Here is a 144,179-nt window from a genome sequence, read left to right as displayed (position 1 = left end):
TATATATACAGCGTTCTAGAAATCACCCACCCTCCACAGTATATAAACAGAGTTCTAGAAATCACCCACCCTCCACACTATATATACAGAGTCCCAGAAATCACCCATCCTCCACAGTATATATACAGAATTCTAGAAATTCCCCACCCTCCACAGTATATATACAGAGTTCTAGAAATCACCCACCCTCCACAGTATATATACAGAGTTCTAGAAATCACCCACCCTCCACAGTATATATACAGAGTTCTAGAAATCACTCACCCTCCACAGTATATATACAAAGTTCTAGAAATCACCCATCCTCCACAGTATATATGCAGAGTTCTAGAAATCTCTCACCCTCCACAGTATATATACAGCGTTCTAGAAATCACCCACCCTCCACAGTTTGTATACAGAGTTCTAGAAATCACCCAACCTCCACAATATATATACAGAGTTCTAGAAATCAACCACCCTCCACAGTATATATACAGAGTTCTAGAAATCACTCACCTTTCACAGTATATATACAGAGTTCTAGAAATCACTCACCTTTCACAGTATATATACAGAGTTCAAGAAATCCCTCACCCTCCACAGTATATATACAAGTTCTAGAAATCACTCACCCTCCACAGTATATATACAGAGTTCTAGAAATCACCCACCCTCCACAGTATGTATACAGAGTTCTAGAAATCACTCGCCCTCCACAGTATATATACAGAGTTCAGAAATCACTCACCCTCCACAGTATGTATACAGAGTTCTAGAAATCACTCACCCTCCACAGTATGTATACAGAGTTCAGAAATCACCCTCCCTCCACAATATATAGAGTTCCAGAAGATTAAAAGTGGAAGATGGAATCAAAATTTTACGTGGGGCTCTATATTAAAAATCTTCTTTAAAATCCCAGCAGGGTCATGATATTAAAACGCACGTATTGTCAGGTATTGTAGATTCAAGTTTGTTCAAATCATGGCTGGGGTTGGTGTGTGTTAGGATGGGGTCACAATAGAGGAGCAAGGTTTTGCGCTCCGCTTCTCTACAAGTTACCCTTGGCTAGCGAAGATGGGGGAGGGGCACTTCAATTTCAGTTTATTTAAGTATTAAAAAATTATATAATTTGGAGCGCACAAGAAAATTCGCATTAAACAAAATCAGCATCTAGCCACAACTAAATATTCTCTACATAGATGCCTTACACCCCATATCCTTTCTTGCCATTTATCGCGGACCAGCTATGTACATGTACCATAATGCAAAAACATGCCTTGTGATATACATGTATATATATTCTTGTAATTTCGAGATAAATATCTTGCAATTACGAGTTCTTTTCTGGGAACGTAATTACGATATAGCAGAGTGAGAAATTACATGATGCCAATAGGCCTGTGTTGGTACTAGCGTCTGTACGACAGTGTACTGGTTGACAATATTTACAGTCCACGCTGTACGACAGTGTACTGGTTGACAATATTTACAGTCCGCGCTGTACGACAGTGTACTGGTTGACAATATTTACAGTCCGCGCAACATAATTAACGAATATATTGCTGATAATACTGATATTCCATTAAGCCCATACAACAACAAAATTCCACAAGGGATACTTTTATTCACAATAGTCATCAAAAGCAACATAAAAAATGACGGTAAAATTATCATTCAATAAATATGAAGACTCGCGCTGTTTAAAACAATTCTGAAGCTGTGCACAAATATCTTTTTTTTTTTTTTTACATCTACAACCTGGATATTTGGTGTGTCTGTGTGTGTATGCTTTGGTATTTAGTATATTCGTCCTTCAACACCTTTATGTTGCAAACATGTAACCCGCCTCTAACGTATTAACTCTTTAGCATTGCTATTAACAGAAAGCCGGAGCCTGATTCGCCTTTCCTCTAGGCCTGCTATTTAATTGGACACATAACCAATCCTTGTTTATCTTCTTCTGTTCTTCTTGTGAACGTTCTTACATCGAATCTCAAGGTTGTCTGAAATAGGATATATACGCAGAAATTAGATAGGTCAATTCCAAAGTTGACCATGCTCTTTTTCTTATCTCTTTGACAAAATACAATATAAAAGAAACCCAAGAAGTGTGTTTTTGTATGTTTCCGGAAAAATAAATGGAAAACTAATTATTTTCATGGCATTGAAAACTCAGCAATTTCTCTACTGTTTCTTGGCCTTCCACTGGAATAAATTGATAAAACATTGCCTTGGCATGAAGTCAAACAGGCCAAATTGGCCAAGTTCACCCCGTGAACACGTGTGAATTTAAAATGTTTACTCACTTATAATGCTACGGTAATCAGAATTAGTAGCTGAGAAAAGATGGTGTGAATTTACAATAATGAGAGTACTTTGTTTACTCACTTATAATGCTAATCAGAATTAGTAGCTGAGAAAAGATGGTGTGAATTTAAAATAATAAGAGTACTTTGTTTACTCACTTATAATGCCAAGCAGAATTAGTAGCTGAGAAAAGATGGTGTGAATTTAAAATAGGAGAGTATTTTGTTTACTCACTTGTAATGCTAAGCAGAATTAGTAAGTGAAAAAAGATGGTGTGAATTTAAAATAACGTGAGTATTTTGTTTACTCAATGCTAAGCAGAATTAGTAGCTGAGAAAAATACATAAAAAAAAATTAAAGGAAAAAGTCCAAAGTTGTCTTGAATTTTTATTCAAAGAGTGCTTAGATCTCTGCTACACAGCCTGCGGACGATCAGTCGCAGAAACATCGGTAAAACCAGCATTTAACTTCTCATACCTGACTTCAAACACCGCATAGAGGATGTTCAAAACGGCATACCATTGGATGTATGAAGATTACAAGACACCCCCCCCCCACCAAAAAAGACCCTGTGGTACATGTCTTATTCGCCGGTTAGCAATGGTAGGGATAGGTTCAGGGTTTTGCTTCAGTTCTTAGTGTATCTGCCAATTTGGAGTTTTTAGAATGATTTTGCATCAAACATTTAATACAACCCATTCATGTTTTTAAACTTTATATAAAATTACTATTTGCAATAAAAAAAAAAACCCAGGAAAACTGCACCTATAATGACATATTTATAGGGTTACCTTATGACCTTCTTTATATCGTTGGTTAGATAAGTCACATGTAGTAGGATTTTCAGATGAATGGTCCTTAGCACGCTATTTAGGATGTGAAGAGTTACGAGGCTATAAATAACAAGCGTGGTTTAATTCAGAACATTTTAAAATCAACTGGTCTTTACCTTGCTTCACCCCCAGGCAATTGCCCCATTCGTATAGACTGATTTTACGGTCTTTGTTGGCATCGCACAGGTCTAAGAATGGGGACAAACAGTGCTCCATTGGCTTTACAGTGGCAATGACAAAGAGCAGCTCACGGCGAGTTACAAATCTAAAAATTAAAAAAAAAATACAATTTTTTAATTAGTCTAGGTGAACATTGATTTTTTTCCCTCGAATAAAAACACTTCAAATCAAAATTAAATTCAATTTGGGGGGGGGGGGATTCTGTAAACACTGGGTTGTTTCGGACTTTCCTACCTGTCTTGTGGGTGAACGTCAAGGTCGCAGAATTTCCAAAGGATGGCGTCCACATGATTTTTGTCAGACTCGGCAGACTTAAGCATCTGTATATAATCCGCCTCCAGTTCATTTCTTCTGGCCTACAAATTTACTTAAGGAATGAAAATCTGTATTGAGTGGATAAAAATCAATGAAGGGCTTAGACAATGGATGATTAGCATAATGCATTGGTATGAAACCAAAGTAGCATGGGAAAATTAGCAAATCGCACGTGCCTCCAAGGTCATTGTTTTTAATCCCCTCATGATACAAAAATAGACATTCCCTATATATTTTATTATTTAACTTATTTCTCTAATAATTATATTTGCAAAGTTTAAAAGTCATTTGCTTGTCACATTGTGTAATTTAGCGAAGCTTTAATGCTGACGAAACACTGGTAAATATAATAAATGATTAAAGTACATGCATTTAATAATATTATTTGAAAAATCATTTTCCAGGAAAGTTCTCTTCTTCAGTGTACGATGAGTTTTTGCATTAAAAGAAGCAATTATTTACCAATTCCTCCATGACTTTAAAGAGCCAGTTGGACATGCGTGAAGGAAATTGTTCCATTTCGAAATCCTTGCATGACGTAAGCTCTGTAAAAGAAAGACGTGTGAAGTTGCTTGATAGTATGTTTTCACTTTGTTACAGTGCTTGTCTGTTTTCACTTTGTTACAGAACTCAATAGCCTATTTTCACTTTGTTACAGTGCTTGTCTGTTTTCACTTTGTTACAGAACTCAATAGCCTATTTTCACTTTGTTACAGAACTCAATAGCCTATTTTCACTTTGTTACAGAACTCAATAGCCTATTTTCACTTTGTTACAGTGCTTGTCTGTTTTCACTTTGTTACAGAACTCAATAGCCTATTTTCACTTTGTTACAGAACTCAATAGCCTATTTTCACTTTGTTACAGAACTCAATAGCCTATTTTCACTTTGTTACAGAACTCAATAGCCTATTTTCACTTTGTTACAGTGCTTGATTGCCGTTTGACATAAGCAGAACCTTAGATAGGAAGCCTATATGTGTTTCTGTAGGACTCGTTGAAATAACCTAGATATACCAAAATAACCGAACATACAGCTTACGTTTGCACTCGCCGTAGTAGTCCAGTCTCAGAGTCTTGAAGTTGGGGTTGCCACACAGCGGTTGTCGCCGGCGGCACAAGCACGCCTCCCTGTCCATGTGGCACTCGCTGTCAAACGTTAGGTTTTTGTTGCTGCATACCTGATCATTAGAATTTTTTTAAATGAAATAATACAAAAAATGTTTTATGGTTCATTGGATATGGATGTACCTTTCCAACAAAGTCGGACTTTAATTCACTGATTTGTTTTCTTTTTTAACTTCTAACACGTGTTCGTAACTTACCATATATCTGGGGTCAGTAACTTCTAACACGTCTTCGTAACTTACCATATATCTGGGGTCAGTAACTTCTAACACGTGTTCGTAACTTACCATATATCTGGGGTCAGTAACTTCTAACACGTCTTCGTAACTTACCATATATCTGGGGTCCGGTTCTGGGGTACAGTGCTGTACACAGCGACACCTGACTTTTTTGCCTTTGTCTACGTAACATTCCTCACCACGGCGACACGTCTTCTTGTTACATGGATCTGATACAGAGATTTAAAGCAGCACATTTCTTACACTGTATTATCATTAAGGAGCATTGTAAGCTTAGACTTTTATCAGAAACCTACGAAGGAACGTTTGGTTTTGGTAATGATCCGTAGAAAGCAATTTCAAAGTAGAAGAGCCACGAAAAGGGGCGTATATTTTGGACTTATTTTCTTTATGAAATTTGGCGAATTTTACGAGCCTGTTAAGCAAATTTTATGTCATAATTAATTAATTTATGTATATTTAAATGTCTTACGTTCTCTTGTGTTGGGGTCAAATTGAATATCGTCATCATCATCGCCTACGTCATCTTCCTCATCGGCTCCCTAAACATCGAATTAACATTAAATCTCACAACGGTGGATAGATCCCAACATATGACAACAAAGAAAGCAAACAATTAAAACAAGTTGTGGATAAATGAGAAATTTCTATTGTCAAAGGAATGAAAATGAGTGGACATACCTCCTCATCGACTTCTGGATAACTGTCGGTTTCTCTTCTGTCCCTGTGATCTGGTTTACCCTGTTAGAACACAGTGTTACTTAATATATATTTTTCTATTGATGTAATGTATACCAAGCATAATAGATGTCAAAAATAAATAATTACCGCTAATATTTTAAAAGTAACAGTGTAACGTATCATTTCCTAGAATACGTCGATCAACACGGTGTATCAGCCATATAATAGACACGAGTGCTTTCTTCAGTGTCTTTGGTTGAACCGACAGAGGCTCGGTTGTCAGATATTGAAATTTTGTATTATTTGTTCTTGAATAATAAATAAATAAAATCCACCACCAAAACCCGTTCTTTTCGTCGTTTTAAAAAAAGGTATATCATATGTACTTTTTTTTAATGTACATATGATATACCTTTTTTTAAAACGACGAAAAGAGCGGGTTTTGGTGGTGGATTAAATTTATATATTATTCAAGAACAAATAATACAAAATATCAATATCTGACAACCGAGCCCCTGTGGTTGAACCGACACCGTGATATCAAAATTATTGTTTAGTTTAACATCGTGTTGTCATTGTAATACCAACGGACTTGTTATTCTGTCACATCGTTTTTGTGATGTCGTGCTAATGCTGTTGTCCTACAATATACTCCATATTTCTAAACTTTTCAAAACAAACTATTGTTGGAGTGTAAATATAAGACGATGCATTGAAAGTCTTTGAGTCCGTATTGAGAAAATCCCTGATATACAAGATATTTTCATTCTCCAAGTGTAGACAAAACAAGACCAGAAACATTACCCCAAAAATTCAAAGAAAGTGCGCGGATAAATGCGGGATATTGCAGAAATTGAGGGAAGGAAGTGGTGGATAAATGCGGGATATTGCAGAAATCGAGGGAATTTTATGATTGTTTTACATCCCTTTGAGAATTTTCCACTTATCCCGAGACATACCAGGTGTTGGTGTAATACCACAAATTTTGACCTATGCATGGCGCTTACGACTGTAGCAATTAGGGTTCGTCTGCCGCGACAGGGAACCTCCGAAAGACCCACCACTGCCGAGCGTTTCGAGAAGGAGCAATCATTTCTTAGATTAGACGTGGCCATGGTATGATCGGGACCTTCCGATCACGAAGCGAACGCTCTGACCCCTGAGGTACCGTGACCGATACATGTTGTACAAGGAATTTCACAAATCATAGTGACATTTAATCACAACAAATAACTCACCTTTTTGAAAAACCTATCAAATCATTGGTTGAAAATCATAAAATATTTATCTTAAAATTTCAAGTGTGGTTTTTCTTCTTCAAAAATCTCTAAGACTTCAAATGAGAATGGAACCCACATTTTTATGTGTAACTATAATAATGTGTCCACAAGAGCTCTAACCGGTGTGACTATTCGGGACACGTGACAGATTGGTATTTCAAAATACCGACGACGAGCTTTGCATGGTATAGCACCAGAAGATGTTATTTCTTGAATAATTGCGGATTTCAAGGATTATGTGCCTTGTCCATATAGTTTGCTTCTTGCAGCAGTCGTCTTGTGTTTTTACCATATCTATATGAACATTTCAACTGTAGGAAGTTAAAAAAAAAAGATGATATTGTTTTCCTATCCAATAGCTCGAGTTTGCTTTCAGCACCCAGATTCTGAAAGGAATGCTATCTTATGAACCCACTTTCTTATTTGTAAAAACCAACATACATGTAATACTGTACAAGTATATTTGAATTATGTATTCCTTAATTTCTCCAGGGAAATCTTTTGGGAATAAAACATGGACAAGCTACTCCCCCCCCCCCCCCCCCCCCAAATTAATTTCATCTCAAGCAATATGAGATTCAATTGTAATTTACGTGAAGAAATACTTATGTAATACTTTTTAAAATATATTAATCATGCTTATAAAGGATGTTACACTTTTCCAGATTTCGTTTAACCACAGGGCGATGATGAGGTTAATGGTATATTTTTATAAGCGTAATTTTTCTTTATAAATTAGCCGAGAGGCATTTTATTTTGATCCCCCAAAAACATCTTCCTGAACCATGGAAACTCAGCAAACGATCATATTTTCTTTACTCTGCAAAACTGTTAATTAGCTATTTGATAAGCTTTTGATTTATATCAACCATAACTGCCCTCGTAAAGCAGCGAGGGTGCACTGTACTGCGGTACGTCGTGAGGGGAGCCAAACGACGAGGCTTTGATGAGGAATACGTGTGAGTGGCTCAGGGGGAGATTGAGTCCGACATTGACGGTTACTTACCGTGTTTCTGTCACTAACTTCTATCTATACATCATAAGTTTCTGTTATTCTGTTAACAACCTTCCCGTGTCTCGGTGATTTAGACTTTTAGGAACTGGTGTTTTATTTTGCATCGTTCTTGATGTTACACAGTTAATTAAAGAACGGCTATCCAACGCTTTTAAAAAATGGTAACATTTCCCAGGTTCTCCGTCGTTTTGGGTATTTTGCTCTCTTAATAAATATACCAATGAACAATGTAGCTGCATCCGTTATATAAACCATGGACCGCTTTTGTAGTGTGCTTTAGAATATCTATTTAAGAAATGAGGGAGATAAAGTGAACATTTCCGGTCTTACTCTGACTTCCGCTGCCTGGAAACAGACGACCAATGCCAAGAGAACTGATAACAACAGGACGAGCTTCATGGCTCTGAAACAAAAATAAAACATTGTTAGACTAAACTAGATAAATTACTTGTTTTGAAATTATATATCAAGTTCTCCAGTTTAGGAAAATTTTAATACATGTATCTACAACTAATTTATTCAGCACAAAAGGTCTATGCCAATATTATACATGTAATATAGATCGACACTAACTTCGCTGAATTGTCATTTAATATGCCTATTTGATCTAACTTAAGTTTGAGTTTTATTTATACAGTCTATAGTTAAAAAAGTAAAATCTCAGACTTAAGCCGAGATTTTCATTTTTATCTGAAGATTTATTTAGTAAAGATGTTTTTAAAAAAACCGCAGGTTTATAAAAATTAAAATGCAAACAGATGCTGAATTTTATTTATTTATTTTTTTATTTTTTATTTTTTTTATTTTTTTTTTTTTTAGATATTTATGAAAATTATTTGAAAAGTTAACTGGATTTGAAATTTAGACTTAATTCTATTCTCAGTGTATAGTCTTGAGGCCAGATCTGACTCTCAGTTGCGCGGAATTTCATGCATGCTGTATTTCTTCGTAATGTTAATGTTCGCTTAGGATGTCTAGAAAGTGGCGCAATGTTAAGAATATTGACGACACAGACTTCAAAGATGCACTCAGAATCAAACTACGATAGTGTACATTGTCAAGAAGTGATAGGAGGAAGGATTTCAGAATTATTCCTCAATGGAAATTCTCCTCTTTCTCTTTTCCAGATGTTTTAGATGTTTCCAAACGTGAAATTATGTTTATATCTTCGCCCACACAGCAGATTGAGCAATTACTGACAATAAGATGTTTAGAAAGGAATGTATTTAATTTTCTTTCTCTCCCTTTGACTTTTTGCACTTGACCTTATGCCAGCTTTAAGATATGTCAAACCACAAGGTTCTTATCCACCGGTGACCTCGATCTTGTCCTTGGTAAGCTAGTATGAGACTCTCCAGTACGAAAAGAAAAGATGACATTATCTTCAAATGTCTCTGGATTCACCTTTTAGTATAAGTTTCAATGCTGGCCCAGATGGGAAATTCATACTTCTCAAAGTGACCTTGATCGTGTCTACGTAACTTCAGGGTCGTAGTAGGCGATTTCCAATGCGGCAACGAAAAGTCTAAGAGATTGGATAAATTTTCATATTTTCCACGTGAAATTGAAAAAAAACACAACTCTAGGTCTGTGTCAAATAGGAAATTATAATGTAAAAAGCGCGGTAATATTTGACATTGACGCCATGCAGCGTTACCGCAATTTTTGTGTCCCACACACAGGCGAATTTACTAAGTATTCTATATCAATCAATCAATGCTTTATTCTCATAAATGTACAGTCGTACATTACAGAGAGGAGGTTGGAAAATACAGAATACTGCATATACAACATGTACAGGAATAAATATTTTTATATTACTATAGTAAATTCGAAACCAAGCGATATAATTGCCTGGTGTCACACATAAACCTGTGTTGTTTGTGCAAAAATATTTGGTCTGCAAAAGAAACTACGAACAAACGCATGGACAGATATATGCACACATTCTTAAAGTTTGATAATACCTCTCTCTCTCTCTCTCTCTCTCTCTCTCTCTCTCTCTCTCTCTCTCTCTCTATATATATACATATTGGCAACTTCTTTGATTCCGACTCGTTGAATTTCACAAATACTTTATACATTCTGGATATTATAGAATGTCGCACATGTAAGAAAAATTGAACCATCTGCTGGCAATTAAATGAACATTGCATTTGAATGATATTTGGATTAAATGTTTTGGATGGGTTGAATCTGCTTGAAAAATACTACCAGAAGTTGTTTTTACTCACCAGCTGTGCTTCAAGTTCAAGGACATTAGCACCCGGTCACGGAAGACTGCTTTGACTTATGCAAGTCGTGGGATTTGTTTTCCTTTGATTTACGTCGCTTCGAGAAGTTTTCGCTCATATTGAGACGTCACCTACTGCGAGTGGAGTATCACAAATTTAGAACTGTTCTTAGCGTTCAGAGGTCCGTTTCATAAAGAGGCACAAGTCTTGGACGTATCTTAGTCTGACTAACTAGGCCCTAAAGATGTGCCGGTTTATTTGCACACCCACCCCACCCACCCATCCAAAAAAAACGCGTCTAACTGTAGGCGTATGTCAGAGATGTAGGTCACATGTAGTCTCTTACATCATGGCAGACATCAAACACAGTGGGTTTGAGAAAACCGAATTGGTCCGTGGAAGAATTTTTACCCATTAAGTTTAACGCCTACCCAAGAGTAGGCGTAGATTTACAACCGTATCGTAGTCCATCGTATACTTTAAAAGCCTTTTTTCGTTTTCGGACTTGGTCAAAGAGTTGTGTCTAGTCGAATACTTCTGTATGAAACGGGGTTCCAGGGTCGTAGCAGTGAGGGTTCTTTAATCCTCAATCAAGAATCTTTCATCCCCAAACACATGCCGACGATTTTTCGTAAGACCCGTGTCTCTCACTACACATGTTTATGTCGTAGGCCGAAATAAAATATATGTATGTTTCAAAACTAAGATTTCAAATGTATAAAATGTTTTACCTACCTTACCTAATTTTTTTTTTTGGGGGGGGGAGTGAAATTGGAAACAAACATAATTATATTTTATTTTGGCTTTAGGTTTGACACGGCCATGGCAACGAGCGAGGCATGCACTCACGACCTCCCGCTTACGAGGTGAACACTCTAACCACTGAGTTAGCGTGACAGGTGGTCATGAGAAGAAATGTAATATATCAAACGTAAGGTTCGTAATAATTAATCAATCAATTTTCATATAGTTCACGTCTAAGAGCTGCAGCTAAACATCATATATAACACTAAATTACACGGTATTTTTTGTGTCTGTCAAAAATGCAATTTGTTCAGGCCACCATGTTTTTCAAGAGTAAGCATGTAACGACTCTAGAAATACTACTACAGTAGCTTCTATTACTACTTAAAAGTGACTTTCTTGGGTGTTTTGTACAAAGAGAATCCCGGATGTCATCAGGTTTTCCGATATTGAAATATACCGGGCGCGGTATTCTCTTTAGAGAAGTCGAGAGGCATAGCCTTCATGAAGAGAATACGGGCGCGGTAGCTCACTGGTAGTGGGAAAGCGTTCGCTTCGTAACCGGGAGCTCCTGCCATAGCCGCGTCAAACAAAGGTAGTGATTGCTCCTTCGGCATTTAGAGATCTTTAAAAACGGAAGTCCCGTGTCGCGGTAGACATTGGGACGTTAAAGAACCCTCACTGCTACGGCTATAGGTCTAAATTTGTGGTACTTCACATACAACTGGTGACGTATCTATAGGAGTGAAAAAGTCTCGAGGGAACTTAAAACAAACAACCAATCAACCACGCCCACCCCAAATTGAAATAACAATGAGCTGATGTGTAGGACATCTTTAGTATTTTTAACTACATAGTATTTGCATAACAAAATGGGATGAAAATTGGAAACTTTAGGCTACCATCTTTGATAGCCAAAGATTTCTGATAAGTACTCTAGTAACGAACCTTTGCCCAATATTTGCTTACATTTACACTGTACCAATGGTGTCCGGGGTTTATAAAGGGAGTTCTTAGGGTATCAGGAATATTTGAGGGTCTATATCTAATAAAATGGGTTTGACAGAAATCATATTGCCGAAATTTAACTATGAGGAAATTATGTAATCTGTTCTCTAAACCTTAACGTTACAAAATTGCGTAGGTTGAATAAAAACCGGGAAAACCACAAAGAATAGAGTAGCTTCTATTTAATGAAATAATAATTGAAAGGCGTGCGCGTGTGTGTATGTAAATCCAAACTGTAACGCAAAACTTTTTGTTGAAATTACCTTCAGTACTTATAGCTATTGTTTTATCTTATTTTAGATAGTTCACAAGACACAAATATTCATATATAATCTGCCTGACATGTTCAGTTCATCGACAGGTGAATCAAACTGAAAAAAGGATAAAAAGTTGTTTACAGAAGTCTTAAGTGCAAACAGATGTTTCTCTCTATCTCTCTCTCTCTCTCTGTGTGTGTGTGTGTGTGTCTCTCTCTCTCTCTCTCAGCTTTCCCGATGAAATGCAAAGTCGATGACAGTGATCTAGATTAAAGTTCTAAATGGAGGAGGAAGTGCTTTGACCAAACAGAAATAATGAGGAAACTGATACCGAGAGAATCCACCCCGGGTCTGGACGGTCACATGAGATGGAGACATGACACCCCGGGTCTGGGCGGTCACATGAGATGGAGACATGACACCCCGGGTCTGGGCGGTCACATGATATGGAGACATGACAGCGGTGAGAAGGGGCATGCATATGTCTTCATGTTCCCACAGTGTTAACGTCATCAGAATGAGTAAACTTTTTCTAGTGCGCAAATTTAAATACTTCGGATATATTTTCTTACTTAGCTAGCTTTATACAAATAATAATGATAAATAAATAAACCTTTAAATATGTTTTCTTATTTTAACAATTGTATAGAAACAGGTAGATATGAATGATATCAAAATATATTTGAAATTAAAAAGAAAGAAAAACAACAACCATGACTTACCTCAATGTGATGGAGGGAGTTTTGATGTCTCTCCAAAAGATGCTGGCATACAACTGAATGCATTTCGCTTGCGAGTATCATAGCCATGACGAATTCGCCGGTAATACCGTACTCGCTCCTATAAAGCAAAACAAAGGCTGTTGGAGGTATTTTTTTGCTTTTAAGTTAGGCTAAGCACATTTCCTATTAACATGTACGAAATGAAGATGCCAATATGATGACAAATCTTGTTGTTATGTAACAAATTACTTTTTATTAAAAAGGTACATTATACAAATGTTCGTCATTAAATTGGATTTTCCATTCTTAATTGTGTGTTGAAAACACTTTGGAGGATAACTAAGGTACTCTTGTGTTTTCAGTTTCTTCATCCGGAAGGCATCTCCTCATTGCTTTCTTTCGTGGCTGATTTGCGACGACGGCTAGTTAGTCACCGTCTGCAACTCATTGCAGTCATCGGCAGGAAGCAATTCATGAAATGAACAATTTCAATGCAGAAACCAGGGGTATGATTTATGTGCCCATGGTTCTCATCAGTGATTGTCAGGTGGCTTTGAAAGCGTTCACGGGATGGGTCAAACTGTTCTAGATAAATGCATATACAATTTGTAAATAATTATATTACCATTTCTTGTAATTTTAAAATGATAATTGAATTTTTCAGCGTTGTTAATACATGTACGTGTAAGTTTATTTCTTTGTTCTGCTCACACACACACACCCCCCCCAAACAAATGGAGGGATGTCGTTATAAATGTTTTAGTTTATAATCTTAATTGTTTTATATTTTCATTTCAACATTTTTGTAGATTTTAGATATATCCCTTTAACTGCTTGGAAATCGATTCCATATATAAACACTTTCTTGAAATATTTCGACTGTCCCTGTCTTCTTCTTCTCTCGTGTTTATTTATCATTGAGCTCTAGTACTCTTGCGTATGTAGTCTTAGGTTATGATGCTATATGATGAATAAACACAACTAAAGAAGACCGGTAACACGGTCAAAATAAGAAATTAAAGTTTATACGAAATTTTACTCCGATAAAAGAGGCATATAATTATATACATATACGAGTACCAGGCTTTCTAGCGGGCCTTTATTTTCCTTATTTTTTTTTGTCAGAGGGTCTTATTTTCCTTATTTAAGCTTCAAAATCCTTATAAAACCCCTATATTTTCATAAAAATTATAATTTTACATTAATTTTTTTTTTTTTTTTTTGCAATAAGCAAAACTAGTTGAAAAATAATCAAACCAAGCCTTAGTATACTTTCACTGAAATCTATCTGAATCAGATAGTGATTGTGTTGAATCAGAGTATTTCTATGAACACATTAAGTGGTTATCAGCATTATTCAGCTGGATTTGTGTACCATATGTAACAGACTCTTTCTGATGGTTACATTGAAATATTGAATACCCATGTTGATGACCACTACATGTAGTATGATCTATGGCGGTAATTCGCTTTTGTATGTAATGTATCTGCTGGTGAGTACAGACTATATATCTTTTTATGTATTGATTAGGAAGTTTTACCCCTTATTTTTGTCCGAAATATCCTAAAATCGCCCTTATTTATGAAAATAATTTGCCCTAATTTTTAACAAAAAGTCACTTGAAAGCCTGGAGTTCAGAACCATACCTCAACTTCTCAATAACAGTGAACCGGATCGGTAGGATTATTTGATTCACTGCTATATTTTCTCAAAATATGATTATTTGAACCAGTACAATGTATATCAAATATATATGTAAAAGGGTACCAACACAACATGTATGCAAGTCAGGTAAGATGTAAACAATCTGGAGGGTTTAGTGCTGATCGAGGTGCAGTATCTTGTCAATGACCAGTAAATCCCTACCAGTAGTTTGTAGTAATAAACCAATGCTTTGTCTGTTTGGTTTTTTTTTTAAATATCAAACAATCTCACCTGAGCGTGTTCCATAAACATGGTCTGAACACAGGGCTTCTTATCCATTTTGTTCTCTATCTATATATAAATATTTATATATAGATTGAAACAAATGGATAAGAAGCCCGAAATCAATTTAATATATCAAGGGATTCGCGCCATTACATCATCATTATGGAGAAATAACCTGATCCATAATCATATTAACTAATCTGTTTACACCCTTTTCCACATGCCATGCACACTATATAATATTATATATTATTATTACATGCTATGCAGCAGTGGCGGGTGGTAAAATTGCATGCTGTCCAATGAGGGGTGGAGGTTCGGCATCTTTTGATAGTTTAGGAATGGATACTGCACCCACAGGTGCTTGTGGACAGGACTTCCGGTTACCCCTTCTTTTATTTTAAAATGTTCAATTCCTTGGGTATTTCGGACGTATTTTTGATAAAATATGTAACTTCAGAGTTTATCTATTTCAATGGAATACACAAATCTCGCATAGAAACCGTTTTTAAAAATGTCATATCACCGATCATAATATATGAACAAGGTGTGCAACTCAGCCAGCGACATGTTGAAAAAATCTACACCTCGCTGAGAAATCCTATCGAAAGAACACCAATAATGCACATACCAACTGAAAAGAACGGTCATTCTAAATCTACTGATGATTCGTGGATTTAATGCATCGCTATTTGGTGCGCAATAATTACTTCACATCGCTCAATTTCATCGTTTTAACCTCGCTACTTCTCATTTCTGACTATAACGAACGGAAGTTGTGATGTTGGAATATTTCTGTCGCAGCCAACTATTTTTAGAACGAGAAAACCCGAGACGAGGTCTTCCGAATACCATTAGCTACACGAAAAGGGAAGAGAATACCGATCATAGTAATCAAGTCTAGCCAAAGAGGGTCATACATGTAATTTCAATTAACTGGCACTTGTGCATGCATCGCACACATATTTTGTGTATAGTTCACATCATGATAAAAAAAACTACCCGCTTCTACCCCTACCCCACTCCCAATATCATTTTAGATAATTATAATCAAACATCGATCTGTTCAGTATGACCTAATCACAGGGGTTCAGGCCCCCACCATTCTCCGAAGAACATACATGATTCGACTTTTTGGTTGAAACTCTCTACTGCTTATCAGCAATGTCTTGCAAACACGATAAAGACAACTCATGTAGGTTATGGGGGGGGGGGGGGGGCATTGTGTCAACACCATTATGATCCAAATCATATCGTTTAGGGTTAAGAGTTTACAATGATAGCATATTTGGATAGATCAAAAGTGGTATGGTTCCAATAATGTGTAAGTGTGCATGTCTTTAAAGTCTTTCCACAACCGATTTGAAATGTTTTGATCGGTATTCTCTTTCCTTTTCGTGTAGCTAATGGTATTCGGAAGACCTCGTCCCGGGTTTTCTCGTTCTAAAAATAGTTGGCTGCGACAGAAATATTCCAGCATTACAACTTCCGTTCGTTATAGTCAGAAATGAGAAGTGGCGAGGTTAAAACGATGAAATTGAGCGATGTGAAGTAGTTATTGCGCACCAAATAGCGATACATTTAATCCACGAATCATCAGTAGATTTAGAATGACCGTTCTTTTCAGTTGGTATATGCAGTATTGGTGTTTTTTCAATAGGATTTCTCAGCGAGGTGTAGATTTTTTCAACATGTCGCTGGCTGAGTTGCACACCTTGTTCATATATTATGATCGGTGATATGACATTTTTAAAAACGGTTTCTATGCGAGATTTGTGTATTCCATTGAAATAGATAAACTCTGAAGTTACATATTTTATCAAAAATACGTCCGAAATACCCAAGGAATTGAACATTTAAAAATTAAAGAAGGGGGGTACCGGAAGTCCTGTCCACAAGCACCTGTGCTTGTTCATATATTATGATCGGTGATATGACATTTTTAAAAACGGTTTCTATGCGAGATTTGTGTATTCCATTGAAATAGATAAACTCTGAAGTTACATATTTTATCAAAAATACGTCCGAAATACCCAAGGAATTGAACATTTAAAAATAAAAGAAGGGGGGTACCGGAAGTCCTGTCCACAAGCACCTGTGCTTGTTCATATATTATGATCGGTGATATGACATTTTTAAAAACGGTTTCTATGCGAAATTTGTGTATTCCATTGAAATAGATAAACTCTGAAGTTACATATTTTATCAAAAATACGTCCGAAATACCCAAGGAATTGAACATTTAAAAATAAAAGAAGGGGGGTACCGGAAGTCCTGTCCACAAGCACCTGTGCTTGTTCATATATTATGATCGGTGATATGACATTTTTAAAAACGGTTTCTATGCGAAATTTGTGTATTCCATTGAAATAGATAAACTCTGAAGTTACATATTTTATCAAAAATACGTCCGAAATACCCAAGGAATTGAACATTTAAAAATAAAAGAAGGGGGGTACCGGAAGTCCTGTCCACAAGCACCTGTGCTTGTTCATATATTATGATCGGTGATATGACATTTTTAAAAACGGTTTCTATGCGAAATTTGTGTATTCCATTGAAATAGATAAACTCTGAAGTTACATATTTTATCAAAAATACGTCCGAAATACCCAAGGAATTGAACATTTAAAAATAAAAGAAGGGGGGTACCGGAAGTCCTGTCCACAAGCACCTGTGCTTGTTCATATATTATGATCGGTGATATGACATTTTTAAAAACGGTTTCTATGCGAAATTTGTGTATTCCATTGAAATAGATAAACTCTGAAGTTACATATTTTATCAAAAATACGTCCGAAATACCCAAGGAATTGAACATTTAAAAATAAAAGAAGGGGGGTACCGGAAGTCCTGTCCACAAGCACCTGTGAATGCACCTACTTTGAAATTTGCTCCCCAGATGATAGAATGTTTAATTATGAATTTATATCATCTGCGTATGCGAGATTAGGGGTATAAACTTTTCGTGCCACGAGAATACTCTTTTGATCACAATGCTAACTTAGTAAACTTTGGTAAAGCTCCAGCTTACTGTGAAGCCTCTTGCTGATTGTCATCTACTTAAATGGGAGTTATCGTTCTTTGCAAACGGCATTTGGTGCTAGATGATCTACTTTAGTTGTATATCATGTTTATGAATGTGTCCTGTTGTGAGACGGTCTACTTTGGTTTTGTATTGAGTTTATGAATATGTCCAGTTGTGAGATGGCCTACTTTGGTTTTGTATTGAGTTTATGAATGTGTCCAGTTGTCAGATGGTCTACTTTGGTTCTATATTGAGTTTATGAATAGGTCCAGTTGCGAGGGGATGCTTCACTTTAGTGTGAGATGCCTTGTCACAATGGATAAAATATATAAGAGGAATGTTAAAATCATGTATTAAGACAACTCAAAACAACAGTGCGTACAATCTATCCTTCTGTGTTTAATAAAGAAGTAATAAAAGAATTAGATAGATTACATGAGGAATATGTTTTGGTTCCAGCTGATAAAGCTTGTAATAAGATTGTATTTGTTTGTAAGGCTCATTATTACAACTGTATTATAAACGAACTTAGCAATAATTTCACATTTGGTAATCCTAATTGTACAACAACTGTCCTTTCAAAAGACGAAATTCTTCAGTTTTGAACTATGAGTTACCGTACCTATACTGGATTCTTAAACTTCACAAAAACCCGTACAATCATAGATACATTTCTGGATTCCGTAAACGTTCTACCAAGCCCCTATCCTTGCTTCTAACTAAAATATTAACAGCTGTGAAGGTGAAACTTCAAACGTATTGTACCACAACATATGCCAGAAGTGGTGTAAATCAAATGTGGATTCTGAAATAAAATCAATTGAACTTTAAGTAAATTTTCGATGATTTTCGAAATGAATAGGCAAATATTGCTGATATTTATATTTTCATCCATGTTTTAAAAGGAAGTCAGCCATTATGACGATGTAGAGTAACTCCCCAAGACCCACAAGGAAACAATATATAAAATCAAAATGCAAGAGTCTTTATATGAAGTTTTGATTCAAATCTGCTTAGACCATGTTGTATACGTGGTAAGGGTGGGCTGTAATCAGATCTCAGTGTTTTACGCGGGAAAAATGTAGCTTCTTGTGAGCAATGTGGTCACCTCTTAGATTTTTGATTTTTCCATTTAAAATATCAAATTTATAAAACTCAATTTAATATTTGAACAAATATATTATTTAACAAGAGACCCACAGGCCTTATCGGTCAACTAGTGAAAAGTATCTCTATCTCCGAAGGGCTAAGAAATCTAGAAAAAAGAACCTGTTCCTGAATATCTAAGCTAAATTCTAATATTCATCAACAGTACTAGTATAAAGCAAGATATGTTCTTAAAACTTCACTGCCTTCAAAAGTGCATACACTGATGAAAGGCTTTTACATAATATGATATGTATAATATGACTAATTTGGACCATCATAGAGTCAAAACCCTGGGTTGTGAAATTCACCATTTTTTGTACACCCTTTTCTGCTATTCCTAAGTATGCATATAGATTCTATACAGTATCAGCAAACTTAAATAAATCTTTCAAATCGTTATCATAATTTTGACATCACCCTGAAACCAAACACGTACCTGTAAGATCATGCAATTTACAATCTTGGTAGAGGCCTTGCTGCTCTACATTAGTATACATTTAGTTTTTCTTACACATGTGCGGTTGTAGAGAAGGTTTTTGAAAATTGGTCAATTTTGGGTAGTTTTTGCCCCGCCCCAAATTAGCTAATATCTATAAATTGTCATGTTGTAAGAAATCAAAACATATTTATGATATATTGAACTATAACAATACTGAACCAATCTGTAAAACAAAATGGAACACTCTATTTGGACTTGAAGAAAGTGAATGGAGAACAATTTATAAGTTACCATTTAAGTTAACAAACAATTCTAAATTTCAATTGTTCCAATATAGACTTATTAATAGAATTTTGGCTACAAACACTTTCCTGCATAAAATTAAGAGGAAGGATACAAAAAGCTGTACATTTTGTAAATTGGAAGAAGAAACATTGGAACACCTCTTCTGGGAATGTTTAAATGATCAATCTTTTTTAGATACTTTGGAAACATACATGTATGTTGAAGAAAATACAAATCTACAGTTATCTATTACAAAAAGAAATTTTTTGCTGGGATTTCTTGATTCAAACAAATATATTCAAAACACACTTTTTCTGTGGTTAAAGTACTACATATATACCATGAGGTGTACAGAAAAGACATTAAGTATAGTAGTAGCGATATCTCATTTGAAAAAGAATTATGAGACCTTGAAATACACCTATAAAAATGGTGAAAAAACAAAATTTGACACAACCTGGAATGGATGGAACCTTTTATTCAATTGAAACAGCCATTTGATATATTTATTCTCTCTCTCTCTCTCTCTCTCTCATAAAACTTTTTTTCCCCTGTAAATTGAAAATTGATGCATATGCCACTTGTGTTGATATTACAGAATAGAAGAAAATAAAGAATTATAAAAAGGGGGTGCAGGAGTATTGAAATTTACAATTTTTGCCCCCCCCCTCCCTCTTGTCCCAAAGATGCTTCATACCAAATTTGAAAAGAATTGGAATAGTAGTTTTCAAGAAGTTAAAAATGTTCAATTGTTAACGGTCGACAACAAACGACAACCAATTGCAATAGGTCAAATGAGTTTACTCAGGTGACCAAAAAATCTAATTCTATGATATGCAAATACATGTATATATATTGATGCATATGCCACTTGTGTTGATATTACAGAATAGAAGAAAATAAAGAATTATAAAAATGGGGTGCAGGAGTATTGAAATTTACAATTTTTGCCCCCCCCCCCTCTTGTCCCAAAGATGCTTCATACCAAAGATGCTTCATATCAAATGCCACAAAGTGCTTCTTGGTGTGTGACATACAGTTTAATAGACATTAGAATGTGTGATTTGTCATTTTTGGAATTTTTCATTTCCGAAGAAAAGAAGAATATCCCCCCCCCCCCCCGCGCGCATTTCATTTCAGAAACTACCCCCTCTATTAGCCAGGTAACATTTGTTGCCCCTGCTCATCTTTCACTCCTTACTCACTCCCAGGCTATTGATGCTGCGCCACCAGCTTTGGCTATGAAATCGGTCCAGCATTCTATCTGAGTTTCAGAGAACATAACTTCACAGCATTATGCATGGCTATTTCGAAATCAATGTGAATGGTGCAGCTTGGTTTCAGTTCCAGTTCCCTCTGACAGCAAAATTCGTCAGGAGAAGAAGACCATGTCTTTCGATAACACTCCTCCATTTTGCTAGGTGAGAAAGTGAACACTAAAGGAACATAATTTCTATTTTGCATCCATGTATTGGGTAAAGATAATTTGTAAAGGTGCCATTTTCTGTCAATGCCAAGTGACATCTTGTTGGGTAACCTTATAGTTAAATTACCTTTTATGGGATGGGGTTCTTTTTCTTGGAAATAAAAAACGACATCAATTTCGGAATATTTGAAAATATTTTTTTTTTATTATCGAAAATGAAAATGGAGAGCTTTTTCAAATTTTTGGAAATGAAATGCGCTTGCAAGAGTTTCTAACTTATTTGACTTATTGCGATTAGTTTTTGTTCGTCGTGCGTTAACGTTTGAACATCGTACTTCTCAAATACTTGTACTTAATTGGCATGTAGCATTATCATTTGGACAGGGGACAAAAATGTGAATGCCATGACCCCTGGGAGCCAAGGGGCAGAAACAAAACTTTAAAAAAAAAATGTGATACAATATATTTTAATTCTTCTTTACCCCCAAACATACATAACCATGAGAAGCAACAATACCTCATCCAAAATTGTGAAATTCGTGGACCCGTTGTTAGGCCTGGTCCTTCTTTCGGACTATGATTCATACACTAATAGTGAAAATCCAATATTTCTTTAAAACTCTTTCTTGACTCCTGCTGTGGCGGCACCCTGCGTCACAGTACAGACACTGAGAATGTGTGTACTATAAAAGTACTGGGTCCGTCTAGCTTTAGCTTCCGGTACCTCCAGACCATATCACGATATAAAGATAGAGGCGAATATGATTTTTCAACAATTTATTAACATAAAACTAAACTAAATTGCATTAATCTTCCATAATATACACATTCTATGGCCGTTCTCTATAAAATGAATAGGGATGGATGTTTCGGAGGGAATCGGAGGATTTGATGGAACTTGGTGAATAAACAGTCCCCAAATCATGAATTACAAATTTCGCTATTTTGTTGCGAGTATCACCAGAAATCATAACTTGGTGGAATCTTAGTCTTAATCAATAAATATATGTAATACCATATGAGAACTTATAAAATCTTCTCATTAAATTTGTCTCAACAAATGTTCTTACATTTCTCCTATCCATCTTCTCTTAATAAATTTCTTCTCTTTAATTGTTTCTCTTGGTCTTCTCTCGATCTCGGGGATACAATCTCCGCCAAATGTTGCCTGATTTTATACTAACCGCGTCCTAAACTACCAGGAGGCGCTCGGTTATTTTTCAGCCAATCAGAACGCAGAATCGTATTCGTCGCGGTGCGGTCCATGCAGACGAATGGAGGAGTTTGTAAATGAAACTAAGTAAATGTCTGTAATTTCTAATTCAAACGACATGTAAAATTCAAGCGAGCTTTACAGTTAGCACAAATACATAACACAGAATGCATTCTTAACCGATTTCCTTGATGAAATGGCTTGTAGCAAAAGTAAAGTTGAAACATCCATCGGAGATCGAAAGTCGGCGAACGGCCAGTTACTTAAGTAAAGTTGTCAACAATATGTATAAGCTTACGAGGCATTGTGCACAGTTAGTAATTATAGATTACTTAAATAATATCAACAAGATATTAATTACCAATTGCATCATAAGATATCGTATTTGAGCGTTTACAATGAAAAATAAACACCATGAACACGCACAATCGAACTTCGTGTAAATGTTGAATACCTACTTCATTAGAAGAAATTAACTATTCAACTGATCACTAAATTAACTTATCATTTATATACAAATTATATCGACGAGAATTTGTAGAGGATATTCTTGATAGCCCAGGCACTACACTCCTAAACATTAAAATACTAAACTGAGTATAAAGTGACTATAAAAAGAGAGGTCTTTACCAAAGTAGTCTTGGCTTCTGGTTAAGGTGTGACCAGATGAGGATTTATGACTCGTATTGTGAAAATGTGTTATTCCTGGATATCAAACAACTATACATAATACGTGTCAGTAATGAGGAGAGAAGTCTCTATAGAAATGGTGAAAGTAATGTTTCCGTGGTCAATAAAGGTGGTAGGCCGATAAATTGCATTTTAGTATTCAAGTCTCAGAAAGCAGAAACTGTTCAGAACGACTTATGTTGGTGATCGGTGAGAAATCACATATCACGAAAGGGGATGCTTACTCCTCCTAGGTACCTGATCCCACCTCTGGTGTGTCCAAGGGTCCGTGTTTTTCCAACTGTCTATTTTGTATTGCTTATAGGGGTTATGAGATTGATCACTTTTCGTTATCTTCACCTTTCATTTAGGAGAAATGATCGCAACATCTAGACTATACTGTTCATCAAATCAAAATTATAACGCACAAAAACAAGCAAATTGTTTTAAAAATTTTTTTACTTAATTTTTATTATGCTTCAATGTGATAAGATTTGATTGTTTGTTTTACGCTCCTTCGTCACCATCTGTAGCATCATCGGATCTCGTCTTCTATTCATCACGTGATGAATAGAAGATGACATCAGCCGTGGGTATCCGACGATAGACTTGGACTAAGCTGTAACAGTAAGGATTCTTTATCGTGCCAACGCCTGTCGATTTTTAAGGCCTCTGACGAAGGACACGCGTCTCCCCGAGCATTTGAGCAGTCACCTCCTCCCTTATTTTTAACACCTTAGGTTTGTCGTGACCTCTGTACGAGCAAGATTCGAATCCATGAAGCGAACGTTCAAACCACTGAATCACCACGATCAATAATCGGGGGGACTTTTTACAATAACTTTTACAAATAATCTAATTGCTCTTTTTCAGTGGCGGTAGTAATGCTATTCAATGATATATTGTATTCAATTGTACCAATAATCACTTACGTTGAAAGAATTTCACAATTTGCCGTAATTTTAGTGATTAAGAACAGCATAATTATCACCGTGCTGAAATAAAAACAGATTTACACAATGTGTTCTACATTCTTAGTAATGAAAGTAACACGACCTGAAATCACTCATTTGAAAAGATCCGAAATTCATTAGTACACCAGATGCGATGAAAGAATTAGATTACACCAGGAGAAACTTCAGATGCACGGTGCCACAACATATGCGAGAAGTGGTGTAAATCAAATGTAGAATCTCATCTCAAATATTCCAAAGAACAATTGTGAATTTGAAATCACAAACGTTTTCCAATATCAACATTATCAAAACGTACAACTTCTCAACGCCATAGACAGAACAGGGAAGTATTCGTGTCTTGTGATTAGTCATACAAACAATACCTTGTTAAAAACCATTCAGACTCTACGCACAAGTACTCTGAAGTTGATATTAAACAGATGCCAGAGATCGATATTGACAATATCTATATGTACTTTTAATGACCAGGTCTTTCAACAGTCTGTTGGAATTGCCATGAACACCAATTTTGCTCCTTTATTAGTTGACCTGTTTTTAATTTTTATTAGATAGATTTCATATTCTAAAAAAAAACCCATTCTGCATAAGAAGACGAAATCTCTTGTGACTTTCAACTCGACAATTAAAAATTTCATTTTTCACATGTGTATTCCTTGTGACAAGGGCTTTCTTTTGGTTTCAATTTTGTTTTAGCCATGGCCTTGGAGTTTGACCTACTTTTGAAAATCTCTAACTTTGGCCTTAACTTAAAACGCTTTGTACTAGGGGTTTCTTATTTCACGTACATGTGTATTCCTTTGTGCAAGACTTTATGAGGATATTAACTGCAATGCTACACGCCGGCGTACTCTTCGTGAGAAATGTGCACGCGCTTCAGGGAAAGTATTCCGGCGTGAAGCGTTGTTACGGCACGTTTGGTCGCCCGGCGACCATTCATGCCCCACTTATCGTCGCCGGGCGACCGAACGTGCAGTGAGGGTGGACACGAATGGTCAGCCATAACTGAGCATGAATGGTCGCCAATCAAGCCCCCAGTCCCAAATCCCAACTTTGTTTTTCTCTTCCCTTTCCTCCTCCAGCACCTACTCCCCTTCCTTCTCTTTCTCCCTTCTAATCCTTCTCCTCTTCTTCCTTCTTTTTCTTAGAATTCTTCTTCAATTTCTTATTTTTCTCCTGGTTTGAGCAAACCGAACGAGTCTTTCGAATTGGCGAGTAATAGCTAAGGGATATGTGGTGCTTTCTGGTAGCCTTCTATGAGATGATGCTATTTGACGTCCCCTAAAAAATCACAGCACATTCTATTCCGATTCGAAACTGCTCTTCAAACCTTCGACGCGTTTGCAGAGAATAGGCCTAATCTTTCATTTCATAAAGATGGCGTAAAAGCATAGGTCTGGAGAGAGTGCACAGAACACAACATGGATATACATTTACCCATAAAACTGTAATATTCCTCTACAGACGCCTACTCTTCAACATGTCAGAGCTATCCCCGCACTGCCCTTCAATCACCGCCATGTAATCTCTCTCCCTCGCTCACGCCAAATTCAATAACAGAGAGAAAGAGAACGGTGTGCTAAATACTTTAAAAGATAATGGTTCCATTTTGAAAGAGCGAATTTCAGGTATGAAAAGTGGTTCAAACCTATGAAGTTGCTTTATTTGCATACTCCACCTGTTCAATTTGATGTGTACTTTTAAAAAAATTCATTTTGTAGGTTTTTATGCTAAATTGCTAATGTATTTACAGCTTAGGTCTAACTGATCTCGTATTGCTCTTGTGGACTTTTTTTTTTTAGTAACAACGATCATGTTTCAACCCGTGTCATTATCATTTGTTATACGTACAACTTGTGTCATTATCATTTATTATACGTACAACTTGTGTCATTATCATTTGACTAAACAGTATCCAGGGAACACAAATAACGCTTGAAACTCAAACTTTTTAAGACTGATTCTATGTAACTATCAAAATTCCGTGGCCACGGTATGTCACAGATTTTTATGAACTTTGTGTGTAACAATATTATGATAGATATAAAACAAAAAGGACATGCAAAGGTTTGACTTAGCAACGGTTGCCATGGAAACGGATCCTCTAACAACAGCTGGACAAGATATGCACATGTATGTTATATTTTGAATAATCAAAAATTAAACGCTATTGTTTATAAAAACAACAATTGTAAAAATTATTTTGAGCTAGGTTCTAGCTTTTAGAATTTTTTTTGTATTTATTTAATCCTTGGAAACAATAGAAATAATTATTTTTATGATGTATAAGGGTTTGATATATGTAATTTTTAGAGAGGGATAAAATATATTTGCCCAGTCATTTGGTGTAAACTCACATGCTAGTAAAATGTATTGAATCTTACTTTAAAAAAGTACAGAAACACATTTGTGGAGAAACCAAATGCTGTATGTATTTTCCAAATTATCTAAATTCATCAACGAAATCCAACAAAATATCCCGTTTTGGCAAAATGCCCAAATCTACAGTTTTCGTACTACAATAGATCTATTGCACTACGTTTCACCATTAATCTTTTTATATACATTAAGAGTCTTTGATATGGACATCCTTTGATGGCAGTTGATTATGCTGTATGTATTTTCCAAATTATCTAAATTCATCAATGAAATCCAACAAAAAATCACTCTTTGGCAAAGTGCCAAATTATAATACATTGGTACAGCGGTCAGTAACACACTCTTTACCATAGGTGGATATAGATATCATAAATAAGGAGGGAATTTTATGGGGAATCGAGATTTATGGAGAAAATTAGTTGTCTTTTTCAATTTTTTATATACCACAAGGACAAAACATGGGCAAAACGGGCTGAATTTTGCAGTTCAATTAGCCCTCATAGACTGCTGTCGGTTTCCATGGCAACGGATGGTAGAAATTCGGTGGTGGGGTTGAAATTATGTAAGATGGTGCAAGTAAAGTTAATACTGTGAAAATCAAAGAAATCTGTGACATTGAGTGGCCAGACCCTATCTGATTTCTTTGATTTTTACATAGAATTGATCTTAAAGCGTGAAATAAGCGAAAATAAAATTTGAAAATAGCTAGTTTTACTTTCATTTTCGATCATGCCTTCATCTAGAACATCAAAGTTTGCATGCCCTCCATCGATGTTTAGAGAAAAGATTTCAGGTACCGTATTATACGACAGGGCCACAATGAGGGTTATTACATTGGAATAAAAGACATTTTAGGAAAGTCTTTAAAGAGATTCGTACCTGAGATTTGGAGTGCATGTAATGTCAATATTTTGGGAAATTGTATTTTTGATTTCTACATCGAAGGGGAATTAGGAAAGTAAAAAGGAAAACTGGGGTCCCAATGCTTGTTATTAATTAAGCTGCAATGTTCTAAACATGACCTTTTTATGTTCCCCAAACAAAGTTTGGGAACATATTGTTTTTACTCTGTTTCTTCTTCTTATTATTATTATTATTATTCTTTTTCTCCGGTACTTTTTTGTCCGGTAGTGTTCTCAGAAACTACAAAAGGGATCGATATGAAACTTTCCAGGATGATAGTATAGCGTTTGTAGATGTGCATAGTGATAGTCATTTTGTTTGCACGTGCATGCACGCGCGCGCACGTGCATTGCAATTTTGGTACAAAAAATGGAAAATCAGAATATTGAAGGAAGCGATATAAAACCTAAATAGGATGATAGTATATCATTTGTACATATGAAAAATAATAGTTATTTTGCCAGCACGCGCACGCATGCGCATGCACGCGCATTACAAAATTTGTACGCTAACTTTGGAATCAGTCTAACTTTTTTGTTGTTCATTGAAATGGCTTGAAATTCATATCATAGGTAGATATTGAGACCCTTAACTGATTTACATGGTCAAAATTACCAATTTCCACGCGCATGCACGTGAGCTTCATTTTGATTGGATAATGCTAAAACGTTTGTAACTATCTTATTTATGAAGCGAATGAGATGATATTCACAGCATACGTAGACAATATGTGTATCTATATGTTGGTGTAACAAAAAATGCCAACGCACACGCGCATGCGCGTGCAACGTTTTTTAAATGTTCAATTTTTAAAGGACGATAACGTTTTTGTTTTTCATCAAATTCTATTCATATTAGGGGTTTAGATGTATCTTGGTACTCCTTACAAATTGCTGTGGTTAGAATTACTGCTCAGCACGTGCATGCACGTGTGCTGATTTCTGATTGGACGATTTTAAAATCGCTATAACTTCCTTATATTTGGTGGAAACGTTATGAAATTCATACTGTGGGTATATGATACAAATGCCTGTTGAACGACATCAACAAAAATTCGGAATCATACACGCGTGCGCGTGTATCCACGTGCAACGCTTTCTTTCATTTCTTGGTACTGGAATGACCATATTGAACGTACTACATGTAATTAAAGGCTAAAATAAAATGATTTTTTGCTATAGATTCACAAGGACATCATTTTTTAATTGGGGGAGGTTTGGGGAACATCTGTAACGGTCCCCGTTACAATTAGAACTAGTTGCACTTAAAATTGACTCAAGATTGATTCAAATAAGCTTGATTTGACTGTTGGTGTCAACACAACATAAGCAACACAAATCAATCATTACATAAAATAGATACATAATCATGTCTTTTAACAATACAAATAAAAAAAAGTTGGATACAAGTAATGGAAATATATAATGACCTTTTTGCACTTGATATGCGAAAAAAAATCATAACAAATTTAAGAGTTTAAAAGGACATATAAGGAGTAATGTCAATTTCTAAAATTTCACATAATTTTCAAGGTCTTGTCTTAAAATTTGATATGGAACTTAAAAAAAAGTTGGGGTTAGAGGTCAAATATCTAATTTATTGGCGAAAATACTGAAATTTTATACAAAATTTCCAGTAAATTAATTTAAACTTTTTAAAAAATCAATGTTCTATTTGAATAATATATCAACCAAATTTAATAAATTGCAACATTTTAACTAGTTCTGAGTCTCAACTAATTGTATCATGAATTATAAAACTGAAATATGTGCATTGGATTATAAAAGTAGAAGATGTATTGGACGAAACAGAAACTGTAATATCATACATATTTTGATCTTTTTGATTAATCAATCCTTCCGCCACAAAATATAGTCCTGCCAACAATGTGTAATAAATAGTGTAATAAAGTCGTAAGTTTTAGGGAAGAATAATATATCGTCAAGATGGCTGACTTCCTTTTGAGACTCGATTGATAATATAAACATCAGCAATAGATGTATATCTAATCGCTCAGTAGGTTTACGTGTCGACTACTGACCTTCAAATCTAGCAGGTATTTTTTTAAAATTCAGATTATTTCTACAAAAACTGCATTTTCAACTATACATGTATCATGTAAATTTGAAACTTTTCTCTAAATATTATTGTACTTTCCTTGCATATCAGATTTCTTGGGTGTTATTCATCCCTAATCCATGTGTTTGAGCAAGGTAAGTCATGTGAGCGTTTTATCCCATGGGCATCTTGTTTGTTTGTTCCCCCACGTCACATGATCAACTAAAGGGATGTAAATAACACGGATCTTGTTGATCCGCATTATTTTTATTTTTTTTATCTTCGTTAGAATAATCTAAACAGGGTCTGTAGGACATCTATCGTTTTGATGATTGGACATTCTATCTAATTTGATATAAGGAAATATATCCCCCAATATCAATAGAAATTAATTTTCTTCCAGGCCATGTGAAGTTTATTGACATGCTTTCCCCCTCGAGTAAAGTCAATGACCCTGTGTATGTACATGCAGTACAGTTGATTTTTCTCGCGTCACACTTTTCAAAATATTAAATTGGCATTGCTGTTAGGAACATCGATATTTCAGCGAAGACATGGGGCAAGATGAATCTGTTATTCCGTAATTATAATTCCCAGGGTGAGACAGACTTGTCCATGTCAGACGGAGGCAGTCACGATCTGCGATATTCCAGTACTAAGACGTCATGCATTTGCGATATCCCAGATTTCCTGCAAAGTTAATGGCATATGGTTGAGCAAAGTATTTGTAAAGTATTTCCTTCGATTTTATGCCATAGGATACCCAAGATTTTGGACGCATAAAATGAAATAAGAGTTTGCTGTGTTTAGGTGGGATTTTCTATTATTTGACCAAACAACAATGCAAATCAGTAATTGATACATGAAATGCGCCAATGAAACCAATAAAAAGACGTGTTTGAAGGGTTTTAATGTTTAGCTCACTTGAGGTGAAAACTCAAGTGAGCTTTTCTGATTACAAATTGTCCGGAGTCAGTCTGTTCGTCCATAAACTTTTAACACTTTCGACCTCTTCCCCAGAACCACATGGGTAATTTCAACCATACTTGCTACAAAGCATGCAGGGGTAAAGAAGATTCGAGTTTGTTCAAATGAAGTGACTCACCCTTTTTGAAATGAAGATAATTAAGAATTAGTGAAATTATTGTGGCATCGTTTGAAAATCTTCTCAAGAACCATTGGGCCAGTTTAAAATAAATTTTGTACAAATCACCTCTAAGTAAAGGAAATTCAAGTTTGTTTAAATGAAGGGCCTTGTTCCCTCCAAAGGGAAGGTGATTAAAATAGAGTGGGGTCATTTTAAAATCTTCCTGACGGAAAAAATCAAACAATCAATCAATCTAATTTGTTCAAAGCATACACCCCAGGGGTAGGATGGGACCACAGTAGGGGGGGGGTTTTCAAAGCTGTACATAGGGATATATATGAAAAATCTTCAGAAATATTGCAACAGGGTCATGAATATATGTTGCAATATTTCTAAAAATATGCAGCCATCCCCAGGTAGTGCAGATTGAAGTTTGTTCAAATCTTGATCCCTGAGGGTAGGATGGGACGACAATAGGGGATCAGTGTTTTACATGTGGATATATAGGATAAATCTTTAAAAATCTTATCAAGAACAACTGGACCATGCTTACTCGTATCAATATATAAGCATCCCGAGGTAGTGCAGATTCAATTTTTTTTAAATTGTGGTCCGTGGAGTAGGATGCGGCTACAGTAAGGGATCCAAGTTTTACATTGGAATATAAAGGAAAAATCTTCAAAAAGCTTCTTCTCAGTAACAGCAGGACCATGATTATTCAAATATGTAAGCATCCCCAGGTGGTGTAGATTGAAGGTTCATCAAATCATGCCTCCGGAGTAGGGTGGGGCAATAATAGGGAATGAAAGTTTAGCAGCTCAATGGTTAGTCATATTGATATGCAAGCAACTTCAGGTAGTGTAAATTGAAGTTTGTTCAATTCAGGTGCTCCAGAAATAGGGTGGGTCATAACCGGAGATGAAAGTCTGATATGGGAGTATACAGGAAATTAAAACAAATTCTTTTCAAGATTTTCAAGACCACACTAAATCATATATAAATTTTCTTAAGTTACAGTGTATGTTGATTCAACTTTTGTTATGTCCCCATGACTAAAGTTAAGGGGGGGCATATTATATGTTTCCTGTCTTTCTGAAACTTGCTCATAACTTTTGAATGGTGAGTGATAGGGCTCTCATATTTCCTATTTTTATTCCCTGTGACAAAAATATTCTTTTTTGGTATCAAAGTTTTTGACCTTGACCTTTGAGATTGACCTACTTTAAAGAAAAACCTAACTTAGGCAATATCTTGTGAACTATTTCAATTAGGGCTTTTATATCTAGTGTATAGATTCCTTATGGCAAGAAATTTGATTTGATGTCCTGGTGATTGACCATTGGACCTTGAAGTTTGACCCAAATTTTAAAATATAACCATGCTCATAACTTTCGAATGGTGAGTGAAACATCTTTCATATTTCATGCATGCATTCCTTGTCACAAGACCTTTCTTTTGACCTTGTAACATTGACTTTGGATTTTTACCTACTTTTAAGAAAAGTTAAGCTAGGCAATATCCTCTAAACTGTTTAAAATAGCGCTTACATATTTTGTAAAAAGATTCCTAATGGCAAGACCTTACATTTCATACCAGATTTTTTTCTCTTTTGGCATTGTATCATGGTTATATCGCGACCCTACGGGGCTAGGTTGGGGCCACAATATGGGGTCGAAATTTTTCTTGGGAATAGAGACTTCAAAAAATCTTTTTTGAAAATCGCAATAGTTGAACAACATCAGGTCCAAAGTGATTCATGTGAGCGATGTGGCCTATGAGCCTCTTGTTGGGTAAAGTTTTTCCACTGAATTGTCAAGTAATATTTGCGAATAATGCAAAAATAACGGTGGTTTCATAGGAAAATTTTATGATGAGCATGGGGGTTTAGCAATATTAAAACATTTACATATAGTTTTACAAAATTCTATAACAAACGTTTTTGGATATCCTGTGTCTTTAAATTCTTTTTTCTTAGGAACTATAAATCCTTTTTGGACGAATAATACATTTATGGCGAAAGCCGATATAATCTTTGATGATGACTTGGAGGCAGCATGTGGTATTTTTTCATGACCGGAAGAGCCATGATGTTTGATTGTTTCATGTCAGTACCTGAATCCATACATGGTTGTTGTATGTAACCTTTATTTTCTGAAGGAGGGACCAGGGCAAGGTTTTGTGGCAAACAAAGGGATCAATCCATTAACTCTGCAATTACAGTATTGCCGGTGTTGCCTTTATCGCCGATAATGGAACTCGCATTGCCAACTGGGAATTTGGGTAACGAAATAAGTGTTGTCGCCGAGGCAGGGTCAATGGAAAGATCCCAAGGAATAGAAACCATTTTACCAGAACCTAACATACCAGAGGAGGCATACTATCATGTCATACTGCTTGTGACATTAATTTGTTGCAAGTAATTAGATTTTAAAATAAAGTCAATACCCTCTTATACAGGAAAGAATTGGTGAACTCTTGAAGTATACATGTCGGGGTCTCTCGTCAGTGTTAAATGGTTCATCTTATGTCACAAAAGCTTATAAATCCCTTATGTCGACTCGGTATATTCTAGTGAACTCGAGATCAAAGACACCACAGAGTCTTCCATATCTGCTTCATATTTGAATATTTGATTGAACATATATGTTGACGGCAAATTAACAACTTAACTTTATGACAAACGGGATACCTCAACTTCTCATTTGTCAACTTCCCAGATTTATGTAGCAGTATTCCATTATCACCTGCATATGGTGTTTATGTCTCTCAACTGATTCGATACGCAAGAGCTTGTTCTGCGTATAATGTTTTTAATCGAGACAGACTACTGAAAAATAAGTTGATGGTACATGGGTTTCAACAGTCCAGTTTAACGTCAGCATTCACAATTGTTATCTAATTTCCAAATACAACCTGTCATTGGGTTGAAAGTTGTCGGACGTGTTCTTGCCTATTGTTAGGCTGTTCTTGTCACACTGATTGTAACTAAAGATTACTCCGTTTAGGTGATCAAGATAAAGGGCTCCCGGTGGATGTGAATTGACAACTGGGGATGCCTACTCCTCCAAGACATCCGATCCCACCTCTGGTGTGTTCAGTGGTCCGTGTTTGTCCCATACTTCATTTTGTATTCTTTATGAGATTGGTCACTGTTCATTGTCTTCTCCTGCCATTCAACTTCTTTATACGAAAACAACCTCTTAACTCTCACCCAAACTCCTAGAAACACCATCAATCTTGTTACAATAATGTATGACACTAACAGATTGTTAAGTCTAGTGGTTATGGGGACACGCGTTTCACATCCGGGAGTCCTCAGTTCGATTCTCGACCCCGACCTCGACGCCGTTTAAAACCTTAGACGTTTAACATAGGTAACAGGTAATGAATATTCCTTCGCCAAACGCTCGGTATTTTAAATAAAAGAAAGGAGCCTTTCGGATACGACCTTAAGGAGGTACTCTACATCGTCATAATGGCTGACTTTCTTTTAAAACATGTATAAAAATATAAATATTAGCAATATTTGTCTTCATTTCAAACATCATCGCCTTGCTGATTAGCTCAGTAGTTTAGCACGTCGACTGCTCAACTGTAGATCGCGGGTTCGAGTCCAGCAGGGATTTTAAATTTTGTTCAGATTGTTTTCTGCTAAAACTAATTTTTTTTACTAAATATAGTAAATTTGAAAGTTTTAAATTTCAAAATATTGTTGTACATATCCTCCACTTTTCATCCATGAAAGGTGAAGACAACTAACAGTGATACATCTCATAAATCCCATAAGCAATACAAAATAGATAGTTGGGCAAACACGGACCCTGCACACACCAGAGGTTGGATCAGGTGCCTAGGAGGAGTAAGCATCCCCTGTCGACCGGTCACACCCACCGTGAGTCCTATATCTTGATCAGATTTATTTTTATAAACTGAGTTATCCGTAGTCAAAATCAGTATGCCACAAATGGTCTAACAATCGGTATGAAACACGTCAGACAGCACTTGACCCAATGATATGTTGTATATTGGAAAACTAGATCGTTATAACGAGCATAGAATTTGCAAAATGTTGACTTCAAACGAGACTGTTGAAACTTCTGTACCATCAACTTGTTTGTCAGTAGCTTGCCTCGATTTAGAAACTGATCATACGCATAACAAGCTCTTGCGTATCGAATCAAACTCTGGTGTTGCATACCTCCTTAAAAACGGATGTTCCATGTCAAGGATGGTGCTTGTACGATAAAAAAAAATCATCACCGCTACAGCCGTAATCGCCATGCATATTCCGAAATTTTTGGCCCTTCATCGAAAGCTATAAAATAGATAAAAGAACTAAATAACAATGTAATACACATGCACGGCTTATAGCAGGGTTTAAGCATGTAGTATTGATAGAAAGAAACTATTGAGCATTTCAATCTCGTTGATGCTTGGAATGAAGGGCTTCTTGGAGTGTTGCTACGAGATTTCAGCATTTATTAATCATACTACTGACGTCATCGAATCCAATTATTTTAATGGAGCCCAAGATACCGCGAAAATACGTGCATGTCAACAGCAGATTCTGAGAAAGAAAATTTATTTCCATTTTCAGTAAAAGATGCGTAATACTAACTTGTAAAATTGATGATCACGAAAAGAAATGCTTTAATTGAATAAGTGGCCAGGTTGTTTGTTTTATGGGGATGTATAAACAATGAAAGTAGTCAATTTGTATAATAGTCGAAGCCTATCCTGTCTTAGACAGGGTATTGACTTATTGATTTAAAAGTAACACATTGAATTTCATTTCTTTCGTTATCAATTAAAATTCCAAGTTGGCAACGCGCGTTTCATCATCGGCAATAAAAACAATATAATGGAACGCGTCCCTTAGTTTGCCAAAAACCTTACTCTGGTCACTTCTTCAGAAAACAACGGTCATCATGGTTTCACGTACTGTACCGACTTAAAACAACAAAACAACGTGGTTCACCAGGTCCGGGAAAAACTCCACATGCAGCACGTAAAAACTCCACATGCAGCACGTAAAAACTCCACATGCAGCACGTTAGTAATTTATTACAGAAAATTTACATTTCCAAATGGTTGCCTTTGATATTTTTACAAATTGTAATCTTAAACTCACTGCAGTTGTAAATCATGTGTGTATGAATGTAGAGCTGGTTGGGAATTCCAACAGAAATGCAGTTCATGCCCTCATCTATTTCCAAAAATGAAACCCACTCTGGGTTATATAGAAATGCATATGATTACAATTTGTACAAATTTAAAAGACAAAAACATCGGAAATGTAAATATTTGAAATTGGATGTTTCAAAATCTGATATATTTTGTTAAAAAAAGATTAGATAATGAGACACCAACGATTCTTTACACATAATATTTACAGGGATTTTGGGAAAATTGCTACAATTGTTGTCATTGGGATAATCGAAATTTGAGTATTTACATTGAATTCAATTTCAATGAGTTTGATTTTTTCTGTTAGGATGTTGCAACTAATATGTTCAAATTCTTAACCCCGTGAGGATCCGGGTTAGAATATGTCCTCAGTACCCCACCCCCACCCCCGTGAGTATCCGGGTTAGAATAGGTCCTCAGTACCCCCTCCCCCCGTGGGGATCCGGGTTAGAATAGGTCCTCAGTATCACCCACCCCCGTGGAGATCCGGGGTTAGAATAGGTCCTCAGTACCCCTTGCTTGTCATAAGAGGCGACAAAATGGGGCGGTCCTTCGGATGAGACCACAAAAACCGAGGACCCGTGTCACAGCAGGTGTGGCATGATAAAGATCCCTCCCTTTTTCAATTTTCTATCGCATTGTTACCACAAGTCTCTAAACTTTATATAAGTATAATTAAAAACAGACTCCATGACCATAAACTGAGAATAGAACGTCAAACCTTCAAATCGATCTAATCCATGAGAAGTTCAAACCGTATGTATAATATGCACTTATACAATAAAATATGTTCAAATCGATCAAATCGTTAAAAGTTGATATTCATAAGTCGATGACATTGATGTTGAGAAAAGATTTGATTTGATTTAAAATGGAGCCTGTAATCAGTTTGATAGAAAATGAATCATGGGAAATCACGGAATTCCAAAGATATCAAAGAATGATTAAAATTCAGAGCTGGGCATGCCTATTTTTGCACTTATTATTTGGTATCCATATTAGCACCATTAATACCTGCTTATGATGAAACCTACCTTTTTTTTAACAAGAGGCCCGTGGACCTTAACGTACACCTTAGTATGCATATTTTTTACGCTTTAGAAATCATTGTGTTACCTGTGTGCTTTTTGTCCTTCGCCATTTTTATACTTATTAGATAAAATGTATTTGTATAACTATCACCTATTCAATATCTGATGAACTGACGTATCTACATGAGTGAAAAATTCTTGAATGGGACGTAAAACAATATTTGAATGTATGTGGAACGAGAAATTATGTTGATATCTAACAGAAATCTGTGTGATATGCACTGTTTAGTCATATAAAACTTAACAAATTATTTCTACAATGGGCAAAATAAAATTATAACTAAATTGTAAGCAATTTGTTTACGCTCTGTTTTCTTTAAAATACTAAAGTATAAATCAATGAAACGTTAGCGTAACGCACCGTAACGTGAACATTAATGTCATTTGATGAAGAATATCTGTATATAATCTACTTATTTCAAAATATGAAAATTTCAATTAATACTAGATGTTTAAACAATAGTGCATGCAATATGTATATATATATATATATATATATATATATATATATATATATATATATATATATATATATATATATATATATTCACTTCTATATAGATATATATATCAAAAGAGGGTGTTGCACCGAAGCGGGAATTTTCCCTAATCGGAGCTCTGTGCCAGCACTCGTGACGTAGAACTGACCTTCATTCATATTTATACTCATTGCGTATTTGCCATTTAAATACCTGAAAGATTCCCCAGTACTAGGGGCCATCCTAAAACATTTTATGTGTCAATACATTACACATGTAGTCTAAAGATAATTTTTGAAATCGTGAAAATTAAATTGTCTTTTTTTTTTTTTTGAGTATCAGATACAATGTATACGGTTACATGTTACGAGTGTATCAAATATTTAATATTCTACACTACTACAGTCCAGAAGCTCTTATACTCGTATGCATTATTTTCTACAGCCAACAATTGGCAACTGTACATGACTCTGACCACAAAACAAAATATGGGAATTTGATACGCATTAATAAAGTTCAACATTATTCGAAGTACATGCGCCTGTAAAATTGTTTCAATATAATAGCAATTTGCTACTGGAATACACATAAACTCAAACTGTTTAACGGTTATTTACCTTGTTTGGCCTTAAAGTTTTTCTTTCGAAGCTTTGCATAGTTCACAACGGGTTTTCGTACCTTCATTCAGAAAAACATACAAGTTCTCGTTAGCAACTATATATAAAAACTAGAAAAGTGTTTTGTGTTAGATGGAAAACGTAATATGAAAAAAATGTGTTCGTGAGGGAGTCGAACCCGGTCGTATTAAAAATAGAAAACATGTTTACCTGAAAGAGTTGACGACCTTACTCGCTGGACCACGCAGTAGATAAGCGACAGTTTTTTAGAGGAAAACTCGAAGAACATGTTCATGCTAAATTTATGCTAAATTTATTTTGTTTCACGGAGGCAGTTTTTCTGAAATTCGGGGATACCCCTCCATTTTAACGCTAAAAATCATATAAATCGCTTAATGCTTGATTTAAACTCGAAATATTGTGGCTAATTTTGTCAATACACGTCTTTTAAACTTATTTTCAAAAATTATTGAATCAAGAGATACGTTCCAATTGGTTTTGTCATATATTTGAATAACTTCATTTTTTCGATTTAACATGAGACGTGCAACACCTTCTTTAAATGCGTTGGTCATTGATTTGAAACCACATATTTTGTGGAAAAGTGGTCACAAACAACACCACAACCATGACATTTCACAATCTATTTTTAGTAACAACATAAAAGCTAGCACCTCACCAGACTAAGTTCACTAAAGTTTTTTTAACCTTGAGAATCAACAAGTGAATTTCCTATTTGAGAAAGCACTGCATTTCTCTTCTAATTCATTGATAAGGTGAATGAAAAAGTGTGCAGCAACTTTCTCTTTCCATTGAAAAGCTAAAAAGGAGATATGTTTCCCCTCCATCGCCCCCTATGGTCATCCTTAATCTGCATAATTTTCTATATAATTTTTTTCTTCTGTATTTCACCCCCCTCACAAAATGGAAACAATCAACCTATTTTCCATTGTGAATAGGGCAGAATATCGGGCCATGAGAAGGTATCGATAAATCCCTGTTTTTGGTGTTTTTTTTCATATTGCATTACAAATGTCACATTGGGCGGGGCATTATCACGTCCTATGGAAATGTCACATTGGGCGGGGCATTATCACGTCCTATGGAAATGTCACATTGGGCGGGGCATTATCACGTCCTATGGAAATGTCACATTGGGCGGGGCATTATCATGTCCTATGGAAATGTCACATTGGGCGGGGCATTATCACGTCCTATGGAAATGTCACATTGGGCGGGGCATTATCACGTCCTATGGAAATGTCACATTGGGCGGGGCATTATCACGTCCTATGGACATATATTTCTAGTGTATTTGAGGTCTAAAAGGGCAAATGAGTTTTAAGAGGTTTAAAATTTAAATTTAACAGTTTAAGTGGTCATTGCTTTATACCGTAGGTAATCATGGAAGCAGTTTGCCAGTTTGGTGTCCAGGGGTAAAGAGTTTCTAAAATATATGACATTTTCAACATTTGATGATTTAAGCCCCACCCTGGGACCTGATCCCCGCACCCAGGGATAATAAATTTCACATTGCTTATGACATTAATCATACAAAGAGATTTTCTCTGCTTGATGTCCAACAATAAAGAAAATTTCTATTGCATTTTTAATACATAATGTATATGACCAATTTAACACATCCCTCGTATCTTTTGGTCATGAATTTCGCAATGTTGGTAAAGGGCCCATTATAACCATGCAAACATTTTGCTTCTTTGATTTCCAAAAGGAAAGATTTGTATGTTAAAAAGATATAATGTATTTTCAATATATGACCAACTTTGCCCCATTCTAGGGCCTGAACGTGAATTTCAGTTTTGGATTGGTTGGTTGTTTTTCACGTCCCGTTGAGAATTTTTCACTTGCATTGAGACGTCACCAGCTGTAGGTGAAGTACCACAAATCTTGACCTATGCTTAGCACCCAGGGTTGTAGCAGTGAAGGTTCTTTATCGTGCCAACACCTGTCCTGACACGGGACCTCCGTTTTTAAGATCTTATCCGAAAGACCCGCGATTATCACTTCAAAATGCTGAGTGTTTGGCGAGGGAGGAATCACTACCTTTTATTACATGTACGTCTTAGGTTTGACGCGGCCAAAGCACGAGCGGGTCTCGAACTCACAATCTAATTAAAATTAGACTTCTTAGATCTGCGCCGTACACTCTATTGTAGCGACTGTGAGCGTATTCTAGGATCTGATTTCCTCCCGGCTCTACCACTAAGCTACCGCGACCGGTTCAGTCTTGGAAGAGGTATCAATGATCATTATTATCATATAAACATTTTGTCTCCTTGACGTTAAGAAGTAAAGAGGACGGTTTTCTAAGGTATAATATGATCAACTTAGCTCCACCCTGACATGAACATTGAACCCAGGGGTTTGTCAATTTAATCAGTTTTATGCACTTTTTATTCTGTGTAACGTAAATGTGCGATTTTCTGATGTTGATATATATATATGTCGGACATCTTTAAAAAGGTGGCGACATATATATTTTATTTGGTTATCTTTGTTTTTTGTATTATAAATCCATAATAAGGCAAAGTCACATAAGGATGGAACTACCTTAAGTAAGTGTTTATTGTACCGTTCAGTTTCCTTGATTCCTCTGTGAAAATCCAAATATACAATAACAGTTTTATATTTATGATACGTCAATATGTCTTATCATTTCTAGTCTGGTTTCCAGTCCAAATATGAATATAAAACCTCATTTAATATATAAATAAACCTCATATATATATATATATATATATATATATATATATATATATATATATATATATATATAATCTTCTAGAGTGGTCGACGTGGCCTCGCTCCATCTGATCATCAATTTATGTATATATATATATTTCTTCAGTCCATGATCAGCCTTATGGAAATTCTAGAAATGCCAAGTCACTTAGTCTTGTCCCATGTTCCCCTGCTTTACGATCTTAGAGCAGGGGATCATGGGACAAGACTGCAAGTCATTATAGACGCTATTCTCGGACCATGCCGACAAGCCGAGAAGTTGCGATTGGTTAACAACATCATCAGCATAAAATTGTGTAGGTGTTCAGTGTTAGTTATACTTAAAACAGTTTTGACTAGGGCCATATTTATAATTTTCTGAAGATTTATAATGATATTACTTCAACGAAGGACCCCCCCCCCTCCTGAGACCAATTGCATGTATCTGATACATCGATAAAATTTGAAATACGATATTCATATGATGTTTTCGATGTTCGTGATTTTTTCCGTGATTATAGAAGTCACTGTTACGGCTATTTGTAAGAATTTATTACCAGTTACTGATATGTACAAACACATGGATAAACACAAAAAGTTCTTATTTTGATTGAACATGTTTTATGATGACACAGATCTTGACAGAAAGTAATAAGTCGAAAACTGTCCAATCTATCGAATGGCCCGAAGCTGTTCTGTGAAGTTTGCGGCTTATAAATTTAAAAGGTAAAACATTTTACCGAAATGAGGTTGTACACTACCTGTAAATGTCCAAGAAATTGGGCCAGTGTTTACATTATGTAGCAGATTTCTGTTTGTCATTCATATAGTGCATTATATTTTTGATTATTGCGTTTGATTAGAAGAAACTACGTGTATTCATAATTTTGCTCTTAGATTATCGCACTGGACAAAAACTACCAATATAAACACATTCGCAATACCTAGTTTCAAATTTTGAAATTATGGACGACCGTTCATTTTGTCTTTGGTCAACAATTCGGCATGGCGGATTACTATTGCATTCGTAAAATCATTTTCAATAAAAAGAGAAATCATTTATGTCACAGAAGGAAAATTTAATTTAGAGCTCCAAGTGATTTCCTAATAATCAAATTTTATTTGCTGTATATGATAAATATAACTTAACTAATGCACACAATTATTTAAAAACTTTATTAAAATCAAATTCTTATTTGACAGATTAGCATTCGGAGCGATCTATAGCATCAGAAAGATGTATTTCAGTAATGTGTTACAGACCAATACATGAAATTACGGAGAATATTTTCTCTGACGTACATTTACATGTTTTATATTGTGTAAGTAAGCTCGAAACATGAAAGCAGTTTTAGATTTCATCACATGTTCAGTAACTAGGCCATACTATTTTGTCATTTGAGAGACGTCTTGACGTCAGTATTCAGACACTAGGTGTATAAGCATGGATATAGCGGACATTGTCACCACTGCTCATGTTATTTAGTAGAGCTAATTCGTCGCATCGGACCATTAAACCGCTTGTTGTATCTGAACAAAAGATTCAGTGAATGTTCAATATATTTTACTTAAATTTTTTACACCTGCAACACTTAAACCTGGTTACGACTACATCTAATTGAGGATTAGATCACCCAATTGCGCGAGATGGTACAGATTAATTTCAGTGGTCATAATAGTTAATGTGTCCGTATGACTCACTGATTCTTGAAGTTGACCTCAACCCTCAAGGGATGTTTACGTCAAAATAACGTAATTTCTGTGACAGTTTTGGAGAAAATTGCGTCATTAGTAGAACTAGGTCACACCTGTATTAATCAGGGCCATATACAATCTACACGGTGTCAAATCTGTACACTTACGCATTTTTTTTTTTTAGTGTCCGTTTTATGGGACCCCGTCCCTATTTGTATGAAAGTTTGTCTGCTACAAATAAAAGACTAATCTGTTTAATGTTTGTTCTATGGCTTCACAACTACCACAGTCTTGATTTTATATTCTAACCTTGTTTTCCTTCACGTGGGTCATGACTGGCATAGACATGGTGTATACGTACCTATTTTACCTACATTTGTAATTCAAAATTTAGCACCAAATTATAATTAAATGTTTGTTTAACGTAGTTCCACCCTCCTGTGACGTCACACGATTTTGCAAAGTTAATGATTTAATGACTGGAACATAAATTTTGTTGGAGTCTTTTTCAATAGTTATTGTAAAAATCTGGTTAGCCATAAAATATTTCAACAGTCTTAGTTGTATTTGAATAATCAATGATATGTTTCAAAGTATTGAATCCAAGGACAATAACTCTGTTTTCATTAAATTATTTATCAAATCCATTATGCGATATATTTCCTTTATTTTTCACAAATATTTTACCAAGTTGTTAAGGAATCATTATCTTTGTCGTTTCATGAAATTACATAAAATTTTAATCCATGAGTGATTTTAAATAGCTCAACTGTATGGTGCCAGACTTCGGGTTTTTTTCTCAATGGGGTATATATACTCTAGATGCTATAGAATTGAGGAAAGGTATAGAACCCCCCCCCCCCCCCCATAAATAACTATAACAGATGTACATATACTAATATAAACAGAAAAAATGATATGTAAACCATGCTATAAGGAAAATGTGTCCACATTTGTTTGTTTTTTAGCATTTTGGAGAATAACGCTAATTCGATAATTTTGCACATATTATTCTAAAACTTGATGAACATATTGAAAATGACACGTGTTTTAGTTATTGACATGTTTCCTGATAGATAAAAGCAATTTTAAACATATTTGGCTGGATCGACAAAGCCAAATGGGCCGGATAGACAATGGGACGGACCATCTAGGAACGGATCGACCTGACACCCTTTTGGCGTAATCCATATCCTGATGGCACAGGCACTCGACGTTTTAAATATCTATAATAAAAAAAATTGTCTTCCTGTAAACATAATATTATGTTTACAGGAAGACAATTTTTTTTAAAACGTCGAGTGCCTGTGCCTGATGGTCACGAACAATGTCACTTCAGGTAAATATATACCGTCTCTAAAATCATATGATCCTTTTTGTGTTGACACATTTATGTTTGATATAACTGCATCATAATCTATTGTTTTTCTATATTTGACTTTCAAACTTGCAGTTATCTGCTTTTAAAAACGGGATATCCGAAGTGGTTAACAGGTTTTATAAGGGAGACAACGCTGTGATGAAAAGAAGTCATGGAAGAAGTCTATACTTGACATAAAATGTCATTTTGGTCAAGGACAAAGTCACTGGTATATTGTGGAATATTGTAACTTTGTAATTGAAAGGCATTAAAAGCTCATATTCAGCATTGTTCATGAGAGACTCTGGATCCCTTGAATCAGGACGGTTGGCCAAGAATAAGATTCAAGATAAAGGAGTTTGAAATATTTGTCCGGGCAATAACATTATACAAGTAATGATCATCATTGCTTTCGATCACAAAATATCTGACACCAAGTTCACAGAATGTGAAAAATGTATTCATCAACATGCAAAGCTTCTTATTATAAATCCGCCGTTATATGGCAGAAATATTGCCAAAACGGGGTAAAACATCAATCAATCAATCAATCAATCTTATCATAAATTTGTTATGAAATACTCACCTGAACATTAACCCCCGTGCTCTTCAGACAGATGTATTTTGGTTTATACTAAAGGTGAAGTGCTACAGGTGTAGACTAATGGACGACACTCAGGACTGTAACAGCAAAGGGACACTGACTGACGTATTAATTCAATTTCAAATGGTGTCATCTGAAAGACCATCGATTCTTTCTAAATGCCGAGCATTTGGCTACCTTTCTTTAACGTCCTTCGGATGAGACCGCAAAAACCGAGGTTCCGTGTTGCAGCAGGTGTGGCACGATAAAGATCCCTCCCTGCTCAAAGGCCGTAACCGCCGATCATAGGCCTAAATTTTGCAGCCCTTCTCTGGCAATGGTGACGTCTCCATATGAGTGAAAAATTCTCGAGAGGGACGTTAAACAATATGCAATTAATCTTGGGTTTGAAGCATCAAAAGCACGAGCGACAGTCGAGCCCACGCGCTCCTAGTCACAAGGTGAACTCTCCAACCCCCGAGCCACAGCGACAAGTATCGGATTTCTATTGAGAGTCTGGGTCAGTGTTGGTGTTGACTTTAGTTTTGAAAAAAGCTTGTTTTTGGATACATGTGGGTAATGTCAGCGTGTATACCAGAGACATATTTAAATGTGCTGTGTGAGAGTGGATCTAGTGACGGGTGTGTGATCGTGATTCGAATTATATTTTATACTCCATTGAGCCCAAATATGACATTTTAACCCTGTTAAAGAAAATTACATCCTCGGAAACTCAAAGACACCTTCCGTTTTCAATTAAACTCTATTTTAAATTCCGGCATCTAATCGAAGATTGAGCATCCGAGAATGGAAGGCTTCTTCACCAAAAAGTGAGAATTACGAGTCTTTAAAAAAACGAGAGGTATCGTGTCGCGACAGGCGTTGGCGCTTTAAAGAAGCCGTAAGCGCTGAGCATATACCTTGTGGTATTTCACCTACACATCAGGTGATGTCTCAATACGAGAGTAAAATTCTCGATGGGACGTAAAACAACCAACCGAGAATGATAGTTTTTTGAAACTGGGCTAAAATGGCAAACGAATACCGTATTTAGGTTCAGTGAAGTGTAAAATTAGGATTGGAATAATAGAACAAAATATACCAATGTAAATGGGGAAATGATTGTGGTGGTTTTAATTTCGCTATGTTCGCGGTCAGGGATTTTTCCGCGAAATTTTGCAAGTGTGACACAATACGTTTAGAACAGTTACCAGTAATCAAAATAAAATTTGAATTCCGTGAAAATAAAACCACCGCAATTAGACCAATATGAAAAACCGCGAACATTTAGCACCGCGAAATTAAAACCACCTACAGTAGACGAAGCCCCTAATGGTTTTAGGGAGAGGGCTTAAATAGGTTATGCCTGCTACCGGATCCCATTCACTTTGTGAATAAATATAGTTTAAATGAAAATGAGTGGTTTATCAGTAATTCGAATTTCCTCGATCTCGAACTGGAATGTATGAGGAACTCGCTATATATTCTAACACATATACAATACCCGTGCTATATTATGTCTGTACTCTACTGATTTCGCTAGCTGAGGCAAAATAACATGTTTTCATCGTATATGTATTTTGGTACTGCATAATATACTTGATTGCGGATGTTGTGTCATATCTAAGTGTGTGAATATTGGGGAAAAAAACCACAACTACACGAAATGTGAAAATGTGATGAGTTCATGTCTATAATAAGACCAACAAACTACAGGTAATTTCATGTCTATAAAAAAACAAAGAAAATGATGTGTGCCACTCATTTTTATTCGTGTTTATCTAATTTCATCAAAACCTGTTTTATTGTTTTCATAATCGAGACATATAGTAGTTTTTTAAAAGATCGACCGCATCCCTATTGGAATCGCCAGACTGTTTTGTTTCTTGTTCGGCAACTTCCGATTGGTGAAGGCGTCAGGGCTACAATGCCACGGCGATGGAGCGATTAGGTTTTGTTCCTTCGTTTCGCATCTTCGCCCTAAACCTGAAGGTACTAAAGAGCGAGTGACCTAACCAGGACATGGTTTTTATCAAACTTGCAGGAATCATTCTCAGTATAAAAAACTAAGTACTTGTACGTTTCCAAGGTAACAAGTTACAGGTTGAGACAGTCATTTACAGAAAGGCGAAGTTAATGTGTGTAATATTTCATCTATACATTTTTCATCCAAAATAATTTCTAACTTACAAAATGCGTGTAATGACCTTGATTCCTTTTAGTTTCAAAAGTTATGGGTGAAAATCATTGAAAGTGGAAATTTCGAAAGATTTACGCTATTTGAGTAAGGATACCTTGCATGATTAATGTCACAAGGTTTCTGTTGCTTTTCAACAGTACACATGTTAGGTGAAGGTTATATTTCAGCTATATCCTCACCGTCGGAAACCCACGGTTGATTACGCTTCGTTCCTCTCTCCACCATCCGTGGGTCCATTCATTCCTACTCGCTCGTTCTCATGAATAAATATTTAAAAATATCGTCCAATCAAAGTAATCGTCATAGTAACGGAACTCTTCTGTTTTTAAAGCAGCATTAACTTAACTTTACAACCACAACAATTTTCTTTAGAAATTTGGATGAAAGCGTCTTATTGATCGGACAAATTCGCTCAGGGTCTACTATGAGCGCCCAATCAAATTGCCTCGTTCATTATTCATGAGAACGAGCGAGTAGGAATGAATGGACCCACGGGTGATGGAGAGAGGAACGAAGCGTAATCAACCGTAGGTTTCCGACGATGCTATATACTTGAATACACGTTTTTGTTACGAAATTTCGGATTTCTCTGTGTAGGGCCTACATGTATAATATAGTTACATTTACTATTCAATATTTTTGTTCTTCAAATTTTCAAGAGTATTGTGGAAAAAAGGGAAAGGTCCAGTTCCATGAAATATTTTGGTTTGAACTGCTTTTTACTTTAGAATATAAAACGTTGATGGTCACTGGAATGACAATGCCTGTCTGATTTCAGGATTGCTACAGTGTATCTTACCTTATTCGAAAGGAAGAACCTCTATATATTACTGAATCGGGTAGGCGTAATATTAACAATTATGATTCAGACCACACAGGATTAGTTTACATCAACTTGTGTAAATCCAACCCAAGCTTGAAGTCCATCGATTTTTCTGATATAGCAACATTAGATGCAAACGCCCAAGCATAGGATATTATACATGTTTTATTCCTTGGTATTTTTTTGTCACGTGGAAGGGGACATAAGAATACCGGTGTCCGTGTGTCCCACTTGACTTTGTGGACGCAACTCCTCCGAAACTACTGAAAGGAATTTGTTCAAATTTTGTTGGATTGTAAGTCACCATATGCAGTTAATCATATTGCGCCGCCATTTTGATTCGACGAATTTTACAGGAGTTATGGGACTTTGTTCAATTTGTATATTCTCCACTTTATGAACATTGTGGAAGCATCTTCTTAGAAACCGCTCGATAGAATTTTATCAAATTGTGTAGGATTGTTAGTCACCATATGTAGTTGATCATATTGCGTCGCCAATTTAATTCCACGAATTCTACAGGAGTTGCGGGACTTTGTTGAATTTGTACATGCTACACTATAGGAACACTTTGTGGACGCATCTCCTCATAGACCGCTCAATGCATTTTGTTCAAAATTTGTAGGATTTTTAGTCACAATAATTAGTTGATCATATTTCGCCGCAATTTGTTACAGGAGTTATGGAACTTTTGTGCTTCAATTGGGAGACATATGGCTACGCGTAGCAACTTTGTTAATGTAGAAATTCTAACCTTAAAAAGGAGTTATGCTTGCTAGTTCATACAGTTTCCCAGTTATAGTAAACTCTATTCAATACAAGGTTCTCTAAATTATTTACACCAATCGTAACACCATAATATTTACATTTTACAGGATGATAATAAAGAATCATATCTAATTTACATTAATTCGGTATAAAGCGCATTTTACCACATATTTCAATTCGAGTATCTGTTCAATCCATTGTTTATCAATACTCTACAAAACTAGCTTACCTATATCCACTACGTGCATTGATTAAATCATAAGCGATTATGGCTTTAAACCACCATCGATCGAAGAAATGAATGTATATTTGCAGCGATCATTTACATATGTTTTCAAAGCCTTTGATATCTTTACAAATTGTAATAATAGACATTTCCTCATGAATGCGCTGCAGTTGTAAACAATATATGTATGAGTCTTGATGAATAGAGTACGTCTACTTTAACGACTGGTATTTCTAACAGATATGAAAGTAGAGTGTAAATATAAGAAATAGATTTATTTTTTGAAAATACATGAGAGTATGAAATTCAATGCTTCATGCCGGCATATTTTTATGAAGCACTAGTCCGCGTCATGAAATATGTCGACGTGAAGCACCGCAGTATTTAAAAAACAAACAACGAAATTTATTCCTTAAATAAAGATAACATACATATGTATATTTCACCTCATTTATATAAAGTAACAGATAGTTAAAATCATTATATATATCTGCCCCTACTTTCAGTACTTTGATTTGTGGGGAAGCTGCAGCTATAGTAATATGCAGGTAGTAGGTGGCGGATTTAGGGAGGTTGGGTGTGTGTGTGTGTGCCCCCTCTTCTTTTTTTTTTAATAGTGATAATTATGCATCAAAGCAAGAACGAACCAGAATTTCAGTCTGAAATGCATTGAAATGAATTATTTTGAATCAATAAGTCAAGTTTATTCTTTTTTAAATTCTATAAAGGATGTGACTATAAATGAAAGGAAGAAGGAACAAGAGTTTCAGTTGAAAATGCATTAGAATGCACCATTTTGAATAAATCTTTCAAAATTTTCCCGGGGAAACCCTCCCCCCAATGAAACGCCCCCTTCGAGCCTCAACCCCCCCCCCCCCCCCCAACCCCCCCAGTAAGGTCTAGATACGCCACTGTTATAGTAGCACTGACTGTTGTTCGGTATTTGGATTTTTTCTTGACTTGTTCTTTAGAATGAATCTTAGCGGAGATCACATAACTAATATGACCCACAAAACCGGCTAATATACAGTATTTCAAAACCACCTTGCAAAATCAAAAGACGTCTTATGCCTCGCGGCAAGCAGCTTACAGCATTACTCCCTTTTCGATATTGAAAATAATGTACTTCTTCTATCGATTTTTTCTATGTTTCAAAGCGGTTCTTATTCATTTACATCAATTATACCGATGTTATAACGAGTTTTAAGATGCAGGCTTATTCAGCACGCACTCTGCGAGTACTGCAATCAGGGTAGCCAAAAGGAAACTAAGATTATATTTTCCAAGTCTTTTTTATATAATAACTCCGAATGTTATTAACTCGTGGAAAGGCAATCTACGTGGGTTGCAAAATAATATGGAATTCCCAGTCTCATTAAATTTCAAGCCCGGGAACCAATTTATAAAACTGATTCTCCAGTCTACATGACGTAAATCCAATAACGCGAAATAAATAGGTGGTGCCTTCCTAAGAAAAGGTTTATCACCAGTAATCGTTAATTTTAGAATTTAAATCCCTTGTTCATAAAACAAAACAAATAATAATAATAAAAAATAAACAAACAAAAATGAGATTATTATTATACGTACATGTAAGTTGATCAAAAATGTCATTTTGATTTCGCAATTGACTTTTCGTATATAGAAAAAAAAATGTGTGTTTTGGCGTTCATCTGCGATTCACATGTGCCACATTTGAAGATTGCTTTCGTACCTGTCGGTTGGTAGATCGCGTGTTGTTGTCGCTGCAAATCTACATGATATTCAGTTCATTTGGTCAGGTAAAAGTTAGGGGGGGGGGGGGGCATGGGCATTTATCTGATGGCCATTCAACCTCATGCCAAATTTTATCAGGACTAATAGATGATCGATATAATTAATTTTCATATATTCCATACATATATTTTTTTTCTTCAAAAAGTGAAATGTCACTGGGCTTTCTATGATGCGTAATACAGTTGTTTCTATTAGATTTTCAGGTAAAGATTTTAAAGGTCACGGGAGATCCTAACTGTGTTCACCAATTAAGAAAGTCCTTTACCTGATACTAATAGTCGATTATCAAACGTCACTGGAGAGTTTATGACGTAGATTTTTTAGGGCAAAAGGCCGAAAGTTATTTCCTATCCATGCATCTTGTGTCATGCTTGGAAATTTCTTTCATTGTTGAATAACCGAATTGCTGATGTATTACCGATCAATGAACGTGAGTCATTGTTTCACGCCCTGTTCGTTTATATCACACACTGTTCTTGTTTTCATCAACGTGGTTTGTGTATTGTGTATTTATAGCCGTACTTTCTACAGAAAGTTCGGGTATATTGTTGTTACCCAGGTCCGTCCGTCAGTCCGTCTGTTACACTTTCTTCTTCCTCGAACTCCTCGTTTAATTTAAGCAATAGCCAATTAATTTTTTGGATTAAGATAGGTGATGTCCTGTAGATGTGCAATGGAGTTTTGGAACTTTCAAACTTACCCTGGAGGCAAGCTGGAGGTAAAAAAAAAAAATCCGACGTTTTCCCATAAAAACCTGGTTCTCAAAACCCCACTTACATTTTACGCAATAGCCAAATGAAATTATTTGGAAAATGATCGGTGATGTCCTGTAGATGCGCAATAAGTCTTTGGAACTGGGGCCCAAATGGAGGTCGAAAAACGACAATTTGTCTTAAAACAAAAAAAGGAAGAGAGAGGAAAAAACCCTGGTTCTTAGAATTCTCTCGCAATGTACTCAGTTGCCAAATTTGGAAGATGGCTGATGGTGTCCTGTAGATGTGAATAAGTTTTTGGAGTTTTCATTTTCACATGGGTGTAAAAAGAATGTTTTTTGACAAAAAAAAAAAAAAAAATGGTTCCCAGAACTCCTCTTACATTTTACACATTAGCCAAATCATCTTTTGGAAGATAAATGACAGTGTCCTATAAATAAGGTTTTAGAATTTTCAGTTTTACCCTGGAGACGAATTGGGGATTAACTCCTACATTGTATGCAGTACCCAAATAATCTTTTGGGAGATGATTGGTGGTGTTCTTTAGATGTGTAATATGTTTTTGGGAGATGATTGGTGGTGCTCTTTAGATGTGTAATATGTTTTTGGGAGATGGTTGGTGGTGCTCTTTAGATGTGTAATATGTTTTGGGAGATGATTGGTGGTGCTCTTTAGATGTGTAATATGTTTTTGGGAGATGATTGGTGGTGCTCTTTAGATGTGTAATATGTTTTTGGGAGATGATTGGTGGTGCTCTTTAGATGTGTAATATGTTTTTGGGAGATCATTGGTGGTGCTCTTTAGATGTGTAATATGTTTTTGGGAGATGATTGGTGGTGCTCTTTAGATGTGTAATATGTTTTTGGGAGATGATTGGTGGTGCTCTTTAGATGTGTAATATGTTTTTGGGAGATGATTGGTGGTGCTCTTTAGATGTGTCATATGTTTTCAGAATTTTCTTTTTCACCCTGAGAGGGGCAAATGGAGTGGGTAATCGACAAACAAAAAGTTGGTGCTCAGTGCATTGTGTGATGTACAGAAAGAATATACATGTATTTTCTTTAAGTGTTGTAATCTCAACCATTTTAAATATATTTGAACAATAAAAGATGATGGGGGTTGTGATGACCCCGGGGTATTTGCGCGTAAGAATACTCGCTGCATTTTGATATGTGCAGCAGGAATATATATATACACCTCTGGTATGTCCAGGGGTCCGTGTTTGCCCAACTATCTATTTTGTATTGATTATAGGAGTTATGAGATTGATCACTGTTCGTTATCTTCACCTTGCATGGTTAAGGGATCATCACCTCGATTGTTTTAAGATTTATTTCAACAATTATAGGATGATGCCCAAAAGAATACTGATATGCAGTAAGAATATATATGATATAGTGTATATTTAAAAGCGAACACTTGCGTACGGTCTTATGACAGCAACTAGTTACTCCAAAGTGAAAATATGAACTTGAAATTCAATGTTATTCATTTTAGTCCGTATGTAATTTGGCTTACTCTGGTGGTCAGTCACCTGACTTGGTGGGGTCAGTTACCTTAATTTGTACTAGTGTGGTTTGTCAAATTGGTTACTAGTTGTGACCAGAGAAGCGTATTTATTTTCCTTTGACCGTGTGATTTTGTCAATCTAATTAAAATCAGATCCTAAGATACGCTCACAATCGCTTCTTACGCAGAGTATACGGCGCGGATCTAAAAAGTCTGATTTTAATTAGATTGTGATTTTGTTTGCTAACTTCCGCTCGAGCAAGATGGCGGTCATAGTGTCCGATTTACTTACTCTCATCTCCGAGATGAAAGTAAGCGAATCTGGCACTTTACTAGCAAAGACAGATGGCGGATTTTGGCAAATAAAACATTTATAACCAGAAAATGTTTGTGAATAATGATCCGCTCGTGCATTTCATATTACATATGCAATACTTATTTCATATTTGACGCTTGTTTCCGAATATAAATTGTTACTAACGCTCTTTACGCATGCATAAATTATAGCGCGTCAGTCGCCATACTTTGTCACAATACATATAATATATATATATATATATATATATATATATATATATATATATATATATATATATATAACAGATCAGATAAGCGAAAAATGTTCCACGTCTTTCCCCTTTGCCTTTAACATAACTGTCCCATGTCTCATTTGCTGGTAAGCGGGAATTCTCCATATTAGACACTCTTAAGAATGTGGCATTTAACAATTTTTCTTTATGGTATTTTTAAATCATGTTAGAATTATATTGTTGTACATATTAGCATTGTCAATGCTTTTTAACACAACTTCGCAACTTTTGCATTTGTCTCATTTTCTGATTAGTGTAGTATTTTTGCTTGTGTATTGTATTTTTTCTTTGTGAAGTTACACTGTCATTTATTTTCTCAATAGTTAATCTTAGGCTATGTGTCAAACAGAGCATCTCCCTATCAGTTTTATGTCATGAAAGCAAATTATATAAAACCATATGTTTACATGTATATAAAACCATGAACTTTCAATAGTTATACAAGATGAAAAATGAAGAGCAGTAGGTTAACACTCTCGATAACTGGGGTCTATCCTATGTTTGGGACCTGCAAAATGTCATAGATGTGCACTGGTCAGAAGAGTATTGTCCGACAAAATTCAAATTAATGACCAGTTTATCCCAAGTAGGTATTGTGAGATAACCGTGTCCTCAAATGGTGCTTTGTATTGGATTTATAATTCATTTTTTGTTGTGAAGTTTGTATGATTTTAGTACCATGAAAATTAAAACTTTTAAGGTAAAGAACAACGAATAATCAACCTCCAATTATAATTGGTTGATGGAACCTCGCTCCCAGAGAAGAACTAAATATGTAATCTATGTCAGCGCAGCCAAATAGGTGATGGATATGCATGATAATATTTCAGAATGCGATTCCTTGTTAAACTTGAGAAGAAGAAAAAAGTTGCTAACTAGCACTAATGTCAACGGAAGCCGCTGCAATCCCTCTAAAACTCTGTACATGTATAACTAATCGGATCTTATACGTGAACATACTATTTTGCTTTTTCTTTTTATCTTTTATCTGATTTAAATGTATAATTTTGCATCTCGTGTAACGTAAGATATGTTTTGAGTGAAATAAATGAACTTGCTTCTTGTAAAAATAATGCACAAACCCTTGTCAGCGTGGTACTGTTTTCACACTGTTGAGGGCGTCCACTAAGGACAAGCTGCTCTTACCGCTTTGTAACTTTGAACTAAGTGCATTTTAAGCATGAAATCGCTGGAAAAACACAAATTAGAGAAATTGGTTTCGTGCTGATATAAAACGAGATCTACCTGTGGGTATTCGATGATAAGTTTAAAGGCAAAACAGAGGTTAGGGTGGGGTGGGGTTGGCTCAGCGGTAACTTTGGTGTACACGGCCAAAATGAGTGAAAAATTCTGTTAAAAATGCATTCAGAAAGTGTGTGTGATCTACTGACGTAGGGCGCATTCCGTATTTGAATTGACCACTGCCTTTTCAATCCTTTCTTGTTTTATTTCTTTCAATATACTTAATGGGACCCTTGTTTCTATATACATGTACTAATGGTACTTACTCCCACATAGAGAGAATGTGTCTCTCACTAAATCCAGGTGATTTTACATACTCGTTTATCGATATCAAATTGAGAAACTGATAATTGACAGACTTCTTAAATATTACAGAAGATGTTTCCCTAAGGTTATATTCTGTACAAGAAAAAGTCTAAGAGCAAGGCATACGGTATCCCCCGTCAGACTTACAGTTATCTAATTTAATGGAAGATAATCTTACAGTCTACAGACACAAAGAGCATTATGCAATTTTGCCCTCAGATATTATTCTAGTGTTATATTAGTTAATGAGACTTGAGTTTGCTTTTCGTGCACGCTACGTTTTTAGTTTCTGCTGACCGAATCATTATTACGGAGTTCATTTTTTAGATTAACATCTTTTTTTGTCATCTTATCTTTTCTTTCATAAGCTTTGATTTAAGGCATTTTAATGTTTGATATCTGACCCTGTTATTAGGTCAAATGCCGTCTGACATGTTTCATACCAATATTGTTAGGCCGTCCTTTACGCACGGATTTTATTATGGATTACTGCGTTTATCTGATTAAGATATAGGGCTCACGGCGGGTGTGACCGGTCGACAGGGGATGATTACTCATAGACACATGATTCCACTTTTGGTATATCCAGAGCTTACCCACTCGTAATCTTGTATTCCTTATAGGAGTTATGAGATTGATCACTGTTCGTTATCTTCACCTTCTCATCTGATATTGAATAAATGGGAAAATGTAGAAAGCAAAACCCTTTTCCGGTTTCATGTTGTGAAGGAAAAAGTTTTAATGTCCAACATTTAATAAAAGGGTGCTAAAAGGCCTCATGTAAACTGATTTTTCTCAACATTCGTGCGTTTTTTTTAAAAGGTCTTATTTTCGTATGGGTCAAGACTCCATTTAAAAATAATTAAGATTTGTTTATCAGAATTTTCCTCTGATTTAAAGCTTTTGTTGGACGAAGACTTGGCCCATTTATTATATTCATGCTTAAACTGAATGTTTTTTCCCTACGTTTTTCCATATGGTCGGCAATTTCGTAACATATTTTTTCCCTTCGGAATAATTGTGTAATAATGCAAGAAAAGGATAGATATTAATTCATATGACAAACTATTTCACGAAAGTAAAGCAGGATTATTTTCACCTCTTTTATACCCATAGTGAGTGGCTTTCTACACCTTCGTTCATTAGATTTGTACGTGAAAGAAAAATGGGTCAATACTGTAACGATTATGCTTAAATTACGGCCCTAAATTAGCAGTTTGTGGATCCCTGGAAGGATCACACGGTTACCTACAATCTTACAATGGAAATACGTGAACAGTTTATTTTCACGGGCTGGTGATAAATACGGAAATTTTGCATTGTAATATGACGTCAAAATACATGTATTATGTGTCATGTTAATGTTGAAACTAATGAAATACCTGTTTAAGGTACAATTTGTCATCATACATCTATATTGTCTCCGGCTAAGACGGATAAAGATTTTCGCTGTTTTTATATCGACAAAACAAATGGACTAGCTTCTGGTGATTCCGAAGGTTGTAAATGTCCGCGTTCGATTGAGCAAACATTTACAGCGAGAAAGTGTCCATCTTTGTGTCCTAGAGAAAGGAAACTGAAGGGTGTATTGCTGTTCAGCGAAGTATAGGGGAAAAAGAGGAATATTACAGGATCAGGCAAAAATAATTGCTGTAACCAGTTTGTGTATAACTAACGAGAAAAATAATACACAATCTGTTTCCTATCCACATCCTGATCGCTCAGGCGATGGAAGTTTTAAACACTTGTATCATGTTAAATCATTTTACCTACTAGGTAGTTGGTTTTTTTTTTTCATGACCAGCGTTTGGCCAGCATTCGTATCGCGGTGCGCTAAAGCCACTGGTCATCGGCAGCTCTCCGGAAAGCTGCATCAGCTGTTTAAATACGCGACTCTCGTTATATTAAGCACGGTCATTAATCGAATGGGGACTACTGAATCAATACATGAATCATTTACCTACATTTAAGGTGACGAGCTCTGGGTTTATATCTGCTGGAGATTTGCGACAAAGGCACGAGAATCGACCTTCAAGATCCTAAAAGCATTGATTTTAAGGAATTACTTTTCACTCCGAGACGAAGCGTTTGTTTTGACGTTCAGTACTTGATTGTCACAAGGGAAATTTTGGAGACCACAGAATATTTAAGACAGTCTGATTTGCAGATGACGGATATGCTGAACTTTCAGCTCCTCCGAGGTACTGTATTAGATATTAAATCTCTAGATTAGAAGGTCGAAGATGTGATAAAACTATTATCAAATAGTTTTCAAGTTGAACAGCTCTATTTTTATTATGTATACATCCCCCACGTTGTAACCTCTCACCTGGAGTGACGATGATACGTTCTTCACCAACCAAAATCGTCGAAACATATCACTGAAGGCGAAACACCGTGCTATATTGGGATCTCGCATTTTCCAATTTGTGAAATGTTAGCTATGTCAGGTGAATGCGTTTTCTCAATGCAACATGCAATTAGTTGTGTACGATAATTCGTAGCTGATGGATTAAGTGTAAACATTCCTCATTGGTTTTCTTCTCATTCCGATCCTCATACAGGACAAAAGAGGGACGTTAACGTTATACATTCGATTTCCAAGATCTTACAATATAAAGCAGCGATTGTAAAGTTTTGCTCTTAAATATTACAGGGCGAGCGCTTTAAACAAGGAAAACATAAATGTAATATTTACGTATCAGGTTTAATCATATATACACACAGGACATCTACTCATTGAACTGGAAAAGTTATTTGGGAAAGCAACAGCTTTCGGTACCGGCAAACTGGATTCGCTCCGCGAAACCATTACGTCCCGTCTCTTCCCACGGTCTTCATGTAGGCAAAGGCGAAGCAAACGTCCGCCCAAGATGTCGGGAGAGGAGCAGGCGGGAAGAGCCGGTGCAACCGATCGCAACGAGGAATATGAGAGGATGGAAAAGTGGCTGGACGACCATCCGGAATTTACCCACGATTATTTTGCCAGGAAGGCCAAAAGAAGCATGGTGGACGGGTGGTTGCTAGCTCAGGCTCTATCGCATAGTCCAGGATTGAACTTCAAACAGCCAGAGACTAACAATTCCAGTGGCTCTAATTCTCGGAATAATTCTGGTACCAACACCCCCGTGAGGAAAATTTCGGCACAAGAATTTGACCGGGGTGATACTTTAAATCCGATCGTGTCTACGGTGGATGGCGCACGGACGTTTTTAGGACCATCGACGTCACAAACGTCAGTGACAAACAAACTTCATCGACGCCCTAGAACCGAACTAAAAACTTTAGACGAAAAAGAACTTATGTATGAATTAGTAATTGACATTTGTAATGAACTAGATGTCAACAGTCTGTGTCATAAAATACTACAGAACGTGTGTATTTTACTCAATGCGGACAGGTGCTCTCTGTTTCTTGTTCATGGACGAGGGGGTGAGGAACGATTTTTGGAGGCCAAACTTTTTGATGTTTGTGCTGATACAACTTTGGAAGAAGTCGGCGAGAACAGGGAGGCGATAAGAATCCCCTGGGGAACGGGAATCATAGGTCATGTGGCTCAGACGGGAGATCTTTTGAATATTCCAGATGCATATAAGGTACGCCAATTAGATTTCTGTCGTTCTCAGCTGATAGCAGTTTTATTTACTCTCTGTCAGTTGAGAAGGTATAAATAAAGTTATGGTCTCTTGGAATTAAATTTCACCAAAGGTATAGTAATTGCAATTAAAGTAAATCTTTGCGGGGAAAAAAGTTCAGTCCTGTTGGACTCGAGCACACATTTACTAAACCTACCAAACTGGTTTTCTTTGATGAGTTTTGCTAGCGTTCGTGCGTTTGAAAAATAGTGACGATATGTTATTCTTCTGAATAATGCATTTTTTTTTTATATTTTGTATATAATAGAATGCAATTTCCGTAAAAATACACCCCCCCCCCCCGCATTTTTATGCCCAGTGTGTGCTTTCTTTATTTAATGTATCCTAGATACTATCGTAATGGAGATCCATCTCAGGCATGCATTCAATGTCACATAATGAGTTCAGGTCGACTGCCGGAGACAAACATGCATGCAGACGAATGGTTGACCTGATGAATCAATTAACAAATGACATTCGATATTTATATTTAATGCCGGAATCTTGACGCCTCTGTTTGTGCGTAAATTGATAAAACATGTATTTTAAGAAGTGATTAATTTAATTGTATAATCCTGAGTCGTTTGCTTTCGATAATCGGCAAAAAACACGTGCTTTGCAAGAAGGTGGTAGCGCTGTATAAAAACTGCATTCTGTCAGGTAGGGCCGATAGAAATATTGCGGAAGTTTAAGGTTTTAGTAGGCCTCGTCAGTAATTTCCTCTTTTATTGTGTAAAGTTGCAAAGAAAATTACAGCGGAGCGCGGATTGACGTCATGGGATGAGCGGTTCACTGACGGGCGGAATAAAGCCATTTAACCTTTGGATTCTTGTTATCGAAAGACTTATCACTTCTACACTCTGAAAATCTGATAAGACGTCTCGATTACAAAATCCATGGGTAAAACAATAAATAACCGAGTCTAGGAGAACCAATTTACCCCCAATATTTATATGAACGTTACCCTCTTCTTCGACGTACCGTAAGCTTCGGATCATTGGTATTGCCACATGAAAGTGGTTTGTTCCACGAGTTCTAATTGGTGAAGTCAGCAAGTATTTGATGTATTGTTTAAAGATGACTAGTTATTTCCCATCAATTGTAGAATTGATCAGAACCAATGTCCTTCATGTTTAATAGTATTAGGACAGTTTTGCCATTAGTCTGGAAAATTCATGGACAATACTGGACGTGAAATGTTAGCAGGTTTGGGGGAACATTGATTTGAGCAATCCATTGAAAAGTTCTTAAAGTATACAGGAAATGCCCCAGTAGAATTTGTAATGGCATACTCCGTGAAATTATTTGAAATTCTTCACCTGCCAAATGTTTTTACATCTGTGTATTTGTCTTGCATGGTTTCTTAATGTCTTCAAAAGTTCAGTCTGCCTTTGGTGATTCCTGCAATATTTGATTATTCTACTAGATTCTAACTAAATACAAGCTGCAAGCAGATGGATTTGATAGATAAACTAGTAAGCTGAACCCACATCTGTTTTTTGTGATTGCCTTTTTCACATTTCTACCAGTGTTATTGTTAACCTATAAACAAAATTACTCGCACATTAATTTGAAGGGAAACTTTTGTTTTGGGATAAATAGATCTTCCCAAGAGTAATATTGATGGAGATATATAAATGTTCATGTATGTTTGCTTCTACTAAAAAAGTTCTGGCTTTTAAAGAAAGAGGCTAAATTACCAAGGAAAAGCAAAGATCAAAGATTTATGATTTCTGCTTCCTTTGAAAAAACATTTTTGAGAGTGAAAAAACCACTAACATCTGACTAATAAACTACACTTCAAATTAGTGGAAAATAATAAGAGCTGGTGAAATGCAGCAATTTTTTTTCTTTGCAATTTTAGCCTTTAGTAAAATGAAGTAGACAGTTGAGATGAAGAGTTTGATGACACAATAGTTAGCAAGAAAAAGGAAAATAGTTAATATCTAGAGGTTTGATGACACTATAGTTAGCAAGAAAAAGGAAAATAGTTAATATATAGAGGTTTGATGACACTATAGTTAGCAAGAAAAAGGAAAATAGTTAATATCTAGAGGTTTGATGACACTATAGTTAGCAAGAAAAAGGAAAATAGTTAATATCTAGGGGTTTGGCACCTTGGCCTAATTTCCACGATATTCATAGAGTGTTCATAAAATTTTAAAATGAATGGGTCATTTTAGCAAAGAAAATATGAAACGTCAGTGCTTGTTTGCACAGTAGATCCGTGGAACTCCTGACCCTCAAACAATCCATTTTGAAGTATTTGGGATTTCACTCAGGATATTTGTTTATGTAGATTTCTCACACAGTTGCAGTTGAAAAGCGCGTTGTAATACACATATCCACGAGAGCAGGTACTTCAGACCCTTGCACAATGCTCGTTGTATAGCAATTAAACCACTTCTTATGTGTTTTAAGTCTATGTACAGGTAGACAACACTGATTTCATTATCATACTTGCAAATGGTTGACCTTGAAGTTATGACTGGATTTTTATTATGAGAAATTTGTAAATTTCTATATATATATATATATATATATAAAAATTTACAAATATTTACAAACATTGAATTATATACACATATATACATGTAATATATATATATATATATATATATATATTACATGTATATATGTGTATATAATTCAATGTGTCATTTTGTGATATATTTTTCATTTTAGAAATATAGTGATGTTTTATTTGATATTATTAATGAATTGAAATGAAATAGTATTGCCCACTTCAGATTGTGTTACTAACAATTAAGTTTGTGGCATTCCTTTACAACCACACAAATGCATAAGAATATTTTTGAAAGTCTTGACTAGGTTTTAAAAAAAAGACTTCATATATATATATATATACATGTATACAGGGCTTATCAAATATAAATAATTCATGTGTTAAATCTTGAGAATCTTGTATGCAGGTCATTTTGCATTCTAAAATGCACATGTTTACAAATTATGGTGAAACTGAAGAAAATGCATTTAATTATGATCTAAGATTGGAGACTATTCTGTTAGTATTTGGGTGGGGATAGTCCTTGTAGACTATTCTGTTAGTATTTGGGTGGGGATTGTCATTGGAGACTATTCTGTTAGTATTTGGGTGGGGATCGTCATTGGAGACTATTCTGTTAGTATTTGGGTGGAGGTCGTAGTTGGAGACTATTCTGTTAGTATTTGGGTGGGGATCGTCCTTGGAGACTATTCTGTTAGTATTTGGGTGGGGATCATAGTTGGAGACTATTCTGTTAGTATTTGGTTGGGGATCGTCCTTGGAGACTATTCTGTTAGTATAAATATTGGGTGGGGATCGTCCTTGGAGACTATTCTGTTAGTATTTGGGTGGGGATCGTAGTTGGAGACTATTCTGTTAGTATTTGGGTGGGGATCGTCCTTGGAGACTATTCTGTTAGTATTTGGGTGGGGATCATAGTTGGAGACTATTCTGTTAGTATTTGGGTGGGGATCGTCCTTGGAGACTATTCTGTTAGTATTTGGGTAGGGATAGTCCTTGGAGACTATTCTGTTAGTATTTGGGTAGGGATAGTCCTTGGATGAATCATGCAGTTCTTTAGCAGTATTAACTCTCAGTGAATTGCAGTATCGGAGAGAGAATTCCGTCGGCAGTATTATACAGTATTCCAGACTATGTTGGTGCCATTCATTTCCCCTGGTGCTACAGTTTCTGTGTTTTTCACTGGCTCATCGATTAGACATTAGGACAATTTGTTGTTTGACAATGTGTCCTGCTTCCCAGTCGCATAATTCTGGACACCATTTTCATATTTTATGACACACCATTACAGATGTTGCTTTTGGTTGCAATACACTGAACATAATTGCACTTCACCTTGTAATTAACTAATGTAAGAATATTTCATTACCGTTCTGTTTTCCACATCAATTCTTTGAATGTAAATCATGAAGATAATTACCATAATGAATGGCAGCCAGTAAGCTTCACTTTTTATGTATATTTATTTTTTTATGTCACATTAATGACCCAGACTAAAGATACATTTTATATAGATCTATAGTGTTTGCTATCTAGACAGGAAGTTGTAGATATCACACTTCCTGAATTGAAGGAAGGTGTGTACTGCAGCTCATCATGAGACAAGGAGGTCATTGAGCGTGACCTGATTGATACAGGAAGTGTGTTTCTGTCTGTGTCATGGACTTTATTTTTGTTTGTGTTTCAGTTAGGGCATGTGTAAAGATAAGAATATTTCAAAGTAATTATGAATTACAAAGATTTTCTTATATTGTATTACAAAGAATTTTTTATATGTATTACAAAGATTTTCTTGTATTGAATTACAAAGATGTTCTTATATTGTATTACAAAGATGTTCTTATATTGAATTACAAAGATTTCCTTATATTGTATTACACTGATTGTTTTCATATTGAATCACACAGATTTTCTTTTATTGTATTACAAAGATGTTCTTATATTGTATTACAAAGATTTTCTTCTATTGTATTACAAAGATTTTCTTCTATTGATCCTGTAATCTTTACATTTAGATTTGAAAGATCAAAGTGTATCAAATGTATCTAATATTTCCAAGCCTGCAGTCACCTTCCTACAACCAATGAAGGAGAGCGAGAAGTCATTTCCAAATAAACTTTATTCCTAACAAGATACCGGAGCAGAAAACTCATGTTTTTTTTTTAACGTATTAAATAAGTTTGTCCAACACGTCTATCATCTGTTAACTTTTCCGAGTTCTGACTTAATTAATCAATTTCCTCTAAACTAGATACGAAGCATCGTCAGATACCCAGGAGTGGTCTCGTCTTTTACTCATCACTGGTGAGAAAAAGACGAGATCATCCATGGGTATCCGGCGATGGATGTGAAGTATCCTTATATAGTGAAGTTTGTACAAGGGGAAATAATTGAGAAATAGTGAAAATGGAATGGGATGTATAGAAAATCGTCTCAATTTTAAGAACCATTTGATCGGTAACCTAAAACTTGCATCCTTATATAGTGTTAAAGTCATGATTATTCAACAATATGCACCCTGTACCTTCATCGTCAGAATCCATGGGTGCATTCAGTTTAACGGAGAGAAAACCCATGGGTTAATTCTGACGATGCTGTACTATCTTGGACTATATATATTATTTACATAGGAATATGTATGAAAATCTTTCAAAACCTTAAATTCAAAGGGAAGCATCTTCATGCAATTGTAGAATTCAACTGTATTTAAATCACAGTGTTTAAATTTTTAAATCTGAACAAATCCCTGCACAGGGACTTGACATTACAAAATATGACACAGATGAAAATCAGTCAATCCAAAATACTGCTGGTGGACATTGTGAGCATGCAACTTAGGTGATTTTCAATATATATGTATGTTATTTTTATTGTACAAAATTTTGTATTTACAAACATTACACAAATGAAAGTCAGTGCTAGTACCTGTTCCAACACAAAATATTTGCATTAAGGTCTTCCACCAGTCACCATTGATTGTGTGTGCAGGCGCGCGCTGCTTTCTTTTCCTTTGTTTGTAGCTATGATTTTGTACATCTCTTGTATTTTCTTATTTATAATTTTTTTTTATTCACAATTCATTAAGACGACTTATCATTATCTTTTATTTATTATCTATTGTACATCGAGTTCCACTGATTGATGGTGTGAGGGAAATAAATGAACTTGAACTTGCAAATAAGCAGTAGACTTTTTGACTCAAATTATGATAAAAAGAATGTGTGTTGAGGATTGAAGTGCATGGATATTTCACAAGTAGGGTGTAGAATAGAAGTATTAATATTGGAGGAATTTGAGGCAAAAGTAGATGACAGTCAATCCAAAAAATGGCTAATTAGTGGAAGACCTTCTAATATTTTAAGTATGGGTTTGTGATATTTATCACACTGTAAATAAAACTTTTATTCCCATTAGCAAGAACCTCATCATCACAAATATTTCTCATTGCGAATTAGTCTTTGAATTTATGTCATCTATAATGAAAAAGGCTCGATTGTGAAAATTACTCGCAGCAAACCAGTTCACCACAGGTGAATCACGAAATAGAGTATATTTATAGCTACGAATAAAAGTTGGTTTTACAGTATATGATATTTGTTGTATTGTTGAGCACATATAGACTTCTGGGCAAGGGTGGTACCATAATAGGGGTTTAAATATTACCTGTAAAATTCTATAGAAATAAAAAAAAAAAAGAACAACAATAGTACAATTTGTGAAAATAATATGCAATGCATTCATCTCTGACAGTAGATTCAAGTACCAGTAATAGTTGGATCATATTATGTATTGCTTGCAGGAGTTATGTCAAGATTGATCACTGTTCGTAAATTGTCTTCACCTTTCATCATATTATGTAAAATTGAAGGGGCGGAACAAGTGAATCGAACATGTTTAGAACATAACCCACTTTTTCAATGGCTAATTCAAAGTTCTAGCTGTGCCAATCAGCATGCTTTCTCTCTTTTGTCTTTGTTATTCGAAGCTACCAATTAAAAATGTGAACATAAAACATTCTTTTAAATGATTGATAGAATATTTAGCGATTGCTGATCAGATGAAAAAGTGGGTCATGTTCTGAGTTTGTTCAGACCATGTCCAGCAAGAACAGGGTTTAAATTGGGGTTTAAAGTTTTACAGAGGAACATATGAGATGAAAAAAATGAATTACAAGGCTGCAATCCTAAATCTCTGTGTCGATCACTTTATGAGCAGGGTGGCTTAAGCATACTGTGGTTCTTGGACCTTTTGACCTATAGGTATAGAGATGCACATTTTATTTGAAAGGTCATTTAGAGTAACAAACAGACTCGTGAAGAAATATCTAGACAATATGAATATACATTCATTCGACTGTTTTAGAAATTGCCTAGATACAGTCATTTCAGCTGAGTAATTTGAATGCTTTATAACAGTAAATTTTCTCACATACAAAACCTGATCTCTTCAGAACTTGTAACATAGGATCATTTTCGCATTACTTATCATTGAAATTTTAACATATTTATTGTGGGGATGTGATAATGCAAAGTTCGGTGACAACAGCGAAACTTTGTCGTAAATGGGATTACCACATAAGCGAAACCATCTTTGTGACTGTAATCCTGGTCTGGCAATGAAAAGACGGTCTCATGTGATGAGAAAGAAAATGAAGCGACCAGATTAAGTCTGATTTTATGGTGTTTGTTACAATTTAAATTGTTAAGGTGACTTATCACTTTTTGTCCGGAATATGCAATCTGGCCAAATAATGTCAAAGATAAAAGCTTACTTTAATACATATTTTATGAAAAATATTGATGTAAAACTTATTCATTGACATATTTAGGTTGAGTAATATTTTTAAAATGTTATCATACTGGTATCTAATCCAGCATTTGAGTGTCCTTCATATTTAATTAAAAAAAATGGTGGTTTATAGCTAGTTAGCTGATAGATAATCTACGAAATATTCAGTGATAAGCCCAACAGATTGACTAATAGCTCTACAGTAGTGTGTTTCTCATTCAATTTGCATGCCCATCAGTTGCAAGTGAATTTGATATAAAGGATTGCTACAGTTATAGGACACAGAGTGTTGGCATTTTTGTTTCTATTAGATTTTATGTCACAATCTAACATTTTTGATATTTATCTTAAAAAAAAAATCAACTGTCCATACTTTTGATTGATGCCAAGTTTTACAAAAGTTGGCAGGCAGGAATGAAATGAGCTGGGGCTAGAATGGTCCATCGAGCCTACACTTCATAGGAGGTTGTCACCTCCATAGACCAATCAATAGTGAATACAATATGGTCAATAGATGACTGCACTAAGTGAGGGCTTAAATCATCCCAGGAGTATTTAAAGAAAGATGAAATATTCCATAGGCTTCATATGTGCTCTGACATTCCAAAATTGGTAAAGGGAAAAAATACTCTCTGTGGATCAACACTGGAAAAAAAGAATCGTAGTTCTAGGACCAAAACAATTGATTGCATCAGTGGGGCTATTCCATAAATTAATTGTACTAGAAATAATGATTTTCCCCCCTCTTTTATATGCTAGCACATGGAAATATTAGAACATGTGATATGTATGAGGAGTTACATGAACGTCATTAAGCCTTCCTGTATGATCATCAGGAAGTTACTGTTGATATAGAGATTCTTCTTGGTGCATGGACCTTGACCGTTGTCACCTACAGAATCCTAAAGTCAACAATTAAACACAATGATTCTTTGTTTGTTAATATCTGCTTGGGTAAAGGAATAAATCAATGTCTATTTGATAGTAATGGATAATGCCTCCTTACCATGTCCATGCATATGAACTGCTGTTAAATGAAAGGGAGCAAATTGCTATAGACTGGCTGCATGCATTATACAATTTGTCCTCATTGGATCAACTAAAATGCAGTATTGATAACATCTGTGTCACTTTTTCCGCAGGGCATGGATTTGATATTGACTAGTGAAGCAGATGGATTGTGAAACAGTGTCCCATAGATCAATAAAAGTCAGACTTTATTATGCTGAGGCTGTAGAAGCTTTCGTCTTTATAACTGCAAATCAGCTTTAATCAAATTAATATAGCTTTACAGGGAATTCCTCGGGGAACTGAGAAAAAAGGGGAAATAATGCAGGACTGCTCATGAAGTCAGCCCTTCATGATTGAATACCGATTCATTATTTCATTTTGTTGTGAAAATGCAAATATGACATTACAATATTAGTTTTATCAAAGAATATAATTTGATGTTGAAATTTTGGAAAGGAGTTTTTACATCATCAGCTGAAAATTTAATAGGAAATTATTTATATCTGAGTTTCATGCAGACAGATTTTCTTTGGAAATACACTCTGAAAGACGGAATTTTATTAGTGTCAGCATTTATTTTTTGATTTTATGGATAGTACTTTGCATATCAAGTAAATAAATGCTTTTGTTTTATTCTTCATGAAATATTTGTAGGACAGTAGGTCGCAGTCAGAGTGGTAGACACATAATGCACAAAAACATATAGTGCACTGTACTTGTTCCAGATTTTGATTTTCACAAAGTACATGTAAATTTTTTTTCTAAATGGAAGAACTTGCGACTTTCCAATTTTCTTTTCATTATCAGAAATTGATACAAAATGGGCATTGAACCAAATATTTAGAAAAATTGCAATGATATAAGCATCATTATAAAAGTTGAATATCACATTTACGAGTTCATTGCGTGGATAAAGAACATTCATATTAACATATCCATCGAAAAGTACCATTACCTATGGGGTAAAAAGTTCATGCATCATTTGATGATCACAGCAGATGTCAGTATAGGCTTTCAAGCATTGCATGGAATGAAGAGAACATTAGTGAAGCAAATTCATCCTGATTCTCATCCTGCAGAGGTTATCATTTTTTGAGAAAAGAAAACATTCTTTTGATGGGAGCACCCCCAGAGAATATTCTTGTGTAGGATTAGTTGATGTTAAAACACACCCTTTGTAAATATTTCACAGGCCTTTAAGAACTTATAATAAAAAATCATGGGTAATCAAATTTAAAGTGAAAAAATGTATCGCTGCCAAATAAATTCTATGGATCAAGTTAGACCACCTGAGTCCATGCAAAGAAATCGGATTCCTTGGTTAGAAGTTGGTCAAGACTTGACTTATTCCAAGATTGAATTTATTTTAAACTTCAATCAGAAATGTAAAACTTGATATGTAAAAAGAAATCAAAACTTTTTGATATTTAAGTATCCCTTTTTCTAAATGTGACAAAGGTTGCTTAAATGTGTTGGTCTTTGGATGAGTGTAATCCAAATTTTTATTTTATTTATCCACCACCTTAGTATATAATCGCATGATAATCCAAATTCCATAAAAATGAAATTGAGAAACACATTTTATTTCCATTCAATTTTGGCTTCAAATTTATATGCTTTTACTTGGATCCTCAGACCATTTGATAAAGCAGATCATTTTATGTAGATACCTACCCTAATGAAACTTTTAGGTGGATTTGAACCATAATGTAATACTTATACAGTACCAATTTGATGCACCAGATGCATGCGCATTTCGACAAATAATGTCTCTTCAGTGATGCTCAACCGAAATGTTTGAAATCCGAAATAACAATAAACTCTTAGAGCTATTTTAGGAAAAAACAGAGTGCCAAAAAAGTGGAGTCAAATTGGTCTAAGGATAAGAGCGATGCGTGAGGGAGATAATCCTTAATTTTGAAATGAATTTCTAAATTTTATAACAGCAGTTAAATATATATACATCCGTATTTTCAAGCTAGTAACGAAGTACTTAGCTACTCGGCTATAGAGACCCTCGGGGACTAACAGTCCACCAGCAGAGGCCTCGACCCAGGGGTCATAATGTAAAAATTGTACGGTACCAATTTTGATGCACCAGATGCGCATTTCGACAAATAATGTCTCTTCAGTGATGCTCAACCGAAATGTTTGAAATCCGAAATCACATAAGTGAGCAGAAATATCCATTTTTGATCCAGTTTTGACTGGAATAAAATTGAACTAGATGTATTGTCTTCATTCATGGCTGGAATTTTTTTTTTTTCAAATTCCTTCTAGAATTCAGCAGTAAAATTTTATCTACATATAGACTATTATCTAAACTTTGGAAACAGGTCAAATTGTAAATTTGAATTAGTTTGATTCAGTCAAATTTGGACAAATTAGGGGGGCAATCTATGAAGTTTGGATGCCCAATTTCATTTCAATGACCATCAGTGTTCATGTCTGAGAAAATATGAATTTATAATGCTCAATTATGTCATGAAATTTTGGTAATGATATTGCAAAAAAAAAAATATATATAAATAAGTAAATAAAAACGAAAATATATCTGTATTAAATTTTGTCAATAACATAAAGACTTGAGTACTTGGTTGATATAAGTACCCCCTCCCCAAGATTAATGTTTTAGTGATCAGTAAGCATGTGGAATTTTAAATTCTATGTGTGTGTAGTATGTTGTAGTCTGCATTTTTGTTTTATAATGTAAACAATAATTTATGACAATATCAATTTTTACATCCAACAGAAAAACATTTGAAATGTCTGGATTCTGGTCAAAATTACAGTTGCATGGATTTAAGGAAGATAAAATACGAAGATTTATAACTACATAGCCTAGCTAGCTACCAGGATCCCCCCAAGGCTTAATTCATTAGCTTACATATCATTTATGTAGTGTGGTGGGCTCCCCCAGGTGTCTTTAGTTTACATATACATTGCCTGCAAGGCTCCCCCCCCTCCCCTCCTGAGGCATCTTTAAGTGATATGGCTCACTGGACTTCCCGGGATTCACTTTGTTACATTGCCCGTCGGACTCCCCCGGGCTTTACTCAGTTACATTGCCTGCCACATTAGATAAGCTAGTGTACTTAGCCCCCAGAATGCCAACCTATTTTGTTGATATGTATATAACTTACTTTTTTTTAATTTTTAAATTTTGTCTCGTGTGAAGAATTATTATATATATAGTACATTGAACATGCATGTATAAGTACTGTCATTATATGTGTGTTCTGATTGTTAAATAAATTTCTTTTAACCACTACAGTACTGCATGTTGTATATAAAGGGAAGAAAAAATATTTTTCTTGGTGTTATATGGTCATGCATGAAATTTTCTAACCATATTCCTGCTCCATTTTATTTCTGCTGGGATGTTTTTGTGAAGGTATAATGAAACCAAAGTTATCTTGATCTCCTATACATGCATTGCCTTTTATGAAAGTGGCTATTGATTAAATTGACCATATATCTTAAGAAATTATCTCAAGACCCCAGATTACTCCTGTTGAGAATTCATATAAGATGATTTTAATTAAAATTATTAAAGCTGTATGACCCGATGTTCATGTATTATTTTTGTACATAATTACTTTAAAGCAGATTAATTATACTTTATAAAGTTATTAACTTTCCCTTAATTACATGCTTAAAAACATCTGCATGTAAAGGAAAACAGTGCGAATATTATTTAGAAAGTAAATATAGTGGGTACATATATAAATCATCCCATAATAGATGTTTATAAATAGACCCACATGCGTCAGGGGAATCCCAACATGATGTATTAACTCAAACGCAACTGTCTAGTTTTAAGGCTGAAAGAGCGTAAAACAACGAATTACTAAGAGGTATTTGATAGTTTTATTTCTATTAAACTTATGGTACGGTACTGTTATAACAAAATACACAGCTTTACACAGATAAGACCACCGGTGATCTGAAAGTATGAACTGGTCACGTGACTGTCACTTGAACGGTTATTTGTAAACATCGATTTAAAATCAAATTATTTGGGTTAAAACAGGTGAAATAATTTGATATGTCGTACAGCCTCATAACTACATACATGTGATTTAATAGCGTTTTTACGAGATGGAAAAAATTATTGTAATTCGGACCATACAGCTTTAACATAAGAGTTGATAACTTCTCTCATTGTGAAAAATGACATGTACTGTGCATCATGGTTTCATAAATTTTCTTGGGCAACAAATTTCATGGATTTTTTGTGAAAGCTAAGTACAGTTTTGTTGATACATTTAGTTTGTAGAAATTAAGCCACTCTGTGTTCTCCCTCTGTGAACAAAAATATTCCATGCTTTACTCGATTTCATGGTAAACAAAAAAGATTAATTTCAAAATATTTGTATTCAGCAAAAAAAGAAATATAAATAGATAAAATGATACTAATGTTTAAACAGTACAAATCTGTAAATCTTAATCCATCCTAGCTGCATTCTTAACTTTTTCCTTTGAAATATCACTCGATAAGCAAAAGTCAGAACTGTTAGGAATTTGTGATAGAAAATACATTTAGTGCATGTGTACTACAAATATTTTGTCTTCGAGTACTAATGACTTGTTATTTTTCCTTCCACATATATAGAAATCTTATCAAATGCAAAGAAAGAAAAAAAAGATTTAAGAAATGTTTGTCAACAAAAAGGACTGGTATTATATAATCACAAATTTTCTGGTATAATTTTATGATTACTGTACAGTAGATTTCGTACTGGAAGAAGGCAATGTGGACAGTACATGTCTGCTGGATTTTTACAACTCAAATGTTAGGAATTACATCCACTGGATAAAAAGTTGGAGCTTGGATTTGCAATTTAAGACATGCATCCCCGGCAATGTGTGTTTATACTTTAAATTAAGATAATTAAGCTTGCATAATTTTCATATTTATTGGTTAATTGATATTGTAAAGACACCATTACACCACAAGTCTCAATTGAGTTTATATATGCAATGCACCTTTTGTGAGTCCAAAACAAGAGTGTTTGTGGAGGAAATAGTGTCATTTGGTGTACTGGGTATTCAAAGATTGCAGTTTCTAATTTACAATACAAATGTTCTCAAAAATTCATTGTTTATGTTTAACTCATTGATGGACATTCTTTGCTGTTGGTTGAATTTGCCCAAAACAGCTTAAATGGCATTAGACTTGATGCATGTTGTATCAAATACATGTATATATGTATTTGTTCTCTCTTCTTCGGGGAGAGAGTCCCTTAAATAACAATAAATCTGAGAGAAATAGGAAATCATGATTAAAAGTTACAAACGTTGGAGTGTTTTAATTTGATGTCATCATAATGTGATGTTGACCATAAAAAAGTACAGGATTGAATTACATAAAGAAAATTAGGGTACTGGGTAAACTTGTTATTTTTGTGGACTTACTGGCTTCAATTGAATCTCACACATTCTTTTCAAACCTTTTATTGTTTTACAAGTATGGGAAATTGTTTAATGCAGTTGTCTGGTGCAGATTTTTACCCTGAAGCAGATGAGAGTAAAATTGAAGCCTGTTATCAGTGTGATGTGATACTATCTTGAACTCCTGACATATTGCTGATATTTTCAAGTACATATACACTGTATTGGTAAATTCTTTTATTTTGTATCTTAGATATCGACCAAGACTTAAGATTTACTCGGTGCATATTTCCTTTGATATTAATACACTATTTGACTAGTTTGATTTACACAAGGTAAGCCCAACCATACAGGTTTCAACATAAAATTCAATATTTACCAACCCAAGTTCTTGAACTGCTATATTTTTTTTAAACTGTGGAATACTCCGAGATTAATGCAACATGTAGTACAAATCCATGGTGTTCATTATAATTCTTAATACTTAGAAAAGACAGTTTCTCATTAGCTTTTATACACATTGAACGCATCCTATGACAAGTTAACACTTGAAAATAAAGCCTTTCTCAGAAATGCAATTACTTTCTGAGGTATAAGGTACTCTGAAAAACACATTTGGATACAGTAGGTGTTGCTTTAAGATACAAGATGGAAAATGGAATAGGAAATTAAAATAATAACTAGGATATAATTTTTGTGGCATATGTATGGATGGGATGTTGATATTGTTTGGTGTTGTTTTTGAACATCAGTACAAGGTCAAATCTATGTAGGTAAAAACATGGAATGAAAAATGCAATGGAATGGGAAAAAAACCAACTGTAGAAATTCAGCTTTTAATCCATCCAAGCAGCAAAACCCACCCAAGGGTGAAATTGTGTCTGAAAATGGATATGATGAGGCATATGACTAGTGGTACTATCAACTTGTCAAGTGAAATTAGATACATGAAAACCCATTTTGCTCAGAATGTGGCACTTTAGATCTACAAACTCACTTTTCAGAGACCAATGACAGCAGGAAGTCCCAGATAAAGAAAGTGCTGAAGGTTCAGGTGTTTGCCACTTATAACAACATGTATAAGCACTTTGACATATCTTGCAGATACTGATGCTTTGATAACATTTCAGGAACTCCATACAAGCGATACAGGCTTAAAGTGTAGGCTCCAGGAATCAAACATTTCTTTCTTTGAGGAATCTGAGCCCCAGGTTATTTAGATTGACAGGAATAGACACACATCTATGATCAACTGATCAGGGGCTTCTGTTCAGGTGTTTTAGAGTTTTGTACTTACCTTACGATTAATTATATTATAAATCAGTCTAGTCTCTCCCATGCTGACTTGGGGTTATAAATATGAGTGATGCAACACCACTTGATATTGTCATACCATGATTGCTGATGTTCTGTTTGGTTTTTAGGTCACCTGAGTCTCTCAGGTGCCCTATTGTCATTGGTCTTTGTTAACCACCATCCACCAACAATTTACATTTTTAACTTCTTGAAAACTACAAGGCCAATTGCTACCATTTTTCGTGTGAAGCATTTCTAGGATAAGAGAAATATAAATTGTGAAATTATGACCTTACCATCCCTGGGGCCTCATGGGCAGGGCCAAATATGTTAAAAAAGGCCATATTTTCAAAACTTGTCTTCAGATCTACTCCCAAATTATATACATAGTTATAATGTCCTGAAATGAAGCTCTCTATCAGAATTGTGATATTCATGGCCCCCGGGTCAGGAGTTCAGGCCCAAGGGCGGGGCCAATATGGCCATATATAGTGAAAATATTTTAAATCTTAAAAAGTTCTTTTCTACTCCCATATACATTTGAGTAAAACTAAATGCATAACTATGATGGCCATCAAGCTCTCTACCTAATTTTTTAAAGGACTCGTGTTCAAATTAAAAGATATCCCTCAAAGTTCTTTAATAATTAAGGTATATGTTTTTATAAAATGACTATCGTATGTCCGTAAGAAGCTTTATTTTCATATAATACATACGTAAATACAGTATAGTTTACGATAACTTTGTGCCATTTTGACGTTACGTTATGCGACGTCATGAACAAGAAGGTTGTGTCTTATTATTTTGGCAAAAATAAAAGTGCACTGATACGGCACAGTATGTAATAACGAGAGGCTATGTTACATACAGTGGCAGAAATGGCGAAGATATGTACAGTGTAATGATATTTTTGTGGTACATAGCGTCGTCATTCGTGCAACGCTTTGCAACCAATTCTTACATACTGTGCGGGGACTGCACCTTTTTCGGCCGATTCCGGGACCGTCTCATTGTTACATAGCGTGCCATATCAGTGCACTGTGATTATTATTTAAAAAGTTTAATTGACTCACTCCGAAAGTTTTCATGAATTGTAAATGATTCAATGTGGCGGATGCTACGATTTGAACGATGATTTGTGTAACTGCATTTAGTAATTGTAGAGTAACCCATATTCAATTAATTTTTCCATTCAGCATTTGGTTTGTATCTTAGAAAATTATAATAATACAAATGCTGCAGATATAGGCCTAGGCCTATATATAGTGGTATTGCACGACGGCATATTGCTGTCCTTAAAATAAAAAGTAGATAAGAATGACGTTGAAATAGCTTTACTTTAAATTTAAAAAAAAAAAAAAAATTTATCTTTGTTAATATCTTCATATTTGGGTTCGTTTCCACTACACTCTACCGGCTAGCTGAGACAACGTAGTATGTAAGTTGACAACATGATCTATCAACCCATTGTGACGTCACTTCTCTGACATCACTTTTGAGAAGTGACGTCTATTATAGCTAAATACATGTATAAATCGGCCTCGTGCTCTGCCATGCATTTAGCTATATAGATTAGGCCTAATAGGAAATAATAGCATTTTGTATTCGGCAAAATGTTTCATATAATACAATTTTTATTGATTAAAAGTACATGTAATTGATATCAAAATATTCCTAACTAGGGTACATGTCGCTCAGTTACAGGGCACTGAAGTAAGATGGCATGATTTATATAATACACAACACAAGGAAAGACGTAAATATCTTACATTGTCCCGTTAAATTGATGTTAAATCATTTGATGGGGTGCTAGGCGAATATTATCTTTTGTAAACAAAATATAGGTAAACTTATGTAACAACACATACATAACAACATCCATAAACATGACATATACTTGCATGCTGTAAAACGCTAAAATATGAACGTAAAATAAGAAATAAGTATGGTCCGCACAATATCACCATCGTAATTTTTTGTATGTGAAATGCTTACACATAGATGTTTTACGTGTGAAAATTTTAAAGTGGTGATATTATGTGGACCTATTCAAATATCTTCAAAAGTCGTTAAATTTCATGATATTTTCCGGAAATTTGTGTTCCCTACGTATTTTGACTACGTGAATGTAGTAGAAATGTGACACATTTTCAAAGTTTCGTTTTATTTTTGAGACAAGTGTATCTCCGTCAGTATTTTGCAATGTAGAAGTTTGATTCAACATGTATTTCATTTTTTAATAATTCAGGGGGCCAAATATGATACCAAACGAACTTAGTTCTTTATGGCTCCTTAGGGCCAGGGGTTCAGGCCATAGGGTAGGGCTAATATGGCCATATAATAATGAAAATGTATTAAGTCTTAGAAAATCTTCTTCTTTACTCCCATATATCTTGGAGAAAAACTAAATGCATGATCATGATGTCCATGAAGCTCTCTACCTATTAAAATTTTGAAAATCATGGCTCCTGTGTCAGGGGTTCTGAGGCCCTTGGGCAGGGCCATTATGGCCACAAAATGAAAATGTATAGAAAATTTGGGAATGATAAAATGATTGATGTGCTTCGAATTTCTATTTTTCGTTCTTCTGTAATTGAATGGGGATTGTATGTATTTTGAAAGATCATAAACATGTGCACACAAGACTCGAAAATGAGGCTTATTATTGCAAATGTGAGACTCCCTTATAGCTAGGCTATTTGATTATCCCAGGGATAGAGGTTTTGGTATTAGGGTGGGGCCAAAATTGTCATAGTGATTAATTGTCTTTATCATTTGAAAGACTTCTTTAATTTTGATGCTATATAAAAACTAAATGTATATTTATAGAAAAAGCAGAAAATGTACCAAACTTCTGAATTTTGCAGCCCGTGTGTTCTATACTCTTGAGGGCTTAACAGTCCAAAATATAGTTCATACAGTTTTAGATATAACATACAGTGTACATTATATTATGTAAAGTCTTTTATCAATATGGGCACTTTTGGGGGCATTTGTGCTTTTTTTTAACATCTCGTTATTAGAATGGAGCTTGGATATGAAGAACGGAAAAATTATTATAGAATTTGAGGCCGGGTAATTAATGCTCAGGTGAACAATAATGTGGAACTCTTATTCTAGCTGATTTGTTTTCTTTTCCATTTTCCATTTTATTCGACATTTAATTCTTTTGTGGCAATTAAGCCAATTCTATTGAAAATGTGTGTAATGTGCATAAATTTAAAACTTGATACCGGAATTTTTCATAAATCTGGCAGAAAGGGAGAGGCTTGCAGATAAAAAATATTCTTTTATTCCTCAGTGAATTTCAGAACTACCAGCATTTTAGATGGGCATACGCTGCCAACCTTATATGCAGGTTCTAGCTCCAGGGCAACTACAAAGTTTTCAAGTCTGTTGTAAGGAAAGTGTTAAACATGCACACTTTGTGTCCGATATCGATGTCGGGCCTTTAACATCGACACTAGGGGAAAAGTTTGGTGTTTTTGTTCATGTATCACAAACCTGGGGTAAAGCAATCACCATGTACTGTCCAGTGACAATTACCAGAGAGCTATAAGAATTATTCAAAGTGTTATTCTTCAACAAGTTTAATTGATTTAAAAGCAAACCATCATAAAAATCATCTTTGAACAAATACTTATTTATTTCCCAGTAAACAATTTTCAAAAGATCGAGCAAAGCTGAAGAAATTGTTGTAATTTAAGAGAGATTCTGAAATCCTATCAAGTCAAAATAGTTGCAATATTTTTTATATACTGCGATGCACCTCAAGTATAAATATGCAATACTAGAAACAGTCTATCGGTAGTCCCCTATCATGGTTCGTACTGTTGGAAGAGCATCTTTCCTTTTTGTGTGAGACATTGTGAAATGTCTTTCCTATTGCAGAATTGCTGTTGTATAAATGTTCCATGTACACATATAATTATAGGCTTATTGGTTTTTATTTCTCTTATAAACTAGTCCATACTAACACCATATATATACACCCTCCTCTGTCGTCTTGAGATATTTTTAGATTTGTCTGTGGTCAGATTGTTTTGGGAGATTGCACATTTTGGGAAATTTCACGCATGTCTTATAAAATAAATTTGATGCATTAATTTGCTAATGACTATATACCCCTAGCACAGGTCATATATAACAATTCCCTTTCATAATCTCAAGTATATTATTTTGATTATCCTGCTTTGCCTTGTGTATAATATGTCATTCTGAAAATGATTACACATTTTTGAACAAATTATTTCATGTGTATTAATGTTGAACCTTAAAACTGTATGGTTCCTGGTAATAAACAAAACAGCAATATCAAAGGTGAGCAGCCCTTTAATGGCCTCAATTAAAACATTAAAAATTCTACTAGATATAAAATGTTTCCCCTGTAGCTTTTTCATGGGTTAAATATTGCATGTGTTGGGATTTCCCAGCACTTAATGAGTTTAAACTTTGGAGACTTGGATGCACTAAGTTTGATTACCAGGTATAAAATATTATTAATATTACATTATACCATTAACAGATCACATATATCAAAGAGATGGAGCTCTTACTGATTAAAACAAATTAAAACAACAATAGAAAGTTAAAAATCAGTTTAGGCTACTGAGGTCCTCTTCATTGAAGCGATGATGTACGTATATGGCATTTACTGGGGTCAAATATGGTATATTTGATTTCATATCATTTGGCAGTTGTACATAGTAAGACACCATTAACATAAAAAGCATCTCTCCATGGGTGGAAACCTGACAAATCCATTAAAGGACTTCAAGTGTAATACATGAAAATCAATTTAGTTATTGGTTTTGTAATGATAGAGACAACACTATTTGGTAAGAGGACTGAAGTAGTGCCTAATGCATGTCAAATGTAAAAGCAGGCCAAATGTTGAACAACTCCAGAGAAGAATGGCCATCTTTATGATGCAACTCCACATAGATGGTTTCTGCATTAAGCTTGCTTTAATTACTGGGCTGAGCAGAAGTGACAATACAGTCATGAATCACTAGCACAACTGCCTCTTCAGTGTGGCAGTGACAACTGTGGCCTGTGAAAGCTATCTCAGATTAGCAAACTTTCATGGTACATTCTAGAAATTAATGTCTTTCTGCCATGACACAGTGTGAAATTTGCATAAATTTGTAAATCGCTGAAGAAAAGGATGTGACAGAAAGTAATGATTATATTTATAGCAAAAGAAATAAAATATTTGTTTTGATGTTTTTATTTGAATCTCTCGATATTTCTGTGACATAAGCATGCGCATTCTCATAAAATGAGTACATGGGTTAATGATCTGTGTGAAAAATATTTCATAATTGATAATTAGTTTCATATACTTTTGATAGATTATATGGTACAATTATTGATAATGAAAAGCCAATAATTTATCCTAAAACATGAGTTATAGTAAAATTGTATAAACGTGTCTTCGGCAAGTGACTGCATGTTCCTTTTATTGATATCATTATGAGTCATAAAGAACTGGGTTCGATAACATCCATTTTGGTCCTGAAATAGTCAGAGACTATAAGATCATATACAGAGTCCTCCACATCTGCTTCATACTTAGATATTTTATTGAAAGTAGATATTAACGGCAAACTGACAACTCAACTGTATGACAAACGGGCCGATTTCTATGGAGTGCCAAATTAACATAAACTCAAATAATTGAAGATATCTTCAATTATTTGAAGATATCATCAATTCAATTATTGCTCTCTTTAATTGAATTAATGCACGCTTCAATTCAATTATTGCTCTCATCAATTGAATTAATGCGCGCATCAATTGAATTAATGAGAGCAATAATTGTTTTAATGCGCGCATTAATTCAATTATTGCTCTCTTCAATTGAATTGATGCTCGCATTAATTCAATTAATGAGAGCAATAATAGATTTGATGCGCGCATTAATTCAATTATTGCTCTCTTCAATTCATTTGATGAGAGCATCAATTTAGTAGAAATATTGCTCGCAATAATTAATTTAGAGCTCGGTATAAATAATTTGATGATCTCTTTAATTCAATTGAAGATATCTTTAAATCATTTACAATGCTTTTGTATAAGGAATTAATGCGCGCATCAATTCTTTTAAAGAGAGCAACAATTCAATTAAAGATATCATTAGTTCAATTGTGGATATGTTGAATTGAAGATATCTTTAATTATATAGTTGCTCTCTAAAAGAATTATTGCTCTCTTCAAATGAATTAAAGATATCATTAATTCAATTGAAGAGAGCAATAATTGAATTAATGTGCGCATTAAATCAATTATTACTCTCATCAAATGAATTAATGCGCGCATCAATTCAATTATTGCTCTCATCAATAGATTTAATGCGCGCATTATATCAATTATTGCTCTCTTCAATTGAATTGTAGCGCTCATCAATTCAATTGTTGATATCATTAATTCATTTGAAGAGATCATTAATTCAATTAAAGCGCGCATCAAATCAGCTGAAGAATTAATGCTCTCATCAATTCAATTAATGCGCGCAATAATTCAGAATTGAAGATATCATTAATTATTTGAAGAGATCTTTAATTCAATTGTTGCGCGCATCAAATGAATTGATGATATCTTCAAATAATTGAAGATATCTTCAATTATTTGAGTTTATGTTAATTTGGCGCTCCATAGATTTCAGCTTCTCCATTGTCTACTTCCTATATTTATGTAACAATATTCCATTATCACCTGCATATGGTGTTTACATCTCTCAACTGATTCGATACGCAAGAGCTTGTTCTGCGTAAGATCAGTTTTATACAACCTATCATTGGGTCAAACGCTGTTTGACATGTTTGACATTCCAATTGTTAGGCCGTTCTTGGCACACTGATTTTGACTACGGATTACTCCGTTTACCTGATCAAGACATAGGGCTCATGGTGAGGTTGACCAGTCGACGGGATGCTTACTCCCACCTCAAGTATGTCCAGGGTTCTGTGTTTGCTCAACTCTTTATTTTGTATTCTTTGTAGGATCACTGTTTAATTGTTATCTTCACCTTTCATAATAGTGATTTTTGGTCATTTGATAGAAAATAGCGGTAAATTCACACATATAGATTTCATATATTTTGCTGGTATTTAACAACACTTTTGTACTAGTTTTAATTTACATTCAAAATTTAATAGGGCCAAATTAGACTTCGTAAACTTAGTTCATTGCTAGTTTCCCCAATGTATTGGAAAATGTAATAAAAGGGACCATTCTGATCAAAATTTGCTTTAGAAAAGAATGAGTGCAGGCATCAAGCAAGTCATGAATGATGTGTAGTTTTTAAGCCATTAATTCACATGTGTCTGAATATCCTTTTGCACAACACTTGTGCTGTCTGTTTCCAATTCAGAAAGCTACCATTAAGTATTTAGTTTTTTATTAATTCAGCTGGAATTATGAATTTTTGACATAATTGTCAGGTATCATATTCCTACTATAAGCCTGCATTTTTATGAATTTGACGGAATTTTTATGTCCAGGTTTTTGTACCTTTAGTCAACTATTCAAGTTACGGGCTGTCGAAATGGTTACCAGTTGCTCATCATTGCTTTGATTTTTTTGTTAGTATTTTGAAGTTTGACTTCAAGTGCAAAAAGAAAATGGGCATATTCGATGACCTGTAGTAGAAAAGAAGAAAATATATGGCTGGATCAGGAATCAGACCTGTGACCAATGCTAGTTTTGGTGCTATATGTATAGAAGTCGTGACCCTCCAATTCTATTCATAATACCTGTATCCTGATGATGAAACGTACAATTTTACTTTTCTTCAGAGAAAGTGGTTCATATTTTGACTTTTTTGTTTAATTTTTTTGTGTTTTGATTTCAGGATCCTCGCTTTAATAATGAAATTGACTTACAAATGGGTTATAGGACTCGTAGCATTTTGAGTACACCAATCAAGGACTCCGAAGGAGTAGTGATAGGAGTGGCTCAGGCTATCAACAGGATTAACAGCAAAGATGAACCGTTTAATTCTCACGATGAAAGGGTAAGAATATATCAGAAGGGTGGATGGGGGCTACTTAATTGTTAGCTGCAATAATGTAGCCCTCTATGACATTTTTGGTGCTTTTTTTGGAGGGGGCCCGGGGTTGATAAAAATATTAGAGAGGGCTACATTTGATACGTCAGTTTCGAGATACGAACTCCTCTGTGTAGGAGGTGCATTTAGTGAAACTTTGAATGACGAAGTGGGGCAGAGTGGACCTACATGTCAGCGAGGAAGATGACGAAATGTATTAAAAGCGGCTTCTCTTTTCATATGTAAATGTGGGAAATACAATATACTATCGAAAGAAATGTTTCACTAAAGTGGAAACATAAAAACAATGTCATATTTGCAAGTAATGTCTTAGATATGGTACTTATGACCAACGAAATAACTTGATATGATAAGAATTCTATGTATTTAATTACTCCCTAAATACTTATAACTTACTTAGTTTGTGTATCAGTCGAATTCGGGTGATCTAAGAGTGTATGAGAAACTTGCTGAGTACATTCACTTACGCAGTGATGAATATTAGTCCCACTCCCGCGTGTAAACAAATTGTTTCGCGCCTCACTATATACGAGAGTTTTCCAAAGGGAAATAACTCGGGTGTATCTCGAAACCGGCGTATTGCAGCTACCTAAGTCTGACACTACTTCCTGTGTCTTATTATAGTTTGCCTGCTCAGAGCTGTCTTTTGTAAAACAGTGTACAGGTGTAGGACTGTGAAGTAAATTATACACTATAGAGGTCCAATTAAATTAATTTTCTGATATATTTAATTAATTTGCATGATTTCAGAGTCAGGGAAATGTATTATTACTCTTAGTTTAAAACAAATTATGCTGAAAGGAGTCTGTGATTAACTAATGAGTTAGAGATATGAAGGAAAATATAGTGGATGTAAGTTAACAGTCTGTGTATATAATTAATGACATCACAGGTTTGAGCCACACCAAAATTCTTGTCATCTTATAATTTACATCATCTGCATTCAAATTTAAAATGAATTAAACTGCACATATGACCCAATTAAAACTTACACCAGGTAAGGCTATAGAAGAATATCACAGCTTGAAATTAAGTTGCATATTTTGATGTTGGAAATAAAATGGTGTCATATTGTAGAATATTATATATTGTATGGTTGATATATAGCTATTATATGCCCATTATCTATCTGTTTGCCATAGTTCATTTGCCTCATGCGTCGATTTCCCTATATAGGTTTCTGTTCACATCATGCAGTGACTTTTAGAAATATGATTATAGGTATCTTTTGAAGTGGTTATTATCACTTAGGATTGTCGTGTTACCAGCAAAAGTGTTGGTCTTTAGTATTTTTTGTTTTGACAGTTAAACCCACATTTTAATTTGATATTATTGTTTCTGAAGCAGTGAATGTTCAAGGGAATTAGCATAGTTTGGGAATTAATTAATCAGCTTGGATGATTGAGTACAAGTAATTCAAAGGGCTTCGATGGTTGTGATTTAGAATTACATGTATTGTAAATGACAATAATTTTTTAGATTATATACAAAATATATTGTTGAAAAATTACAACAGAATTATAAAATTTAAAAGGTTTGGAATACAAGAATACTTCTTTTTTACTCTTGTTGACCTCATTTAAATGACATCTCCCATTTTTATAGTAAACAGTGTACTTTCCTTGTTCTAAAATATCTTCAGTATCATTGAAAATAATCTGCATCATGATTTCTATATTTGCACTTGAAAGCTACATAGAAATAGATTATGTACAGTTGTATAAAGAAAATATGGGTAAACCATCTAGGGTAGTAATGAACCCCAGGTCAAACGAAGTCTGCATGGTGGGTGTGTTGGAACCTGGTCAATCAGAATTTAGAGTGAATAGACCCTGGTCAAACAGGTATTAAGGGAGAAAAGATTCTGGGATGAACATGTTTCAGAGCAAACAAATTAACCCAGATCAATCAAAGCCTCTCTATAATGAATTTTATGTTTAGAAATGTTAAGTAATATATGAGTTTTCCAAATCAAGTTGGAGTAAAGAGAACATTAAAATATGTTTTACAGTTAGTGCTTCATATATTAATTTCCATTGTATAATGTTCTTCATCACTAATGATGTTTTTAAAAGCCCTTGATTTGTTGCTACATGTGCAAATTATGCTAGCAATTTAAAGATTAGAAGAATAAGATTTCTACATCATTTCTACCTTGAAGATCTTTAATTATCTTCAAAACGCAGACAGAGAATTCAAAATTGTCATCAATTTTTCTGATTGAATGTCTGATGAAAGATGATTGCAAGGGAATTGATTTGGAATTCTTTTGCATAGGCAATCAGTTGCAAGCTCATATAGAATTATAAAAAGTAAAATCCATCAAATAATTACCAAGGCCCTAACTAACCTGAACCAATGCAATTTTTCCTTAGACTCGATATGAAATAAATCTTCGTGATAATTCTTCCCATGAAAGTGATTTCAGAGTAGATTATGTTCATCTCGGCAGGATCAGACTCTCTTATCAATACACTGTACATCAACAGGATAACCTTGAAGCAAAGAGAGAAAAAATGTAAAAAGGGGATTTTAATTTTAATGGAAATTTGAGCTCATCTGGTGATGTGCTCTGCAGCAGACTCTATATACAACGATGAACCTTTCTCCTATGATATGCCACCATTTGACATGCTTGTCCATTTGAATGATTTCCCATGTCTGCATTGCTTCCTCTTTAACTTATTATTTCAGAAGTTATTTTTTCTGCACACTTTCTTTTTTGAAATGTATTGAAATTCATGTTTTCCCATCCACTAGCATTTGTGGGGAGTGGAGTGGAATGAAAAACTGGCCAATGAAGATGATTAAAATTTTGATTGAACACATATCACATTTAGGTTATATAAATGTACTTTTTATACCCCCCGAACGAAGTTCAAGGGGGGGGGGGGGTATATAGGAATCACTGTCTGTCTGTCTGTTCGTCTGTCTCTTTGTGCAGATTCGTGTCCGGGCCACAACTTCTTTGTTCTTTGACTTACGCATACCATATTTGGCACAAAGGTGGACCACCATGAGATGATGTGTCGATTACCTTCATGACCTTGACCCTTGACCTCAAGGTCAAAATTTAAGGTTTTACAATGGATTTGTGTCGGGGCCATGACTTCTTTGTTCTTTGACATAGGCATACCATATTTGACACATGAGTGTATCACCATGAGACAATGTGTCGGGTACCTTCATGACCTCTATATGACCTTGAACTTTGACCTCAAGGTCAAAATTGATTATAGGGTTTTGACGTCATACCATAAGACATGGGTGTATCACCATGAGACTATGTGTCATGTACATTCATGACCTCTTTATGACCTTGACCTTTAATCTCAAGGTCAAAATTATAGGTTTATGCCATGGATTTGTTTTCGGACTATATCTTCCATTTTGTTCTACAAAGGCATACCATATTTTTACACTCAGGAAAGAGGTAATTTATACCTATTAACAACACCCTTTGGGAGATTGGGGTAAGCGGGGGATATTCTTAGTGAGCATTGCTCACAGTACCTCTTGTTAATCATCTCTTAAAGTCTAACATTAAACAACTAAGATACATACTCTAGCTACCATATATTTTATTTGAGAATTCATCTGTTTTCAGTACAGGGGAATTTGATTATTCTAAACTCAAATTATAGTGAATACTTGCTTATATATTAATGTGTGAAAGTATTGCAAAGTAATGGACTTATTTTTGTATAGAATTTTCTGAATTATAGAATACAGATACATGGATAAATAGAGTGTGTATTGACAGATCTTGGTCAAGGCTCCCCAGTCATCATCACACCCTTCTCAGCTGCTACATCTTTCTCCGTGAATATGACACAAAGTGAGGATTCTACCCCAGCCCTAGGATCTACCGATACCAATATCTCCTCCAAAATGTTTCCACACAGTGAGGATCCACCCCTTAATCCCTAGGATCCACCCCTTAATCCCTAGGATCCACCCCTTAATCCCTAAGATCTACCAATACCAATATCTCCTCCAAAATGTTTACAGTCATAAGACTTCTGTTTTCTGTAATTTTGTGGACAACACACAAACAAATTACCTCATTGGTATAGTTTTAAAAGAAAGCAATTTTGACCATCCCTTGATCTGTCTCTCTGCGTGCATCATGCATGCCGGTTAACTTTTGTGAGAAGGTGGAAGGGAATGTTTGTGGAAAGGAAGATTAGTACATGTGTTAAGTTACAGGGGTATACATATATTTCATTTTTCTTCATGACCTGGTTTTATTTTATTTTTTGTTATTGATTTTGTAGATATTTTCCAATTACATGGCATTCTGTGGAATTGGATTGAAAAATGCTCAATTGTACGAGAAATCATTGCTGGAAAATAGACGAAATCAGGTATGTTACCCGTACAGAATGGTACATTGTATCTAGAGTTAATTAAAATCATGATTGATAATTACATAAAGTGCTATCTTTGGTATCGAGTTGTTAAATGTCTATTTTCTAAAAATAGTATGACAGTTTTCATTAACTAAGTAATTAAGTCTCCCAGACTTACTGTATTTACCCCTTCTTTTGCTACTTTCTTGTATGTGACTAAAACGGTCTGACATCGTCTCCATAACCTTTAGATAAAAGTATTAGATATTCAAGGATATGATAGGCCAATGTATCTAGATAGAAATGTTTTTGTTTTCAGATTGAAGGGGGTTAGAGTACATTTTGAGGGGAATCAAATGGGACTTGGGAAAACATAGAACTCCGTGGGAAAAAAATTAATTCCAAAAATCAACAGATATAACTTGACAAATATGATACATAGTCTTAGGATCTTTGGCAATGAGAAGAGAATGAGAGGGCCTACAAATTAGCATCTAAGTCATGTGACTTTAGTGACCTTGACCTTTGACCTTGAACATAGAAACTGGTATAACTTTAAAACTGGGACTAAAATTAGCCTGAGATGGTAAGAGGATGGCAGGACCTACAAACTAATATCAAGGTCAAGTGATTCCAGTGATCCTTGAGTTCTGGCCTTGAAACATAAAACTGATATTACTTCAGAAAATGTCTGATAGAGACATTGGGGTCTTCAGAAATGATGATAGGATGATGGGATCTATAAATTGGTATCAAGGTCAAGTGAATCAGTGACCTTGACCTTGAACATAAAACTCATAACTTTAGAACTTGAATTTATAGAGACATGTGACTTTCTGAAATGATGATATCTACAAACCAGTATCAAGGTCAAGTGACTCCAGTGACGACCTCTGACCTTGAAACATAAAATTGGTATTACTTAAGAACCAGGTTTGATAGAGAGATGGGATCTTTGGAAATGTTGAAAAAAATGAGATCTAAAAATTAGTATCAAAGTCAAGTAACTCCAGTGACCTTGACCTTGAACATAAATCTGGTGTAACTTTAGAACTGGGATTGATAGAGACATGGGATCATAAAAAATTATGAGAGAATGTTGGAACCTACAAATCTGGATCAAGGTCAAGTGACACCAGTTTCATTGAAGGAAATTGGGGAATTTTTTAAAAATATTTCAAAAGTAAGGTCTTTGTTATCTAAATTTTTTAAATGAAGTTAAAACTAGCATGGATTTTGCGCAAGGGAGGAAAATAGTAGTACTCAGAAGAAGCTGCACTTTTATACATCCAGTACTTTGTTTGGGAGACTATAATCAGTAGATTATAATCATATCTTGTTTGTATTGCCTTGAACTAATTGCATGTATTTAGAAGAAAAAAATGGGAGTGGAGACACATTAAATTGCGTGGACTTACTACTGTTCCAATAACAGAATGTCACATCGCTTGATCAAGTATGCAGTTTTTTGGGCTTCTCATAGATTTCAATGAAACAGGTTTTTTTCCCAATTTGTTCTCAGTGACCAATCAGATTGAAAGAATGGCATAGCATGGCCATATAACTCACTTTTATTGAAACCATACAACCATTCAGTGAGTGAAATTTGCATGTTCAATCAGGTGAAGTGACACACTGTGAATGGAACGATAGTATTAAATTTCAGATAAAGATAAATGGGATAACTTGTAAATCATTCATTTTCTTGCCAGGTGCTCTTAGACTTAGCGAGGGTAATCTTTGAAGAACAGAACAATGTGGCAGACTTGATCTACAAGATAATGATGCATACCCAGTCCCTACTTCAGTGTCAGAGGTGCCAGGTCATGCTCATTGATGACCTCTGCAAGGTCAGTCTATTTACAGATTGTGTGTCATGACAACCATTGTGTAGGTTCCTACTGTTGTAACAGCACAAACACTGGCACAAGGATCATTCATGTACGTGCATTATGTTTGTGCTGCATATGATTTTATATGAGATATACGACCATCACCACACATTATGTACCAACAGTGTATTCTGCCATTGTACATGCATATATAAAGATTGTCTTCTTATATATCATTTTTAGCTCACCTGAGCTGACAGCTCAAGTGAACTATTCTGATCATCTGTATGTCTGTCTGTAAACATTTTCTTCTCCAGAACCACTGGGCCAATTTCAACCAAAATTAGCAAAAAGCATTCTTAGGTAAAGGGGATTCAAGTGTATTCAAATAAAGGGCAATGCCCTTTGCCCTTCTCCAAGGGGAGATAATCACAAAAATGCAAAAATAGGGTGGGATCATTGAGAAATATTTTTCTCAAGAACCGGTGGGCCAGAAAAGTTCAAATTTACATGAAGCTTTCTGACATAGTGCAGATTCAAGTTTGTTCAAATTATGGTCCCCGGGGTAGGGTGGGGCCACAAAGGGGATCAAAGTTTTACATGTGAGTATATAGGGAAAATGTTTAAAAATCTTCTCATTAAAGACCACTGGGCCAGAAAAGCTCAAATTTACACGAAAGCTTCATGACATAGAGTAGGTCCAAGTTTGTGGTCCCCAGGGGTAGGTTTAGGCAGAGCCTTGTCCTAGACTGCGAATCTTGTCCCCTCAGTGGAATTTCCCTATCCCACACTTGTACTAATGTAGGATTCTATTAATCTTTGATCTTGTGACCTTGAACTTGGAGTTTGATGTACTTTTAAGAAAACATAACCTATCAAATTTATCCAGAAATGTTTTAGGTGGGGCTTTTATATTCTGTGGATAGATTTTTAATGGCAAAAAAATTAAGACCTTGTACATAATAGTGTTTGATGTTTTGACCTTGAGAGACTGACCTACTTAAAAAAAAACCCTGACTTATTCAATTTCTCTTGAATTATTTAATGTAGGGTTTTTATATTTCTATGACAAGACCTTACTATTTTGTGAAGTTTGACCTTGTGACTATTCAAGGTAGATCTTTCTCATTTTGTGTATAGATTTCTTATGGGAAGACTTTTTATTTCATACTATGACCTTTGACTTTGTGACCTTGAAATTTGACCTGCTTTTAAGAAAACATAACCTGTTAAATATCTTCAGAACTATTGTAGATTGTGCTTTTATATTTTGTATGTAGTTTTTTTATGACGAATCCTTGTGATACAATTGTACTTGATCAGTTGATCTTGACCTACTTTCTTTAAAATCCTGACCTAATCAATATCGCCTGGACTATTTAAGGTAAAGCTTTTATATTTTGTATATAGATTCTTTATGGCAAGACCTTGACATACTTTAGTGTTTGACTACTTTTAATAAAAATCTTACCTGTTCAATATTTCATGAACTACTGGAGATAAAGCTTTCATATGTAGATTTCTTAAGGCAAGGTCTTCATATCATACCATAATCTATGACCTTGTGACCTTGGTCTTATCCAGAACAGCAAGATCATGTTAGTCATATTGATGCTGAGGCATCTCTGTGTTATGTGAATTCATTTTCAGTTATGTTGTGATAATTTGGGGCTAGGTTGTGCTCACAATATAGGGTCAAATATTTTCATGGGAATAAAGATTGCTAAAAAATTACAACAACTAAACAATGGCAGGGCCAAGGTGACTTAGGTGAGCAATGTGGCCTATAGGCCTCTTGTTAGATATATTATACTTCTTATTGCCAACATATCTAGATTGTGAAGAGAAAAAAGATTGAATAAATGATAAATCATCTAAGAGTCCTCTATATATTTTATCAAGTGAGGAATTTGAAATGAAATGTCCTCTTTTGACCTGATACACATTTATAGTGACAGTGCGTAGTTTAAGACAGTGTAACGGGCTCTACTTCAGGTATTATAACAGGAAATCTGTCACATGAAATTAATCGCACAACATAAATTTCATGGGGAAAAATTTGATACTACGTACATGCATTTCTATATACTAACTCTTTCACTCCAGACTAAAGAATTTTTTTTTTTGAATTTCTACATATGTATAGTATCCATAGATTATAGCAAATTTCATTTAACATTGAAAGCAGTATATTAATTGATGCCAATTTCTGTGAGGGAATAAAGTTTAGTCTATAAACCCATTGTCCTCAAGCAAAACTTGTGCTTTAAGCCTTTAAAAAAGTTGCAACCCTTCATGACATTGTAAATCATAAGCATGCTTCGTTCTTTTTCAGAAAAATATCAAACACTGCCCGCTTGGCATGGTGACTATTTCAAAGTGATCTTGCACCATTAACAGCACTTGCATTGAAAATATTCAAGAAATGTCATTTTTGAGGCTTTGTTATGAATGCTGAATTTCATTATTCCAACAGATTTTCTATTAAAGTTATGTAAATCAATGTCAGCTAATTAAAAAACCAAAATGATGATGAATCCCTCCTCAAAAATGACATGTTTCTGCACTTAAACTTTGCTCCCTTTTTAACACCCTGGTATATCTTGCACCTGACAATTGCTCTTTGAAGTGAGATTATGTAGTCATGTTTGAATAGTTATACTGCCATCAAATGAAACTTTACCCCAAAATTGCAAAAAAATTAAGAAAAAAACACTGTATTTTCAATCTTGCTGTTCATTATACCAGCAATACACCGTGTGTGATAGGCATAATCTCACACTTCCTGACAATAGAAAAAACTGTGGATCTAATCTGAAGTTTTACTTAAGAAGTTCTACTTCTATTCAGAGGCAGACCTCGGGCTGCCACTCACATGACTACCACCACCACGACCATTACTGTCACAAGGCAGTGACCACGGAATACTATTAATTTGCTGAGAGAAAAAAAATTTAAACTTTACTCCAATTTATAATAAGACACATTACAGTTTTTGAAATTTGCTTCATTCCCCATCTATATTTTCACAACATTTGTTATAAATTTTATTCCACTTCAGGAAGAAAAGCTTTGAATTTTTCAGCTGACTTGTATAGAATTCAATATTTTGTTGAGGTCTGTACCATCATATTCCCATTTTTGAAATTTTCTGGATCCAACCTTCGTGTCCTTTAATTAAAAAGGAAGGATTTGGAGGTCAGGATCATCTTCAAGGACTAATCTAAAAATATCACAATTTGGTATGTCTATTTGACCTGTGTCCAGCAGATATTTAACTTATTTTACTCCTGTAGGTGTCTCGAGATCCTGTAGGTTAAACCCTGATATCCTTCCTATGCTTCATCTTCAGGATTCTTTTTTGGATATGGGACTACAAAACTATGAATCATATTTTCTCTCTTTTCTCTCTCTCTTTTAGTGTATAGTTATGTAACATTTTTTTTTACTGATATGTCTTCAAATGCATTCATTCAATATTTATCAGATATCCAGATAAAACACAAGTACAAGAAATATGCAGATTTCCATAATTAGATTTTATAGTATTAGTTTGAATATTCATCTAGTATATGTCTTTCAAAGTACTAAACATCACAGTATATATGATTATAACTTTGTAACAAAATCCAGGAAGTACAAACAATGATATATTATTGATTTCTTGATGATTTCTCCTTGAAATTTTGGATTAATTGCTATATATTTACCTAGGATTGAGAGTTACTGCTCTGTCTTGTTTTAACTGTAGTGACAGGGTATTGCTTATTTGGTTGATTTTTCATCAGATGGAAAGCAAATTGGCTCTAAATGAATATTTTACATTGATACAGGAGCCACTGCATCAAAGTGGAGCTCCTCGCACAAAATAATGAATTGTCTGATTATCAAAGACGGCTGTAAATCATTTTCAAAGAGAAGTTACTGATCATTTCATATATTTTAGCGCTTGGTACTCAAATGTCTTGCAGTTACAGATTATTTTGCTATAATACATTATGGATTTCCTGAAAAGGATGATAACTGCCTTATTAACAAGATCTGGAGTCAAATGCATGATTTTTTTCTTTTACACATGGTCTATATTAAAGTTTAACACTATAGAATTTAAAGTTTAAATTTTTCTTTTTGAGTTGTTTCCTATTGCACTTTAGCTACAGTGGAGAGTGTTGGTTTGGGTCTGTCTAATCAGTCTTTCTGCAACACCTTGGTTTCTGTATATCTTAAATATCATTTGAATTTTAGGAGCAAATTTTTTAATTTAAAGTTCGCCAGCTTGCAAATGCTGAGAAATGGTTTTGGGATGATGTCTCAAATTGGTGCTATATGAGCTTTAGGAACTAATCCCTTGAAAAATCTTTATCAGTAAAAAGGATGAGTGACTACTTTTTTTGTGTTGATAAGTCACTGGGCACCAGCTCACATATGGTAAGAAATAGTTTTTTGATGATACCCGGTATCTCAAATGCTATTTGAGGCTTCACATGATGAGTCTCTGCCACAAAAGGATGAACCCTATTGTTTTAAGGTCAAAGGTCAAGGTAGCACATACTTGATAGTAAGAAATGTTTTCCGGATAATATCTCAGGTATTACTATATGCACTTTAGCGATGACATTTCACATGAAAAATCGCCATCTGGAAAGGTCAAGGTCACAGCTCCTATCTCTTGCTGATGTTTAATTTTTGCAAAGAAAGTCTTTGTGAAAATTTCAACCTTTTTAAGAGCACAAATTAAATAAAACGTATTAGATATAGGATTTAGTATGGGACATAAATTCACAGAATTCGCTTGACAACAATTGTGATATGCTTTTCAGTATCAAAAAGTAGCATATTTTGTCAATAATTTGCATGCTGCATTTGAACTTCAATCTAATGATGAAATAACATTAACAGTGTATCTATATTTCACTCTTGCATTTCAAGTGATGAGAACATAAAGGCAGATTTTCTGAATTGATTGGTAATTAATTTTCTATAGTGGAAATTATAAAGGGTAAAAATATTTAGTTACTGCAATATTAGTTTTGTTTACGATAGATGATAGTGAAATCAATAAACTGTATTACCAGAGATTTTTTATGTGTTAAAGTAAGAGAGGTTTTAAAAGAACACATAGCATTATACTATTCATATATGTTTTCATTTATCTTTGCAGGGGATTTTTTCACAAGTCTTTGATTTGGAGAACACCGATTTTGACAACAGTGACACCTTTAATAGAGAATGGCAAGTAATTGTTCTGTACATATCTCTTTTGCAACATTATTTTATTTCTAATTGGATAGTTGATTCTAAATCATTACCATTTGATTGATTTCTCTATTATGTGTCTGGAATCATGTTAAGATCACTACTAGTATTGTTAGGAATGTACTAACACAGATTTCAACCTGGATTTGCAAAAAATTTGTGGGTTTGATCAATACAACTTATAGACAGACAGTAACAAACCTATTACGTGACTGTTTTATTAGCTCACCTGAGCCAAAGGCTTAAGTGAGCTTTTCTGATCGAAGTTTGTCCGTTGTCTGTTGTTGTAAACTTTTCACCTTCTTCTCCTGAACTACTGGGCCAATTTCAACTAAACTTGGCACAAAACATCCTTGGGTGAAGGAGATTCAAATTTGTTCAAATGAAGGGCCATGCCCTTTTCCAAGGGGAGATAATAGTGAAATAGTGAAAATACATGAGAACTTTTAAAAATCTTCTTCTCCAGAACCACTGGGGAAGTTTCAACCAAACTTGGCACAGAACATCTATGGATGAAGGGAATTCAAGTTTAATCACATGAAGGGCTGTGTCTCCTTCAAAGGGGAGATAATCACAAAAATGCAAAAATAGGGTAGGGTCATTTAAAAATCTTCTTCTCAAGAACCACTGGACCAGAAGAGCTGAAATTTACATGAAGGCTTCCCAACATAGTGCAGATTCAAGTTTGTGAAAATCATGGCCCCCCTTGGGGGTAGGATAGGTCACAATAGGGGATCAAAGTTTTACATGAAGGTGAAGACAATGAACAGTGATCAATCTCTTAACTCCTATAAGCAATACAAAATAGATAGTTGGGCAAACATGGACCCCTTGACACACCAGAGGTGTAGGGAAAATCTGTTAAAATCTTTTCAAGGACCACTGGTCCAGAAAAGTTTTACATTTACATGAAAGCTTCCTGACATAGTGCAGATTCAATTTGTTAAAATTATGACCCCCAGGGGTATGTTGGGGCTACAATAGGGGATCAAAGTTTTACATGTAAATATATTGGGGAAAATATTTTAAAATCTTCTTCTCATTAGAACCACTGGGCCAGGAAAGTACAAATTTACATGAAAGCTTCCTGACATAGTGCAGATTCAATTTTGTTAAAATCATGGTCCCCAGGGGTATGTTGGGCCCACAATAGGGGATCAAAGTTTTACATGCAAATATAAAGGGGAACATCTTTAAAATATGGACCAAAGTGACTCGGGTGAGCATTGTGGCCCATGGACCTCTTGTTGTATTAGGGACTTTACCTAAGAAAATATTACAAAATATGTCTAAGAGAATAATGAAATATACCAATTCCAACTGGTACTTCCCATGATTGTTTAAATTCTAAACAACACATGACTACGTCATGAATAAAAACATGTTACTATATGTACTATGATCACTGAATTTTAATGTTCGCCATATTGCTATTTTATTTTAGCTACTGACTATGTGTATAGAAATATAGCTGGTAATAAGTTGAAACATTTTACCCAATAAATGCAACATTCTAGTCCAAGTCTAAATAATGTAAATTATCATAAGATTGAATAATTCTGGCCATTCTGATTGGCTGAGATCCAACAAAATAGAGAAAATATTTACCTCCACATGTCTTCAAGGTGAAAATAGCATTTGGATTTCCAACATCAGGCCAAAAATGAATTGTAAGTTTCCAGATTGATCCGATTGGTTAGTATTTTTTGGTCTTCCAATGAAAACTTGTGTCTCTAATCACTTTTGACTAGGTCCTGCACTCTAACTGTAATCAAGGATGGCAGACCAGATATCATTTTGTAAAATCTGGTAGCCAATTTTAATGTTTTTAATTATTTAATCATTTTATAAAACAATTACTGACATTTTCTTGGTCTATACAGGTGAGGTGAATATTGTTTCTCTCTAAAACATCATAATTATTGACCTAGATAATGTCAGTAATTGTATGATATATGCCTTAGCTTTTCAAACTGTTGGTGGGTGAATTTTCTGTTTTGAAATTTTTTTGTTGACACTCAGAATTGAACATAAATCCTGTACAAGCAGACAAATTTTATATATGTTTACATAATATGTTCAAAGGAGAAAAGATTTTTGTCAATTATAGATGTGGCCAGTATAGCAATTTCAATTTTGCTTTGATTATTGGAAAAAATCAATCAAGAGTGATTGATGAAGTCATGTATTTTGTTTGAATATTTGTACAATGTACTCAACACAAGTATGCAATATCAAAATGAAAGTAAATAGGAAGCTGGTCATGAATGCAGCAAACCTAATTCAGTGGGTTGTATTAGCGCTGATCAAACAAGAACAAATTGAAAGATTTAATGCATTATCTATGCACAATTATTTCTTGTGAATGTGATTTTTACAATCGAGCGTAATGGGATAACCACATATGGTATCTTTGATGGAGTATAGATATGTATGCTTAAATCGCGCCAGAGATTTCAGATTTCATGGTTTATCGTCCTAGTTTAACAATTGGGCTTTAGTACATGTAAAAGGTTTTGTTGGGAGCAACAATTTTTTTTTATCAAAGCCCTCCAAACAATAAAATTTTATGGTTGCAGTTGCTAACTGAAATAAGTGAGAAAGCAGATCAGTATTCTGTGAGACACGTCACTAATCTCCTTCTGTTTTTGTAAGCCATTATAAGATTGTAATGGGTTTTTTTCCAGGCCTGCAGAACCTAGATTTCCCATCCATATCGGAATATCTGGTTATGTTGCTGCAACAGGAAAGGTATGCTTTAGGAATTAAAATAAAAGAATTAAGGATTGCAAACTATAAATAATAATAAAGAAAGTAATAACAAAAATTATCTTACGATGTACCTCTGTGAGACCACTATTGACTGAGCCGACTCTTCTCCAAGTATTATAGAGATATGAAATTTCTCTGGGTTCATCTTGCAGTTAACAATGAATACATGAGCAACACTTTTTGAATCTTGAGAGTCATCAAGCTCAGAGATATAGATTTTCCCCCAAGATGAACTGCATTTGAAGTGATACCACCGTCTGCGATGTTATAGTTTTAGAAGGAAGGAACCCTCTCATTAGACGAAAAAGTTTTTAATTGGAATGATTGAGAGCTGCACGATTTCATATTGTGGTTATATAATACTGGGAAGTCTTTTGAAATTGAAACTCATGATTCTTCCCATTTCACAATTACACTTGATAGAATAGCTCTCAGCATGAAAAAGATGTTTAATGTTCAAAGAAATTTCTCACAATTTATTTTGCCTGAATGATATATTTCTCCCTAGACAGCATTTTGTCTTAGTTTAGTATTGGACAAAGTATTGCCGTCAGTGAAATTTATGTCATTTGCACAACATTACGCAATTCGACATCATTTTCTCCTTGGTGACAACAGGAAAAATGGGTCTTAAAAATAAGTTGGAATCTCCATTGTGTTTTCAAATATTTATTGACTTGCACATTGCTCCCCATGGAAATATTTGGTTTTCCTATAGAGTGATTATTGCTACATGAGTCCTTTGTGAAGAAATTCCTTATAGAAGGTGTACATGTTACTTCCGAAAATTTGTAAAATAGTGACTTTGCAAAATTTACAAAAATTAATGTCTTTACAACATCATCTTCGCAAGCCAAGTGTCTGATTCGCAGCTCATAAGCGAATTGAACATTTGGCTCACGAAGAAGTTACAACGTTTGAAAATATTTTGAATCATATGAAAGACATTATGAAATTTTATTTCTAATCTGTTAATGAAAGTAAATGGATCAAAGGGAAAGTTTGCCAGAAGAGCTTTTGATTGATTGATTGATTGATTGATTGTTGTTTACGTCCCTCTCGAGAATATTTCACTCATATGGAGACTCACTGCCGGTGAAGGGCTGCAAAATTTAGGCCTATGCTCGGCGCTTGTGGCCTTTGAGCAGGGAGGGATCTTTATCGTGCCACACCTGCTGTGACATGGGACCTCGATCGTTTTTTGCGGTCTCATTCAAAGGACCATGCACCCCATTTAGTCGCCTCTTACGACAAGCAAGGGGTACTGAAGACCTATTCTAACCCGGATCCCCATGGGATCAAAAGAGCTTTTGAAAAGAGCTTTTGAACATAATGAATTAAAACACTGTACTGAACAGACAACATATGTAGGTTTTGAATTATATATATGTTCCCAGAAACAGTCTTTAAAGGCAATTTTCCAGACCTAACTATGATCTAATCCACCTGTAATGTAGATTTCTACTTGATAAAAGGCAGGAATCATTCCTGTGACTGCCAGGAAATGGTATGTTACTGGCAATAACACAGGGGGAACTTGAATTTTGTAAAGAAAAATATATACACAGAGTATTGGATATCAAAATTACAGATGATCATCCTCCATGTTATTTACATTCGAAATGTCATGCATTGATTCGGTAAAAAAAAGAAAAAAAGAAGAAGGAATTTCTTCACAGTGGACATTTATATCATAAAAACATGCATCGATGGTCATCGAAAGAGCCAGCTGTACTTGTCCTGCCTCATAATTATGAATTCTGCAATCGATCAGTTGGGAAAAAAGTGAACTCCCTATAGCAACAGTGCAAACCAAGGAGACAGTAAAAATGAAAATAATTGCAAGACACAAATTATACTTGCAATACACTATACAATTTCAATAGACTTAAAAATTCTGCTCTTTAGTATGACAATAGCGGATCAAGAAAGGGTTATAGGGGTGGCAAACACCCTCCTCATATGTTAAATATTTCTAACAAAAATTGTCATTTCTTGCCATTTTGGCCTCTTCAGCCCAGTCCTACCTTACCCCCAGACAGAAATGATACAAACTTGGGACATCAGAATGATCAGTTATGGACTTCATTGTTACATTAGCGAAACATTAAGTGCAAGCGAGAGAATGTATCAATTTTCTCATAATCATCTATTACGTTTGAAGATTTGTAGCAGAATGATGACGGCTGCAATCTTTGATCTTTGCCATCACTGTGGTGGAATGGTAAATAAACCTTTCAGAGTCTTGGGGGTTTCAGTGTCTTAATTCTGATTAATTTCATTTGCTATCCATTTGTAAAATCATAAACATTTAGAAGAAGATACATGTAAAAAGAAGTAGAATGCTGATGCAAAAATGTGTTAGAAATTTCATTCTGTTCAGACTATATATGTATAATTACACTAACGCCCTCTACAGACTGCAAAAATGGGAGTGGGTGATTATAATTGTACTGATTCTATTTGTACTATTGGCCTAATAGAAAAGTTATATTTGATTGGTCTTATTTTTTAGCTTTGAAGAGGAAAGCACACATCGCTACTATTTTATTTACTTTGGAAGATGAAAATGAAAGAAATCAGAAATTTTAGTTCAAAGCAAGGCACTTTTGAGTAGCTGTGTGCTTTTTAAGAATACTGTGCACTTCTTTCGAACCTTCCCCTTAGTGCCAACAATGTGATGTCCTTTGACTGAACTATATATATATATATATATATATATATAGGTGGTAAAAAACATACTGAAAACTAAAATGTCACATCATACTGGCTGTAATGAAAAGATAACTCTTGCAACGAACGATAACTTGGGTTTATGCAAATTTTGAATTGAGAAATAATGTGGAAGAGCTACAATTAGGATCCAGAAAATTTTAAAAGTGGGGGGTTGTGACTCAAGTTTGTACCTTTTCCACCCAAGAATGAATGGATGGGGTTACTACAACATGCTAGAGGTTCACACCGAGGTACTTTTGAGTTGGGCTGAGGTATATAAGGAATGCTAATCGAGGCTCTAACTTGTTGGAGGTGGTGGAGGTTGGTGTTGGGGGTTAAAGACCCCAAAATGGCAAAAAATTACCTTTTTAATTTTAAAAAATTTAACCAAAGGGGTGTGTGTGTGTTTTTCCCTTTAGATCTATCACTGAGTTGTTACAACTGCTTTACACCAAAGGAAACACTTCCAAATCCACCCTGCAGTATATCTCGAAAGATACCACTAATTATATGCATGCATTAGTTGATATATATTAAATTTTAATTACTAGAAACAAAACATGTTTTTATTTTCATTGATTTATACCATTGTATGATTTGCAGAAATATCTTTTATATATATGTAGCTGGATTTTTCAGAAAATAAGATTATATTGGCTTTCATTTACAGACCTTGAATATTGCTAATGCCTACGAAGATAACAGATTTGACCCTACAGTACGTAATGGGATTTTCTGTGTAACATTTTGAATAATTTCTTTAAATATACTGGAAGTGGCAAGGAAATGAGTATAACTTAATTTATTTCAAAAGTACATGTATATTATTTTTTAAAGCGTAACAGGGGATTTTAGAAATTGTCCTAATTATATGCCAGTTTTAATGGTATGCGATTTGAAATCTCTGGGATGTAAAGTTTTATACATTATACATGTACACTCTTAATTGTACATGTAAATGGTATTTCCAATTTTTTGTTAGCAACAAAACAGAAAAGTAGACAAACAGAATTGATATGTTTTTGCATTGAAGTTTTTCACCCTATCAATACGCAGTAGAGAAAGACAGGTGTGATGTATAAGATATGAGAGACAGATTTTGCATTATTAATTTCATTATGTCTTAGGTGGATATTGATCCCAACTTCAAGACAAAGGCCATCTTGTGTATGCCAATCAAGAATGCGCATGGAAAAGTAATTGGTGTCACTCAATTGATCAACAAGCTGGATGGCTCAATCTTCAAAAAGAACGACGAAAATCTGTTTGAGGTATTGATTGATGAAGTAGTAAATTTTAAGGCATACTGGGTATAGACATTTGGTATGGGTTCAAGGATTGCATGCTCAGGAAATGTTGGGCTTGAGAGGCCGGAAAGATTTTTTTTTCTTTTGATCAGACATGAAAACCATCTTATGAAGAATGCCAGAGTTACAGTGTGAGAAGAGATGCAGATACGATTTCAGTGCAATTGAAATGGGAAAACTGTGTAAAGCAGTTTTCTTCTCGCCTTTATTAGTTATTTCTGATTCCAGTGTTTTTGAAGGGAGTTATCAAGTATTTTAGATTTTCTTAAGAATTAGTGTTTAAGACAAGATTATTTATGACAAAATCCCCTGAAATCAAAAGAATCTGAAACATTTGCTCATTTAGCTTTATGTTTTCCACAACTACAGATTGCTTGACGCGAGTCTGACAAGGTTACATTGAATCATGGTAAAGAAGTTGGTTGTCATTCCTAGCCTCTGAAAATCAATTGGTTTACAAAATTTAGACAGTGGTCCATTTAGTTATATGTATACCAGTTGTTTAGAAAAGGTCATTGTAGCATTATACCTTGACACAACTACTGAGTATAAAATATGACAGCATAAAATGATGGGTTTTCTTGGGTTTTTTGCATATAAAATTAAGAGTTTATAAGTTAGCAGAATTTTGAATATGTATTTGATATGATGTGCATGTTTTCACCAACATAGTTTTGAAAACAGGTACTTGACATTTTAAATATTGGTCAATAATAAAGAAATCTGTCTTCCTATATAAAGAAATATTTTGTTTATAGAAAGACCGTTTTTTTTTTTAAATTTTAGATATTTGAAATGTCAAGTGCCTGTGGTTTTGAAGTTTGATATATCACATGGCAAATAATATTGTATGTGAAAATAGCTATGGTTATATGATAGAGACCTCAATTGCCAAAGCTGTTATTGGAAAACTAGCATATTGTGAAAATTATGGTATTAAATTAGACTTATAATACTATCACTACAATGTGTAAAATATCTTTTAATTTTATCTATGGTGCATTGAACAATTCTTTCATTGTGGAGTCATTTGAATTTACTGAGTGGCTAGAATCTGCTGATAGAACATTTTCAGTATTTTGAAGGAAGATTTTTATAATGATAGCACTTTGTTCATTAAGCAGACTATTAGAAATTTAGAAAGTATAAACAACTTCCGAGTTTTATATTTTTAAAGCTTGCTCCATTTTTCAGGCTTTTGCCATATTCTGTGGTCTAGGAATCAACAACACACAAATGCATTTTTCAGGCTTTTGCCATATTCTGTGGTCTAGGAATCAACAACACACAAATGTATGAAACGGTGATGAAAGCCATGGCGAAGCAGCGTATCTCGTTGGAGTGTCTTTCCTACCATGCTTCTGCGCCGGCTGATGAAGCCCGTAGACTCAAGGTAAGAAAAAAGCATAGTAAGCATGGAACGGAAGCATAGTAATCATGAACGGAAGCATAGTAATCATGAACGGAAGCATAGTAATCATGGAACGGAAGCATAGTAATCATGGAACGGAAGCAAAGTAAGCATGGAACGGAAGCATAGTAATCATGAACGGAAGCATAGTAATCATGGAACGGAAGCATAGTAAGCATGGAACAGAAGCAAAGTAAGCATGGAACAGAAGCAAAGTAATCATGAACGGAAGCATAGTAAGCATGGAATGGAAGCATAGTAAGCATGGAACAGAAGCATAGCAAGCATGGAATGGAAGCACAGTAAGCATGGAACGGAAGCATAGTAAGCATGAAACGGAAGCATAGTAAGCATGGAACGGAAGCATAGTAAGCATGGAACGGAAGCATAGTAAGCATGGAACGGAAGCACAGTAAGCATGGAACGGAAACACAGTAAGCATGGAACGGAAGCACAGTAAGCATGGAACGGAAGCACAGTAAGCATGGAACGGAAGCACAGTAAGCATGGAACGGAAGCACAGTAAGCATGGAACGGAAGCACAGTAAGCATGGAACGGAAGCATAGTAAGCATGGAACGGAAGCACAGTAAGCATGGAACAGAAGCATATTAAACATGGAATGGAAGCATAGTAAGCATGGAATGGAAGCATAGTAAGCATGGAACGGAAGCATACTACAAGGTAGAACATTAGCAGGACAGGCGACTGTGAAGCAGAAACACAAGATTGATGAGGATTCATAGTTATCCTGTGGTATAGGGCGTTGTAATTTTCTTTGTGATCTGCAAATCTGTTTTCCGTTTTTTCTTTTGCCTTCCCCTATTCTGATTTTGTTATTGTACTGAATCACCAAATTTGTGGAATCTTTTCATCAAGGTTAAAACATTTCATTTCCTTTGAAAGTATGACTTTAATATTATGTGAAACAATAGCAATTTTAAATTTCACATTTTCCACATCTGAAAGACATTTCTGCATAGCAAATATGTCTTATCATTGCCTCCCTGGTTTTACCACCAACTAGAATTTCTCCAGTACATGTTCCTGTATTAAGTTAGCAGTGAACCGTATTATACCTTTACAGACTATGGTTATCCCTTCTACGTATGCCTACAATCTGTTAGACTTCAGCTTTAGTGACTTTGGACTGGATGATGATGACACTTTGAAAGCCAGCATCAGGATGTTCATAGATCTCAATTTACTGGAAAGGTTCAGGATCAGCTATGAGGTATGGCACAGATCTGTAAAAACTGTCATTGAAATGTTGGATTTTGAGTGAAAAGTGGCATCATTTGAACATGAATCAGTTACATAATGGCTGTAGGATTAGCTAAAGCAAGGCTTGTACTTTCGGAGCAGTTATAAAATATTTTTTTCTGATTGGCACAATTATTCTCATTTGATCAGCACCCACTGAACTCGGACTCAGAAAACAGATGATAGTAAAAGGTGCAACTAGGGAAGAGTTTGATCAATTAATGTTGAAAATAAGTGTATCCTTGTTATGACTATAGAGAACAGAGATGTTGAGGGGAGAGAATCTGGTAGACACAAGCCAGAAGATTGTTGGAAAATACTTGATGTTGTTGATGGAGTCTCACAGCTTCGGTGGAAATCGTGCCCACTTTCCCAGGGGTCTAAATTAACTTTTTCTACCACAGGCTAATTTTAGCCTGTGGGTAAAAAATCCACAGGCTAAAATAAAAACCTACAAGCTAAAATGAAAATGAAGCAGTGCTCTTATTTCATGCTTTTTAAAAATCAATTATTTTCCCAATCATTACTGAGCTTAGTGGGTCAACAGACATCGTTTGGACATGACAGTAAGTTACGTAAGTCATATGGTGCAATGTTTAGGTGTCTTGACCATCGCACCTCTAATCCACAACCTGTTTATACCGCAGACCTGTCTAAATCCAAAGTCTTCCAATTTCACGCCATATCAGGGGTGTCACTAGTGATTTTTCAAAGCAAATCTCAGACTCATGGTTTATAAGCAGCATGATCACGAGTCCCATGAACTTTTTTGATAATCATCTACGCGGTGAGCAGTTCACTCGTGTCATCACTACAAGCTGTAGTACAACCCGAGAATGAATTAATGTAGATAGGACATTCTGATAAAATTGACTACCAGAAGACTTTGTAAAACATAGACTCCGATTTCTTTTTAGATAAATGAATAACAAAAACCTCATATTTGGAATTCAATTTAATCTCCCCTATAAGTGAACAGGACTCGTAGCAGATGTCTATATTTTTCATCATAATGCGATGTCCGACCTCTAAAGCATTTGTTTGATGCCGAGTTTCTCAAAAAATCATAAGAGAAAAATTCGGATAGAAACGGTTGTTGAAATCGGTCGTTTATGTAGGCATTTGTATGATTCTGAGTGCAAGTTAAAGAAAAGCGAATAGAGCACCACCGTATAAAACGGATATGATACGATCATGGTTTGTAGATCACCACTCGCTAAGATTTTCGAGTGCCCACTATTTTTACTTGCTATTTTCTAAATGTACTCGCAATTTGCGAGTATTTCTTGCTAATTTCAAGCCCTGCTTTTCATCTCAGTAGAGAGGTGGATAGCAATTATGAATGACAACAAAAAGGGAAAACTATCTCCTGAGTTTATCAGGGATTTTGGTTGTAATAATAGTGTGAGAGAGAAAAATGGTGATGAATCGAACATGGCAATCAAGGTCAGGGATTTGTCCATTATTTGACTTGACTGACTAATCAGACAGTTTTAAGGAAAATGGGAATTTTTTTCTCACATATCAATTTATTCTTCAGATTATATAGAATTGTAAATCAGATGCAGTGTGACTGAAAGGTTTGGAATCATGGTTACCCTTAAGATTAACATGTTTTTTGCATGCTTTGAATATGACACAACTGGAAAGTAAACAAGTGATCTTTGTAAAATGATCATTGATCCTCATTTCTTGCCAAATTCAGGTTTCTAGGGTAAACTTGATGCAGGAAAACTGTTTATCTCAATGTCGCCAGCTTTGTTTAAGGTAGCAGGATTAGGACAGAATTCAAAACTTTGTGATTTTTTTATTGATCTTGGTACAGAATTCAGCATTATATGGTGTGTTCTTGGCAGTTTTACTCTCTGATATGGAATTAAGCCTCTTTGTAACTGATTAGAGGGATTTTTCCCCACCTTACAGTGTGATTTATACGCCTACAATGTGCATTGTCACAACCAGTAATGCTGGGTATATCAGGGTCTACACATGCACTCAATTACCCTAACAGTAATAAGAAATTCATCATTTAAGATAAAGATATTCATTTTTTTTCCAACCTACTCTTCTAATGAATTTGATTTTTACACAATCATACTTTATTCCATGTACCTTTTTTTAGCCTCCTTTTATTTTTCCTAAATTTTGGTTAATTTTGGGAAATCCGTATCATTTTTAGTTGATTATACACCCCACAAACAAACTTTAGGGTTGTAATGTTTTCATTCTACCTTTCTCTTAGGCTTTTTTCATTTACTTTTTCACCAAATTTTTATGGAAATGTTCTGTATCATTTAAACCTGTAGACCTTATATTTTCACGGATTTGTTCAGTTTTCAGAAAATTATGTACCTCTCCCACTGGTTTCGCCATGTCTGTGTGTGTGTTTTTCATCCATTCATCTGTAGCAGTTAAATTATTGTTAAGTGTTACGAAGATTCAAGTTAGGAACCCAAAAGAGCTGTAGGGCTGTGTTGCTCAGATTTGTATTTCCTCCTTTTTACACCATAGATATGGATGAAAATTAAGATTAAGGAATATCATGTAGGCTGTAACTTTTAATCAGGTGAAACCCATGTCTTTGTGGTCTTTAGTTATACAGTACATTGTATTTCAAAGATGCCCCCAATGTGGATGAGCTGTGCGGGGGATATTAGTCCCGTCAGGTTAGTTGTGAGTGTGTTTGGATTTTCACAGCTGACTACAAAGTTTAAAGTTTTATCTTTATATTTTCTCAGACAGTCTGTCGCTGGATGCTGAGCGTAAAGAAAAATTATCGAGATGTGACCTACCACAACTGGAGGCATGCCTTTAATGTTGCACAAACCATGTTTTGCATGTTAAAAGTAAGTTCTCATTGTATGTTTCATAGAAAAATAACATTCTCAAAGTGTCTGTTTAACAACTAGTGTATTTTATTGCTCTTACTTTAGCGAAAGCAGGGAATATTGATTTGGGTCTGTTGGTAACACACCTTGGTTTCTGAATTAATTTCAAATACCGTTCAAGTTTTAGAAATAGAAAGTAATATGTAGTGAATGACTTCTATTATTAAGGTCACATATCCCAGGCACTCGATGTTTTAAATATCTATAATAAAAAATTGTCTTCCTGTAAACATAATACATTAAATACTAAATATCTTGAAGATGTGCATATTGCAAGTATTTGAATTTACAAAAATTTTCTAACTTTCTTTTATGTTTGAAAATATGACAGGTTGTTGAACTTAGTCAATTTTGGGGAAAATTTGCACACAGAGCTTTTAGTCTATTTATTTTCCTTCTGTTATAGGTTAAAAGCTATGGCATTTTATTCATACGATGCATGTGAATGTATGTCACGTACAGCTTATATAATGATAGCTTATGCAACCTTCAGTAAAGTTCTACAACTCATGGCTACAGAAAACACCTTACATAAGCTTGTGACAGATGTGTTATATGTACTATTTCCAGGACTCTTGTTAGTTCACCCATATGGTCAAAAGTCAAGGTCACCAACTTGCATAAACCAGCAAATGATTTCTGGAGGACATATCAAGTATAATTTCAGCTTTAGCAATTGAATATCACATTCAATACTTGATCTCCATGGCTACAGGGTTATCTGTGGACACCAGAACACATATACTATAAATTGTAGTCTGAATGAAATCTTTGATATGATTTTAGCTTTAGCAATTTAAGCTTGAAATGCAGTAGTATATGTGGCTTATGGATGGCCCAATTGTTTTAGACCAGGTCAAAGGTCAAGGTCACTAACTTACATCAGGTAGTAAATAGTTTCACACATCAACATTAACTCTTAAGCTGTGGGTATAAAGTCCCTGAATTTGTTTGTTTTCATTAGTTTTAGAGATTATAGAGGATACTTAAAATCAGTAAGATACATGTATGTTGAATTATATGTACACAGTTGTTGAATGTTCTACTTCACAGTCCGGTCAGATGGATAACATACTCACAGAAACCGAGAAGCTGGCTCTAATTATTGCCTGTCTCTGTCATGATCTGGATCATCGGGGAACCAACAATCAATTCCAGATCAAGTAGGTATCTAAGTATTGAAGCGCTATAATTACACCAGTGAACGTTTTACACAAAACAGCAAGTCCGCTGTTACAGCATCCCATTTTACAGTAGCACTATAAAGTTGTGAATTTCACTCTATATGTCTTCTCACTTTTACTGGGTTTTGTGTTTTCTCACTTTTACTGGATTTTTAAATCTTCTCAATTTTACTGGATTTTTAAATCTTCTCAATTTTACTGGGTTTTTAAATCTTCTCATTTTACTGGGTTTTTTAATTTTCTCGCTTTTACTGGGTTTTTAAATCTTCTCACTTTTACTGGGTTTTTAAATCTTTTCACTTTTACTGGGTTTTTAAATCTTCTCACTTTTACTGGGTTTTTAAACCAATAAAATTAGCAATAAATGGAATAAGTAAATATAAAGTTGGGGTACCTGTAAAGTGCGAAACGAAACGAAATCTAACGAAACTAAATCTACCAAAACAAAACGAAACCCAACGAAACGAAACAGATTGTATAACCGAACTCTTTTAATTATAATAATTAAAAACGGTATCTTGGGCCCCTGTGAAAGTTACCACATATAAATAAAATTCGCCTCCCCTTTGATATAGGCTTTCGACTTGACTGATACAAAGTTTTAAATGTTGGAGGAGGAGGATGAGTAAGCACAAAGTACATATCTGAAGTTGATTAAATACCACGTGCAGTTAGTTTTGGATCCATAAATTTCAGAACGGAGGGTTACAGTCACAGAGGTCTGGGGAAACACACTAAACGAGGGGTGGGGTCGCTGGCGTTGGATTCGCTTTTGGGTATAGATACTGTTTGAAGAAGCTGGTGTCTGAGAAAGTTGAAAGCAGGAAGAGTTATTAACCTCTTATTTGATCTCTCACTGCTGAGGTGTGAGTACTTCCAATAATGGAAAAAATTAAATAGTATACCATATTATATAAATGCAATTCGGTAAGATATATATGCATGTATTATTAAAAATTATTATTGATATGTAGTAAGTCTAAAGATAACTCTATACATTTGGAATGTTGCTAAGATGGGGAATTGAAAATGGGATGGAAAATGGAATTTTTTTAATGCAATAATATCAGGAGGAGGTCAGCATTTTATAAAATCAAAAGGCTTATATGAACAAGGGAAGCAGAAATTACAAAGGGAACGGGGGGACATACTCAGAATCCACCGTTTGATATACTACATATAAATACACAATATTCACATGGATACATAGATTTTTCTTTAGAGCAAAAAATACTGAAACATGTATTTATGCCCAAAGGCGGATCCAACGCCGGTGACCCCACCCCTCATTTAGTGTGTTTCTCCAGATCTCTGACCTGTGAGACTGTAACTCTCCGTTCTGAAATTTATGGATCTGAAACTAATTGCTCATGGTATTTAATTAACTTCGGATATGTACTTTGTGCTTACTCCTCCCCGCACCTTCCAACTTTTAAAACTTTGTATCAGTCAAGCCGAAAGCCTACATCAAAAGGGAGGCGAATTTTATCAATATGTGGTAACTTTCACAGGGGCCTCAGATACCATTTTAATTACTGAATTAAAAGAGTTCGGTTATACAATCTGTTTCGTTTCGGTAGGTTTTGTTTCGTTTTGATTTTGTTTTGCACTTTACAGGTACCCTTTAAAGTTGTACTACTTTTGATGTGAGTGTGATTCTGTAGAGATGTGTGATTTGGTGTTGACCTATGTTTGTAGAACCTCCTCCCCGCTGGCAGACCTTTACTCTACCTCCACTTTAGAACACCATCACTTTGATCAGTGCATTATGATTCTCAGTACCAAGGTTGGTGATCATATTTGGTCTTGAACGTAAGGAGGAATATTTTTACTTCCAAAGAATATTGTATCATAGTAATTGTTGATAGAATTTTCATTTCAATTCTGTATGTCGAGTTCCTGTTCATCTACTCTCTTTATGTTCATCTTACGGATGTTTGCTGTTTGCTTATCTCTGTAGGGCAACGACATTCTTTGTAACATCAAACAGAATGAGTATGAAGAAATCATACAGATTTTAGAGAATGCCATATTGGCCACAGATCTGGCTCTCTACTTCAAGTAAGCATTACGAATGTAGAACTCGGGTATTGTTCAATATGATATATACATAATGTAGAACTCGGGCATTGTGCACTGTAATGTTTACATAATTTGCACATTGGGATATAGAATAAAACGATATACTTGCTCAAAATTTTCTTCAGCAGAACATATGCTGAAATCTAGCATATTTTTCAACTAAATCATTAATGCCACTACATATTTTTGAAGACATGCATGTATGATTGACATGACATAAATTGAATGTACAAGTCATAGCAGTCCTCTTGTTTTTATGTCATGGTAAAAGTGCTCGTATATTCAGCAAATTTGAAATTCGTCCCTCTTTTCAGGGCTATTAAAGGCACAATCATGCCATGTTCTTTATAAAAGATTCTTCATTTGATCCTTATAGCACTGCAGTACAATTAAATGCTGCACATGAATGTCTGCAACGATGCATCCTGGATAAGTATAATTATTAAAGGTTTTATTCTTTTCTGTTTTGCAAGTTTATTGCAGGACATTTCTTAAACCAAAATTTTTGATAAGGATTTTGCTTTAGTGACTGATAATGAACTTTTATTTGTGAATTGTGAATAGTATATGTGTTTGCATTGAGTAATGTTCATCAGTTACCTTGCAATTATACAATTTGTGTCAAGAAATAATGACTAGTTTGCAGTGACTAACAATTTGCAAAAGTGATGCTCACAATTTTTACAGATATTTTTTTCCTATGCAGGTAAAAACCAGGATGCTTTTTTAAAGGCAGATGTATACAAGTGTAGTAGTTCGGCATTCTGCCACTACTATCAATAGTAGTGGCAGAATATCCAACTACTACACAAGTACTCACAAAAAAATAATTACACGTGTTAACAACGTTTATCATTACATATAAATTTTAATTTGTTGTTTTCATAGTATGTCCATGTCCATGAATTTTGTGCACCGTGAGCAAGAGAAACAGCTATACTTGTATAAGAAAGGATGATTACTCTTTTACCATGAAATCAACCCCCTACAAACATATATATCATTTAATATTTATTGTCTTGATGAAATTATGGTGATTTTTAGCTGAAAAATTTGTTTGATTTCTGCATCAAAGAAAACCTGATTTTGACTTCATGTTTTGTATTATAAAATACGTTGTATGATTTGAAAACCAAAAAACTCATGCTCTGTTATTTAAACTCAATGTTTTGAAATATTTAAATGATAAGAAATGAATCTTATACAGTATAATTTGTCCAAACCGGCCTCTGAGTACTCTGGCGCTCTGTCAATTCCGGCCACAAAATATAGCCCCTAACATTTCTTTAACAAATCCTTTATTAATAATTCCCTGTACTCCGGATACTGCGTATTCTGTATATCGGCCGATTTACGCAGTCCCAACTGCTATCAATTAACTTTAATTATCCTGTTTAAACCGGCCGCTCGATGATACACCATCCTAATTGTATTCGGTGTACACAAGGTCCCAACTGCTCATAATTAGCTCTAATTATCACATTTAAACCAGCCACTCCACGATGACCAACCCGTCGGTATTCGGTCGATCACACGCGATGTACACAAAGGGTGTCTCAAGGGAAGCCACAGGTAAGTAAAAGAGTGCAACTGGTGATGAGTCGCGATCAGTTTAAAATAAAACCTGATTTTTAGGGGGTGCACTTTTCAATTATGACAGCACCACGCACGAGGTAATGGCGCCCTCCCTCTAACGACAGAGACAAGAACTGACATTAAAAGACAAAGTTCAATTAATCGATGAATTCGATACATTCTTGTAATGAAACAAAATCGGCAACAATCCCGTTATGTTTTCCAAAAGCAGGGTTTCCCCTCGTGGACTTCTCGGAGCTCTACGGCGAGTCAGACACTGATGATATGCAGTTAGTTAGCACAGCTCGCCATGTCCGGTCGATCACTTGGCATTACATAAGTTTCCGTTTCACAAATTGAGACAATTGAAAGCAATACATTTACAATGAAAGCTGGGAAAGACAAATTTTAGACGAACACAACACAAACTTGACGAACGTACATAATGTAGCACTTGATAACGGCGATGATGTAGACGAAATCGTCTATTTACCATGCAACAGAAAATTGCGCGAATAATTCCCAGATTTTAAACTGTTTAATAACAATTGAAACTTTTTCAAATGAGTACGACAATAAAACACTGACATTTATATTTTCACATTTTGAATTCTTTTGTGATATAATAAAACGTTAGCAATCATTACACACATATGCATAGATATTGAATACAAGGGAAGCAACTCTCATTATTGTCAGCATTCTGCACTCCGGACTCTGTGCAAACTGGCCAATTTCTTTGGAATCACACATAGCCGGTTTCGACAGATTATACTGTAATTCTTTTCTTGATGGGTGTTCATGATTGCAGCAGGGTGATCAGATCACTCTCGGGGTGTTCAGAACTCTCTCGGGATATTCAGATCACTCTCGGGATGTTCAGATCTCTCTCGGGGTGTTCAGATCACTATCAGGTGTTCATGATCGCTATTCAGGTGTTTATTATCTCTGTTCTGATGTTCTAGATGATTGCTATTGGGGTGTAATTCTGATGGCATTCATTGAAAGAAATGGAACATGAAATGACATGGTAACAGATTTTATTTTAAAAGATTACTCTACTGCTTATGTAGCGGTCAGCCGGGTTCGATCGCCGGTGGCCAGTTAGCTCAGTTGGTAGAGCACTGACTAGAGATTCAGGGGGCCCGGGTTCGAATCCCAGTCTGGTCCGTTGCATTTTCTCCCTTCCTGTTACACTTATAATTTGGTTTGCCTGTAAGTCAGTTGTATTTTGTAAGGTTATTTTGGACGAATTTGCCATTAACCCACTTATAAGTCATACAACTTTTTACCAGAATCGATTGACAATCTAATTTTTTTTTTTACCTCTTAGTGTTTTAAATGATATTTTGAGAAATTATGCAGATATCTAATCTTTTTCCCAAGAAATGAATTTCATATCAATACTCTAATGTATTTACCCATGTTCAAATAGTATTTAATTTGAGATATGACATCGAACCTTTTCTTCTAAACAAACCAAGCAGTGTAACCTTTTCATTTATATCGTTCATGTTTTTTTTTTTAATTAAGAGTTATATATCCCTTGTCATAAATATTTTGAACATTGATCTTGATTGTTTTTTCTACCTTACGTATTTGAAGATCTTCGTTTCTAAATCTATGTTTTATAATATTATTAGATACTGAGCCACTATTCAGAATAAAAGCGTTCATAGTTACTGTTACAGAGCACATCCAATATATATAAGTTTTCCGTACTCATTAATTGTCACCTTTAAGCACTGTTGAGTATTGGGACAGGAAAGGAATTCGAGGCACTATCAGCACCATCGAGGTGCTCAATATCCAAGCCGTATCCGTTGTTTTAGGTGTCAACGCTACACTTGATCTGTTATTGGCAATTATGGCGATTAATTTTAAGAGTACGTGATATAAACATGATGATATTTTTTTTTTAAAAATTGATCCCCTATCAATCCATCAGTACAATGGGAGTTGGAAATTTTAGTTTAATGTAATGTACGTTGGGACACAGGTGGGAGATAACATACTGCAACAATTAACTGTTGTCACACAGACAAAACCAACTTCAATCATCACAAGTAAACTTTACCACAAATATTCCATATACCCAACAAATATTCCATATACCCAACAAATTTTCATAATTGGTTTTGAGATTATATCATGTCTAAAGAATTGGGTGTATAATCAGTGGTAATAGAGATGCAGAAGTAATGGCACATGTCTTTGCTCTCTCAAGACTTTCATCCTCATCATTACCAACAAAATCAGATTTCACGTCTCCCAAAGCCTTGCAATTAGATAAACAAGGAGAATTTTATTGTAATTATGGATAATGAGCTGTGTTCTGACCATCATTTCTTTAGGGTATTTCACAAAATAACATGTGATTGAGAGGACTGTTTCACTCCTCATCAAGCTGTGAGATCTCTAATTGAATCATCTCAGACTTAAAAGATGGGAAAAAAAAGTTTATAAGTACAGGAAGCCCTCTTAGGAATACGAAATGGAAACAAACTTTCTGGGGTGCTTTAAGTACTTGTCTCAGAAGAAAAGTGTCAATTAAGTGGTCTGTTAATGAACATTTTTCTGACAGGTTTAGGGGTGAATTCTTTAACTTGGTAAAGAGCAGCGAAACGGACTGGAATCGAGAGCGAGACAGAGATTTGCTGAGATCTATGATGATGACAGCATCTGATGTGTCTGCCATTACTAAGCCTTGGGAAGTGCAGTTGAAGGTAGGATTAATTTATATAAAAATTTATAGGACTCAGAATTGTCTCTCTACTAATTATTAACATATAAAGGACTCAGAATTGTCTCTCTACGAATTAGCAACATATATAGGACTCAAAATTGTCTATTTACTAATCATCAACATTCTGCTCTATATTTTGAGAGTCATTTGTTTGATAGACATGAAACTTAGTACGCTGGTACATCCTTCGAAGTAGATGACCTCTACTGCATTCAAGGTCAAAGGTTATGAGTTAAATTACTTTGTACCAGGAAAATATTGTTTGCTCAATATCTTGAGAACCTTTTGCTGGACATGCAGACATCAAACTTGATTCATTATAGTACATCTTAAGTAGTAGATGACCCCTGTTGATTATAAGGTCACAAGGTCAAAGTACTCTGGACTTAAAAAAAAAATTTCTGCAAAATATTCTGTGAACTCTTTGGCAGACATCAAATGTGATACACTGGTACCCTCTAAAGAGTAGATAACCCCCATTTTCAAGTCCGGAGGTCAAATGTTGTAACTCAAATGACTATTATTGTGGTTGCGCTTGACTAGTAGATATGACCCTTATTTTTCACTGCCATTGCAGACATTCTGAATTTAATGTTGTTCCCTTTCAATATTGCCATACAGGGGCGTATATATGTCTAAAGATTTCTTGTTTTCCCTTTTTATATCGCCAGGATTTCTCAGAGATGGTACATTGGATTTTCTTGAAGCTTTAAGGGATACTAGGAATGATAAAATCTCAACAGCAAATATGGTCAATTTTGGTCAATTGGTTGTCGTCCGTCGTTGTGCGCCGTGCGTTAACAATTGAACATTTTTAACTTCTTGATAACTACCAGTTCAATTCTTAATTTTCATATTTGGCATGAAGCATCTTTGGGACAAAGGGGGCATAAATTGTAAATTTCAGAACTCCAGCACCCCTGGGTCCCTAGGGGTGGGGCAGAAACTGCCAAAAATTGACCAATTTTTAGCCATGTTGCAACGAAATTGAACTCGGCTATTGGATTGGTGATGCGGGCGGGTGTCAACAATTGGTTTCCGGATGATAACTCAAAAAGTTTACAATCTAATCAAATGAAACTTTGATATATTTTTGGGTACCAGGTAAGGAAGACCCCTATCAATTTTGGCAAAAAATGGTTAAAGGTCAAGGTCACAGTGACCGAAAATAGAATGAAAATTTCAGAAAAATTTGGTTTCCAGATGATAACTCAGAAAGTTTAAATCCTTCATCAGTGTATGCACTTTTGAGGGCATTGAAGTTTTAAGAACACATCTTGTGCTGAATGTTAAATTTAGCTTAGATATTCAGAACAGGAATTTTTGGCCGGGTTTCACGAAGTGCAAATCCGGTCTATAGTATGGTGAAGTGCGGGTGGGCGGTTGGGGAAATTTTGTGAAATCAACTCCTCCTACAGTTTTTAATCTACAACCTTGAAACTTTGCAGAAAGTAAGTATATATATTGAAGTTATGCACTAGGTTTTTTTAAGTCTGACCTTTGTCGAATATGGGCACTACAGCAAAAAGTTGTTACTAAAAATAGAGTTCAACTTGAAAAAGGTAAATGAGATTATCTTTTGTGGTTAAATTTAGTTGCACTACCTCTGAGGAAAAATTCAATTATATATGAATGTCAAATTTTCTGGGCATGAGTTGTAAATTTGCAATATAAATAGAGAAATTCTGTTTCTTTATCATATAATCATATACAATTCAAGCACCTGAAGTTATTGTTCATTTTAGTTATTATTACTTAATAGTACATATATCAGCAGTGCTCCAAGTTGCGAGTAAAACGGTCGCATTTGCGACCAGAAAATCAATTTTTCGACTAGAGATTATAATTAAGTCGCATTTTCGCTAGTGAAGAAAATTTGGGCAACCAGTAAAATTTTAGAATCGGGATCGGAAGTCTGAATAAATATTTTTAGTCTCGGTCAAAACAATCAAGATGGCGGGAAAACAAGGTTTAGAGCACTTTGGATTTATCAATAGTAAAAAACAGAAGCCTCAGCCTTGTACATGTAACAAAGAAATTCAAGAATCACACGGGGAAAGTTCTGCATCAAAAGATGGCGTAGCAATGTCTAAAGAGAAATGCAAAAGTAAAGGAAGAACCCCAGTCCTGAAATGGCGGAGGAAATTTTCGTGATGGCAAAATGTTTTGCAGAATTTGTGAGGCCAATAAGCCAGCAACGTCCGCAATTTCTAGACATCCATTGTCCAAACTTCCACCAGAGTTCGTTTGCTCACAAACCAAACTCTTCTACTTCGGCATTATGGGATAGCGATTTCTTAGGCCGCATATACTGTGACGTCACTGTAGAATGACGAAAAACATAACGTCAAACGTAAACAACTTTCAAAACAAGAACGTAAACATCAAGTTCATTACTTTACACAATAATTTGAACAGAGTATCCCTACTTTTTAATGATCTTTTGATCATTTTATGTTTAAAATAAAATCCATACTTTTATATTAATGCTCTTAATATCAATATCTTCAAACTTTTAACTGCGAACTACTTCTTTAGTGTTATTTGCCTGCGTGATAACCGCGGACTCACAATATACAAATCTGTATATTGTGCTGCGTCACATAGGAGAGGTCTATTCGTAGGTGACGTAATGAGGCCTCGACGGGGAGTTTGATCCATTGTCCTATTTCGCCACGACCGAGTGTACATCTTTCAAACGTAGAAATGTGACTATTCACGGTAACAGTAAGAGACATGTCGTTGTCCGTGACTGCATTAGCAGTAAGTCGAACGGGGCAACAGATAACTACCACCAAATAAATCCCTACCCAAATTATTTACTCTAAATATTGCAACCCGGCCAATTGAGTCTTTGACCCATTTTTTTTCTAGATTTCATAGCCCTAGGGAGTAGTGATAATTTTTTTTATTAGGTGACCAATAAGGCCTGTGGGCCTCTTGTCAGTTTTTAAGAAGATATTTTGTCTGCATAAGATCTCTGAAATGATGAAGGATTAAGTCTCCCAACTTTTATGAGTGATAGACAATGAGTTGTAGATGTGCTGAATAGGGTTAAATGTGTCAGCCGCCACTTCCGGTCATCACCAAAAGTGAACAATAGAAACGTCAAATTTCAGCTTTATTGCTTGTTTGTTATTAGTTCTCTTTTGAAGTTTCAACAAATGTTAGACTTACCGGAAGTTAACAGCAACTTCTGATTTTTAGATAACATACTTTTTGTCACCATAAATTTTGCCTATAAATCAAGTGTTTGACATGATTTTCACATGTGTTATTGACACTATCTCTAGAGTAACATCAAATATTTCTGTAACATTTACTTCCAGTCGGTCTGCACCACTTCCTGTGTTTCTGTATCCCCCCTCCTTTTTCTCTAGAATGCTTTTTGATAGAAATAGGAAACTTTCAGGGATTATAGTCAATAGAGAGGCACTGTGATTTAGGGGAGAAACACATCTTAATATTACTTCCAGCCAATTTTTTAAGGTCTCCTGAGTCACTCAGGTGATCTATTGCTATTGGTCTGCAAGGGGGACATAAATTGTACATTTCAGGATTCCTGCACCTCCAGGGCTTTAGGGGCAGGACAAAAACTGCCAAAATTGACCAATTTTCAAAAATCTTCTCTACAACTGCACAGATATAAGAATTAAATGCATAGTGATGTAGAGGAGGAAGGCCTCTATGAAATTATAAATTTCATGATCTCTGAGGTAGAGGTTCTGACTCCAGGGTGAGGCCAAACTTGGCAAATATAGTGTTATGTGTAAATAAATTACATCTTAAACTAAATGGACATTTTGAAAGAGCAGATAGCTAGCCCTTAATTTGGCAAAATTGTAGATTTCATGACCCCAAGGATACAGAACTGTAGCTAGGGATTTTGGTTCCAGGGTGGGGCTAAAATTTTCATAGTGGTCATTGTCTTTATCATTTAAAATCTTCTTTAATATTTTCCTGATATTGTGTAAAAACTAGATGCATATTTGGGAAAAGCAGAAAAAAAATGTACCAAAATTGTGAACTTCACAACTCCAGGGTTCTGATTCTAGGAAGGGTAAAAAAATAGTCATATAGTGTTTTAACATATATTATGTAGCATCTTTGGGACATGTGGGACACAAATTGTTTATGATCAATATATATTAGAATTTAGCTTAGATGTGCAGAACCGGAAAATTATTACAGATTTCATAGCCCTTGGGGCTAGTGATACTTTTAACTATAAAACTCCGGTGACTGATAAGGCGGCCTGTATAGGCCTCTTGTTTATTTTGACATGGAGTAGAGGTTTTCTGAATGGGTAAGAATATACCAAAAGAAGTTTAAAATTCTTTTCCATGTGTTTGTAGCTGTGCACATTCATGAGAGACAGCAACTTAAAATTTCATGTGGGTTTACTCAAGTGACCTATTGCAATTGGTTATCGAGCGACGTGCATCGTGCGTTAACAATTGAACATTATTAACTTCTTCTTGATAACCACATATGTACTATTCCAATTCTTTTGAAATTTGGTATAAAGCATCTTTGGGACAAGGGGGACATAAATTGTAAATTTCAGGATTTATACACCCCAGGGGCCATAGGGGTGGGGCAAAAACTGCCAAAAATTCACCAATTTTCAAAAATCTTCTCTACACCTGCATATCTTTAAGAAAAACTAAATGCATAGTGATGTAGAACAGGAAGGCCTCTACCAAAATTGTAACATTCAGGATCGATTCCCGGGGTAGAGATTCTGACTCCAGGGTGGGGCCAAACTTGGTATGCATAGTGTATATGTGCTAAACATATTTGTAAATGATATCTTCTTTAATGCTATTGATACTTAATGGATATTTAGATGATGCAGGTTGTCCTTTACCAAAATTGTGAATTTCATGATTCTAAGGGGTAAGGGTTTGGTTTCGGGGTGCTGCTGAAATAATTTTAATGATTTGAAGGACTTCTTTAAGTTTGCTGATATAAAAATCTAAATGCATATTTAGGAATAGCAGAAAAGGATGTACAAAAAATAATAATTAAAAAATGGTGAATTTTGCAATCCCAGGGTTTTGACTCAAGGATGAGTCCAAATTAGTCATATCGTTTAATGTTAATGCATATATTATATTATGTAAAGGCTTTCATCAGTGTATGCACTTTTGAGGGCATTGAAGTTTTTTAACGAACACATCTTGATTTATACTGTTGCTGAATATTAGAATTTAGCTTAGATATTCAGAACAGGAATTTTTTTCTACATTTCATAACCCTTGGGAGTAGTGGTACTTTTAACTAGTACTCAGGTGACTGATAAGGTCTGAACCTCTTGTTTTCTCCTTGCTGTATTTCTCAGAAACTGATTCAGACTTGCTTAGATTATTGTGTGTAGACTTCTGATATTGGTCTGACATAACTTCGAGTTGAAATGTCAATGGACTATAATTCCTGGGTTTTTTTAAAACATTAAATCAAGATGAAATTTTCAGAGATAATAAACAGTATTGTGATTGTTATTTTCCCTGATTAAGAAATTCACTTCTGGTCTGCAGGTCAGCTTGACTTTCTTTATTTTTATCCACCCCTTTTTGTGTAGAACGCTTTTAGATGGAGACAGGAAATTTTCAGGGATTATAATCAGTGAAGAGACACTGTAATTTAGGGGGTAAATCATTAGTGTACAAATGTAAGTGTTGTTCATCCAACTTTTTAGGTCACCTGAATCATTCAGGTGACCTATTGCTATCTGTTTTTGTCCGTCGTCGTTCGTCGTGCGTTAACATTTGAACATTTTCAGCTTCTTCTCTGAAACCCCTGAACCAATTTCAACCAATTTTGGCATATAGCATCTGTGGGTGGAGGGGAACAAAATTGTGAAATTCGTGGTCCCTGCCCCCCTGGGGCCTGAGGGATGGGGCAAAACCATCAAAATGAGTGTAATTTTAAAAAATCTTCTTTACTCCTGGACATCAAGAAGCCAAACTGTGGGCATAATTATAATGAGCGTTGAGCCCTCTACCAAAATTGTGAAATTCATGGCCCCTGGGGCAGGGGTTCTTGTGTTAGGGTGGGGCTCTATTGGTCATATAGTGAAAATGTAGAAATTCTTTGAAAATCTTCTTCTCTGTCTCTGGGTATTAAGTAGACAAACTAATAGCATGGTAATGATGAGCAAGGATGCCTCTTTCAAAATTGTGAAATTCATGGCCCCTGGATCAGGGGTTCTGGTGTGTTAGGGTGGGGCTCTATTGGTCATATAGTGAAAATGCATTATTTCTTTGAAAATCTTCTTCTCTGTCCTTGGGTATTTAAAGTAGACAAACCAATAGCATGGTTATGATGAGCAAGGATGACTCTTTCAAAATTGTGAAATTCATGGGCCCTGGGTCAGGGGTTCTGGTATTAGGGTGGGGCCCTATTGATCATATAGTGAAGATGCATTTTATTTCTTTGAAAATCTTCTCCTCTGCTACTGGGTATTAAGTATAGACAAACTAATAGTATGATAATGATGATCAAGGATGCTTCTTTCAAAACTGAAATTTATGGCCCCTGGGTCAGGGGTTCTGGTGCAAAGGCGGGGCTGATTGATTATATAGTGAAAATGCAATATTTCTTTGGAAATCTTCTGTTTTTGTCCGTCGTCGTGCGTTAACATTTGAACATTTTCAGCTTCTTCTCTAAAACCCCTGAACCAATTTCAACCAATTTTGGCATATAGCATCTGTGGGTGGAGGGGAACAAAAATTGTGAAATTCGTGGTCCCTGCCCCCCTGGGGCCTGAGGGGTGGGGCAAAAACCATCAAAATGAGTGTAATTTAAAAAAAAAACTGGTTCCTTTCGGAGAAGATGACCATTGTAGCTAATAAAATCACAAAGACAAGAGTAAACTGAATAATAGGAATATATACAACTACTCAATACTTTAAGAACCCTTTGCTTGACAGACATGAAATTATTATGTATATTGGTTTTATCTAAGGAGTAAATAACCCTTTTCTTTATGATGTCTCAGACCTAGGTTTTTTAAAAAGGATTATTGATTGAACATAAGAATGACACATGTACTTCATGACCACATAGCTATTCAATGTTTCTTCCATCCAAAAGTAAAATTCTTATATTTAAACACAAACCTAATTCAAACATTGGAAGGTTGTTACATGATACTCAGGTGACCTATAAGGCCCCTGGGCCTCTTGTTCTATTCAAATTTGGATATTTTGTCTAGGCGTTTTCCCCAAGAGGTGTTTCAATGGTCACCGTTTTGGTACGAACATGAGGCTGTGTAATGGAGGACCAACTCGATATCATATAGTTATGATTTTATTTTTGTTAGCAGACTGGATCCTGCAAAACTTCATTGCAAAATAATTTCAATTCTACAATCTCATTTATCCAATCTTTGTTGTCTGAATGATGCACCTCTGCACTGCAAACATGCACACTGGTGCAGCTTGACTTATTAATAATTATTCATTGAAAGAAAGGGTTATTTGAAAACATACTTGTTTATTATTTGCAGGTTGCTGATCTCATAGCCAGTGAATTCTTTGAACAAGGGGACTTGGAGAAAACACAACTGAATATCAAACCTGCAGTAAGGATAATTCAAAATCTCTTATAGGGATTTACAATTAATGATCATAAAGTTTTACAACTGTCATATATATGATCATTACAAATTAAAAAATGATTTTGTCTGGCTCTCACTAATAGATGAATGAAATCGGAGTAGTATTTTGTCTAATTCAGATACTGTACAATATAATGCGCCAGACAGTTGTAGTCTCCGATGTGTATTTTTGATTTCTTCTAGTTTTTCATAAATTCTTGAAAATGTTCCAAAATACCATTTATGTGTCTACATCTGCAGCTCTAGAAGGGGGTTAATGCTTTCTGTGGTTTTATCTTTAAAGTTTAGATAATGCCATACAGGATGAATCAATAGATTGTAGTATTAGGTCGTCTGTAATATGTTAGACAGACACCGATTAATGTGAATAAAAGAATCCTATTTGATGTTGTTAATTGAGTGTACTGATCGAGACTAACTCTTTGATGGTTTCAGGAAATGATGGACAGAGATAAAAAAGACCATCTTCCCGACATGCAAGTGGGATTCATTGACTCCATCTGTTTGCCTGTGTACCAAGTCAGTATTCTCTTTCTCTCCATCTCAAGGGGAGATAAATTGTAATTAAGTTCCAGTAAGGTCCTTTAAAAATCCCTCTCTTCCAATGGATTTGTAGCTTTCTCATAAAGTGTGAATAAGAATTCTTCTAAACATTACCCTTAAATGGTGTCAAGGTGAGGCTACAATAGGGTTTTACTTGCAATGATATATGAGATGTAAAATCTTTCTTTTTAAAGACATTCAAACAATGACCCCAGGGGCCAAGTTGGGGCTACAAATGTTAGAGATTGTCATGTTTTTTCTTGTAACGTCAGGATATTGCGGAGATTTCACTTCAAATGTTAGAGTTTGTCATGTGTTTTCTTGTAATATCAGGCCATTGCGGAGATTTCACCCAGATTGGAGCCTTTGTTGGATGGCTGTAAAAAGAATCGTCAGAACTGGCAGTATATGTCGCAGCAAAATAGCAAGCACGTTGTGGATGAATGCAAAAAAGAGAATGAAAGCAAGGATGACAACCTCCAAGAAAGTGAAAGCAATGAGGATGAGGCAATGGATAATGAAAGTAAGGATGACAACAACCTTCAACCTATGGACACTGAAAGTGGTGAAGATGCAGAAGACATTGCAGTTAGCTAATGAATGCATGCTCTTTTAACCATTTTAGATTATTTCAAATCTTTTTCAAAAGTCCCTGAGTGTTACTCAATCTGTCTCAGATGACCCTGGTCGCGTCTCAGGGTTTGACTAAGTGAAGTATTTTAGGATCTCCGTGGTGGGTTATATGAGACAGAATGAAGAATTGCTTATTTATATGCAGTACGTTGCATGTTATTTGACCAATCCATTAAATTAGTCATTGTGATATTTGCTTTTTCTGTGCTAATTTATTGCATCGACCATTGCTGTATTTGTATCTTTGTGGAAAAAAACCAAAAACCCTTCATGCTGTACATGGTATTTACGTTTTCAATGTCTTTGCCTTTGATATCTTTATAAATTGTAATGATAGCCATTTCCTCAAGAAGGTTTTTCAGTTGTGAACCATGCCGACATGAATCTTGATAAATATAGTAGCTATTTGAATGGCTGGGAATTCTGACCGAAAGAAAAGTAGAATGTATAAATATTAGAAATGAATTTTATGTTTCAAAATACATAAGGGTTTGAACTGCAATGCTTCTGACATGCAGGCCTAGTTTTCTTGAAATACTAATGCATGTACCCTCATGTGTATTTTCAAAATTGAAATTTATTTCTTAATTGTCCTATCACTTAAATGAGGATGGTTAATTGAGCTTGAGGACTATAAACATATAACAATGAATGAACAATAATGTGTGAATGTGTTTCTCTCTCTCTCTCTCTCTCTCTCTCTCTCTCATTACCCACTCTCTTATGTTGAACAAGACACAAAGGGTGTTGTCACCTTCAAAAACTTGATATAAAAAGTAGATTTCAAAATTGATATATTAAACTAATTATTATTTTTTGATTGTAAATACTATAGATTTCTTAAATAGGAAAAATTTATTTATGCTTATTTTTGCAAAATATATACAGTAGAGCCCTGTTAATGTGATGTATTGTTTTCCCCTGCTATTTCATCACATTAAGCAGATCATCACCACAGATAATTGAAGGTTTTCTTGTACAGACATTACAAGGCATGTACATCTTCTATGATTTTATAAAATGAAAAGTTACGTATTTGGTATTCTTATGCAGTTGATGCCTAAATAAAAAGTAATGCAAAAAAAAAAAAACAACAGCTGCTCAGTTAATCGGGGTACACAACATATAAACTTAATTGTATGTGATTGTAACTGTTTATTGAACAATGCATAAGATTCAGGTAGTTTTGTGTCTCAGTGAATTGGAGTGTTTACTTCAATGGAAAATGCAAGTTCTGCTTGTCCATTCATGTGCACAACAGGTGATTAAATACTTTACACATCCAAGGAATCAGTCCTACTGCAAAGTAGAGGTGTGGAAAAAAAAAACCAAAATTGACAAGGTAACCTGGTGCAGGTAGCTTCATGTTTCCCTGCATTGAGACATTACTAATCCTATTACTATATGCCCCTTCTGCGGAGTTTTGTAAGTTTTTTACACAAAAAAGTGGATAGGATTATAATGAGGATAAAAAACTTTTGCATCCCGAAGTGTTATATTGAGGTAAATTTACAATGATTCAGAAAGAAAGGGTTTTGTGTTTTGCAAAAAATATCGCAATAAACCAGAAAGTCACATTAAACTATGACCACATTAAAAGGGTCCTACTGTATCTGTTATTAATCCACATGCTTTTAATTTTTTGTTTTTAAATTTTGATTAGACAATATTAAAGAAAGAATTTTTGCAAGTTTTTGTAAAATGGGCTGATTTAAGTTAAAAAGCTACCATTTTGGGGGTTCTTTGAAAAGTTCACCAATATGGTATTGATGATCTTATTCATTAGTTATCATGTATAATTTTGACAATGTATTGATACAGAATCAATCATACAAAAGATACCTGCAGGCAATATGAGGAATTTACAATAAGCAGACAACCACAAGTATGCATAATGATTCCATATAACCATAGTATTTGTGCAGGGTAGGTGAACATTGAAGCTTTAAAAAAGTGCATCCGTTTTGATATTACAGTTTGTGTTCAGTGAATGAATGAAGACATTACTGCCATCAAGATCTGTTAATAATTTGTATTTAATTAAAACTAAGAAATATGGTATGCAGAAGGTGCCTTTTACAGTTTTTCTCAAGATATTTTTTAAATGATGGCATGGTATCTTACCCTGAGTATATTGTATGTATGTCATTTTTAAACAGAATTCCACCTCTAGAATGTTATTCTTAATAGAGATATTTAGAACATTATTGGGTATTAAGCTATTATGAAGTTTTGAACTAGTGTCATCTGTTATTATAAAGTGTGAAGTCAATAAATTCCAAGACCATATTCACATTTTATATCATATCAATGCATTTTTAAATTATAAGATGAGCCCAGTGTAAAGAAAGTGACAAGATGAACCCAGTTTTGTGAAAATGGTAACTTGAACCCAGTTTTGAGAAAGTGGTAACTTGAACTCAGTTTTGAGAAAATGGTAACTTGAACCCAGTTTTGAGAAAGTGGTAACTTGAACTCAGTTTTGAGAAAGTGAAAAGATGAACCCTGCAGTTTTGAGAAAGTGGTAAGATATATGAACCCAGATTCTGATGTGATTCTGACCCATATGATCTGATGTGATTCTGACCCATATGTTTCCATTGCGGGTCAGATTAAACATGTTAAACTTAGCTTAAAAAATTCAAGGCTGAGACAAAGGATTGATTGCTATGATTTTGTTTTATTTCACTGATATATAACTTGTTATAAGCTTGCACACCTGTATAAAAGGTTATGGTACGCGATCTTATTTCAGCCATTCATGAATGAAAATACTTCAAATTGTTGAAATACATTTACTATACATGTAATATATGAACATGTAGGATCTTTTGGAGCAAATTTTTTTAATTTCTATGTATTTTAAATTTTGTTTGAGGGAAGAACAATTTTTAATCAACTTTAAGACCTTTTTCAGATGGAATTGAACGTCACACTCGCCATACCATATATAAACGTAAGATGGGTCTAGATTTAGATTTATCTGCAGGTATATATAGAATGCTAAATGTGTGGTAGTGAAATTCAAATATAAATGTATGGAGGTATATATGTTTGTCATGTTGGCATTCTACTTAAAATCTCACTTACACTTTGAAATTGATAAATCATAGTTCAAAACCAGTCCCAGTTAATTATGGTACAGTATAAATAAATAAATTATCCTTTTGTATACATGTACTTTAAGTTTGTAAACATTACAACTGTAGCTTGTTGGTGTCTTGTGACTTTGATTTTGTTGAGTTTTTAAATTGAAGTGTTCAGGATTGTATAAATGCAGTAAAGTTTTAGATTTAAGGAACCATGTCCCCCAAATAAGATGGAGAACTCTATCACTGTAATAACATAAATTGATCAGGTACAGGAATGATGTAATGAAGTCTATTGATTGCAGTTTTAACATTTTTGTAAGGAAAATTAACTATGATTAAAGGCAAATCACATTATATATATATAGTGTACAAAGGGGCAGCATAGCTATCGATGAGAAGTTTTGAACAAATAAAGTGGATTTCTCTAGAGTCCCAAAAATGCAAAAAAGGTCATTTTTAAAAATATTTTTTCATTACAAACACAAGGGTATATACATTTATATACTATCCCTATAAATTGTCAATAGAAAATAACATATTTTTTCCCTTTGTTATGTACAAGTGTGTAGCATAGAATGTTTTTTGTGTTACTGTTTGTTTTGGCAGCAAATGTTAATGTTGTATGATAACTTCTGCCTTATGTCTAGGCATTGTGATTATTTTCTGTGATACATCATTTTTTTCTTACCCTCCCCAAATAAACAATCACATATAACTCTGAGTTGTCTTTGCAGTGATAAATACAAGTTCTTTGACTTCAATGTGAGAGACTGAGTATTAAATGGCGATATACAAACACTGAAGTTTCATGTGACATCTGCACATAATGTTGGTGTCTCACTCATTTAGCTCACCTGAGCTAAAAGCACACCTGAGCTTTAAAGGCCAATCGAGTCACCCAGGTGACCTATTGCCATTGGTCTGTTTGTTTTCGTCTGTCGCGCATTAACAATTGAACAGTTTTAACTTCTTTTTAGCTCACCTGAGCTGAAAACTCCAGTGAACTTTTCTGATCACCTGTTGTCCGTCGTCTGTCCGTATGTAAACTTTTTACAATTTCGACTACTTCTCCAGAACCACAGAGCAAATTTCAAGCAAACTTGGCAAAATGCATCCTTGGGTGAAGGGCTTTCAAGTTTGTTCAAATGAAGGGCCATGCCCTCTTCAAAGGGGGAGATAATCACAAAAATAGTGAGGTCATTTAAAAATCTTCTCAAGAACCATTGGGCTAGAAGAGCTGAAATTTACATGAAAGCTGCCTGACATAGTGCAGATTTAAGTTTGTTAAAATCATGACCCCGGGGGTAGGATGGGGCCACAATAGGGGATCACAGTTTTACATGCAAATATATGGGGAAAATCATTTAAAATCTTCTGAGGAATCACTGAGCCTGAAAAGTTAACATGAAAGCTTCCTGACATAGTACAGACTCAAGTTTGATAAAATATGCCCCCCCCCCCCCCCAAAGGTGGGACCACAATAAGGGATCAAAATTATACATAGTTGTACATGCAAATGTATAGAGAAAATCTTCTCAAAAATCATTGAGCCAGAGAAGTTTACATTTACATGAAAGCTTCCTAACATTGCGCAGATTCAAGTTTGTTAACATCATGGACCCCAGGGGTAGGGTGGAACCACAATGGGGATCAGAGCTTTACATGTCTCAGAATATAGAGGGAAAATCTTTAAATATGGGCCATGATGACCCGGGTGAGCGATATGGCCCATGGGTCTCTTGTTTATAACTACTCTTCCTATTCTTTTCAATTTGGTATGAAAACATGTTGTAGACAAAGGGGATATAAATTCTTAAGTTAAGGACTCCTGCAAACCTGGGGCCATACATGTAGGAATGGAGCCAAAATTTACCAGTTTTCAAAAATCTTCTGCACAACCACACACCTGTAAGAAAAACTAATTCCATAGTCATGTCTAGCAGAAAGGTCCCCAGGTTAGAGGTTCTGACTACAGGGCAGGGCCAAACTTGGCATATAAAATTTATTTTTCATTCATTTAAATAACAATTTTAAAGATCGGTAAAGTTAGCTACTAGTAACCAGCTACTAGTAACTGGCTACTTAAAAAGAGAAAAGTTGGCTACTAGTAGCCAGCTACTTGAACCAGGAAAAGTTGGCTACTAGTAGCCAGCTACTAAAAGTAAGAAAAGTTAGCTACTCGTAGTCAGCTACTACAAAATATAAAAGTTATAATTACTGATAGCGCGCTACCAGATAATGGTTAATGAGTTTGAAAATTATTATCTATCAAATTATTTCTAAAGAGGACGAGGAGTCGTATGATATTTCATGCTCAATTATCCCCAGTTACATAACGTTGCAATGCAAAATACGAATAAACCTTTTCAACTGAGTGTTTACTTTAAAAGTGATACGGATTGAATTCAGACCTTCAATCATTTGATATACCATCCATTTTGAGATATCTGCTACTTTTACAATTTGATTCGAGTTGCCCTGAAATTTCAACATAAGTGTGAATACCGTAAGAAACTTTGTTTGACTTTATGTTTGTATTAGATATCTGACGAATTTGCGACTATACATATGGCAAGAAGTGATAGATGATGTTTTAGTACGCTGCGAATTTTCAGATATCGCTCTTTAGGAAATCAGTTACTTATACATTTTGATTATCGGTACAATGAAATTTCAAGATCCGTGTGAATACCATAAGGAACTCCGTGTTTATATCATATATTTAACTAAATTACAATGATACGTATGGCGAGTAGGGATATTGGGTATCGTGATATGTCATCAATTTTCAGATATCACGCTTAAGGAAGTCAGCTACATGTACCTTTTGATGGCAGGTAAACTGAGATTTCAAGTTTTTCGCAAATATCTTAAGGAACTCTGAGTTTGTATTAGATATCTGACTAATTTACAATTATCAAAGTGAAGAAGAATGATATTAGGTATCTTGACATGCCATAAGTTTCCAGATATCACGCTTAAGGAAGTCAGCTACTTATACCTTTTGATGGCAGGTAAACTGAGATTTCAAGTTTTTCGCAAATATCTTAAGGAACTCTGAGTTTGTATTAGATATCTGACTAATTTACAATTATCAAAGTGAAGAAGAGTGATATTAGGTATCTTGACATGCCATAAGTTTCCAGATATCACGCTTAAGGAAGTCAGCTACTTATACCTTTTGATGGCAGGTAAACTGAGATTTCAAGTTTTTCGCAAATATCTTGAGGAACTTTGAGTTTGTATTAGATATCTGACTAATTTACAATTATCAAAGTGAAGAAGAATGATATTAGGTATCTTGACATGCCATAAGTTTCCAGATATCACGCTTAAGGAAGTCAGCTACTTATACCTTTTGATTCCTGGTAACCTGAAATTTCAAGTTTTTCATAGATATCTTAAAGAACTCCTTGTTTGTATTAGATATCTGACTAGTTTACAATTATCCATGTGAAGTGGAATGGTATTAGGTATCTTGATATGCCATCAATTTTCAGATATCATCCTTAAGGAAGTCAGCTACTTATACCTTTTGATTCCAGGTAACCTGAAATTTCAAGTTTTTCATAAATATCTGAAAAAACTCCTTGTTTGTATTAGATATCTGACTAATTTACAACTATCCATGTGAAGTGGAGTGATATTAGGTATCTTGATATACCATCAATTTTCAGATAGATATGTTAGATATCTGATTAATTTATCTTTGCCGATATTACAGGGCTTTATATGAAGTGTCTTGATATGCAATCAATTTTCAGATTTTACGTTCGACGAAGTCAGCTACTTATAGCTTTTGATTCCAGACATCCTGAAATTTAAAGTGTTTTGTATATAGCTTAAGGAACTCTGTGTTTCTGTTAGATATCTGACTAGTAAACTACTATCCCCGTGAAGAGGTATGATAATAGGTATCAAGATACCTAATATCACTCCTCTTCACGTGGATGGTTGTAAGTTAGTCAGATATCTAATACAAATGTAGAGTTCCTCAAGATATTTACGGAAAACTTCAAATTTAAGGTTACTTAGAATCAGAAAGTATAAGTAGCTGACTTTCTTAAGGGTGATATCTTAAAATTAATTGTATCTCAAGATACCTAATATCACTCTTCTTCATGTGGATAAGTTGTAAGTTAGTCAGATATCTAATACAAAAGCAGAATTACTTAAGATATTTATGAAAAGGTTGAAATTTCAGGTGTCGAGGAATCAAAGGGTATAAGCAGCTGACTTCCTAAAGGGTGATATCTGAAAATTGATGGCATATCAAGATCCCTAATATCACTTTTCTTCACGTGGATAGTTGAAACTTAGTCAGATATCGAATACAAACAAGGAGTTCCTTAAGATATTAACGAAAAACTTGAAATTTTAGGTTACTTGCAATCAAAAGGTATAAGTAGCTGACTTCCTTAAGGGTGATATCTGAAAATTGATGGCATATCAAGATACCTAATACTACTCCACTTCACATGGATAGTTGTAAATTAGTCAGATATCTAATACAAACAAGGAGTTCTTTCAGATATTTATGAAAAACTTGAAATTTCAGGTTACCTGGAATCAAAAGGTATAAGTAGCTGACTTCTTTAAGGGTGATATCTGAAAATTGATGGCATATCAAGATACCTAATACCATTCCACTTCACATGGATAGTTGTAAATTAGTCAGATATCTAATACAAACAAGGAGTTCTTTAAGATATTTATGAAAAACTTGAAATTTCAGGTTACCAGGAATCAAAAGGTATAAGTAGCTGACTTCCTTAAGCGTGATATCTGGAAACTGATGGCATGTCAAGATACCTAATATCACTCTTCTTCACTTTGATAATTGTAAATTAGTCAGATATCTAATGCAAACAAGGAGTTCCTTAAAATATTGGTAGAAAACTTGAAATTTCATGTTACTTGCAATCAAAAGGTATAAGTAACTGACTTCCTTAAGGGTGATATCTGAAAATTGATGGCATATCAAGATACCTAATACCACTCCACTTCACATGGATAGTTGTAAATTAGTCAGATATCTAATGCAAACAAGGAGTTCTTTAAGATATTTATGAAAAACTTGAAATTTCAGGTTACCTGGAATCAAAAGGTATAAGTAGCTGACTTCCTTAAGGGTGATATCTGAAAATTGATGGCATATCAAGATACCTAATACCATTCTATTTCACATGGATAGTTGTAAATTAGTCAGATATCTAATGCAAACAAGGAGTTCTTTAAGATATTTATGAAAAACTTGAAATTTCAGGTTACCTGGAATCAAAAGGTATAAGTAGCTGACTTCCTTAAGGGTGATATCTGAAAATTGATGGCATATCAAGATACCTAATACCATTCTATTTCACATGGATAGTTGTAAATTAGTCAGATATCTAATGCAAACAAGGAGTTCTTTAAGATATTTATGAAAAACTTGAAATTTCAGGTTACCTGGAATCAAAAGGTATAAGTAGCTGACTTCCTTAAGGGTGATATCTGAAAATTGATGGCATATCAAGATACCTAATACCATTCTATTTCACATGGATAGTTGTAAATTAGTCAGATATCTAATGCAAACAAGGAGTTCTTTAAGATATTTATGAAAAACTTGAAATTTCAGGTTACCTGGAATCAAAAGGTATAAGTAGCTGTCTTCGTTAAGTATGATATCCGAAAATTGATAGCATATCAAGATACCTAATATCACACCTCTTCCCGTAAGCAGTTGTAAATTAGTCAGATATCTAATACAAATACAGAGTTCTTTAAGATATTTTGAAAAACTTGAAATTTCAGGATACCAGGAAAAACAGAATATTATAGAAGATCTTTCAGCATTTCAGGGAGCACAGTGTGGAATGCCTTGAGTCAAAATAGAAGAAACTCAACGAGTGTTGCGTGTTTTAAGAGAAATTATCTTAGAGATTATCACCATACTTTTTAAGCTTCATTTTGTATTCAATTTATCTTACATTCATAATTATTTCTTAAGTTTATATGTATTCTACTTCTTTTAATCTGTGTTTATTTTACTAATATCTGCATGTCTGTATGTATGTTATATGCAGGACCATATTGAAAACTAGCGTTATCGCTAAATATGTAATCCTGGATAAATAAAGGCTTTATTATTATTATTATTATTATAATCAAAAGGTATAAGTAGCTGACTTCCTTAAGCGTGATATCTGGAAACTTATGGCATGTCAAGATACCTAATATCACTCTTCTTCACTTTGATAATTGTAAATTAGTCAGATATCTAATACAAACTCAGAGTTCCTTAAGATATTTGCGAAAAACTTGAAATCTCAGTTTACCTGCCATCAAAAGGTACATGTAGCTGACTTCCTTAAGCGTGATATCTGAAAATTGATGACATATCACGATACCCAATATCCCTACTCGCCATACGTATCGTTGTAAGTTAGTTAAATATATGATATAAACACGGAGTTCCTTATGGTATTCACACGGATCTTGAAATTTCATTGTACCGATAATCAAAATGTATAAGTAACTGATTTCCTAAAGAGCGATATCTGAAAATTCGCGGCGTACTAAAACATCATCTATCACTTCTTGCCATATGTATAGTCGCAAATTCGTCAGATATCTAATACAAACATAAAGTCAAACAAAGTTTCTTACGGTATTCACACTTACGTTGAAATTTCAGGGTAACTCGAATCAAATTGTAAAAGTAGCAGATATCTCAAAATGGATGGTATATCAAATGATTGAAGGTCTGAATTCAATCCGTATCACTTTTAAAGTAAACACTCAGTTGAAAAGGTTTATTCGTATTTTGCATTGCAACGTTATGTAACTGGGGATAATTGAGCATGAAATATCATACGACTCCTCGTCCTCTTTAGAAATAATTTGATAGATAATAATTTTCAAACTCATTAACCATTATCTGGTAGCGCGCTATCAGTAATTATAACTTTTATATTTTGTAGTAGCTGACTACGAGTTGCTAACTTTTCTTATTTCTAGTAGCTGGCTACTAGTAACTGGCTACTAGTAGCTAACTTTTCCTGGTTCAAGTAGCTGGCTACTAGTAGCCAACTTTTCTCTTTTTAAGTAGCCAGTTACTAGTAGCTGGTTACTAGTAGCCAACTTTACCGATCTCAATTTTAATGCTATTGATGCTAAATTAAAACTAAGTGGATATTTAGAAGAAGCAGATTACCCTTTATTGAAATTGTATCATGATCTCAGGGGTAGAGGTTTTGATACCAGAGTGGGGCTAGTCTTGTTCAACCAGATGCTTGTCTGTTTTCGTAAAACTTTGTTTGAGATTTACGAAGACAGCCGAGTGTCTGGTTGAACAAGACTAGGGTGGGACCGACATTGTCATTGTAATTAAATGTCTTTATCATTTGAAAGACTTATTTAATTTTGCTGATACTTGATAGTAAGAAGCCCACTGACCTCTGTGTGTTAGTTACAAGTATCACTAGCCCAAAGGCTACACAATCTAATCATTTTCATTTTCTGCAAATCTAAGCTAATCCAATTCTAATATTACGCAGCAGAAAAAAAAATAAAACCACCAAGATGTAATTTAAAACACAATACCCCCAAAAGTGCCCATACTGATGAAAGACTTTACAGAATATATATTGTATTAAAGTCAGAACCCTAGATTGCAAAATTCGCAATTTTAGTACATTATTTTATGTTTTTTTTAACCATGCATTTAGTTTTTATACAATTTCATCAAAATTAGAGAAGTATTTCAAATGATTAAGACAATAATTAGTACACTTTTGGCTTCACCCTAGAACCAAAATTCATGAAATTTACAAGTTTGGTAAAGAACTTCCTGCTCCTTCTAAATATCTATTTACTTCACAATTTAGATGTTATTAAACACACATTTTAAAACAAATATGACCATTTTAGGCCCACCCTAGTACCAAAACCCTTACCCCTGGGATCATGATTATTTACAATTTTTGTAAAGGGCTACCTGCTCCTTCTAGATATTCATAGATAAGTATTGGTAGCATTAAAGATGTTATTTAAATGTTTTACACATACACACTATATTTTGGTAGACGCCTTCCTGCTATACATGACTGCATTTAGTTTTTCTTACACCTGTGCGGTTGTAGAGAAGACGATTTTTACAATTGGTCAATTCTAAGGTCCCGTTAGTGCAGGTATATGGGTGGCGGAAAGGGCAAAAAATACCATGTACATGTTGTATAAGCAAAATTAACGATCGCGTACGTAACGAACAGAGGGAGTTACAAAACGGACGGTTATCTTTGCAAAATGAACAATACATATTTAAAACAAAAATCCAACAACAAAAAACCCCGAGGCAAACCACTTAGTATACGGCGTTACAACTCGAAAAAGGCTTTATAATTGCAATTCAAAAGGCAGGGCCGTAACTGCCGATGAGGCAGACGAGGCAACTGCCTCGTCTGATTTTTTGGCAAAAAAGAAAATAAAATTATATAAATGTTATATTATAGGATATATGTTTAAAATGAAGACAAGCACCTTTGTCTTTGACACCATATTACGATTCTTTACATAGTACAAATGAAACACAAACATGATAAATTGGGATTTAAAAAGTGTCATTTTCAGTCGTAAAGTCAATCGGCGGCCCCCAATCCCCTGCCTCCCCTGATTTAGAACCCTACTTACGGCCCTGAAAGGCATTATAGTGCAAAGTGAAAATACGTATATAACGCCATTCAAAGGTAATATAATGCATAACATGTGTAATAAGAAGGCGGGAAAAGGGCGTTATCACGACTTTCAAAAGGCATCATAATGGAAAGTGAAAAGGCGTAATAACGCAAATAAGACATGATAAAACAAAAGAAGGCGGATGAGAAGATGAAATAACGAGGCGTTATTACTCTTTTATAAAGGCGTTATTTTAGCGCGAATCAAACAGCGCTATTACGCTATTCAAAAGGCTTCTGTCCACAGCCGGTATGAATTTCATGATTCCGGGGATAGGTGTTCTGAATTTTGGGCGGGGCCAAAATGCGCAAGTATGATATATACAATTTATATATATACAATTTTCTTAGATACTATAAGTGCTGATATTGCATAAATATTGAACGCAGTTTTAAAGAAGATCTGGAAGGCCTCTACCAAAATTTTAATTTCCTGGCCCCCTGGCAGGGATTCTGACCCTGCTGCAAGCCCAAAGTGGTCGTAGTAGTGTTACTGGTACTAACATCACATAATGTTTATTTTCTTCTTTACTTGCACTGATGTTGAATAAGAGCTGAATACATATTTAGGAAGAGCATGAAGGCTACCGAAATTGTAAAGTTTAGGATTCCCAAGGTTTAGGTATTTATGTTTTTAAAGAACACATCTTGTTTTATACTGCTGCTGAATGAAAGATCTATTATTGTGATAGATTTTGTAGCCTTTGAGGTTAGTGGTAACTGTAACTTGGAATTGTCCATAGTCTGTTGTCTGATTTCATAACTTTTACGTTTTGTTAAGAACCAGATGAATTTCAATTAAACTTACCACAACACATACTTGAGCACATGCGATTCAAGCTAAAGTGAGCTTTTCTGATCACTTGTCCACATGTCCATAGACTTTACAATTTTTTCAACTTCTCCGGAACCACATGGCCAATTTCAACCAAACTTGCCATAAAGCATTTTTGGGTAAAGGGGATTCAAAATTGTACAAGGTCACGTCCTTTACAAAAGATAATCAAGAAATAGGGAGGAAAATGTGGTGGCATCTTTTAAAAGCCTTTTTCTCAAGAACCACTGCACCAGAAGATACAAAACTTATTGAGTGGAAGATCAAAATTGTTGAAATCAGCAGATTCATATTTCACTAGGGTTGGGATTCAGTTTTGCATAGGAGTATATATGAAACTTTTAAAAAAAATTAATAGCAGGGCCACGTTTAATCCTATCATCAATATGCAGACGTTCCCAAGTGTGCGAATTAAAATTTTCTTGTACATGTCCAAAACATGTTAGTCATACTGAATTGGAAGCAGCCCCATGTTGTGTTGATTCAATGTATATTAAATCATACCCCCATGTTGTGTGGAGTCAAAATTACTCATGGGATTAAGAGGGATTCTGAAGATCAACAGGGCCATGGTGACCCAGGTGAGCATTGTCATCCATGGGTCTTTTTTTTTTTAATGGCATCTTTCTTGGAGACAATTAAGAAAAAAGTGAAATTAGAATGGTGAGCATGCTTATCGGAAACCACTGGACCAGGAAAGCCATACTAGATGTTGCCATAAGACAGTAATATCAAAACGCAAGTGTTTGCCTTTAAAATACCCTCTGTCGTACTTGTGTAAAGAAGCCACAAAAGGTTTTCTCGAAGTTCTTATTCAACAGTTCAACCGAACATAAATTATTAATGAAATAAAACAAAACACCTGTATGTAGGATGAGCCCGCGTGCATGAGTGCAACAGACTTTATAATCAATATTGCACTTACATACAAAGTAAATCTTGTTTGACTTCAATCATATCCATTCTACAAAAAGATATGAGATCATATAAACCAATAATTCTTAAGTTATAATTTGTATGTAAAACTTTTGCATCAATATTGGAAGGGGTGGGGTGTAATCTGTTGCAAAGCAGCAATGGACTCCGAATGATTTGAAAACGCCAGAAACTCTACTTTATACGTGGCTACCTCATGCGTAGCACAGATTCAACCTATTCACCCGCAAACAATTTTGAATAGCCATTCAATCTACCGATACCGAAAACACCCACCAGAACTCCAAGCAAACACGCGTTTCTGTCACTTTTATAAAAAAAAATATTATAGGGGGGTGGCAACAAGCCAGGTTTTTAGGCCCTTTTTGTGTTCACTATGCTGTCTTGTTGCGGTGGCCTATGACACCCCATCTTGTATGTTTTTTGTGTACATATAGGTGTTTTGTTCACCTTTACCTGTATATTTTGTATTCAGTTTTGTCACAGCAATGACTCAACCATATTGTATTTTTTCTGTACATATGTTTGTTTGTCCCCTTTTACCTTTAGATCTTTGATTAGGTTTATCACAGCAATGACTCAGGGACATACTGGTTTGCATATGTTGTTTATTTTTGCTACTTTGCACTACTAGTCAAACCTTATCTATGCATTTAGTCACATTGCATTCTACTGTTTATTGGGGTTGCTGCTAGTCAAATTTGACCTTATTTTTTTTATGTACTGTCCCAATTTTTAGTTGTGATATACCATTGTTATTTGGCTTATTACTTTGTCATTTATTTATTGAATCAATGACCTTTCTTATTCCTCAATGTGTTTTGTCTAATTCTACCATAGTAGTCAACCGACATAAATAATTTACCTGGATATATACATGATAAATTTAGCATCCAATGCTCAGCTGAGAATATGAATCAGAATATATATTCTTAATGCACATATCAAGATGCATTGATTATTCTGTTGGGCAAGTACCCCTGGGTCATCCCCACCCCATCATTCTATGATTGCTCAAATATCTTCAGCACAGATCAGATCCTCACCCCTATACCATGTATATTCTTGCTGCATAGGTCATAATGCATTGAGTGTTCTGATAGGCAAGTGCTCTGGATCATCCCAAATCCTATTTCATAATTGTGAAATATATTTAAATCAATTGAGGTCGTGACTCCTAAACCAAAAATTCCTGCTGCACATATCAAGATGTGAAACTTATTCGGTACCAATTTTGATACACCAGATGCGCATTTTGACAAATAATGTCTCTTCAGTGATGCTCAAGCCGAAATTTTGGAAATGAAATTCGAAATAACAATAAGCTTGTAAGGAAAACTAGAGTGCCAAAAACTGGAGCCAAATTCGTCAAAGGATAAGAGCTATGCACGAGGGAGATAATCCTTAATTTTGAAATGAATTTCTAAATTGATATGCATTGAGTATTCTGATGGGCAAATGCCCTGGGGTCACTCCAACCATAATTTTTGATTGTTCAAATATCTTTAAAATGGTTGAGATTCGAGCACTTAAACAAAATATATTCTTGCTGCACATGACACAGTGCACCGAGCAAAAGGCTTTTTTCGTCGTTTTTCTACCTCAAGGTGAAAAAGAAAACTCCGAAAAATTATTGAACATCTAAAGTACACCACCAATCATCTTCCAAAAGATAATTTGGCTTTTGCATAAAATGTAAGAGGAGTTATCTCTGTAGAATCACTTAGCTTTTCAACCCCCGATTGGCCCCCAAGGTGAAAATGAAAACTATCTTTTAAAAGATGATTTGACAACTGCGTAAAATGTAAGATAGGGGTTTTCTTTTGGTTAAAAAACTTCGAAAAACTTTCATCCCCCAGGATGGAAATGAAAATTCCGAAATCCCATCGCACATCTACAGGACACCACCGATCATATTCCCAAAGCTTGATTGGTTACAGGTTAAAGTTTGAGGAAGATAAAAGTGTAACAGGCGGACCAGGGTAACATTCTTTAGAAAGTGCGGGTATAATAATGAAGATTCAAGCTTGTTCAAACGGTGAGCCACGGGACAATAGCAGGACGACAATACAGATTATAAGTTGTGTGTAGGATGATACAGGGTCACCTTGTGAAGTTGTTTACACCACCTTACTTGGAACTACAATAAGGGTGTCCACTTTTGCATTACAGATGGTAAAATTCTTCGATAATCTGAATTCTTGCCAAGAATCACAAGGGTACATACTGATTTTGACTACGGATAACTCCGTTTACCTGATCAAGGCAGAGGGCTCACGCAGATGTGACCAGTCAACCGGAGATAATTACTCCTCCTATATGCATTTCAGAAGACCTAACATGTTACATGTAATTTCAAAATGGAGTAAATTCACTTCAAAAACTGCAATTTCAATCCAATGTTTTCACGGTTGTCCGCGCTGAATTTTTACTGCCCGCACGATACTTATTTCTATTTCAATCCAGTATGCTTTCACGATTGTGTGCTCTAAATCGTACCTGCATGCCCTTATCATTGTGACGTCAAATGTTTTGACGATTACGAACGCCGTATTTTCCTCCCGTTCTTGCCACATTTAAAACGTTCAGCGGTCTTAAATATACTCTCTCCTTGATTTAACTGGATTGATTATTTTTTTTTTTTTTTTACTAATGTAGCAAAAATATTCATTTGCGACAGTGTATTCACGCCATTTTAATATAGTAGGGGAAAAAATGAAATATTTTATATGTAGGTCAAGTTTATTACAGTTTATTATGGCTAAAGTGGAAGTTATCGCAAAGCTTCCGATTTCTGCAAACAAGAAGGGGCTAATGAGCTTTTTAGGCATGCTTGGCTTATGTACGGTAACACATATTTGACTTTTCCTTTTGGTTCAATGCCATATTGATTGATCAATTATGAGCATGACCTTTGTTCTTAGACTTTCACCTTTGTAAAATTTGCAAAATGAACAATAATACAACGTGTATATAGATGATGAAGTTTATTATAAGGTGATATACAAATAAGATTTGTTGTTGATGATTAGGGCAAATTAGTCAAATTTCGCCTAGTCGGCCAATTTCAACCACTTTAGAAAAAAAACCTACAAGTATAATATATACCTTTGATGTCAAGATTGCTGATAAAGAGAAAAAGCTGGATATGTTTGGCTTGGATTACTGATACTTGTCGAAATTAAACACTTTTGTGGTTTAAATAACAACGACGCGGTTGAAATTGACTGACGTAGACTGAACAAAAGTGGTCAATATTAAAAAAAAAATTAAAGTAGTATATTGAAAAAGAGGTCCATGGACCACATCGCTCACCTGAGTCATCTTGGCCCTGTTGTTGTTCAGCCATTGTATCTCCAAGATTTGTTTCTTTATTCCCATGAAAAATGTTTGCTCCATATTGCATCCCTTAACTAGACTCATACGTCAAATTTAATCGTGATACAATGTCAACAGTTATGGTATAAAATGTAAGGTCTTGCCAAAAGGAATCTATATAAAAATATGAAAGCCCTACCTTACACGAATCAGGAGATTTTACCTAGGTTAAGTTAAAATCCAAGGTCAAAGTGACAAGGTCAAAATCTTTCGTACCAAAGGAAAGGTTTTGTTACAAGGAATACATACATGAAAACATGAAAGATGTGTCACTTTTCATTTGATGGTTATGAACAAGGTTAAAGCGTCGGTTAATCTTTTTTATTTGGGTCAAAATCCAAGGTCAGAGATCATGTTATCAAACGTAAGGTTTTGTCAAAAGGAAACTACATACAAAGTATGAAAGCCCTACATTAAATAGTTCAGGTAATGTTGACTACGTAAGTTTTCTTAAAGGTAGGTGCAAAGTCAACGTCACAAGGTAAAAACTCTGGTACTTAAACAAATGTATTGTCAACACAAATGCGCATATAAAATATGAGAGCCATACCATGCACAATTAAAACGTTATGAGCAAGGTTTTAATTTCAGACAGACATATAAGTAGACCCCCATTTTAGAATCGGGATATAAAGAAAAACTTAAAGCTACAGAACTTAGGGATGTTTGCATTTTCATATGGCTTAATGTGACACTGTTACCTTTGTAATTGATTTGTTTTAATCAATTTCCTGTATATTTCTATATGAAACTTTGATCTCCTACTGTGGCCCCACACTACCTCGTGGGCCCCTGAATTGACCAAACTTGTGAATTTGCACTACCAGGAGATGCTTGCATATTGATATAAAAAAATATGGCACTGCTGTTCTTGAGAAGAATATTTTAAGAATATTTCCCCATAGAAAACTTTAATCCCCTATTGTGGCCCCACCCTACCCCCAGTGTTATGATTTAAACAAATTTGAACCTGCACTACAAAGGAATGCTGCATATTGTGATGAGTTTTCATGGGTATCCTTGAGAAGAGATATTAAAATGTTTCCCTATATATTCCCATGTTAAACTTGGATCATCCATTGTGGCTTCAACTTACCCAGTAGATCGCAATTTGAACAAAGTTGAATATGAACTATTTGGGAATGTTTGCATTGTATGGCGATCAATCATGCCCCTGCTGTTTTTGAAAAGATTGTTTCCTATTTAGTCTAATGTAAAACTGTTTTCCACATTGTGGAACCACTCTACCCCCAGAGACGTGAATTGAGCACAAATTAATCTACACTACTTGCGGATCATTACATAAGAACTTGACTAACCATAGCTTTGTTAAGTTGTTCTTGAGAACGATTTTCAAAAACAATTGCTATATATCCACCTGTTAAACTTTGATCTCTTATTGTGACCCCCCTACCCCCTGGGGCCATGATTTTAACATTTTTTTATGTACGTAATGCCTGGAAGCTTTCGTGCAAGTTTTTAATTTTCTAACCCATTATTTCTTTAGAAGATTTTTAAATGACCCCACCCTGGGCATATTCTTGATTATTTCCCCTTTGAAGGCATCATGGTCCTGCCTTTGAATAAACATTAACCTCCTTTACCCAAGCATAATATGTGCCAAGTTGGTTGAAATTGTCGCAGTATTCTGGTGAAGAAGTCGAAAATGTTAAACATTTACGGAAAGACGGACGGACGCCGGACAAAATGTGGTCAGAATAGCTCACGTGAGGTTTTAGTTCATGTGAGCTATGAATGTTGTTAGGTGAAATATTTAGATCATACATAAATATATATTGATATCCAAAATCCATACATATCTATATTATACATTGATATATATGGTCGTACATTGATATATAAAATCATAGTTGATATCTATAATCACTCATTGATATCTAAGATCACTCATTGATATCTAAGATCTTACATTGATATCTAAGATCTTACATTGATATCTAAGATCTTACATTGATATCTAAGATCTTACATTGATAACTAAGGTAGTTCACTGCTATACATTGATATCTAAGATATACATTGATGTCGATGTTCATACATTGATATCTAAGATCTTATATTGATATCTAATAGCATGCATTAATATCAAAAGTCGTACATTAATATATAACGTTCTGCATTGGTAACTAAGGTACTACATTGATATCTTAGATCATATATTGATATCTAAGGTTACACATTGATATTTCAAAAGATTACACATTGCTATTTTTACAAGATCTTACATTGATAACCAAGGTAATACAATGATATCCATTGACATCAAGATATACGTTGATGTCGATAATCATAACATTGATATCTAAAATCATACATTAATATCTAGGTCGTACATTGATACATAACGTTCCGTATTGAGTACTAAGGTAATATATTGATATCTAGTATCATATATTGATATCTGAAGGTTGTATATTGATATCTAACGTCACATATTGATATCTAAGGTAGTAAACATTAACAAAGATAATAAATTTTCTCTATTGTATCAGCGTGGTTTCCACTGATATAAGTAACATTCAACATATGATGACACTGCCAACCTCTCATCCAGGTCTTCCTATATACTAAAAGGTAGTCAGGAATAGTTGAAGCATGAACAAGAATCTTAATTTTTGCATATTTTGGTAAAAGACAATCGAATACATTTAAAAATCAAATCATAAAGAGTAAAAGTATTTTCTACTCCTAGTAAACGCTGTATGGTACGACAACACTTTTTATGAACTGATCTGTCATCTATTAAGAGAAGCTGTCGTAACTTGTTTTATAGGTTTGAAAAGAGTAGAAATCACTTCACCATGTTATAAAGGAACATAGAAAGAATATTAGTATGAATTAAACACACACACAGGAAACAATCGTATGAAGACAAATTCTAATTTTCCTTGCATTATACATACATCAAAGAAATAATTAATTTTTGTGAAAAACAAATAAGTACAGTTTACAAACTATGTGGATTAAAAAAAATAATATGGTAGTAGTTACGTACATTTGCAGGGTTTGCAGTTTTATGTATTATGATTAATCTTGTGAATATGATGCGAGAAGCCACAAATATGAGCTACATAGCATACATAAGGAATTTTACATGTCCTCTTGTAAAACATTAAGGTAGCTCATTACACCAAGGCTTATAATTTTCATGACACCACGTCACAAGATGGCGCCTTATCTCTATCGATTGATTTTCATTTTCATTGTAGCTCAGTGGATACAGTATCGGATTACAAACACACAGATCCCGGGTTCAAATCCACCAGTCTGTCGTTCATACTTATTGAAATACATATGTGAGAATCCATGTCTATGTATTCATGACATATCATTATTAAAATAATTTCGTGCTGATTTGAGAACTTCTGACATGATGTACCGAGCCACCTTAACTCCTATCATGAACACACCATGACTAAGCAAAAAAGGTTGAATTTCGACAGTAAAAATCCTATGGATAATCGTTATTATGGTTTTAAAGTTTATTTTTGTCTTTGTTTGCATATTTTGCTTGCTTTTTTTTTTGCACTACATATGGCTAACGGCATATACTGTTGACTACTTTTACACTACGTCTTGTTGTTTATAAAAGAATGTTGAGGTTTAACGTATCAAGTTTTGAGTCCTTACTGTAATCCCGCTCTTAACTATGTGATGACACTTAAATCGACAATGTATGTGTGGCCCTCGACATGTTTTATCCTTGTGGTTGCTGAGAAAAAATGATTTTCAAAGAATGTTCTTAAATATGCATATGCAAAACAAGAAATTCATCTGAACCAGTGCTACAATATCTACAATACATGTTGGTGTAAAATATGGAATTATTGAACTAGATGTGACGGCACGACACGAAGGCCCCCGCCTGCAGTAAAGTCAAATGTAGGAAATCCATCCAAGTACAGCATTGAATGTGGTATTCAGATTGTATATTACACGCATTTAAGACAATGAAGAACTCAACAACAGTCCTTTATAAAACAGCCATGAAAATAAATACAGTTCTACGTTAAAGGGACACAACTCCATCAAAATCAACAAACCGGAATAAAACTCAAATTCGATCTGTAAATCATCAATATACACCTGCATACAAGAATTCAATTCAATATATCAAGGCGCTTAGAACAAATGTCTGGAAAACTGGACATAACCGAATTTTTCTAAGTTAAAGGGGCACAACTCCTTAAAAAAAATCAACGAACCCGAACAAAACTCAAACTCGATCCGTACAATATCTCAAGGCGTCTTTTAAAAAAAGTCCGGAAAACTGGGTATTACGGAAGGACAGAAGGATGGACAGGGGTAAAACTATGTGCATTGTAAAGCACCTTTGAGCGTACATAGTGTATGAAAAGGGTGCTATATAAATATGGTATTATTATTATTAAAACTGTATGCCCCGACCACTTTGTGGCGAGGGCATAAAAATGAATACGTTGATATAGGTCTGCAATATATTCTTACTGAGTGATTGTAACTTGTGAGAAGTACTTTATAAATTTACTGAATGATCCTTTGTAAAATCTGTGTCTATCTTATGACCTTCATAAGCGGGACTATATGCTTTGAATTTTTTGAAACAGCTCTTTTATATTGAAATTTGAAAGCACCACTTTAAAAAGTGAGACGATACAATTTGCAAAAAGACTGGGCAGTTTTCACCGAGTCTGCAGAATTTACACTAGGTCTACACAGTTTAAATTACACATACCGAATAACATCCTCAGAAATCATTCTTTAAAAAACCCATAATAATTCTCATTACATACATTGCATTCACTGGAAAACAATCAAACCAGCCAGTTTCACTTCAGTTTTACGCCAAAAATAGATTAACGAAAACTACGTTTCATTTAAAATGTGAGTTGATGATTTTTTTTAAGCTTTATTTTGCTATTTTTCTTTTCTTTTTTACATGCAACTTTTTGTATGCTGATATGCTATGAGATTATCTGCATATGATGAAGAACTAGAAACATAAAAAAACCAATTATGAAACAAAGGCTAAGATTCTAAACTGTACATGTATAGGGGTACTTTAGTATTGACAAAATCATTCTTGACAACACAGGCAAGGTGTAGCCCTGCCATCACTTTAAATCTACAAATATCTCACACAGAAACAAAAAGGCCATGGGACACATTTCTCACCCGAGTCACCTTGGCCTTGCTGTTCATCGGTTGTGTTTTTAAGATTCTTAAAAAGCTTTATTTCCATAAAAATTTAACCCTATTTTGGGCACTCAACCTAGCTCCTAAGGACACAATATACATGTAACAGTGATACAAAGTCAAAAGATTAACGATCATGGACATTGGTACGAAATTCTGAACTCAATACAAATTTGAAAGGATGGTGCTAACAATTATGATGATGATAATGATAATAGCGCTATGATACCTGTTATTGGAGTACACAGTGCAGAGCTACAATATAAGGCAGGTAACTATACGGTTAACGCTATTTGGTACCGCTTGCAGGGCGGCGACCACGAGTTACCTGCCCCTATACAATGAGTTAATTGCCCCTGTATTTCATCTGTTAAGTTGTACTTAAAATAGGCTAACTCTTGCGCAAAAAAGATAGAAAATATCAAATATGGGAAAGCGGGACGATAGACCAAACATATCTACGAAGAGACCGTTGGTGCCGGAAATATCTCTGTCTTTAGTAGTGTCCGCGAGGTATATTAATTTATAAAACATGAGATATTAGTACCGTATTGCCCGGGAATCAAAAGATTTTTGCAAGATCGGTAAGTATATTCAATATAGGCTAAACAAGCACAAGGCCAGGGCACGTGGGAAGTCATTCCGCAGCGCAGGAATGACCAAAACTAGCCTACTACGGTACCATTTACAGAAATTACCAAAAAAATGACAAAAATTACCGAGAGAGGAGCTAAAATGACCTCAGT

The 144,179-nt window shown here is 34.9% G+C and overlaps 2 protein-coding genes and 1 long non-coding RNA gene across 7 annotated transcripts; 2 read left to right on the top strand and 1 right to left on the bottom strand.

Annotated features, from left to right (window-relative positions):
- Positions 1–1,589: 1,589 nt before the first annotated feature.
- Positions 1,590–13,042, bottom strand: LOC125670377 (SPARC-like). Of its 2 annotated transcripts, XM_048905498.2 has the most exons (10): positions 12,929–13,042; positions 8,294–8,366; positions 5,669–5,728; positions 5,460–5,529; positions 5,081–5,196; positions 4,663–4,801; positions 4,083–4,165; positions 3,540–3,661; positions 3,242–3,390; positions 1,590–1,988 (listed from the first exon to the last, which is right to left on the bottom strand). In XM_048905498.2, the coding sequence occupies exons 2-10, from the start codon at positions 8,360–8,362 to the stop codon at positions 1,936–1,938; spliced, it is 861 nt and encodes a 286-aa protein (XP_048761455.2). In that variant the 5' UTR covers positions 8,363–8,366; positions 12,929–13,042; the 3' UTR covers positions 1,590–1,935. The 2 variants fall into 2 exon arrangements, with proteins under 2 accessions (XP_048761455.2, XP_056018468.1); XM_056162493.1 differs by having other exon boundaries at positions 1,590–3,390.
- LOC125670378 (uncharacterized) lies at positions 12,306–13,429 on the top strand. The gene is made up of 3 exons (XR_007368179.2): positions 12,306–12,669; positions 12,903–13,074; positions 13,291–13,429. It is a non-coding gene; the product is annotated as an uncharacterized LOC125670378 (long non-coding RNA).
- A 42,743-nt stretch (positions 13,430–56,172) lies between these two features.
- On the top strand, positions 56,173–125,092 carry LOC125668453 (dual 3',5'-cyclic-AMP and -GMP phosphodiesterase 11-like). 4 transcript variants are annotated; one of them, XM_048902640.2, is made up of 20 exons: positions 56,173–57,971; positions 80,882–81,043; positions 85,375–85,464; positions 87,162–87,299; positions 89,617–89,646; positions 92,443–92,513; positions 95,225–95,288; positions 98,695–98,742; positions 99,152–99,295; positions 100,581–100,724; positions 101,829–101,975; positions 104,743–104,850; positions 105,946–106,055; positions 107,775–107,862; positions 108,037–108,137; positions 112,318–112,459; positions 113,151–113,165; positions 119,993–120,067; positions 120,539–120,622; positions 120,980–125,092. In XM_048902640.2, exons 1-20 carry the CDS (start codon positions 57,249–57,251, stop codon positions 121,241–121,243), a joined length of 2,748 nt encoding a protein of 915 aa, XP_048758597.2. In that variant the 5' UTR covers positions 56,173–57,248; the 3' UTR covers positions 121,244–125,092. The 4 variants fall into 4 exon arrangements, with proteins under 4 accessions (XP_048758597.2, XP_048758599.2, XP_048758598.2 ...); XM_048902642.2 differs by lacking the exon at positions 89,617–89,646 and having other exon boundaries at positions 56,174–57,971; XM_048902641.2 differs by lacking the exon at positions 113,151–113,165 and having other exon boundaries at positions 56,174–57,971.
- The last annotated feature ends 19,087 nt before the right edge of the window (positions 125,093–144,179 follow it).

This window comes from Ostrea edulis, chromosome 4 (assembly GCF_947568905.1).
Source record: "Ostrea edulis chromosome 4, xbOstEdul1.1, whole genome shotgun sequence".
In the NCBI taxonomy this organism is placed as follows: Eukaryota; Metazoa; Mollusca; class Bivalvia; order Ostreida; family Ostreidae; genus Ostrea; species Ostrea edulis.
This window is presented reverse-complemented; position numbering and strand designations above follow the sequence as displayed.

Bases quoted from the DNA above. Each gene is read 5' to 3' on its own strand.
- LOC125670377 (XM_056162493.1), bottom strand. From the start codon at position 8,362: ATGAAGCTCGTCCTGTTGTTATCAGTTCTCTTGGCATTGGTCGTCTGT. The intron at 5,729-8,293 runs GTAAGACCGGAA...GTGTTCTAACAG, and splicing joins TCCAGGCAGCGGAAGTCAGA to GGTAAACCAGATCACAGGGA. The intron at 4,166-4,662 runs GTAAGCTGTATG...TTTCTTTTACAG, and splicing joins CTACTACGGCGAGTGCAAAC to AGCTTACGTCATGCAAGGAT.
- LOC125668453 (XM_048902640.2), top strand. From the start codon at position 57,249: ATGTCGGGAGAGGAGCAGGCGGGAAGAGCCGGTGCAACCGATCGCAAC. The intron at 108,138-112,317 runs GTAAGCATTACG...TTTTTCTGACAG, and splicing joins GATCTGGCTCTCTACTTCAA to GTTTAGGGGTGAATTCTTTA. The intron at 120,068-120,538 runs GTAAGGATAATT...TGATGGTTTCAG, and splicing joins AACTGAATATCAAACCTGCA to GAAATGATGGACAGAGATAA.